We start from the raw sequence: 144,179 nt of genomic DNA, 5'->3' as shown, positions 1-144,179 counted from the left end.
AAAATTAGGAACGAAAACCTAGGCTTGGGGTGAGATGTCCACGTGGATGCCAGAAGACGACCCTTCCGCTGGCTGCGCCTTGGACTTTCTTAGGAGGCATCGCAATTGTAGTCTTTCCGTCGTGGAAGCAGCTTTACAACTCCTTTTTGAAATTCCACCGTGGCTTCCTTTTGCAATAACTTACACCGTCCGTCGAAAGAAGTTTTTAGAAAGCTTCCTCCTTGAAGTAGGGAATTCGGAAGGGGGTGATTCAAAATCATTCACGACTAAGACCCATTGAAGCCATGGGGAAGGCTTAATGGCCTTTGTAAAGACTCGTACGAACGGGGAATAGAAAGGTGTGGAATCCCTTACGAGGGCTTTTGAGTGGGAAAGGAAGGTGTCAAACGACCCTCAACATTCTCCTTTCTTTTATGTGTGGGGAAAGAAACACAAAGTATGGGAGAGCTAGATGGGTTATTTTTACATGGCCTAAGGGGGATTTTTAAAAAACACGCCGAGGGGGGGGGGTGGAAGAAAGGCCCTTTAGGGGTAACCTTTTATGGGGGTAAAAGGCCCTAAGGGAGCATTAGAGAGGAATTTTTAAGGGGGTAAACAAGAGGGTATAGGTAGAGCCTAAAAAAAACCCTAAGGGGGAAACTCCAAGGGGGAGAAAAAGTAGCCTTAAAGGCTATAAAAACAGGGCCTAAGGCCCTTAGGGAAGAAATTGGAGGGAAAAGTAATCCCAAGCCCACAGGAAGGGGGCTTAGGAGAGGTTTTTTTAAGACACAGGGGGAAGTAAGTAAGACCTTTAAGGTCAACTTTTATTGGGGGGGAAAGGGACTTATGAAGCCTAAGGGGGGAATTTTAGGGGGTACTTTCAAGGCCACGGGAAGGGGGCTTAAGAGCCACCCTTGGAATCTTCCAAGGCTTCAAAGGCCTCACGATGGCCACGTGGGGGGGGGAAAGGGATGACTTCCCCAGGCGTGAGACGGCCGCCAGGCAGCATATCCTGGGGCTTTAGCCGGCACACCGAGACGACTGGCAGCGAACCCTTACGATTCTCCCGAGGGCGACCAGCTTGACCTCTCTCCCTCTTTGTAGTGTGACGGCACACAGCCTCTCTACCCGACCTCTTGCCGTCCCTTTTAGCCTATGGCCCTTCAATTATATAGGGGAGGGGATAAGATTCTCCCTTCCCCACACATCGAGCTACATGTTGAGTGTGTGAGCAAGCTCCAGCAAGGAGCTTGCTCTACATTCTATTCCCCTCTTCCTCCAGCTCGACTGTCGGCTGGAGGAGAGGGGAATTTTTTTTTATCTTTATTTAATTAAAAAAAATATCCCAATTTCTTATTAAAAGTAGTTCACATTAGAACGTTACAGCTGAGAGTCATCAACAACTGGTGGTTCTCAAATCTAGGGTTTTTAGGGACCAAATAGTTGGTTTATGTCCTCTAGCAAGGAATGTCAAGTTGAAATACAAAAAGGAGAACGTGGTGAGAGGGCTAGATGGCGGTTGGAGATCGTAAGACGCTACTCTCCTCAAAAGAGCAGCCCGTTACCCATAATTGGCAGTGGTTCTAGTAACCTAGGTGTTACGAGTAGCTCTTCGAGTGCAAGTGGAAGTCTTGGTACTTCCCTATTTCCAGTTAATCGACCCACATAAAGTGGGGGTGTAGTGTTGCCTACACAAACACCTGGTCCTTCCATCGCATGTCGTTTCCTCCGCAAAAGATCCTGCATCTGATCTTGTATTTCTCTTCTAGCAATCCCAAGAGCCTCTCCAACAGTAAAAGTGACTTCACTATTCAAAATTCTTTCATGAAAAATCTTACTCATATCCGTTTGCATATCAAGGTCTGACAAGAGCTTGAATCCTGGCTCTTTTCTTGGTTGCCTCTTTTCTTTCTGCTTGTCTCCATTTGGTTGATCAGAACCTGTTTGAGCTGGAGAATTTGACATAGGTGGAGCTGTAACAGGTGGTGAAACAAAGTCACCCCCTCTTGTCTTTTTGGAGGAGTTAGGACCCTCCTCATCTCTTCTTCTCTTTTCCTCAACCATGACATCTAAACCCTGCGTTTTAGCCATATAAGAAAAAATAGAATACCTGTCAACAGGAGAATCCCATCCTGTTTCTCCTCGGATGTTGGAGCCCACACAAGTCATAGTAGATGCCTGAACTTTCCCTCTTCTCGCTATCTCCAAGGCAGAGGACCATAAAGCAGAGTCTCCATCAGATTTCTGCTCAAGCTGGACTCCAAAAGATGAAGCATCTCCTCTAACACTCACATAAGCTGATCGCACAGCCATATCATCAACAAGCTTCTTCATACCTCCCTTACCGAAGTTCATGTCAAGAGGAGCGCCAGTCTCTGTCAGCCATATCTTCCCATCTTGTCCCCAGAACACTACATTCTTCTTACGTGCTTCCTGAAAAGCATCACAATCTCTGCAGTGTTGGTGCTCTATACTATCACACCAAATACATCGTCGCCCTTTTCTTTGACCAGCTGGAAAAGCAGTCGTTGGTGCAGGTACTACAGCAGGTACTGACATAAGTTGCTCCTTTAACTTACCAACTTCAGCTTTGACTGCTTCAATCGTCAAATCCGCCAAGCCTTTAATAACATCATCTACAGATAAGGGCACTGGAGCAGCAGGAACTGGTGGATTCACAGCAGGAGGAGTAAGCTTAGGCAAAGAAGTTGCAGCAGGGGTAGAAGAAGAAGTCTCCAAGGATTTTTCAGGAACTGGTCCTGTATTACGATGCAATCTTACTCTCCTGCGCTGCTTCTTAACTAGAGCATTCACAGCATCAATGACATGTCTCCACTCAGTCTTTAAACCTGAATCAATAGCTTGATCTTCCAAAAGATCATCCAACTTTTCCTGTAAATCAGCATCTGCAGCTTGTAAAAATAACTCCACTTTCTGCATCTCCAAAGCTTGCTGTTCAGTCCCATCCAACTAATCATAACGGCTTTCAAACTCTCGCAGAAGAGCGGTAACAGAAAGTCCCTTATTAGGCATAGAAACCCATGCTAAAAAATTCCTGCAATTCATAAGACCTGTATCCTCCAGGAAATATTCATCTTTTAATGCCTTTTTAAATTCAGCCCAACCTGCATGTGCTTCTTGATTTTCTGCAATTCGACCTTCAAGGGCACGCACCACGATCCGCAAGAAGTAGCGGCTCCAAACATCTTGAGAAACCCCAAAAAACTTCATCTTTTCTTCATACAAATGCAGGTAAGTTGACACTTGCTGGCCATTAAACTGCTTCATCTCCTGTTGGACAGCTTTCAAGGCATCCATAGCATCACTGTCTCGTTTTGCATGAGCTTGCTGCTGCATGTACATGGTAAATGACTGAAACAGGTTCTTCATGACATTATCATCTGTCATCTCTTCTTGCGAGTCTCCCATCTTGCTGAAAAAAAATGACGCAGCACTTTCACGTCGGGTTCACCAGAAATGTCGTAGAGTTCATGCAAGAGCTACAGAACACGGAGTTCAAGGTACAGCAAGGAAAGAGGCTAACAAGATGATCTCAATAACTCAATATTTGATGCCAAAAATCACTATAATGTTTGTCAAGTAAAATACATAAGATCCATGTTCAGAAAAATCTGTAGTATCTCAGAACCAGCTTTGCATCAACAAGTTTCAGTTTAGAAACTTCACAACTGTATTCAGCAGCAATCCTCCAAAAGAGTACATGTCAGATTTTTCTGTGAGTTTTTCATTTGAGGCATTCTCAGGGGCCAGATACCCAAATGGTCCCATAACTCTAGTGGTCACATGTATATTTGCATCTCATGTTGGCTTTGCAAGGCCAAAATCTGAAACTTGTGCCTCAAAACATAGTAGAATATTAGAAGATTTGATGTCCTGGTGGATAACTCGAGGATGACAATCTTCATGCAGGTATGCCAAACCATGAGCAGCACCATGTGCAATTTTCATGCGTGTTTCCCTGCTCACAGTCAACTGATAATTCTGCAATTTGTTGCGGCATATGTGGGAAATTGTGGAGGTACATTCCAATGTCAGCTCTCCATCAACGGTAGAGTTGAGATAGTTAGCTAACTTTCCAAATTCTTTGGTAATGTGCTGAATTCTGTCTTTTCTTGTTATTCGACCATAATAAAAGACAACGCTACCTCTGTTGATGATAGACCACTGCCACAATCCAGACCAACAGATACCCTTCCTAATTAATTTCAGATGATGAGGTTCGTTCAATTAATCACCCTGATTGGCTTGCAAGAAAGCAATGGCTATGGCGGACGTATTGTGAAGGGATTTCGATGCCATCTCTCGATCCATTTCCCAAAAGGGTGAAGGGATAGAAGTGAAAGGTTTCCACGTCAAGAAGGAGCTGGCCAAACACATCTCGGATGATCGCCTTCACATTCAACTGATGCGACTGTTGCGTCTATGGAGTTGGAGCCGATCAGCAGATTCCCCAATTTGATGCACATCCAGCTGAAGGTTTAATACCTTTCCTTCATACGAAACGTGTTAAAATTCAAAGCTTGAATGAGACCTCCGTCAAAACGAAAAGTTGAGAACATGTTGTCATTTACTACTGCATCATACTGTGGATTCGATTGTCCCTCTCCACTCGACATTCGAATCATTTGACGCCTCCTCATCAGTTTCTACAACAGGACCCTGCATAGCTGAGGACCCATGGTCTTGAAGCTTTTTTCCCCAGAGTGAGCGCAGAAAGGGGCTCCGGGCGAGAGAAGACAAGCACCTTAGAAACTGTCTGCTGAATTTCGATAAACTTCAATAATGATGAAATGGAGCTGAGAAGGCCATCCAAATGAACGATGGAGCCAAGAAAGCTCGGAAGGGAGCAAGGCGGTGCGGCAAATCGGTAGTGATGGAAAGTCATGTGGAGCTAAAGGCCGCCTCTCCAGAAGTGGATCAATCTTCCAAAGCAACAGCAAAAATTCACGGAATTGTCATCATCGCTGGGAGCATCCATCTCCTTCACATAAGAATTTATCGCATCTACTCCCTGATGTCGAAGTCCTTCCCCCCACCATATGCTGAGTTTCCTCAACCTCTCTGATCCTCATACATCTTCAGACTCCTCCGCCTTCGGAGCAAAGCACCCCCTTTTGCATTGTCTTCTGATTCTTGCTTTTCTCCTGATTCGTGAATCTCCTTCGTCTCTTTGCCTTTCGATCTCTGTTCCTCTGTTTTTAGTGTTCCATGCCGTTAACTGCGTGCAAAAAATACGAGGAGAAAATAGGGCCTCTCAGCATCATTCTAGCCATCGAAATCAAAAACCATTCTTCCCCTCCAAAACAGCCTGCTTTTTTCCCTCCAAAAGCAGTTTAAAACCCAAATATAGGTTTTCCCTCTTCCTCCTTGAATAACCTTTTACACCTTTAGCTTTGACGCTAATCTCCAATTCTGCCAGTTTGCTCTTTGAAAAATCCAAATGGGGATTAGTGCTTAGTTTTAGCTAACCTTCAAGACCCCTTTTACTACTTTTTCTGCAACACCATCCACCTCTGAGCCTTTCTTTTAGGGTATTTTTGGAGTCATCAATTGCCCCATTAACAGACAGCTTTGTGATGGGTGATCTACGCACAACTGCAACTTCGGCCTTGAAGATTGGATGGCAAAGTATTCCATCGGTGCCTGCACTTTTCTTGGAGTTCATCATTAAAATTATCAGCTTGATAATGTCCTTTGGAATCATTATTCATATTTTTCTAACGCACACACATCATGCATCCAAACAAAATCATACATACGCACTAAGGGATTATATACATTGGATGCAGATTATCGAAATGCATCACACAAATAATGAATCACACGGAGAAAATAACACAAATGCACAACAAAAGAAATGGAGGTGTATACGACTCGGATGCGCAGCAACACGACACCGTAGAGATTGTGACTGATCCTAAAAATATCAAGGTCATAGTCGCCATGAGTCTGCCACGTATTCCAAAGGAAGTGCATAGCTTTCTGTCATCGGTAGGGTACTATCAGAGGTTTATCAATGCCTTGGCAGAAAGAACATTGCCGCTGACAAACCTATTGTCCTTTAGCTGTCAGTTTACATGGAGTGATGCTTGCAAAGTGTCTTTTGATGATGTGAAGTAGGAGCTTACCAAAGCACCTGTTTTAAAAGCACCGAAAAGGGGCAAAATGTTCTATATATTTTTAGCAGCAACCATGAATAGTATCAGCTCTGCTATTTAGCTCAAATCTGGGAGGAAAATTGGTATCATCCGATAGCTTTTGCTAGTCGGAAGTTGGGTATATCGGAAATTAACTACACCTATATGGAGAAGTTGTGCCTTGTGATGGCATTTGTGACCAAAAAGTTCAGGCAGTACATTCTTTATGAGAGGGTGGTTTTTTATACGAAGGCAGAAGGGCTTCGATTGTTGTTGAATAAGTTACATCCGCTTGACCGTTTAGCAAAGTGGTTAATCACTTTGCAGGAATTTGATTATGAGATTAAGAGCAAGCCACCGAAGCTTCAGGGCATTGTAGAGTGTCTTGTGGATTTCGAAGAGCCAAAAGAGGTCGTGGTTGAAGGAAGTGACATGGAAACTTTGTTCAAGATTGATACAGCTTCTATCCCATCCTGGTATGCTACTATAACACACTATCTTTCTATGGGAGATACTGGAGCTACTTTATCAAAATCGGAGAAGAGGAAAATTAAACAGCAGGGATTGAAATTTTCCTTGATCGTAGGCACATTATATCGGCAAGGTGTTGATGATATCTATCGCCGATGTGTGATGCCTATCGAGGTTCCCTTTATTTTGGAAGAGTTTCATGACTTCGCTTGTGGAGGGCACTTTGCTGGGCGGTTGATGGCATAGAAAGATTTAAGAGCTGGATATTGGTGGCCATCCATCTTCCAAGATTCCTTTGAGTACGTTAAGAGATGTGATACCTGTCAAAGGCATGACAGTAGAGAGAATAGGAAACGCCCACTTATGCCTATCATGACTACCCTTCCATTTGAGAAGTGGGCCATTGACTTTGTGGGTCCTATCAGCCCGTCATCTACTACTCAGAAAAGATACATTATAGTAGCAACTGATTATTTTACAAAATGGTCAGAAGCATGGGCAACGAGGCATGACAATGCAAAAGAGACTGCCAATTTCCTACTTGAGCAAATCATCTGCCGATTTGGTCCGCCAAAAGAAATAGTATTGGACCATGGAACTCACTTTTTAAATAAAGTAATTAAAAGTCTGACTGAAGCTTGGAAAATCAAGAATAACAAGACGACCCCCTATAATCCGCAAGCAAATGGACAAGTCCAAAGTACCAATAAGCAGCTTGTGGGTATCCTATCCAAGATAGTCTCCGAAAAGAAGCGGGACTACGACAGAAAATTATATGTGGCGGTTTGGGCGTATAATACGACATTTAAACGAGCCATTGGCCACATCTCATTCAAATTAGTTTATGGGGAGGAGTGTATTACCCTTAGAAATTGAGTTGCCGACCATTAGATTCAAAATCAATCATTCTCTAGGTGATGAAGATGCCCTATTTGAGCGGTTTACGACTATAGCCTACTTATACAAGCTCAAATTACAGAGTTTGTTGCACCAGTAGGTAGCTAAACGTACGATGAAATAGTTGCATGATCTGAAAGCGAAGAAATATACTTTTAAAAAGGGGCAGTTAGTTATATATTATGATTCCCATAGGGAGTTATTTCTAGGAAAGTTGGAACCTCGATGGGAGGGCCCTTACAAGATAGTTCGGATAGGTAAAAATAATTCCATAGTTCTATTAGCTGATCTACAAGGGGTGGAATTTAAGAATAAGGTTAATCTTAATAAGATTAAACCTTATTATTTCTAAGTATGCTAATGCGAAAAAATGCATTGCATGTCCATGCTGGGGCTGATTGGAGACCTGTAGGAGAGCTTAAATTGGTTGATGGGGCATATAATCCCTTATTTGGAGCACCCATATCGCGAGCAAAGATATCATCAGGGGAGGCTTATCTGGTGGAGCAAGGGATATAAAGTGATTGTGTGGAAAATTAAAGTTTTCTGCCATCACTGCTTACAAATCTTGACAAGCATCCCTGTTGAGTTTAATGAAGAAGGTGTGATGGATCCGTCAGTTCATCCTCTAAATATGTTGAACTTTGACTATCATAATTATGAATAGGGGAGTTCTTGATGGCTGGCTGTGTAAACCCATTATGGACGTATACATTATACTTTGATGGAGCATCCAGGGGCCCTAATAGAAAAGGAAGTGTTGGAGTAGTTATCTGAGATCCCCGACGTAGAGTTACAATGAAATTAGCTGCTTATCTCGAGGTAGGATTTAGTAACAACATGACCGAGTATAAAGATATGATTATGGGATTGAATATTGCTAAGAAAGGAGGTATTAGGCAGTTGTTAATAAAAGGGGATTCCCAAGCTGATCATAATCCACTCAATGGGACATATACAGTCCGGAATCCTCTCCTTCGTATGTATCATCGAACTGCTATAACCCTACTTGATGAATTTGAGAGCATATCTCTTCAACTGATTCCACATTATTGGAATTAGTTTGTGGACTCCTTAGCTAATTTTTCTTATGAAGAGGACCTCTTTTTCAACTGTGGTCCTAGTCTAGACGTCATTATTGATCATGAGACAGGACCAAGTCGCTTGTGGGGAATGTTATCAGACCACGCGTTATATGGCAGGCGATGGTTGATATGGATAATGCAAAGAGTAGCCGAGACCCATCTACCATTGTTATCCTGGACCCATAGGCTGATTAGACACCCTGTTATGCATACCCCTCTTGCTATATATGTAGAAGGGATGGGTCACAATCTTATGCATTTAGCTTAGGGCTGCGAGCCCTATTTTTCTCCTTGGAAGGGAGCATATTATTGTATATCTGTACTATTTTGGGGAGGGATGTGTAGGTGCTGTTTTGTTTGATTTCGTTAGGCCAAGAGGGCCAGTTTTGCAAGGTTTTAGTGTTTGATTTTGTTAGGCCAAGAGGGCCAGTTGTCTGTTTAGTATGTATATAGTTAATGGTTTCTTGTTTTAGTCCTGTGCTAGAAAGGTTCAAAGAAGAGCTTGGAAGGAGCCTTTGTCACGTGGAAGCTTCTCGTGGCCCTATACAGGTGATATCTCTCCTTTACGAGTGCCTGTTCTTTCATGTTATATGTATCTGTGTACTTGAAGGGGGTTTTCTTTCTTGTTGAGGACCGGCAATCAAGGCATGAAGTCCCAGGTTTAGGTTAGGCATGTTTGAGGGAGGTCTGAGTAGTTGTTGGCTCCTATAAAGACATTGCCAGGCATTGAATAACCTATTTTAGAAGGCAATTCTAGTGACCCTGTTCTGCCAGTCCGCTAGGTAGCCGTTCTAGGAGTTCTTGCTTAGTTGTGAGGCAGTTAGAGAAGCTTGTAAAAAAAAAAAGATGATGCTAAAAAGAAAAAAAACCTTGAATATCTCAAAGAAAGTATATATATACAAAGGTGTGTAAAAAGGGGTTCTAACTCCTATAAAAATAGGAAAAGAAAAGCACAATTTCTAGTGTAGTGTTTATCGCCTTGCGAAGGCTTGGTAGGTTCATGGGTACCGATAGAGGACCTGAGGTCGATGCCTTGCCCTTCCTTGGGGTGACATCTTGCCATTCAAAAAAAATAAATAAATAAAAGAAGGTTGGAGCGAAAATAAAAGTGAGCGTTAGAAAATGATCAAGTGTTGCCTCGCGAGGGCTTGGTAGGTTTTTGTGTACCGATACAGGACCTACGGCCGATGCCATGTTCTCCTTGGGTCACTACGCTCAGCTCCCTCCTTTTACACGCCCGAGTATGGAAAAATAAAAGCCTAAAAGAAGAAATGTGCTAAAATAAAATATTTCTTGATCAGGCTATAGGAGTCCTCGCCTAGTGGGAGCTCTTGGTTGAGTTGTCCTTAGTCAAGAAGGTAGTTCAAACCACCACTTAGGGTGACCTCTTTGATAGTTCTTTTTAGTTTGGTCATGTTAGAGCAGTCGGTTAGTGCCTAGCTTCGGGCCTTCTATCAGATTATGCTGGGCCTACTCCTCGTGGATTTCATGCCTTGGTTTTGTGAGGGGTAGGGTATGAGTTGTGATGTGTTGTGTTGTGTATTTTTTTGTATCATCTTGATGCTCCTTTTTGGTGTTTATGTGCAGATCTCTTCGTGGGATTCAACGGGCTGAGTCACCATATCCCATGGTCGCCAATGATAGATGACTTTTGATGCCAAGAAGTGCTTAAAAATAACCAAAAATTACAAATTTCAGGGGAAAAATAGACTTCGATGAAGGCGACGGTGGCAATCAGTACGATTTTAAGCGGCAGTGCCCGGAAAGTGCTTAAAAGAGCCACTCGACGACGGTCGGAGAATTTTCATAATTTTTTGGCATGACAGACGAGACCGTGGGAGATGCCCGGTAGTGGAAGACTTCAAGACGGATGCCCAAGTTTTCTTAGACCACGATTCGGGTACCAAAGTGGGAGAGGGAGTACCCAAAAGGCCAAAGGCCAAAATGCCAAGTGGGAAAGGACTTTAGGAGAGTCCAAAGGGTGTAACCCTTAGGAGCACCCTTTACAGGAGCCCAAAAATTTTTGCAATGAAGGGGGGGGCCGTTTTTTTCACGTGATGGAAAAATGAAGGAGATGGAGGCACAGGCGACGAAATGAAGGGGGGGGGGCTCCATAGCCATAGGAGAGCCTCCACATACCCATACCATCGGAAGATAGCAGCAAACTAAAGACTTTCCACGCTTACTATCGCCTGCCTTCACCTGTCAAATGGTTGCACGGTCAGGGAGATTAGAATCTAGTCTTTCTCTCTTCTCCATCTCTCTCCTCTAAGTGGTGGTTTGCATGTAAGAAATCAAGAAGAAGAGGGGCTGACCGATGCTTGTCCGACTGTGATCGAATTGTAGATGAAGAGGAGGCTGAGGAAAGAGGTTCAGCACTGAAGAATGGTTGCTGGTCAGTCCGCGGGCTGCCCGGAATAATTATTAAAAAACCCGCAACACGCAAGACACGCGATATGCTTCAATTTTACAAAGAAATTTGCTTGTTTTTGTTGTTTCATGGTCCAAATGTTGTTCATATGCGATGAATGTTTGTTTGAATCTTGTTTGCATCATGTTTGAGGGCTGCAACTACAAAAATGCAGAACCCGTAATGATTTAGAGCCATTATTAAATTTTTAAAACCCGCAAAATGTCATTTTTAAATGAAAATTAGTGGTTTTTTTTATTTTGAGTTGAAAAAAAGGAGTGAAAATGGGATAAAATCAGAGAAAATGTTAAGTTTCAGTAAAAATAATAAGCCAACACAAATAAATAAGAAAATATATATTTTTCATGAATAATAAATAGAAAAAATAGAGAAAAATAAAGAAAATTAGGATTTAGTCTTAGTTTGGCATGGTGCTTGGTATTATAGTATGTGTTTGTTATTTTTTTACATACAAAAATGACACAAAACAACCATTTACGCCTATGCAACGCAGCAACACCTAAACGGTGAGGGCGGGAGGAAGTTTGTGCGATAATCTAATTGCTGAAAATGTACAAATTCTAATTTTCCTCTTTGTGCATAGCATTTAGGGATTGTTCCATAATTAAATATAGGCGACTAGTAGCACAGAAGTTCCGGTGCTAGTCCCTAAAGCAGTGCAACATGTAACGCTTAATTAAAATACATGAAAGGGCTATTTTTCGCACCTCACATGGCTGTTTTTTTTAAATCATAAAATGGTTTTTCACAATCCTCATATAGCTTGCATCGAGCATGTCACGTTGTATCTCCTAGAATGCATTGCACTTGTTTGATAAACTTTGACCAACGCTAAGAGGATAGGAAACCTAAGTCGTCAGTTAGACAGGCGCTTCCGTTGGGAAAAGTTTTGTGAGGCAAATCAAAATCTCGTGGAACGCTGAATTATGAAAGAGTGGAGTTTGCACATTATGTTTTATATGTTGGAGTGAGGCAATGAGGGGCCAATCCTCCCCAAGGTGTAGGAGAGTCGTAGTGGCACCGTGGCAATTGGCCAAGAGGTGCTTCCCTATGTGTGTATTACGAAGCATTATGCCTATATGTTATGGGATCTCCCTTTGAGGCGAAGGGAAGGTGAACGTTGGACTACATATTGGATACAAACGCAAAATCGTCATAAGTATTTAGTGCAAAGTGAGTTTTAGATACTCCTCGCCCGCGAGGCCATGTGGTGGGGTTGTCTGTTGTATGCATAAGGTCCGACTAGTGCCATAGCCATAGATGGCCCATTTTAGGTCCCATCATTTATAAACTGGTCAGAAGCACAGGCAATGAGGCAGGACAATGCAAAAGAGACTACTAGTTTCATACTTGAGCAGATCATCTACCGTTTTGGTCTCCCAAAGGAAATAGTATCGGACCATGGAACTCACTTTTTGAATAAGGTAATTAGAAGCCTAATTGAAGCATGGAGCATTAAGCATAACAAGACGACCCCCTATAATTTGCAAGCCAATGGACAGGTTGAATGTACCAATAAGCAGCTTGTGGGTATCATATCTAAGATAGTCTCTGAAAAGAAATGGGACTAGGATATAAAAATATATGTGGCGGTTTGGCGTATAATACAACATTTAAACGAGCCACTGGTCACACCCCATTCAAATTAGTTTATGGGGAGGAGGGTGTCTTGCCCTTAGAAATTAAGCTGGCAACCACCATAAGATTCGCAATCAATCATTCTTTGGGTGATGAAGATGCCTTATTTGAGCGGTTTATGACTATAGCCCACTTGGACGAGCTCAAATTGCAGAGTTTGTTGCACCAGGAGGTAGCTAAATGTCGGATGAAGTGGTTGCATGATCTAAAGGCAAAGAAGTATACCTTTAAAAAAGAGCAATTAGTTCTGTATTACGATGCTCGTAGGGAGCTATTTCCAAGAAAGTTGGAACCTCACTAGGATGGCCCTTACAAGATAGTTCGGATAAGTAAGAATAAGTCCATAGTTTTATTAGCTGATCTACAAGGAGTGGAATGTAAGAATAAGGTTAATATTAATAAGATTAAACCTTATTGTTTCTAAATATGCTATCGCGCTAAATGCATTGTAGGTCCATGCTGGGGCTGATTTGAGACCTGCAGGAGAGCTTAAACTGTTCGATGGGGCGATTAATCCCTTATTTGGAGCACCCATATCTCAAGCAAAGATATCATCAGGGGAGGCTTATCTGGTGGAGCAAGGGATACAAAGTGGTTGAGCAAGAAGACGGTACTTTTGTATGGGAGATTAAAATTTTCTACCATCACTATTTACAAATCTTGACAAGCATCCCTGTTGAGTTTAATGAAGAAGATGGGATGGAGCCATCAGTTCATCCTCTAAATATGTTGAATTTTGATTATCATACTTATGAATAGAGGAGTTCATGATGGCAGGATGTGTAAACCCCTTGTGGATGTACACGTTATACTTTGATGGAGTATCCAAGGGGCCTAATAGAAAAGGGAGTGTTGGAGTAGTCATCCAAGATCCCCGATGTAGAGTTATAATGAAATAGGCTGCTTATCTCGGGGTGGGATTCACTAACAACATGGCAGAGTATAAAGCCCTGATTATGGGATTGAATATTACCAAGAAAGGTGGCATTCGGCGGTTGTTAGTAAAAGGGGATTCCCAGGTGATCTTAAATCAACTTAATGGGACATATACAGTCCGAAATTCTTTCCTTCGTATATATCATCGAGCTGTTATGACCCTACTTGATGAAGTTGAGAGCCTATCTCTTCAGCTCATTCCATGTTATTGAAATGAGTTTGTGGATTCATTAGCCAATTTCGCTTATGAGGAGGACCTCTTTTTCAACTATGGTCCTAGTTTGGATGTTGTTATTAATTATGAGACAGGACCTGGCCGCTTGTGGGGAATTTTATCAGACCACGCATTATATGGTAGGCGATGGTTAATATGGATAATGAGAAGAGTAGCCGAGACCCATCTACCGCTATTATCTTAGACCCATAGGTTGATTCGACGACATGTTATGCGTATGCCTCTTGTTGTATATGCAGGAGGAATGGATCATAACTTGATGCATTTAGTTTAGGGATGAGCACCCTGTCTTTCCCCTTGGAGTGGAGCGTGTGTTTGTATATATGCCTTCTTCCAAGGAGGGATCTATATGAGCTAATTTGCTTGATTTCTTTAGGCCAAGAGGGCTAGTTATTTTGTAGTGTAATGTGCTATTTCTTTAGGCCAAGAGGGCCATTCGTCTGTTTGGTGCAGGTACAGTTAATAATTTCTTGTTGTAGTGATTACATCATACAGGTTGACAAAATCGCTGGAGAGAGCCTTTGCTACGAAGGACCTTCTTGTGGCCATTCCAGGTGGTTTCGTTTCCTTTCTGAGTCTTTTCCCTTAAGAAATTAATGATATATGTGTGTGTAAGGGTTACTTTATTTTGTTTGTTGGGGACCGGAACTCGAGGCATGAAGTCCCAGGATTAGACTCTATATGTCTGGGGGAGGTCTAAGTAGTCATTTCCTCATGCAAGGCATTGTCAGGCATTGAAAGACCTATTTTAGATGGGAACTCTAGTGACCCTCTTCTACTGACCCACTAGGCGGCCGTTCTAGGAGTTCCTATTAGTTGTGAGGAAGTTTGAGAAGCCTACTAAAATAATGATGGACAGAGATAAAACCCTCAATATCTAAAAGACAATATCCGAATATACAGGGATATGTAAAAAGGGATTCTAAACCCTATAAAAATGGAAATGGAAAGAAAGAAAAATCTTTGAGCAGTTGTTCATTGCCTTGCCAAGGCGTGGTAAGTTCCTCGGGACGAGTCAGACCTCGGGCCGATGCCTTGTCTTATTAGGGGTGGCTTCTAGCTGGAAACATAAGAATAAAAGAAGGTTGGAGCAAAAATAAAAGTGAGCGTTTGAAAAGGATTAAGTGTTGCCTTGCGCGGGCTTGGTAGGTTCTTGGGTACCGAGACATGACCTAAGGCCGATGCCTTGTTCTCCTTGGGTCACTACGCTTAGCTCCCTCTTTTTTACACGCCTGAGTATGAAAAATAAGAAGCTAAAGACCCAATGTGCTAAAGGACAATATTTGTTGATCAGGCTATAGAAGTCCTCACCTAGTAGGAGCTCCTAGTTGCGTTGTCCTTTGTTAGGTAGGTAGTTCAGACCACCACTTAGGATGACCTCTTTGATGGTTCTGGTTAGCTTGGTTGTGTTGGAGCAGTGGGTTAGTGACTAGATTTTGACTTTTTGTCAGATTATCTTAGGCATACTCCTCGTGGATTTCATGCTTTGGTTTTGACAAGGGGGTAGGGTGAGAGCTGCGTTATGTTTGTTGCGTATCTATTTTGTATTAGCTTGATGCTCTTTGTGGTTGTGTTTATGTGCAGAGTTGTTTGTGGGATTCGACGAGCTAAGTCACCCTATCCCGTGGTCGCCAATGACAGATGATTTTTGATGCCAAGAAGTGCTTAAAAATAGCCAAAAATTACAAATTTTAGGGGAAAAATAGACTTCATCAAAGGCGGTGGTGTTAATCAGTATGATTTTAAGTGTCAATGCCCAAAAAAGGCTTAAAAGTCCCACTTGGCGATAGTTGGTAAGTTTTCATAAATTTTTGGCATGTCATACCAGACCCTGGGAGATGCCTGTAGTGGAGGACTTCAAGATGAATGCCCAAAATTTTTCGGATCGTAATTCGAACACCAGATGCAGAAGAGGGGGTGCCCGGGAGGTCAAGACTATGTCAAGTGGAAATGGACTTAGTAGATGCCAAAGGTTATGACCTTTGGGGGTCCCCCCCCAACATTTTTGTGAGAAGGGGGGGGGGCATTTTTTTCGATGCCTGTTGATGAAGAGGGCACCATATCCATGATTTGAGAGATGGGGGGTTCGAGAGCCTGAAAGTAACCCCCCCAACTGATCTTATGTATAATCCTCCTCTTAGCTTTGCTCTCCATCGCTCCAGTCCGCTCCTCAAATGGTTGCCTGGTTCAAGAGATCAGATTTGAGTCTTTCTCTCTCCTCCCTCTCTCTCCTGCAAGGGGCAGTTTCTGTGTGTGAAGAAGATGAAGCCCGGTTGATGAATGCTCCTCCGGCATGATACCGGATTGCTTCCCAATCGAAGATGGGCTGAAGATGGCAGTGTGGAGTCGGGCTGAGCATCAAACGGGCCTTGATTTGCAGACCCGCAACAAGTTTCAAAACCCGAAATAATGAAAAATACACGGTAATGACTTTTTACAAAGAAAATTATTTTTTTTCTGCTTTTGATGAGATTAGCAATGTTCATATGGGCTAAAAATTGATGGACATGTTGTTTGTTGTTGGTTTTATTATTTCATTATAAAAAACTCAAAAAATATACACTCAAAGTGTGGGAAATAAATGGGGAGAACTCGAAAAGCATGGTTTTTAGAGTAAAAATAGAGTTTTTGGGCTTAAAATCAGATAAGCATGAAATAAAACGCCAATAAAATCTACATGGTTGCTGTTTTAGGACTCAAGAGCCATAGATCTAAAAAAATGCTAATTTTCTTCCATTTTTATTGATAATAAATAGGAAAAAATGAGGGAAAATGCTCTTTAAAAGGGGAAAAAATAGGAAATGGACGAGAAAAATTATGGAAAATTATGGATGTGTTTGTGAGTGTATAATGAGGATAAAGAATGAGGGTTTACCTCAGGTTATCCCCATTTATATTTTTTTGTGAGTATTTATTGCTTATTTTGTGTGAAATACACATGAAATTACCCTTTTACCTATCACCGCAAGCAAAACTCTAAACGGTAGGGAGAGAGGGGAGTTTGAGCATTGAAATATGTTATAAAATCTAATGTATTTGCTGAATTATTCATATAGGATGACATTAAGTTAAATAAAGGGAAGTAAGCCTCGATGTCCTCTCTCATCACAACAATTATGCGTTAGTGTATGGAAATATGAAAAGAATGATTTGCATAATGCATGAGGCTGTTTTCTAATTGTTTGAGCACTTAATCATATACACATTTGTATTATGCATCGTTAAAAGGTATCAATTACAAGCTTGTGGATGCATAGCACTTGGTTTCTTTAGGACTTGACCCACATAGAAAGAGTGAGTTGTTAGCTATATATAGTCTGTCTATATATAGCGCCTAGTCTATTTATATATAGCGCCCATAGCAATAGGACTATATAGAGCTGTGGGTTTTTCCCTTGAGCCCCCAATGGTTTTTTCATCCATAGTAAGGGACCTTTATTTGAGCAAGGGATGTTAGCTATATATATTCTGCCTATATATAGCGCCTAGTTTGTCTATATATAGCGCCCCAGGTCCCCTCTATATATTCCTATCATGTGTGCTCAGTTGACACACTTCTGGGGTTCCACTTCCGGTGTCTCATATTTCTCTTCTCTCCTCTCTTCCTTTTGTCTCTTGTCTTGCTCGCAGTTTCCAACATGAGCAACCCGGCTGTAGGTCTAGACGGTGGGTCAAAAGGGGATGGACAAGTGAGGATAAGTGCATTCTTGGAACGTTAAATATATTGGCACTAAGAGGGGATTTTGTTTCAAATGTGTCTATGTGTGGAAACAACGCATCCAGGAGCCAATCCCTAAGATGTAGGAGAGTTGCAGTAGGGCCATGACAATCAGCTAGTGAGGTGCCCTTGTGTCTATAATATGTGGCATTTATTGCCGATATATGTATAATCTCCCCCGCTGAGGAGACAGAAAAGGGAACATTCATTGGACTATAGACTATAAACGTGCAATAATTAGTATTTAGGATAGTGTATCCCTCGACAGACGCTCCTAGTCCGCAAGGCCATGTGGTGGGGTTGTCTGTTGAGAGCATGAGGTCCAGCTAGTGCCTTAGCCAGTGCTGGCTCATTTTAGATCCCATTAGTGGTGCGTCTGTCGGGAACCATCAACAAGTGGTAGTTCTCGAATCTAGGGTTTCTAGGGACCAAATAGTTGGTTTATGTCCTTTGACAAGGACTGTCAAGCCGAAATTAAAAAAGCAAAACGTGCTGAGAGGGCTAGACGGCAGTTGGAGATCGTAAGTCATTATTTCCCTCAAAGGAGCAGCCTGTTGCACATAAGAGGTAGTGGTTCTAATAACCTAAGTGTTATGAATAGCTGTTGAGTGCAAGTGGAAGTACTAGCACTTTTCTACTTCCAGTTAATTAACTCACAACAAGTGGGGGTGTAGTTTTACCCACACAAACTCTTGTTGTCAATTCGGTTGTAGCCATGGCACAACCTATCGCAATTCCAGTACGGACACCGGATTTGCTGGCATTAGGAGCACCGTTGCCCATTTTCCATGAGTTAGTAGAAGAAGGTGGAGAACTCCACATTAAGGAGTTTCAAACATTCATATTCAATTATCGAATCCAAGATGAAGGACACCTAATGACGTTCTTTAACATGATGTTAAAAGGAAGAGCGGCAGTATGATGCCACAGTCTCGAAGCCGGAACCATAACTAGCAGTGTCCAATTCTTTACAACTTTCCATAGAGAGTTTGCTCCTACGAAGGGTGGACAATATTGGTTGCATGTTTAGAATGTAACACGCGAAGAACCAAATGAGAATGCCTAGGCCTATGCCAAGAAATTAAAGCAAGTTCTTTGTAAACTAAATACTTATATCCCCATTCCAGCGGCTGTCCACTTACAATATTTCCTACATGGATTGGATTTTAATATCTAGGTGCAGCTGAGTAGTGTTGCTTTGGCTGACATTGACACTACTATTACCCAAACAGAAGGAGTAGAGTCGTTCTTGCAAGCGGCTTATGCAGCAAGGATAAATTGGAATGGTAATAACTTGGCCTTGACTAATGGGAGTCAAGGGGATCCCATGTCAAACGCAAAAGGGATAGCAGGGATAATGCCAAATTTTCATATGTTACCAGTTGCTCCTAGCATGACTATGCCCATGGCTAGTTAGGTGGCCTCACTAAACAGTGGGGGCCAAACAATGAATCCTAATGTTTCGTAGTAGGTCAACGGCCAATCCCTAATCAAGTGGTTAGGCCCATGGGACGGCAAACTGACGATTGCGGCTACGAATAGAGTGCCTCCAATGTCCTTGGTGAAGTTAAGGACATGATGAAGCACTACGCTGATATTATCTCTGAATAGTATCCACAAATAGCTGTGGATGTCAATTTCCTTAGGAAGGAATAGAATTTGATAGGGATTCAATGCCTTGAAGAGGGTGGCCCCTCAAGATTTAGCTGTAAGTGGTGTGGTGGCAAACATTTCCCTATGAATTGCTCGAATGTGAAGTGTGATATTTAGGGAAAGTCTGGCCACTTAGTTGCTACTTGTTGGAGTAAGATTAGTTCTCTCCAACAAGGAAGTAAACAACCTGGTTCTGTTGGAGTAAGATCAGTTCTCTCCAACAAGGAAGTTAACAACCTAGTCCTGTTAACCATCATGTCCAAGGGAATAATCTCCCTCAAGATGAGCTACCAAGATAAATACTGCAACGAGGAAAGGCTGTTGTAGAGGATTTGCCTCATGGCAGTTGTCTCACTAAAGTCCACGTTACTGTTGCTGTAAGCCTGGAATGCTATCTAGACTTTAGGGTGATAAGGTTTGCTAGACGTCCTAGCTATCAAGTTTTGCTAAGAAGGCCCTGGATTTTATGAACACGTTGTTAAGTCAATATACCCGTTGCTCGAGTGATTCTAGGTTGAGGTGCCCATCATGTAATAGTAGATGCTTACCCTAAGTCTCCTCAGAGTGAGAGAGCTCCTTTATCCTCCACTGAACTAGAAACAGTAGATGATCCATCTAATAGTGAGACATCATCCCGAGAGCGATGGATGTAAGGAAGGGTCCACTACAAAGGATATTTATCAGATAACCTTGAATGAGCCGATAGAGCGTCATGATCGAAAAAGAGACGCAGATGTTATTGAGCTTGACCTTGGTATACCTAATGATTCACGGCCAATCAAATTGGATTCTATGCTTAGTTTGGGAGAGAGAGAAGACTATGTGTCCCTGATTTAGGAGTTCCGCGACATCTTTGCTCAGAGCTATGACGAACTTCAGGGTATTCTTCCCAATCTAGCTGTGCATACTATTCCTGTAAAGAAAGGTACCCACTTTGTACGTCAGAAAGTAAGGCGTATGCCTTTTGAATTAAGGGACGGGTTGTTTGAGGAACTAAGTAAGTTGCGGAAAGCGGGTTTGATATTCCCTGTTCAGCATACTGAATGGTGCTCACTAGTTGTGATCAGGAAGAAGAAGAATAATCCGATCCGGCTTTGCATAGATTTTAGAGAGTTAAATAAGCAAATTGTTAAAGATTACTACTCGTTGCAGTTTATTGACCGAATTTTGGATCAACTAGCAAGTAGGGAAACCTATTCGTTTATGGATTGCATTGCAAGGTATAACCAAAGGGCGATTGCTAAGCAAGACAAGCTAAAAATGATGTTTATTACTATCTTCGGTACCTTTGCGTACCATGTGATGGCATTTGGGTTATGTAATGCACCAGGTTCGTGGCAGAGAACAGCCGAAAAGACCTTTGGTGACATTTCCCCTGAGGAATTGAAAGTATTCATTGACAATCTTGGGGCATCCACCATAAGGGATAGACAGTTAATTATCTTACGGAAGTGTTTTAAGCATTGCAGACAATTCTGGATAGCTCTCAACCCATGGAAGTGCGTCTTTGGAGTTCCTTATGGGCTCTTGTTAGGCCATGTGGGTAGTTGCATAGGGATTGCGACTGATCCTGAAAAGATCAAGGTCATAGTTGCCATGAGTCCACCGCGTACTCCAAAGGAAGTGCATAGCTTTCTGTCATCGGTAGGGTATTATCGGAGGTTTATCAATGCCTTGGCAGAAAGAACGTTGTCAAATTGACGAACTTATTGTCCTTTAATTGTCAGCTTTCATGGAGTGATGCTTGCAAAGTATATTTTGATGATATAAAGTAGGAGCTTGCCAAAGCACCTGTTTTAAAAGCACCAAAACGGGGTGAAATGTTCTATGTATTTTCAATAGCAACTATGTATAGTATCAGCGCTGTTTGGCTCAAATTTGGGAGGAAAAGTGGTGCCATCCGATAGCTCTTGCTATTCGAAAGTTGGGCATATCAAAAAGTAACTACACCTATATGGAGAAGTTGTGTCTCGCGATGGTATTTGTGACCAAGAAGTTGAGGCACTACATTATTTACGAGAGAAGGGTTTTTTATAGGAAGGTGGAAGGGCTTTGATTGTTGTTGAATAAGTTACAGCCACCTGATCATTTAGCAAAGTGGTTAATCAATTTGCAGGAGTTTGATTACAAGAATTCAGAGTAAGCCGTTGAAGCTTCAGGGCATTGCCGAGTGTCTTGTGGATTTCGAAGAGCCAAAAGAGATCGTGGCTAAAAGAAGTAACATGGAAACATTGTTTAATATTGATACGGCGTCTATTCCCTCTTTGTATACTGCTATAACGCACTATCTTTCTACGGGAGAGACTAGAGCTACTCTATCAAAACCCGAGAAGAGGAAGATTAAACAACAGGCATTGAAATTTTCCTTAATTGCAAGGACATTATATCGGCAAGGTATTGATGATATCTATCGCCAATGTGTGATGCCTGATGAGATTCCCTTCATTTTGGAAGAGTGCTATGATTCCGCTTTTGTGGAGGGCACTTTGTTGGGCGGTTGGTGGCACAAAAGGATTTACGAGCTACTTATTGGTGGTTGTCCATCTTCTAGGATTCATTTGACTATGTTAAGAGATGTGATACATGTCAAAGACATGACAGTCGAGAGAATAGGAAGCGTGCACTTATGCCTATTATGGCTATCCTTCCATTTGAGAAGTGGGGCATCGATTTTGTTGGACCTATTACCCCGTCGTCTACTACTCAAAAAAGATACATTATAGTAGCAAGTGATTACTTTACAAAGTGGTTAGAAGCACGGGCAACGAGGCAGGACAATGCAAAAGAGACTGCTAGTTTCCTACTTGAGCAGATCATCTACCGTTTTGGTCCCCCAAAGGAAATAGTATCGGACCATGGAACTCACTTTTTGAATAAGGTAATTAGAAGCCTGACTAAAGCATGGAGCATTAAGCATAACAAGACGACCCCCTATAATTTGCAAACCAATGGACATGTTGAAAGTACCAATAAGCAGCTTGTGGGTATCCTATCCAAGATAGTCTTTGAAAAGAAATGGAACTCAGATACAAAATTATATGTGGCGGTTTGGGTGTATAATACGATGTTTAAGAGAGCCACTTGTTGAGAATCAGCAATCATACTCACTCAAACAGCCTCTTTGTATGGAGTTTCAGGGTCAAGGATATGCAGGCTAACCTATCCCATATGCACAATGGTGCCTACCGCAGTTTCCTACTTTCCTATAAAGCATTGTACTTGCTTCCTTTTCTTAATGCAATGATAGTACTCTTTTCTTTTCAGTGAAGTGTCAGTGTCATTGTCCACATACACAAGATTGTGTTTATGAGTCCAAGTCTCAATCTTGGAACCTAATTCACTTGTGTAACAAACAGTGTCTTTTCCATTATGAGTCCACACTTCTCCTTCCATCCTCCATAGCTTCCGTCTTTGCCATGCTCTAGATCCCGCATTTCTCACATGGTATCAGAGCCCAGTTGGGCATGGCATTGCTTCTCCAGCCTCTCTTGATTCCTCTCAACCTCAATCTAGCTCAATGTCAGCTCATGACTTCATGTCCCAACTCTACTCTCACTGAAGCTTCCATGGCAGCCATAGCCAGCAACACCCTGTCAGATTGAGCTACTTATATCTCACTCCACAGGTCAAATCTCTTGGAGCTTCCTTCTGGAAAAGTATTCTCCACCTCACAAAGCTTCCATATATCACATCAATCCAAGACATTTGACCATCTGAAGCTCAGCATTGTGAAACTCCTCAATCTCTGCTCTGTGTCTGCCATAGCCAGAGAGGACCTACCTTACTTGGAGCTTCAATAACTCCTCAACCAAGCCATTTCAGCTCTTGATTTCTTCTAGGGAGTTGTTCTTCTACTCAAGGCGCTTCATCCTGGCACGTGAATCGACGACGTTGCTGCGCCCTGACCCTAGCATTGCGAAAATCGCGGAAACCTGTCCTGAACTGCGCCAAATCTGTTCGACGTGCCTGTGTGCTTCATACAGTCTACGATCCTGACGATTATCATGGGGCTTTGATAGCCCATGAAATCAGCTTCCTAGGCATGTAAAAATTTTTGGAAATGATCAAGTATAGCTCCTGCAATGTTGAAAAAACCAGGCCCCTGTCTCAGAAACCCTAATTCCACCATAGCCAAAATTTCTCAAGTTTTTTTTCTCAGTTTTTATCTCTCCTGACAATCAACCCAAGCCTCAGTCACTCTAATCCATTGACCCAGCATCAAATCAAGGAGGGGAAGGACCTGAGAAGATTGAAGAATGACCGAACGATCCCGAACAAGAAGAATCAAGCTCAACATCAACACTGACATAGTGTGTTTTCACACTGTCACTAACTGTGTCTCTTGACACACTGCATTCTGCTCTTCTACTGATAAAATATCATAATTCTGGTGTTGATTTGCTGCTGATCTTGCAACCTCAACATGGGAAAAGACTCTCCAAATGCTCGATTCAAAGGAGTCGGGTTTCACACCTGGCAAACCTGCATCAAGCTCATCTTGATGAAAAAGGGTCTCTAGGCCATCACAAATGGCAAAGAGAAGAAACCTCGGGACGTGGAGCTTGCAACTACTTGGCAAAAGAATGATGACAGAGCCGAGGCCATTATCAAACTAGAGCTAGACGACAGTTATATCCACCATGTGGATAACTATGAGACCTCACAGGATACATGGAAAAGACTTGACACCCTGTTCGGTGCACAATATAAATCATCAAAGTATGGTCTCCTGATTGAGTTCTTCAGGCTTGAAATGAAGTCCAACACATCACTTGCCACACATCTCAATTACATGGAAGGACTCCTAACCCAACTTGCAGGAATCAACATTAAAATGGATGAATATGTTTGCATCAATGTTCTACTTAAGTGTTTGCCTCCTGAATATAATAATGTATCAACAACTTTAATCAACATGCCAAATCCTGAACTTGTTGATATCCAGGCATCTCTGTTAGAAGAAGAAAAGAAACTTAAAAGCAAAGAAGAGCCCAACACTTCAAAGGATGAACAAATGTTATATGTAAACAACAGATACAAAGGTAAAAAGGAACCGCTCTTCTGTGACTTCTGCAAAAGGACCGGACATACTGAAAAGTTCTGTCATGCTAGGAAGAGGTCCCAAAATGCCTATCTTGCAGCTGTAAAAGAAGAAGAAGATCATGGACCAAAAGATGAAGATGAAGATGAAGATGAAGTCCACCAGGATCGGAAGGACAAGACTCATCAGTCCTTCTACTCTCATAACTCTGATAGACTATTTTAAAAGCCTTGTACTTCCTTGCCCTAATGCTTCCTGTCATAAGCTTTGTAAACTCCTCATGTAACTTGACATTACAGTCCCTGTACACTTTATGAGGCCCCTGTTACAGCCTCTGGATGTCCATCATGTTTTGGTGCCCACACTTAGCCTTTTCTACGACAGCCTCTGGTGTCTACCATGTTGTGGTGTGCCCACACTTTGCAGGTGGTTCTCATTACAGCCTTTACACACTTTGTGCCTTTCTAGTTGTGATTGAGGAGGGGTGTTGAGAATCAGCAATCACATTCACTCAAATAGCCTCTTTGTATGGAGTTTCAGGGTCAAGGATATGCAGGCTAACCTATCCCATATGCACAATGGTGCCTACCGCAGTTTCCTACTTTCCTATAAAGCATTGTACTTGCTTCCTTTTCTTAATGCAATGATAGTACTCTTTTCTTTTCAGTGAAGTGTCAGTGTCATTGTCCACATACACAAGATTGTGTTTATGAGTCCAAGTCTCAATCTTGGAACCTAATTCACTTGTGTAACAAACAGTGTCTTTTCCATTATGAGTCCACACTTCTCCTTCCATCCTCCATAGCTTCCGTCTTTGCCATGCTCTAGATCCCGCATTTCTCACATGGTATCAGAGCCCAGTTGGGCATGGCATTGCTTCTCCAGCCTCTCTTGATTCCTCTCAACCTCAATCTAGCTCAATGTCAGCTCATGACTTCATGTCCCAACTCTACTCTCACTGAAGCTTCCATGGCAGCCATAGCCAGCAACACCCTGTCAGATTGAGCTACTTATATCTCACTCCACAGGTCAAATCTCTTGGAGCTTCCTTCTGGAAAAGTATTCCCCACCTCACAAAGCTTCCATATATCACATCAATCCAAGACATTTGACCATCTGAAGTTCAGCATTGTGAAACTCCTCAATCTCTGCTCTGTGTCTGCCATAGCCAGAGAGGACCTACCTTACTTGGAGCTTCAATAACTCCTCAACCAAGCCATTTCAGCTCTTGATTTCTTCTAGGGAGTTGTTCTTCTACTCAAGGCGCTTCATCCTGGCACGTGAATCGACGACGTTGCTGCGCCCTGACCCTAGCATTGCGAAAATCGCGGAAACCTGTCCTGAACTGCGCCAAATCTGTTCGACGTGCCTGTGTGCTTCATACAGTCTACGATCCTGACGATTATCATGGGGCTTTGATAGCCCATGAAATCAGCTTCCTAGGCATGTAAAATTTTTTGAAAATGATCAAGTATAGCTCCTGCAATGTTGAAAAAACCAGGCCCCTGTCTCAGAAACCCTAATTCCACCATAGCCAAAATTTCTCAAGTTTTTTTTCTCAGTTTTTATCTCTCCTGACAATCAACCCAAGCCTCAGTCACTCTAATCCATTGACCCAGCATCAAATCAAGGAGGGGAAGGACCTGAGAAGATTGAAGAACGACCGAACGATCCCGAACAAGAAGAATCAAGCTCAACATCAACACTGACATAGTGTGTTTTCACACTGTCACTAACTGTGTCTCTTGACACACTGCATTCTGCTCTTCTACTGATAAAATCTCATAATTCTGGTGTTGATTTGCTGCTGATCTTGCAACCTCAACATGGGAAAAGACTCTCCAAATGCTCGATTCAAAGGAGTCGGGTTTCACACCTGGCAAACCCGCATCAAGCTCATCTTGATGAAAAAGGGTCTCTAGGCCATCACAAATGGCAAAGAGAAGAAACCTCGGGACGTGGACCTTGCAACTACTTGGCAAAAGAATGATGACAGAGCCCAGGCCATTATCAAACTAGAGCTAGACGACAGTTATATCCACCATGTGGATAACTATGAGACCTCACAGGATACATGGAAAAGACTTGACACCCTGTTCGGTGCACAATATAAATCATCAAAGTATGGTCTCCTGATTGAGTTCTTTAGGCTTGAAATGAAGTCCAACACATCACTTGCCACACATCTCAATTACATGGAAGGACTCCTAACCCAACTTGCAGGAATCAACATTAAAATGGATGAATATGTTTGCATCAATGTTCTACTTAAGTGTTTGCCTCCTGAATATAATAATGTATCAACAACTTTAATCAACATGCCAAATCCTGAACTTGTTGATATCCAGGCATCTCTGTTAGAAGAAGAAAAGAAACTTAAAAGCAAAGAAGAGCCCAACACTTCAAAGGATGAACAAATGTTATATGTAAACAACAGATACAAAGGTAAAAAGGAACCGCTCTTCTGTGACTTCTGCAAAAGGACCGGACATACTGAAAAGTTCTATCATGCTAGGAAGAGGTCCCAAAAGGCCTATCTTGCAGCTGTAAAAGAAGAAGAAGATCATGGACCAAAAGATGAAGATGAAGATGAAGATGAAGTCCACCAGGATCGGAAGGACAAGACTCATCAGTCCTTCTACTCTCATAACTCTGATAGACTATTTTAAAAGCCTTGTACTTCCTTGCCCTAATGCTTCCTGTCATAAGCTTTGTAAACTCCTCATGTAACTTGACATTACAGTCCCTGTACACTTTATGAGGCCCCTGTTACAGCCTCTGGATGTCCATCATGTTTTGGTGCCCACACTTAGCCTTTTCTACGACAGCCTCTGGTGTCTACCATGTTGTGGTGTGCCCACACTTTGCAGGTGGTTCTCATTACAGCCTTTACACACTTTGTGCCTTTCTAGTTGTGATTGAGGAGGGGTGTTGAGAATCAGCAATCACACTCACTCAAACAGCCTCTTTGTATGGAGTTTCAGGGTCAAGGATATGTAGGCTAACCTATCCCATATGCACAATGGTGCCTACCGCAGTTTCCTACTTTCCTATAAAGCATTGTACTTGCTTCCTTTTCTTAATGCAATGATAGTACTCTTTTCTTTTCAGTGAAGTGTCAGTGTCATTGTCCACATACACAAGATTGTGTTTATGAGTCCAAGTCTCAATCTTGGAACCTAATTCACTTGTGTAACAAACATTGTCTTTTCCATTATGAGTCCACACTTCTCCTTCTATCCTCCATAGCTTCCGTCTTTGCCATGCTCTAGATCCCGCATTTCTCACACCACTGGCCACACCCCATTCAAATTAATTTACGTGTAGGAGTGTGTCTTGCCCTTAGAAACTGAGTTGCCGACGATAAGATTCGCAATCAATCATTCTTTGGGTGATGAAGATACCTTATTTGAGTGGCTTATGACTATAGCCCACTTGGCGAGCTCAAATTGCAGAGTTTGTTGTACCAGGAGGTAGCTAAACGTCGAATGAAGCGGTTGCATGATCTAAAGGAGAAGAAGTATACCTTAAAAAAATGGCAATTAGTTCTATATTACAATGCGCGTAGGGAGCTATTTCCAGGAAAGCTAGAACCTCGTTGGGATGGCCCTTACAAGATAGTTCGGATAGATAAGAATAAGTCCACGGTTTTATTAGCTGATCTACAAGGAGTGGAATTGAAGAATAAGGTTAATCTTAATAAGATTAAACCTTATTATTTCTAAAAATGCTAACGTGCTAAATGCATTGCAGGTCCATGCTGGGGCTGATTTGAGACTTGCAGCAGAGCTTAAACTCGTTGATGGGGCGGTTAATCCCTTATTTGGAGCACCCATATCTCGAGCAAAGATATCATCAGGGGAGGCTTATTTGGTGGAGCAAGGGATACAAAGTGGTTGAGCAAGAAGACGGTACCTTTGTATAAGAGATTAAAGTTTTCTGCCATCACTATTTACAAATCTTGACAGGCATCCTTGTTGAGTTTAATGAAGAAGGTGGGATGGAGCCGTCAGTTCATACTCTAAATATGTTGAATTTTGATTATCATACTTATGAATACAGGAGTTCATGATGGCTGGCTATGTAAACCCCTTGTGGACGTACATGTTATACTTTGATGGAGCATCCAAGGGAGCTAATAGAAAAGGGAGTGTTGGAGTAGTCATCTGAGATCCCCGACATAGAGTTACAATGAAATTAGCTGCTTATGTCGGGGTGGGATTCACTAACAACATGGTGGAGTATAAAGCCCTAATTATGGGATTGAATATTGCCAAGAAAGGTGGCATTCGGCGGTTGTTAGTAAAAGGGGATTCCCAGCTGATATTAAATCAACTTAATGGGACATATACAGCCTTAGCCAGTGCCGGCCCATTTTAGGTCCCATCAATAAGGATCCCTGGCCTTCCTTCTTGCAGTGTATGCCGGCACAGGGCGGGATGCACTATTGCACCATCAAATGCGCAAAAGGCATACAACCTGTGCACAAGTGAATGTGAGGATTACATCAATGGGTTTCAAGAATGCACTGCCCTCTCTATCTTTCAATAGAGTGTGAGATAGAGAGTAGGCTTAGTGTCACTAGTGTTTCTCCTCAATCAATTCTGAGAGGTGAGATTGAGGGATGTTACGACAATTGGAGTTAGGTACGTTTCCATTTCCCTATGTACACATAGGATGGGTCTCTGTCACCATCACAAGACACGCCACCCTATTCTGTACACTGCACTACACGGCTCCCTGGCCTTCTTGCTTGCACCTATGCTAGATAGGGTTGGACGCACTAATGCAACATCAACTTTGCACCTTGGCATACTCCCTCTACACCATTTCCCTTGTTGATTTCTAAACCGGGTGTGAGATATGGGTCACCATCAATACTATCTCAAGTGATATCAATAATGGGGCGAGTGACTGTTCGTTTATTCCCATATGAGTACTACGAGCTGAGAGACTATCCTTTGTCCATGGCACCTACCAGACAGGCTTTATCAATCAACTACCTCCCTGGGTGTTGTTGCGTGGTCCCTGCTGCATTGGATGTATGCTGTGAAGATACCTTGGTACCTCCTGCAGAGCCAACTGCGACACAGGACGTGACATCAACCATCAAAACTGCAATGCTCGGCGAAACGGGCCAAGTTTTTCTAACCCTATCTTTATGATTGCAAGTGTATGTAAGGTTTTAAGTGTGGGGACATTAGATTCTAGTCGGTTGACAAGTCTTAGATTGACGAGTCTTAGATTGTCTTGATGCATTTTACTCTATCCGTTAGGGTTTTAAGTGTGGGGACGCGTCCTTACACGTCTAATGTGCATACCCCTTGCATATGCCTCTAGTTGATCATGCATGTATACCATGACCTATTTTTACCCTCATGGGGTCTCTTTTCCACCCACTCGTCTAACTTTACCCCACCCTTGGGGCCGTTCCTTCCCTATTTCCCTTTCTTCCTTGTTTTGACGTTTTGCATATGAACGCATCCTCCGTTCACCAAACTCCCAATCCAATCTTACAGCCATGTTCGTCCCTTCCAATTGCCCATTTTGCCTTTTTACCAACCCCTATTTTTACCCATGGTTCTTGAGATATTACTTTTTGACACATTTTGCGTGAATGCGACGGTTTTTCATGTGAATGCGCCTTTATTTCTTTGCAACTGTGATTTAACATGACATCCCTGACAATGACCTTCCCCTTGATATTTTTTGTTTTTAATCCATGTCATTCCGATGCAGGGTTTGTTCGATATTAATTTTTGCGGGTTTTCGGGTCATTTTCGTGCATACTTTCCACATTTTTTCCATGTGCACATGCTCTATTTACCTCGGCCTTCTAGTTTAGTTTAAAAACAATATCCAATTAACCTTTCCCTCCCTTTTTCCCTTTTTCTCCCCCTATTCCGACTACTGTATTTTTAGTTATTAAATTTTCCATGTGTTTTCGAGTGTCTTTTTTGTGTTTTTTATATGTGAACCCCTTCTGATTCCCTCGGAATTGCACGTTGATGTGATAGCCCTGTGAATCCCCTTCATGCGGACATTTTTTATTTTATTGCCCTTCATTCTAGTGCCCCCATTTTTTATATATTAATTTTTGTATCTCGTTTCAATGTTGATTTTTGGGTTTTTTTTTCCATGTGAATGGGTCTTATCTCTATCGTAACTGTGTTTTGACATGATACGCATGTCCACTATAATTTTCTCACAATTTTCCTTTTTCTCGTGTTTCATTTCACTGAATCGATATTTTAATATTAATTATCGTATGGAATTTCGGGCCTATTTTTTGCCTTTTTCCATGGGAACACCCTAATTTTATCCCGGACACCCCATTGTACTTTTCGACAGTCTCCCGCTTGCTTTCTGGCCCATTTTTTATTTTTACCAAATTGCGTTCTGATGAACAGTTTGTGAGTTATTAATTTTTCTTTGTTTTATTGTGTTCCCGCATGCTTTGCCTCCTGCGTGAACGCGCGTGTTTTTGAATTTACGCATCTCGAGACGTCCCGTCGCCTTCGTGCCCTTTTGTACCACCGTCCCAGCCGTGTTCAATCCCGTCACTACAAATCCTCCCCCCTCCCCGTGCATATGCACGGGACGAGGACGCATTCCTTTTTTTTCAGGCCTTTCTTTTCTTTTATTTTCAAAGAAAAACAACAAATAATAATAATAATAATAAAACAAAATCACAAAGAAACAAACTTAACAAAAAAAAACACAAAAACCAAAAGAAAAACACATAAAAAACAAACCACAAATTTAAAAAACCACACATTAAAAAAAACCAACCCACACACACCCTTCACAACATTTCCCAAAAAACACAAACATTTAAAAAAAATAAAACGAAAAAAAACCAACAAAAAACAAAAACAAAAAAATATGCACACACACAACCAAACAAAAACACACACACACACACAAACAACCACCCAACCACCACATTCACACCAAACAATTAAATTTTTAACAAAAACAACAAAACAAAAAACAACAACAACAACAACAAAACCCAAATTAAAAAAAACCAAAACAAAACCCCCATTAAATTTAAAAAAATGAACAAAAAACAAAAAAAACAATTAATTCAAAAAAAACAAAACCTACATTCATTTTAAAAAAAACGAAAAAAAACAAATAAAAACACCCCAGAAAGAAAACACAAAACACAAACAAACCAAACCCATTTTCCCTTTTTAACCATTAAAAAAAACAACCACAAAAGACAAGGTAAAAAAAAAACGGTTGGCGCTCCCCCCCCCCTACTGCCAATTGCTTCTTGGTCCTTCTCTTCTTCTTCTTCTTCTTCTTTCTCCTCCACCTCCCCTCTCCTCCTTCTCCCCTTCCTCCATGCCTCCCTCTTCTCCCACCTGCTACGACCTTGTCTTCTTCCTCCGTTCGCCGTGCCTATGACCTCACCTCCCTCTGCGACCTTTGGAGGCTAAAGAGTCCTTTGGAGGCTGACATTGCCTACAGACCAATTGGTTGGAGCCAACCCCTTGATAAATGACGCAATAAAGAGGCAAGCATTAGAACGAGTCCACAGGTACGTGAGAAGAGAGAAGGCAAAAATCAAGGCTGAGAATGAGCTTGTAGCAGAAGCCTGCTTTGATGCCTTAAAAGCACTCTTTACAAAGAGACGAGAGAAGGCAAGAATCAAGGCTGAGAACGAGCTTGCACAGCAGAAGCCTCCTTTGATGCCTTAAAAGCACTCTTTACAGAAGTCCCCATGGTGACTCAAGGTCCCCTTCCTAGTTAGATTCGTCCTATAAATATTGATGATAGGCCAGCAAATGTAGTCCCATTGCCGATTTTTAAGGGAGAGTATAGTGAAGACCCTGATCTTCATGTAGCAGAATTTATGGTAGCATGTGTTGCTAACAATGCCACAACCCCCGAGCATTGGTTAGCGATATTCCCCACCACTTTCAATGGCCCAGCATTTCAATGGTATGAGAGACAAGCACCATGAACTTTTGGCACATGGGACCTGAAGTTGGCCTTCCTCACTAAATTCAAGCATGCAGGTTTTGAAGAACGGATGTGAGAGGACTTCATGAACCTAAGTCACTCCTCTGGAGAAAGAGTAGAAGTTTATGTCTCATGAATGGAATCTTGAAGAGATGGACTAACCTTCATTTGGATGAAGGTATCCAGAAAGGGGTGTTCCTTAGAGGCCTAGAACCAGAAGTTTGCTAGTTCATGGAATTAAGAAGACTAGTCAATCTACAAGCTATAGTGGAAGGTGCAAGATTGTATAACGAAGTTGAAGCAAGGTTGTCAATGACTCTAGGAAGAGGAGTCTTACCTCCTTCTATGCGAGGAACGGTATACCCACCAAATGCAGTCCCAGGAACGGTATACCCACCAAATGCAGTCCCAGCCACAGTACAATGCACCTAATCCACAGTGGCCACAAATGACAATGCCTCAAATGATGGTTCAACCACAACAATAGTGGTCTGAAACAATTCTTCCCATGGTGACTCAACAACATTGGAACCCTACCAACTGGAATCAACAATCCCAAGTCTCAACAAGAGCTCTGCATCAGAATCAGAATAGAGGACCTCTTGGATCAACCCAACCTATATATGCAGTAATTACAGAAGCTTCCCAAAACCCTACTACAAGTACATCAGGAGGTGAAAATCTGAGGGACTGCCTATCCAACTCAGTCTCACAAGTATCAAGAAAGAGCTTATGGATGTGATAACACAATATTAGTGAGTTTGGGAACCTCCCAATTCCCATTTTTTGAATACTAAAAAGGTGGCACCCAGATAACATGCCCATAAGTTTCTCAAAACCATATGATGTGGCATATCATTGGAAAGCACTTGAAATATGGAATCTATTGAGCTATAGAGCACTCCATTTGGAGTTATAATGTTCGAGTTATGACAAATCCAAAGATTTGACCACGTGTCCCAAACTTATGGGAAATTCCCATATTTCCCAATATGGTGTTTGATTGCAGAGCAAGTATAGACGCTGAAGGTGAATACAACCAATATATCCACTCCTGCAGGAGATGGAAGAGATGTGATGGGTTCAAATACATGGTGCAGAAAGTGCCATCAAGCGGCACATTTAGCCACTGAATGTACCCAAAAACCAACCATTCATGGAGCCTTATGTTCCTATTGTTTGAGGAAGAACCATACAGAGGATATCTGCTCTTTGAAAGAGATGCACAAACGAAGACAGAAAGATGAAAATGCAAGATTCAACTTACTAGAATCTAAAATGACATTGCAGGACATTGGACCAAATCCTAGGGAGTTTGGTCCTAATTTCGGTCCAAGGAGATTTCCCTCTCAAAGTTATAGAGGACGACAGTCTGGCAGTGGCCAGAGATCAAAAGTTGAGTGTTATAGATGTGGAGAAAAGGGTCATATCTCACCAAATTGTCCAAACCCTAGAAGATCTGTGGATTATAAGCCCTTACGCAATCGATGCAAAGAAGAAGGCCAGACTGGAAAAGATTGTCCAAGTCCATCCCCTATAAAATCTACTTCTGATACCCAATAGAAGATCCAAGAACCTGCTTCCAATTTGGTGGAATTAGAAGTGGCTGCAATAATGAGAGCAAAGAAAGAAAAACTCGTAGTTCCAAAAGAGAATATTCCTTCTGCAAAGACAGTGAAATTCAACCTCTCTCGGAAAAAACAGATCAATGCAATTCAAAATAAGGAAGTACAGAGCACTACAGAGCCACAGAGAGCTATAGAGAGAGTTGTAGAGATAGAAACAGAGGTCTAGGAAATAGAGGATGCAGAAGTACCTCCTCATGAAGAAGAAGTGTAGATGTTGCCACTCCTAGAAGAAAAAGGGAATATAAAAGTGGGTGTGGCCCCATTTCCTAGTCGATCGGAAAAGCTTGTGGATCCTATCAAAGAGTATAATTTGATCAAAGACCTAGAGACCTTTAAACCAAACCTAACCTTCTGACAGTTGCTAACGCTATCTCCCAGTTGTTGAAAAATATTCAAAAGCATCTTGACAAGAAGACGTGGACTAAGGATTGCTCCCCCAACAACAACAAAGTCCAACAGAGCCTTAGAACCTGTGAAGGAAGTAGTTGTGGCTAATTCCTTCCTAGATCCTGGAACTCCAAAGATTAGTGTATGGATAGAAGGATGCTTTATTTCAGATGCATTGATTGATGGAGGTTCATCAGTAAACATAATGATGGATGTGACAATGAAGGATCTAGGTTTGCAAGGAATTCAACCTACACACAGTGGCTTATCGGATTGGTAGACCAAAGTAGAATCAAACTCCCATACATAAAAGCAACCCCTGCAGGAAGAGATTATTGGCTAATATATTTGGTGGTCAAACCAATTTCTTATGGGATCTCGTACCCTCTGTTGTTTGGAAGACCTTGGCTTTTCAAAGTAAGAGCCAGGACGGACTGGTTCAAAGGAACCTTAACCCTAGGTAGAGGACCCAATAAAGTGGTGTTGAAATTGTATGGATCACAAAAAGGCAATGGATCCACATCCATCGAAGTCATATCAAACTCCTCCACTGAAGTAATAGATGGTACATCAAGAGATGAAGAGGCTATTAAACAGATCTTTTCTAAGAAAACAATGGCACAGTCCCTAACAGTGGGCACTAGAAGCCAACTACCAAAGGAAGCAAAGTCTTTGTCCATGGGAGAATACCTCATACCTCAACTCGAATTGACTTCTGAAATCACCTCTAACAACGAAATAGAAGCATGGATGTATTGTTCTCCTTGTTACATGGTAGTCGCAAAGTCAGAAGCAGAGACAAAGCTAGAGACAAAGGCAGAAGCAGAACTAGACACAGAGACGGAGGTCCTGTTTTTCTCCTACGGAGCCTCTATAGAAGTAGAGACAAAGCCTCCAGAGGAAGAGGATGAAAATGATGAGAAAGAAAACGAAGTAGGTTATGAAAGTGCAAATGAAGAAGTTCATCTCATAGCAGATGATCTTGTTGATGTCTCTACAAAAACCTTGGAGGCCGAAGATCTCGAGGTATTGGATGGAATGACCATGGTTCCATTTGGGTTGACCAATGGACCATAAGGTATGTAGAATTTGCATAAGAAATGGATCAAAGGTATAAAAATTAAGTTCACCACTAGCTCCTGTCGCCCTGACCATTCATTTTGGAGAAAATATGATGATGATGCCCCTTGTCAACAGAAGCCAGATCCATCAGAGCCACGGCTTATAGAAGGTCCGTGCTATGTGACATTCTTGGATGCATCCTCTGAAGATGAATCCCTAAGTCGAGAAGAAATCACCACTCACATAGAAGCAAACAAAGCTCTGATACCCTTTCAGCTCAACAGACAAATGAGTCATCTATTCAAAAGGAGGACACTGGTTCTAGTGGAATATCAGACGATGATACTACTCCCTTGAAGGAGTCAGACCTCTATCCTGAAGCAATGCATGGGACATTTATCTACGAAGTGGAAGGTGAAAGTGGGTCTCAATCTTCGAGAAGAAGAACTAGTGGTCTTGCAAGACCTACTAAAGGAGAACTTAGACATGTTTGCTTGGTCGTACAAAGACCTAAAGGGGATTGACCCTATAGTTTGTCAACATCACATTGATTTAGAGCTTAATGACAACCTGTGAGGCAGAGACAAAGGTGTATGAATCCTAATTATTACTGAATTATTGAAGCTTCTTGAAGTCGAGTTCATTTATCTCATGGCTAACAGTGAATGGGTGTCGCCCATTATGGTTGTACCCAAGAAGAACGAGAAATTTTGAATATGTGTGGACTTTCAAAATCTCAACTCGAAGACGAACAAGGATCATTTTCCCATCCCTTTCACAGACCAACTGTTGGACACAGTGGCCAGCCATGAGCTTATTCCCTCTTGGATGGATTCAACGGATATAACCAAGTCCAAATCATAGAGGAGGACCAATCCAAAACAATCTCACAACAGAATGGGAAACCTAAGCTTCCAGAGTGATGCGATTTGGGCTCTATAATGCTCCTACTACCTTCCAACAAGTAATGATGACTACCTTCCAAAACCATCTGCATGATTTCATTGAGGTGTATCTCGATGAATTCTATGCCTAGAGCCTAATCATGAGCACTGGGGAAACCTAGAGCAATGTTTTGACCGATGCCGAGAGTATGGAATCTCTCTCAACCCCAAAAAATGTGTCTTTGGCATCTCATTAGGAGTTCTTCTGGGCCATATTGTCTCTGCACAAGGGATTGCAATAGACCTAGTGAAGATTGAGAAGATTGCCGCCTTGACAGCACTAACAAACCTCAAGCAGGTGAGAGGATTTCTTGGCCATGTGGGCTACTACAGAAGATTTATTGCACATTTTGCAACCAAGGCAGTCCCTGTACACAAGCTCCTAACCAAAGATATGGATTTCCTTTGGATTGATGATTGCAAAGAAGCCTTTAATACCCTAAAACAGTGCCTCATCAGAGCACCTATCATGTAGTCTCCTCATTGGACAAATGAGTTCCATGTGCATACAGATGCATCAATTGAAGGGCGTGTTGTCTTATGTCAAAAGGGCCCCTCTAAATTAGATCAACCAATCTATTATGCAAGTCGAAAAGTAACTGACCGAGAGAAAAACTACACAATGACAGAGGTTGAGTGCTTAGAAATGGTGTTTGCACTGGAGAAGTTTCGACACTATCTATTGTCAACGCATTTCAAGTTCTACGTGGATCATGAAGCCTGGTCCTTCTTGATGAACAAAGTAGACGTTAAAGGACGAATGATAAGATGATTGCCCTTATTCTAAGAGTTTGATTTTGAAGTATTCACTAAACCCGCTGTTCTCATGTCCTAGCCGATCATCTGTAACGGATCCCTCAAACTACATAAGAGAAACAGGATGATCCAGACCTTCCTGGTGCTTCCTTGTTTCTAGTTGACACAGTTACTCCATGGTACGTAGCCAACCTCTTGGAAACTCAATAGTATCCCCTTGGCATTTTGAGCCGTGAGAAGAAGAAACTTCTATTGGAATCAGCCCCCTACACCTTGCTGGGCGGTGCACTGTACAAGAAAGGCAAAGATGAAGTGTTGTGAAGATGTGTTGTAGGAGACGAGATCAGCGATTATTATTAAGGCTTGTCATGACAAACCATGTGGTGGACACTTTGCAGAAGAAGCGATAGCCAAAAAGGCTCTATTAGCGGGATACTGGTGGCGGACCCTCCATAAGGATGCATATGACTATTGCAACAGATGTGATGCTTGTTAACGAATGGGAAAACCCACCAAGACTAGTGCCATGCCATTGCAACCTATTCTTTCCCTAAAGCCATTTGAGAAGTGGGGGATTGATTTTGTGGGTCCCATTGATTTGCCTACCAGATGGAAGAAAAACAGATACATCTTGGTATGTACGGATTATGTCACAAAGTGGTGTGAAGCTAAAGCTCTAAAGTGGGATGATGGTAACAACGTAGCCTTGTTCATGTACAAGAATATTATCACTCATTTTGGCAATTCTCTCGAGTTGGTGAATGACAAAGGTACTCATTTCCTTAACAAGATCATGGGACAGTTGACGAAACTGTATAAGATCTGCCATCGTAAGTCCACCACCTATTACCCTAGAGCCAACGGCCAAGTTGAAGTCACCAATCACATCCACTACTTAATCTTGACAAGGACGATTGCCACATATCGTCGCGATTGGGATGATCAACTTACAGAGGCTCTCTAGGCATACAGAACCTCTTATAAGGTAGCTACATGACAAACTCCTTTTCAATTGGTGTATAGCACAGAAGTTGTTTTCCCTGTTAAGCTAGAGTTGCCCTCTTTGTGCGTGTCAGTTAAAGAACGCCTCAGAGATGATGAGTCTCTCCAGCACTACCTGCTGTATTTGGAATGTTTGGATGAGATTTGGTGGATGGCCCTACAATGCATGGAAACCACTCAAGTGCGATGCAAGGCCTATCACGACAGCTTCACCAAGCACAAGGAGTTAAAAGAAGGTGATTTTGTCTCGGTCTATGATTTGCGATTTGGGAAGTTTCCTGGCAAGCTTCAATAACATTGGATGGATCCCTCTAAGGTACTTGCTATCAATCCTAATGGCTCTGTCCAAGTGCAGGCCGTTGATGCCTTTGATGATGCCTTTCTAAACAATGGCTATTGCCTGAAGAAGTACTTTTCTCCCTAGGGATTCTAACAATCACAGTCGACGCACCCTTTCCCTTATGGATGTCGCACTGTCCTTGTCCTTCTGCTTCTGAAAGCCCTTATGATCTTCCTCATGAGGCGATCTCATTTTTCTAGCCCCTCCTAGACACCTCCCATTCTTACTATATTCTCCTCTTATCTGATCCAACAATTGTAATGTGGATGGTCCTACCACATGGCATTTCTACCATACTCTTTATTTTTCTTTTTAAAACGAAGAAAAAGATAAGGAAAAAAAAACTATTATGGGAGAAAAGGAAGCGAGTCCCTGTCATAGCAGGCCTTGTTCCAAGAAAAGGTGGCAAACACCCTTGGGTGGAAAGTTGGCTATGGAAAAGCTGGTAACACCCTACAGCCCAGAAAGTTGATCCATCAGTTGACATCTTCAGAACACAATTCCAAAGCCGCCTCCCTTGGTGCGTTGTGTCTTGTCTCTTTGCCTGATGGTCTTCTAGCAGACGACATGTTCTATATCCGATACACAATTCTAATCTGTTGGCTACCTCTCTAGATATGCCTCTTCATCAACAGACGAAGCGATCTTCATCGACAACCCCCTGAATGATGTGAGTTTTCCTCCTAATTGGATGGGGATGTGAGTATGGTATGCCCTCTGTATCTATCAGTGAGTGTGAGACAAAGGATGGGGTGAGTGACCAGTCCTTTCCCTTCAATTCAAATGAGAGGTGCGATGTGTGAATGGAGTGTTGCATACACGAGATGGGCTTCTCAATGCACAAAGCACGATCTGTTCTTGTGCATAGCATTATAAGGCTCCCTGGCCTTCCTTCTTGCACCATATGCCAACAAAGGGTGGGATGCACAGTTGCACCATCAAATGCGCACAAAGGATACAACAATTCTGCACAAGTGAATGTAAGGATTACATCAATGGGTTTCGAGAATGGGATGTCCTCTGTATCTTTCAACAGAGTATGAGATAGAGGGTGGGCTGAGTGTGACTGGTGTTTCTCCTCAATCAATTCTGAGATGTGAGATTGAGGGATGTTACGAAAATTGGAATTAGGTACATTTCCGTTTCCCTTTGCCCACATGGGATGGGTTTCTACCACCATCACAAGCCATGCTACCCTATTCTATACACTGCATGATAAGGCTCCTTGGTCTTCCTGCTTGCACCTATGCTCGGGGGGTTCACTATATATATATCCTCTATATAATGTGCGTTCATGGCCTATTTATAAATATCCTAATCTGTGAAATTTTCTTGAATAAAACAAAACCCTTTCTATTCAATCTATAAGTAACCCCTTTATATGACACCCTTTTGTATGTAAAAAAATGTATAAAAATTGTGTTTTAAAAACCCCTTATTTTGAACTCGCGTTATATATACATATATTCAGGAGTGACCTCCCCAAGCACCTATGCCAGATGGGTGGAACACACGAATGCACCATCAATTGTGCACAGTGGCATACTCCATCCCAATCACTTTTTCCTTATTCAGTTCTATACCAGCCGTGAGTTATGGGATTTCATGCTTATTCATTGAGCGATGTGCATCATGGGATGAGCGACTATTCCATTATCCTCTTGAGTGTCCGTGAGCTGAGAGTTCTATTCTTTGTTATCGACACTTGACTTAACGGAATTTATTGACAAAACTACCTCCCTAGGTGCTATTGCATGGTCCTTTCCATGCTAGACGTGTTCTGGTCCCTCTTGCCATCCAACGTCGGCTCTGATCTTTTTGCATCAACAACGGCGGTTCCCTTCAATCATCTACAAAATGGGCCAAGTGTTCCTAACCCTACCTTTTTGTTTGCAAGTGCATGTTATGTCTTAAGTGTGGGGATGCCAGTGTCTAGTCGGTTGACAAGTCCGTAGCCATGTCGATCAATCTACCCTAACTATGTCAGGTCTTAAGTGTGGGGACGTGTCTTGCACGTCTGCTGAGCATACCCCCTGCATATGTCATTACGCAATCATGTGTGTGTACCACATACTAGCTCTGCCCTGATGGGGTCCCTTCCTCACCCACCCACCCTCGTACCCCCTGTCGTCGAGGCCGTTTCCCTTGTGGTTGCTTTTATTTGCGCACTTTTTTCCTTTTCTATGTGAACATATCCTATGTTTGCCAAAATCCCAATCCAACCTTATAGCCATGTTCGTCCCTTCGAATGCCACACTTTTTCTTTTTAATCTCCTTGTTTCGGCTTACCATTTTTTCTTATTATTTTTTGAAGCTTTTCTAGCACAAATGGATGTATTTCCATGTAAACTTGCCCTTCTCGCTTCAGAACAATGATCTAATAAACCAAGCGTATCCTATGCTTTTCCTTGGATAATTTTTCTTTTCATCACCTGTCATTCTGATGTACAGTTTGTCCGTAATCAACTTTTGTGTGGTTTCGTGCTTTATTCGCGTACATTTTTTACCTTTTTTCATGTGCACTTGCCCTATTTTCCTCAGAATTTAATTTTGACTGAATAGTCTTATCCGACCACCATTCTTACACAATTCTCCTTTTTCCTCCACCCTATTTTGCCCTCTGGATTTTTTTGCTATTAATTTTATTGGTATTTTCGAGCTCAATATTTTGGTTTTTTCATGTGAACGCCTCCTAACCCCATTCGAACTGCAATTTGATGTCACAGCCTTGAAGATTCTAAATGTCCTCAGATTTTTTCTTTTTTCCGCCCTCCATTCCAGAGCACGGATCATTGGCTATTAATTTCCAAATCACGTTTTAGATATGATTTTTGGGTTTTTTCCATACAAACGGGGTTTCTCTTACTCGACACTATGTTCTGATGTGATAGCATTATCAGGCACATTTTTTTGCACACTTTTCCTTCTTTTCTCACTTCTTCTCGACTAATGGATTTTTTTATATTAAATCCCGTCTGTGTTTTCAGGTTTGATTTTCACCTTTTTTATATGCAAACCCCTCCTCATTTCCTTGGATATGCATTTTATTGTGCTTGCCCTGTGAATCCCCTTCTTAGGGACTTTTTTCCTTTTTACTACCCTTCATTCTAGTGCCCAGATATTTTTATATTAATTTCTTCGTCCTGTTTTGGGGGTCTTTTTTTTATTTTTCCCAGGTGACCGGGTCTTATCTCCTTCAAAACATTACTCTAACATGATAGGCCTATTCGGCGTGCCTTTTCTCACAACTTTTTTTTTCCGCGTTTCAACTCAGCAAACGGATTTTTCGATATTAATAGTTGTATGCGTTTTCAAACTTGATTTTTGCATTTTTCCCATGCGAACACCCTAATTTGATCCCGAACACCCCATTGTACTTTTCTGTAGTCTCCCCCTCTGCCCGGCTTGCTTTCCACCACTGCAAATTTTTTTACCTTGCCCCGCACATAAGCGCGGAACGAGGCAGGGTTTTGTTTCCATTTTTATCTTTTATTTTTAAGTTATTATTTATTTATTTTATTAAAAAAAACCATTTTCAAACTACCCCCCGACAGTTCCCCCTTCCCTTCTCCTCTCTCTCCTTTTCTTTTTCTCTCTCTTCTTCTTCTCTCTCCCCGACCCCTCTCTCTCTCCCCTCTCTCACTGCTTCTCCTTTTCTTCTCTTTCCTCCTCCTACTCCTCCTCCTCCTCCTCCTCCTCCTCCTTCTGTCTCTATTTCTTCTTCTTCCTCCCCTCCTTCTCTTCCTCCCCCCTCCCCTCCTTCTCCTTTGCCACTCTCCCACCCTCCCTTCCTTGCTGCCACCATCCCCCCCTTTCTCTCCTTCGCCACCTCCCGCCCTTCACCACCCTCCCCTCCTTCTCTTTCGCCACCTTCCCCTCCTTCCTCTCCTTTGCCAATCTCCCACCCTCCCTCCCTCACGGCCACCATCCCCTCCTTTGTCTCCTTCACCACCTCCCACCCTTCACCACCCTCCCCTCCTTCTTCTCTTTCATCACCTCCCCCTCCTTCTTCTCCTTTGCCACCTTTCCCCGCCCCGTCATACTTCTCCCCCTCCCCTCGTGTTGTCGTTCTGAAACCCCCCCTGACTGCTTCTTGTCAGTGCCCCCAAATTACCCGCCCGCCTACCATTTTGGCCCCCCCACATTTCCCTCCCCGCCTGCCCACCTCTTTGGCCCCCCCACATTTACCTACCCGCCCGTTTACCCCCCTACCCTGCCCATTACCCACCCCCCTCCTAAGCCCTATTCCCAACCCCCCCAGCCCCCATTCCCCCCCACCCCTTCCCCTTTTCTCCCTTACCTATGCCCCCCTTCCCACTCACTCCCCCACTCTGGAGCAACCCCGTCAGTGGCGGTTCCCCTTTGCCCCCTCCTCTTTTGCTTCCTCCTCATGTGTTCATGGGCGTTTACGGGTCTTCGTGTCGCGTTTGCGGATGTTCCTACATGCCGGGGCATTGCTGTACCGTGTTGTCAGTGAGCTACATGCGGGACCTCACGCGCGAGGATGCACATCTTGACTTTTTCGTGTGGTGGTGCGTGCCGTCCGAGCACACATTGTTCACACGTAGCCCGGGTAGCTTTTTTATTTTTCAAAAACCCATTAACACCCGAAAAAAACACCTAAAATCTTAAAAAATCATTAAAAATTTAATTTAAAAATAGAAAAATAGTTGCAAATTTTCTCACTAAATTGGGGAATTTTTTGTTTATTTTGCTAGTTATAATATCAAAAATTAATTGTAGGATTTTTGAATCCTTTAAAACTCATTGTAAATTGAAAAAAAACAAAAAAAAAACATAAAAATTAAATTTAAATTTTAAAAAAATCCATAAATGCATTTGACTACTTTTGGAATATTTTTATAAGCTGAAAAAGTCTTGACACATGATCACCCTATTATTTTCGGGTCAAAATGTTAAATTTTTACCTAAATTCATAGAAATTTCATTTTAATTTTAAAAAATAGGCTAAAAATTTACTGAAAAATACAAATCTGTTATTGAAGCATGATGGTTCAATTATCACTTAGGGTTGATTGCCGAAAGCTACTTACTAAGTTTGTTTAAAAAACCATAATAAATCAAACATTTAAAAAAAACACAAACCACGAAAAAACACATAAATAACAATAAAAATGATAATAACACCCAAATACTAATCTAAATTAACTAGACTAAATATGACCCAACTAACCTCGCCTTCATATTTCTTTTTTTAAAGAATAAGGCATTTCATTTTTTTTCAGTAGTGGCTTTTGCTTTTTTGTTGGACTCATTGCATCTTGGGATCCATCCATGCACTCTCCATCTCTTGCATACACACCTCTGTCAAGTATTTATATTTCTTGCCTTATTTATTTATTTTTATCACCCTTTAACCACGGTTAATGGTTAAAATAAACTTAAATCGCCCACTTTTTCACATGCACTCATGCCAAACACACATTTTTCTAAACAATTAAAATGAACCAACCATTCACTTAGCACACACTTTGTGCGCTACATACATATCTAAGATTATTAAAAATGAACCTACTATCATGAATGCACGCACTGCACAAAAAGTGCTAAACACACACTTAAGTTTTAATTAATGAATATGCATTTTGAGACTTGAGTCTGGGCATCGAAGTTCGGGATTCATTAAAATCACCATTTTATCTTAATAATTTTTAATTAATATTTTAAGAAGTAACCACCATTTCCTTATTAAGGTTTACAACCTAATAAAATTTCATCAATTTTTTAATAATTTATTAAAACTAACCCCTCACTAAAATCATTTTCCTCATTGCATGTTTTCCCTTTTCAATAAATGCATTTCGTAGGATGGGCATGCGCAGTCTTTTGAGCTGTCATTGACTGAAGTTCTGGTTAGTCTTGAGTGGATTATTGAGGTATTATGGTTTGATTGTATGATACGATTACAAGTGCAGTCTGTAGTTTTCTTTTCTACCTGATACGAGGTCTCGGGTGCATGTTTATTGCATAGCATGAAGCTTTTGGTCGGATATGTGTAGAGGTCATGCTGAAATTTTTCTAGGATGTGGGTTGTTTGGGGTGCTCAGTCAATTAGTCACGTTTGTGTGTGCTTATTCTGGTCGATTTTTTTTAAATGGATATTCTGTTGTTTTGCAGGCATTCCTTGTAATTGTCTGTGTGTGGGGTGTGTGTGTAATCTATCTGAATGGCACCTCAAGATCCTCCTCCAGTCCAATACATTCCATTGGTCTCTCACAATTATTCTTTATTGCTAGAGTTTGAACTTATTGGCAAAGCAGGCTTAACAAAGTTCATCGCACTCTCATTACCACTCATCCCAGAGGATACTGATACTTGTGATCAGTTTCTAGCCTCTTATAGTGAGAGGTTTGGTCCTGAGGAGCCGTTGTCCAATTGATGCCTAAAAGTTTGAGCAAGGCTCTGTCGTTGCTCTATCGGGGAGACTATTTCCCCACTGCTAGACAACTGTTCTCGAATGAGGATATCCTTAAATTGTTGCAAAAGCAGACACAAAATGTATTAGATCCCAAGAAAGTACTTACCACTTCTAGCATTAGTGTCTCCATTATCTCCAATCATGTGTGAAAGTAGCTACGTCAGTTCCTTTAGGATAGGTTTATGCCTGCCAAGACACCCTCTAATTACCTTTCAAAGGAGTTTTTTACAACTTCTAGAATCGTGTTAAAAGGCATAACGATTGATTGGAGTTCCTACCTTCTGTCCAAAATGGATCAACAATTTGTTAACTACCAGGGGTAATGTAACCAATGTTACATTTGGATCCTATATTTCTGTCTTTTTGGCATATGCCACCCCTTCGAAGGAAGTTCCTACCTTGATAGTTGATGCATCAGATGCTCCTCCCCTTGTTGAACACTTTGATGTCATCATTGAGGATCTTGATCTTATCCCTCCTCCTGTGGTAGTTCAGAGGAAACACTTAAAATGAGTGGCTGAATCAGCTCAAGCTCCTCCTCTAGTCTCCGTTCCTGATCAATCTAGCAGTCACCTACCAGTTTTCCTCACAACGTTGAATCTTTTCAGAGCACATTGTGAGGGTAATCAGGAGATTTCCATCCCTTCAATGCAATGCTTGGTATCTGGATATGCAATTCCCTTCTTATGTCACGATATTCAATGTTCTATTGAGCTCTCAATGACTGCATGTATCTACAAAACTCTATTCCTCTTGTTATAATGAAGTACAACAGACCAAAGAAGATCTGACAAAGGCAAATGCTGAGCTAGCTTCTACACATGACCAATTTTTTGATCTTTGTACCCAAATGGAGCAACAGACTAAGATCATTGATGCTCAGAAAATGAAAATTTCTAGTTTGCACACTCAATTGTCTGACACTAACACTCAAATGGTTAATGTAACTAAGAAATGAGATAGACTGTTGAAAGAATCTCATGAGCTTCAGGCTTTACTAGCTGCCCAGATAGAGGAGCTTAAAATAGAAAATACCAACTTAGACCAGAGCCGAAACCAAATTCAGCACCTTAACGAGCAACTGGTCCAGTCACGTTCTTCTTCATAGAGCCTTATTGTACATCCAGTTCATTCTTTGACCCCTACGGACTTGGCATTTCTCTAGAGACATGCCACATTATATCCATTGTTTCAGGCTAAAGTGGAAAGATTACAGTCCAAGATGGATTTATTATGGTCTACATTTGAGCAATTTTAGGAGTATGTTCCCGACCATTCCTTTTTTGTCCACTATCAGTTGTAGAAGTTGGCCTTCTATATTAAGCTCTCAATGATGAATCTACCTCTTCCAGAGAATGGTTGGAGTGGAGCCTGGTTGATTTGCTGTGACAGAAGTTCAATACAAGGATATGGAGCCATAGTGACGGCGCTTTTTGATGCAAAATAGCGGCGTCACTATTTGCGTCACAAATGCGACGCAAATAGCGATGGTGCTTAGATGAAAAAATGTGGGCTGAAACCCGAGCACATTATTTTGCGTGAAAAAATGAAAGAGAGAGCGAAAGGGAGAGTGGAATCCATCTTGCATTTGAGAAGGAGAGGGAGAGGGAGAGAAAGAGAGAAAGAGGACTCCATCTTGCATTTGAGAGGGAGAGGGAGAAAAAGAGAGAAAGAGGGAGAAGGAAAGCTTCTCACCGCCACCGCCGCCATTCGCAAAGAAGAGGAGAAAGTGTATGGAGGGTGAAGAGGAGCTGGCGTCGCGAAGAGGAGCCACTGAATCCATCCTTAGGCCTTTACGGCGAGTGCATTGTTCCTTCTTGCTTTTTTTTCTCTCTCTTTTTCTTTTACTTCTTTTTGTTAAAAATCATGTGTATTGAGAGAGGGAGAGGAAATGAGAGAGGGAGAGGAAGCGGAAGAGAGAAAAGGAAAGAAGAAATGAGAGAGAGAGAGAGGGAAAAAACATTAAACATAATAGGGAAAGAGAAAGAAAGGGAGAGGGAGAGGAAGAGAGAGGGAGGAAGGGAGGAAGAGAGAGAGGGAGGGAGAGGCTGTTGTTATTGTTGTTGTTGTTTTATTTCTTCTTTTCTTTTTTTCTTGTTTGTTGTTGTTGTGGTAGTTGTAGTAGTAGTAGTGGTACTGGTACTGGTAGCGGTAGCGGTAGTGGTAGTTATTATTTAATTTCTTATTTTCTTGTTTGTTGTTGTTGTGGTAGTAGTGGTAGTGGTAGTGCTAGTGGTAGTGCTAGTGGTAGTGGTAGTGGTAGTGGCAGTGGTAGTGGCAGTGGCAGTGGTAGTGGTAGTGGTAGCAGTAGCTGTAGTGGTAGTTATTGTTTAATTTCTTATTTTCTTGTTTGTTTTTATTGTGGTAGTAGTAGTAGTAGTAGTGGTAGTGGTTGTGATAGTAGTAGTTGTTGTTTAATTTCTTCTCTTCTTCTTTGTTGTCATTGTGGTAGTCCTAGTCGTGGTCATAGTCATCATAGTCATGATTGTAGTAGTAGTACTAGTAGTAGTAATAGTAGTTTTCTTGTTTTTTATTGTTGTAGTAGTAGTAGATTTTTTTCTTTTCTTATTTATTGTTGTTTAGTTTTCTTGTTTGTTGTAGTAGTAGTTTTTTCTTCTTTTATTATTTGTTATTATTGTAGTAGTAGTAGTAGTTGTTGTTGTTGTTATTGTTTTTTCTTCTTTTCTTGTTTATTGTAGTGGTAGTGGTAGTGGTAGTGGTAGTGGTAGTGGTAGTGGTAGTGGTAATGGTAGTGGTAGTGGTAGTGGTAGTAGTAGTAGTTTTCTTGTTTGTTGTTGTTGTAGTATCTTCTTTTCTTGTTTGTAGTAGTAGTAGTAGTTGTTGTTGTTTTTTTTTTTTCTTCTTTTCTTGTTTATTATAGTGGTAGTGGTAGAGAAAGAGAGATGTTTTGTTAAAGGAAATTGGTAGTAGAGAGAGAGATATGTTTTGTTAAAGGAAATGGGAGAGGGAGAGGAAGAGAAAAAGGAAGAAGAATTGAGAGAGAGGGAATAAACATACAACATAATAAAGAAAGAGAAAAAGAGAGAGAGATGGAAGGAGAGGAGAGAATGAATGGAAAAAAAACAAAGAGAGAGTGGTGGCGAGGTTCGATGAGGTCCGGTGCAATACCACAAGACGTGAAACACTCCAACATACATTAATTTGTGGATGGGTGGAGACTTTACATGCGTTAATTTTGCTGACTTACAAAAGAAGAAATCCCTTCTCAAACAATTTAAGAAAGAAAAAAAGAATGATAACAAAAACAAATTGTTTTTCATAACATAGACAAAATGGAAAATGATGAAGGTTGTGATGTTCAAGATTACGAGACGTATCTTAATCAGCGTGTCTCATGTCCTTGCCCTCAGTGTAGCCTAGCAATTAGACAAAAATGTCGATTGTCTATAGAACACATACAACACTTCAGCGAGTTTCAATCTGAGTTCATTGATCAGGCAATCTCAGATTTTGAGAAAATGGTAAGAAAAGTATATATCAATCATGCATTGTATTTGCAAGCTAATTGAATACCATATACAAAAACATTGGGTGTGGCTGGTAAATTTTCTATCTAGGGAGGTGACGTCTCATCCCAAGGAGGAGTGCACCCTTTGCAGCTAGTTAGAAGAGTTTGTGGGCGTGTGATGGATGGAGTGCCTGAGCCAATCCACCACTTGGAAGGTACTACCCAATCTATACCGTCAATACTAGAGAAGACAGACAGCCTTCTAGACTTACCTACAATCTTGGAGCCTGAGATGGAGGCAATGATCAATGTATTGATGCCCATGGATGTGAAGACTTCTGATCCGCTTAGAGAGAAATCATCTATACCATTATATGATGGGTGTTGAGTATTTCCCCTGAAGACACTGCTTGCACTTCTAAGTGTGCAAGCAAATTACCAATGGAGCGATGCGAGTGTGATCGAGTTGTTCAGGTACCTTGTACGTATGCTTTGTTGATTTCTTTTTGGCACTATCATTAAAAACATTTGTACTTTTTCAAGGTGTTTTATGACTTTTTTCAGGTTACTGAAGTATCATATATTACCACTTGCAAATACCATGCCTAAGTCTTGTGATGATGCACGATATGTTTTATGAAAGCTTGGCATAGACTACAACAGCATCCATGCATGTATCAATGATTGCATACTGTTTCGAGGAGAATACAAGAATATGGAGACATGTCCAAAGTGTGGTGCTCACAAGTATCGACAGGGCTTGCAAGGTCAAACCGTCCCTCAAAAAGTTCTTAAACACTTTCTGCTTTCCTACATAAACCACATGTTTCGAACGTCCAACATGGTGAGCTTGACAATGTGGCATGCGCAAAATAGGTCCACAGATGAAGTTCAATGAATATCAACAGATTTACGTGCATGGAGCCACATTGACTCTACCTTCCCAGCCTTTGCTCGAGAGCCAAGGAATCTTCGGCTCGGTCTTGCTATGGATGACGTGAACCCATTCGATCTGCGTTCAACTTCTTACAATGTGTGGCCTATAGTCCTTGTCAAGTACAATATCTCTCCATGGCTTTCTATGAAGAAATGACATCTCATCCTTAGCTTACTTTGTTCCCGGTCGTTACAAAGTCAAAAATATGGACATTTATCTTCGTCCATTAGTCGAGGAGCTTAAGATTTTGTGGGAGGAGGGGGTTACGTGCAAGATATGAGCAGGCACAATGGTCGACGGTCTGCCAATATTCAAGCCATTCTCATGTGGACGATGCATGACTTTTCGAGATTTGGAGAGTGCTCAGGCAAGTAGGATTCCGTTCTCATTAAAAATATCTATCATAGCTCATTCAAGTTTGTATTCACTGGATAGAGGTGTTGGGACTGTTTTGGTTACCTCAGGTTATCATGCATATCCATTGTGCGGGCCACAGTTATACTCCTGAAGGTCATGAACCATGAAGAAGATGGTATATCAAGGACACACCAGTTTTTTGTGAGAGGGTCATGAACTCAGGGAAGGTTTTCTTGGATGACGTCCAACATGTATGAATGCCCAAAGCTGATACGAGCTAAAAATGGTCCACAAGAGTCACATCCAAATGGAATACAACGGTTCCATCCAAACGGAATGCGACAGTTCTTAGTTTTCTACGAGTTGCCATATTGGACCCACTTACAGATCAACCACTTGTTGAATCCCATGCATATTTTCAAGAACGTGGATAGCTTGCTATGAGACCACATCACAGGAAAGAGAGACACTGTAGGGGCATGAATGGATTTGAAGGAGATAGGAAAGATGGAGGCGATTTGGCCATAGTCGAGTGCTGATGGGGTCGCTTCCAGCTACCTCGCACTCCTTGGGTTTTGTCCACTAAAGAAGAGCGCATTGTAAAGCAAATATTCAAGTCTATTTGCACTCCAACAGGTATGATGCGTTCTCTCAGGTCTGCGTTTTCTAAAGACGGCTAATTATCATGGCTAAAATCTTATGATTGGCATAAGATATGTCAGGTTTATGCTATGAATGGATTATAAGTGGCCTGCATATTTTTCTATTTGGAGTGTAGTCGTTGTTCATAATGCTTTCTTATTTGTGGCAGTTTGTACTACCGATCGTGATCATAGGATGCCTTACTCCAGAAATACATGAGGCAATTTACAGGTTATTGAGTTTAGTGCAATGGATCTCATAGAAGGAGATTAAGATGTCCTCTATTGAATCCGTGAGGTAGGGAGCAGTGGAGACGGTCTATCTCTTTGAGAAATACCTGCCTACCAGCATGCTCACGATGCACATCCACCTTCTTGTGCATCTTGTAGATGAAGTGGAGATCGCTAGACCTGTCCATACGTGATGGATGTTCTTCTTGGAACGCTTCATGAAAACCCTGAAATACTTTGTGTGACAACAAGCTCGGCCAGAGGATAGCATGGCTGAAGGTTGGTTGGTGTCTGAGGTACTAGTGCATATTTCGCAATGGCTACTAATAGTGGATTCAGACAACAGTATGCTATGGTCGCTAAAGGCCGATGATAGACTAACCGGAGATGTGGTGGTTGAAAATGGGGTAGAAAAAAGAACGGATGCTGCAATGGAGGAGAAAGTGAATCGCTTTTGTATGTTGCACCATGACGTGGCTCGCTAGGTACCAACAAGCTAGGAAAGATCGAGAGGAAGCATGATCTGAATTATGACATAGTATGCGCCATTGACCGATTTGATATCCCGAGAGCATGGAGGAGATGCCACAGTTTATGTCAACGCAATGATTGCATGGAGCTTTGACCACAGCGTCTCGCGAAGGGACAAAGGTCTCAATCGAGGAGTGGGAATTCTCGAGGAGATATAGTCTAAAGGTGATGACGTATTTAGGGTTTATCATATCTATATTTTATATGCGACAAATAGTTGAGTGTTTCAATGTACAACACAAAATATATAGTGCAGTGTGGTCATGCGGATGGCATTTTCGTGTGCTGCGTATTGATAAAATGCGCTCTAGAATAGATTGTGGTATGATGGCAAGGTTTAAGCAAGAGAGCTAACGAGGAGCAATAGATCCAAATACGGTTATAGATGAGATGGAGTATTTTGGAAACTTGCAAAGTATTTTCATGGTGGACTCCATAGCTTTTCCATGATCCTATTCGATGTGCAGTCGTACTTGAAGGAGTTAGAGTAACAGTTCGACGAGGTCCATCTGTATTTCTAGAAATAGATTTCGAAAAAAAATGGATGGATTTACAAGACACATTTGTGTTGTCGGCCCATTGTTAATAGGTGCATAAACTCATGCATTTTTTAATTGTATTACAACATGGTACATGTCACAATAGTTAAATCTCCCTTATACGTGATTGTGAACACGTAATTTTCTATCCAAACCCTTGACAACCTCAATGGTGGTATGTTATACCTTCAGCTCCCCGAAGTGCAAGACTATATGATCAAAGTGATATTCCGAGTATAGATGAGGACAATATGCAAATAAAGGGGTCGATGTTGCAAGGGGTGGAGGCCAGCGAAAGCTTAGAGCATGTAGAGGAGCCAGCATTGGGTAACAATGATGGAAATACATGAGTCCAAGATTGAGAATGAGGTGGACTCATCCTTTTGTGGTGACATGTCTATCGACCTTCCAGTTATGCAGAGTTGTGTTAGGAGATTGAAATGGGACCATAGGGTACTTCATACTTGGAGCATCCACCTACTCAATTCGTTGATGAATCGCTTATAAGGGTACATAAGATATGCATTTTAAGTAAGCTCATTTTTTAAAGATTTATATTACCGTGCTTTATATGATTTATATTGATTATGTTAACATCATTTTTTGTTTATGCAGGTGACCTTTGTGGATATTTAGATCATCAGGATGAGTCGAGGGATGAGCGACGAGGAGCTACAAAAGATCTTCACGCGTATATCTCTAGATCAAATGGCGAGATTCAGAGATATGGCAGACCAGGAGTTGTCTCAGACACCGTCAAGTTGCTCTATTAGATCTACTTCGACGCGCTCTAATGCTTCAATTTCTAGGAGACGAGGTTGATGCTCTAGACTTGGGCCAGATGGAGAGAGTGGTTCAAGGGGATGCTACAGAGATCTAGATGCAATGAGCCTCTGGTTGGCTCAGGATATAGGTGCTACTCCTCACTCTCGTGGCTGTTTGAGAGAGCATTGCTCAGGTGGTTGCTGTGGAGGTATGGACGCAGTGTCTCCTTCTCGTCGTTCTGCTAGAGTTGTGTCACCTCTGGGATTTGTTACACCTGTGGGGACGTCTGCTCCACTCACTTTGGCTTTTACTCAGTCATCCGCAGGTGGCACCTCTATGGGTCAGGAGCCATCATCATGAATGATGAGGGGAGGAGGGTGATGGCTCCCATAAGAGAGTTGTGCCAACAAGTTTTTCGGCACAACGTCTCGGATCATTGGAAGAACATACCAGAGGGGAGCAAGGAATACATAGTAGCATCCTTGCATGAGGAGTTTCCGGTACTAGTCGCAGCAGATAGGTTTTCTACGGACTAGATGATGGAGTGCATGCATACATATATGTCACACAGACGATCGGATGCATGCAAGGCACTCAAGAGTGGGGCTTCAAAGCCCGAGTGGCTAGACGTGGACGATTGGCGCTGACTCAGGGAGGAGGCTACAGATTCTGCACGATGTTGGAGACAATAGCGCGAGGCACCGAGGGCACAACTAGAGGCCGGAGTGGTCCATAATCTTGGGAGTGGCGGCCACAGAACATATCAACTAGAGGACTTTGTAAGTTTTTCTTTTGTTTTGCTTACTTATTTTTTTGCAATATTCTTTTACTGATAATTGTGTTTCTAACAGTTGTATTTTGTTTTCTTTGCAGCAATCCATTACAAATCGCGATCCCACTGGCCTTGAGACTCGATATGCAGAGAGGCACAGTTTCACTGCATCGATCGATTGATTGTATGGACGTGGCGGCCTTGTAAGTTACTCATCTTTCTTGTCCATGGTAACCATGTTTAATTAGAATGCATTATTGTATGGTGGACTGATGTGTAGTTTTTTCTTTTTTTGCAGAGTTCGTTTGATGCTCCTTTGCGGCAGGATGAGGTTTCGGATGACGATGATCTATAGCTCACCCTTGGATCCCTGGAGCTCACATACCCTTCTTTTTTGGTCACGTGATTTGTGTAGACATTTTCTATGACTTTTTATGTAGTAGTAGTATCTTGCCATGATTATACCGGTCACTTTTATTATGCGATCATGTATTTATTTCATGTATCAGTGTTATGATTTAAGTACCCTTTTGCTTTATTTACACGAGCATTGTACACATTACTGAAACTATTTTGTATGGCCCAAATAAAGCACATAGTGCAAGCTACCCTACCACAATTTTTTTTCTCTGTTATCGTCGCTATTATCATCACAAATTTACTATATGTGTTCCTATTAGCATCATAAAATGCATAGCAAAGCGTTGTTATCAACATTGCTATTTGCGTCGGTATGAGCTGATACTGATGCAAATAGCGACGCTGATACCGACTATTCTCTGGCATGACGACGCTTTTTGTGACGACGGGGGAAAATTTCTTTATGAACATTTTCGTCGCTTTTAATGTTGGTATAAAGCCTATATCTTGTAGTGGTTGTCCGTATGGTCTTTTAAAATTCTATGACATTGGATACAATGCTGATGTCTTATATGTATCTATGAGGTAATCTATTAATTCCAGACGATGTAGATCTGGCTTGGTATGTAGGGGATGTGGTCTTACAAGCTGCCTTATATGTTAACCATTTAGAGTTGAGGATAGATGAAATATTCCAGTGCTATTGTTCTAAAGTGGCTGCTTACCCTGACACTTTATGGCATTTAATGATTGATTCTATAGTCTTGAACAAACGACAGAATACAGCCTCTACTCATGTGTCAAACACTAACCAACTGAGGGTGGATCTTTTAGCTTATCGTTCCAAAAACCATCCATTTGATTCATCCTTCTTTGATGCCTACCATCGATGATATGTTTTTGGTCCCTCTGTTCCTAGCTTATTTTATTATCAACAAATGGCCCATTGCTATGATGCTTATTTTTTCCTTTATCAATCCAACTCAGTAGCCATCTTACCTCTCCTTGTTCAACCTCAGGTATCCCTCAAATTCTAATCTTTGCATATTGTTCTTTCATTGAAGATCGAGTCTTTTCCCCTTCTTCGCCTTGTCCTTCCCCATCTATCCAAATACCTTCTACTTTTCCTGCTTATAAATTAACACATTTCTTGATTGATTCACCTAAATTTTCAACTAATCCTTCTTTAGATTATTTCTCATTTTATGATTTAGTCTACCCATCTCGTCATCCTTTTTTACTCATTCCTCTTCCATCTCCTATCACTTCAATTTCTCAATCCCCTCATTTGGTTAGTGGGTATGAAGGATTTGATTAGCATATTACAAGAAGAGTAGGATAAAGCTCAATTGATTCTCTTACGGAACCACAAATTAATTGGCCATTAATTCCAGGGGACTGGACAACTACTAGTCAAGCGTACCAAAATTATGTCCATTTTGCCCAACAATATTCACAATCTCTAGATCCTTCGGTGAGATTGATAGCCAATTTTGCTTGGTACCTAGCATATATGCATAGGCATTCCCATAACGATCAAAAGGCCATTCCTAAGCTTTGTATGATTGTCAATGTGAACATTGATTCCCAACAACTGGATGTCCTATATTTTCATGCCCTTTGTTTACCTAGCAGATACCTTGTTTTGCTAGAACGGATGTGTTGCATTCAATTCTTTCAGAATCCTCCAAAAACTTTTGTAGATGAATCCTTATCCATGGATCGTTTTCATAATCATCAAGCTTTCAAGAGGGATCATCTTCACTGATACCCCTCGATGTATCTTTTATGCTTTTTAATTCTATATCTCTCTTTTGGAGGTGCCATTCAGATGGTTGTTTTATTTTTTAGATGTATTAATTTTTTTATGATGAGTTTGTGCTAGTTGAATAATCGATTTGTTTGAGAGCTCTCTCTTTGACTATTGAGGGTGATGGTGGATGGAAAGCCTATGATGCAAAGCTGAAGAACCTCGTAAATCCTTTACAAATTTTTTATGACTTTCTATTATTTATAAGATGTGTTAATGCATAACGGTGTTTTTCTTTAGTTGTATTCTTTCTTAGATACAAGTGACAAAGTTGGGGTCGTGGTTGGGGTGATTATTAAAGATGCTAAAAACAATCGAATTGAGCTCTTTATTGACCTTATTCTTGTAGTTCGTGCCCTCCTCAATCAAAAACTATTGTCTAACTTGTTGGTGGTCGTCCTTGGACAGCATGACAATTCTTAGCTCCATCGGTTGACACAAAAACGGAGACAAATTCTTCAAGCTTGCTACAGTCCATCATTGTGCATATCTTCTAACTCTGCTCTTTACAAAGTCCCACAATTGTTGACTTATTTGTGATCTACTGCTTCGTTGTTACTTCCTTCCCTTGATCGGCTAATTTTACGTCACCTTCGTCTTCAGCTCATTGTAGCAACGTCTTCTACCGCATCTTTGTCACCTTTGACTTCAGGTTCTTCCACTTGTTGCAGCCTTGTGGTCTCCCTCCATTGTTGATGCTTCATTCCCTTGTCACCTTCTCTTGGCTTCTCCTTCATCACATGTTCACTCCTGTCTTCAAAGTTGTGTCCTCAACTTCATCATGGTTCATCCTCGTCTTCTGCTGCATCACCTTCATTCCTTCCTCCTACCGTCTTCTTGTCCTTCGTCTTCTATTGTGTCACTTTCTATCCCTTCTCGTATTGTAACAGCTTCGTCGCTCCTCAGTCTGCCATCTTCGACTACAGTGTCACCTTCTGTCCCTTCCGTATCATAGCAGCTTTGTCGCTCCTCAGTCTTCCACTGCATCACCTTTTGTCCCTTCTCTCCCATCAAGCATTGACCCCCCTTCTTATAAATTTTTGCCACCTCTAAATAGCTCATAGCTTTCTTAGTTTTTTCTTTATTACATGCTTTTCTATCATCATAGATTAGATTAGACTAGACAGCAACACTTTTTCAGCCATTACCATGTCATCATCTTGATATTATTGTATTTCCTTCAATTAGGTCACATGCTTCGTCAAGTGTCGTCGATTGAACTGCCTTCAGCACCTTTCCGCTCACATGCTTGTGTACCGCTAGGTCATCCTTAGTGCCATAATTTCACATGAAATGGGTCTATCAAAAGAGAGAGAGATGGAAGAGTACACAAGTGCAGTGGATTTCGGCTTAAATACAACCTTCTTCTTAGCTCCCTTCGCATTATTGGCTTATTTAAGTGTGCTATGTCTTTCCACCTTTCATCCATATTGGATGTATATCCCATATCTTGCAATAGCATTTTATCTTAATCCCACTTAGCAAAGTCTCTCTTTACCTTCAAGAAATTTTCAATATTGCGCTCTAGCTTCAAATTGGGATACCCTTGAGTTTTTTGAAGACCACAGGGTAGCATTTGCACTTGTCATGCTAAATCTCCTTCTTTTTTCCATGACGGCCATTAGGGATAAGCATAGACTATGCCTGATGAGGAACATGAAGCTTGGATCAAGCCGCTCAACAGGCACCACCACTACTAAAATTAACCTCCAAGTCAAACTGAAGTGGTCGACATAATCTATTAATTGGATCCACGTAATGCAAGCAATCAAACAATGTTACACAAAAATTATGTATGCACTGAGTAGAATGTGCCTAGCTTATCACTACAACAAAAAGGCCTCTTAGACGCACTTATAGATGCAATTTTTGAATATAGAGAAAATCTTACGGGCACCTCTACCCGCCCGTCTATTTGCGCGTCTACAAACTCGTGTCTATAATAGCATGTATGAAGAAATTTACATGCAGAAATAGACGCATAATAGATGCGCATATACACACGTGAATACAAGCGCATAAAGAAACCAAAATTGTTATTTATTTAATTTATTTTGTGTGTCTACTAGCGTGCCTACATGGCAATTTAGATGGGCATATAGACACGTCCATAGACGCGCTTTTACAAGCACCCATAGACGTGAACACAAAACAAAAAATCTCATTTAAAAAAATGATATTTAATTTCTTTTTTAAAATTGAAATTATGTAGCACGTGTATGAGCGCGTGTACTCTGCATTTTAGATGCGCTTATAAACACGTGTTTTCTGCAATTTAGATGCGCAGATAGACGCACAAAAATAGGATTGAAAAAAAAAACCCATACATCAAATTGTGCATTTGGGAAAAAGACAATGGATCTGAAAGCATGAGAATTGAAAAAAAAAGTTTGCGTCTATTCATTATAGATAAAAAGCATTTACATGGGAAGTTTAAGTGCTTGCGACCTAAAACGTGGCCGCAAGCAGTACGCTCAAAGATGGATAATAGATATACAAGAAAACAAGGCCATAGAGGAGGTATGGTGCTCCTCGACGAATCTGAAGAAGAAACATCTTTGCTAGCATCACCATGGCTACTAGCGTCGCTATCCCCCTCCTCGCTATGCTCCACATTGGGGTTCGCCTACACACACAAAAGATCAAGGTTGCTTTATACGTACATATGGTGGAGAAAAAGTTATAATTAGCTATACTTTTAATAGGAAAGTAAGAAAAACATACCTCCTCTGGCTGTCGAATCCTCATAGCCCAGTTGTATTGGTTCTCAGTGATGAGACCCTCCTCATAGAAGTGAAGCCATGTGGCTGTGCGGTTATGGCCTCGATGGTAACCTACATCTCTAGGAGTAGGTATCCTACCAACGATAGTAGTCTACAAAACAATTATGATATATACAAACAATTATAAGACACAATGTATTAGAATAAATTATATAAAGAATTGAAAGAAATATAAATTTTAAAAAACTAGAAATCAAAATACACTTATAAACTCTGCCCCCCGATCCCGTGGTTTCCATTTGGATGCATCGCGCCTCTGCGTGCTGGCGACTCTTTACTTTCTCTGCTGCTTTCTTCTTGGCTTTCTTTCACTCTATGCGGTGGCACATAAGTGGTTGGCTATAGGCTCCACGCCCTCCTCCTGTCTCCACAGTGAGTCCCTGGCGCATGTCATGAGGTGGAATCTTTTATTGTGAAGCAAATCCCTCACTTTTGTGCGTCCCCAATCATCCAAGAATCGCTGACCCTCAGGATCTGGGTATCTCCTATGGACTGCCCTCAACACCTCCTGCCACAATCCGCTTTTCTGATTTTTGAAGTAAACGAAACAATCTTTATACGTCGCATGCACAATGCTCCTCATCTACGCCATTACATCCCTTCCTTCATCATCATGGAAGATGCCACCAATATTTGTAACTCTATAGTACTGGCATACAGACTCCTCTACGTGATCTTCTGGTGAGGGTGATCGCTTGCCACCTCCTAGGCAACCCCTACACAAGCCTCGTCCTCCCCCTCGACTCTCCCTCCTTCCTCTCTGTCGACTACCCTCCGCCTCGCTGGATGCACGTGCTTCTGCAGATGCACGTGCGTCGGCTGACGCTTGTGCTTCAGCCGATGCATGTACAGGTGCTGCACGTGGAGTACCTGTAATTGGAGTTTGGAAAATAGTGCCAGGTAAAGATGTCATAGGCATTCCAAACATGACGCTGAACACCTCGTCTACTGTAGGAGAGCGGCCAAGGTGTCTAGTCATCTCTCCCATGAAGTCTTCCCTACTAGGAAAACCTCCAAAAAATACATTGACCTCTCTGCCGAACAAGCCCAATGTATCATTCATGCGATCCAAATCCGGGTCATTGCTAGATGAACCAGGATGCGACATCTACAAAAAAAACACAGGAAAAAGACAAATTCGTACAATTCTAGAAATAAAAAATTCCAATATGGCTCATTTTCTATTGTGTTTTGTAGTCTAATAATTCCTTGACTTCTCATTTTCCATTATATCACATTTGTTTGCATACAAAAAATCATATATTACCTTCATCCACACATAAATATTTTGAAAGAGCCATAACCCTTGATCCAATCCAACATTAATTATGGAAAATCATTCAGTGAGCCTAGAATCATTATGTAAGAGAAGGCTTTTGATGCTCACACATTTTCATTTTCTTCAAGTATATTTTGCAAGCACTTACTAAGGTCCATTTAAGTGAAACAAAGGTGTGGAAATCCCATAGAAAAAATACATGTATTCTCATGGTACTTGAAAGTGCTAATAATCTAGCTTTCTTTAGATATTGAGTGCTAATAATCTAGCTTTCTTTAGACATTGAGCATAAAACTTAAGTGCTAATGCTTCTCATTCATTGGCCTTTGAACATTAAACATGGAAATTAATAACAATACTAACTTATTGTTCATTCCCTAAATTAAGCCATGTAGCTTGACATATTTGAACCATACTATCAAGTCACTTTTACCTAACAAAGTGGTCCCAAAGTATGTAAGCATGAATATTTTTGAGTAGGTTACAAATGAACTAATGCAAATACCTTGGTGGATATTTAAGTGAAAGACTTATGGGAGTAAACATGGGGTAGAAGCAATGATATGTGAAAAATCACATATTCAAGAATTTGAAAATTTTCATAAAGTCTGGGAATTCACTACGTTGGAAGGCTAAAGCTTCATAAATGAACCTAATTCACTTCTAAAAATTTTCATAAATGAACTTAATTCACTACGTTGGAAGGCTAAAGCTTTTAAAAATTTGATCATGAATCAAGAAAATTTATAATTTTGAGACTTTTACTATACACAAACATGGGATTGGTCACATTAATTCATCATTGCAAAAATATATTGTTGATTAAAAAACTAGATCTACACCCCATGCCCATTGTGTTTTTGTTCTTAGTTTGCTTTAGTTATCAATATAAAGAAACATAATAAGCACAATAACGTTTAGGCAATGAAAATTGTTTTTTATCAGAGCTAGCTGGCGTGTGTATAACCGCATCTAAAATGCAGGATAGACGCGTTCTCAGACGCATCCCTAAAGTCAACCCTCTCGTTAGAGTGCGTGTATATCCGCATCTGAGATGCAGTATAGACGCGCTATCAGATGTGATTTCTGAGTCAATGCTTCTGGCACGCGTGTATCCTTGCGTGTGGATTGTAGAATACACGTGCTTGGAGATGCGACTCTGAAGTCAAAGCTTCTGGGCAGGGCACGTGTATTCCCGCGTCTCACATGCAAGATACACGCACCTAGAGATGCGACTCTGAAGTCAAAGCTTCTTCTGTGCAGAGCACGTGTATTCTCGCGTCTCAGACACAGAATACACGTGCTCTGCGACGCAGCCTCAGATACAATGACATTAAACATAGCTTCACGTCTATCCCTGCGTCTGTACTGAAATGTAGACGAGCTGGCAAATGCGCTCAGTCGGCTGATTTCAGTTCGATGACCGCTATTCATGATTTATTTGTGCTATACAAAATGCAATCATAGATCCTAATACAGAGAGAGAGAGAGAGAGAGAGAGAGAGAGAGAGGACTCACCTTGGGTGTTTGGTGTGGCAGGTGGTGGCGCTTCTTCCTTCTCTTTCTTCCTCTCCTTGGTGAGTTAGTCTCCCTTGATGCTTGCTTGTTGCTTGTTGTCTCCTCCCTTTGCTTCTTCTTCCTCTTGTTCTCCTCTCTCTTGTTCTCTCTTTCTTCCTCTCCTTGGCTTTCCTTTTTCCCCTCTTGTCTCTTTGAAGTGAAAGAAGAGGTGAGTCATGAGGAGGTGAGGCATGCAGAGATTGCATGTCGGCTAAACTTGAGCTTCAGAACGTGCAAAAAATGTAGGAAAGGAAAGGCACAGTTTGAAAAGAAATGATTTAAGTATCTTTTGAATTTTGACGTTTGCATCTATTTTCGCGTGTATATACGCGTCTAAGTTTACGTAAATGCGCGCGTATAGACGTAAAGTTAGACGCGTAAATAGATGCAAATTTAGACACGTAGGTAAATGTAGATATAGACACGCATTTAGCTTTTATCATGAATTTTTGTTTTTAAGATAAGTTTTGATAGTAAGTTCTTATCATAAGTTTTTATGTATTTATGATAAGTTTTGTGTATTTAAAATTGAGATCTTAGAATAATTAATACGCCAGCTTGAAGTTTTTATGTAAACATATGAATGACAAATATTTTGATGTTGTCATGAATTAGGTTTAATCATGTCATCGTCATCACCTAGTGCGGTGCATACTGATGAGTCAACGAGCACATCCTCAAGTGAGAATGAAACATTACGTCTTCATAATCGAGATGCATGGCTACGATGAAAAATTAAATGCATATGTGATCATTATCGAGGGTGTATTTTTCGAGCACATTGAGTTGCAATGTCACACCTCAACATCTATGGAGAATGGGACCGAGAAAAATCACCGGTATTCATTGTTTTTTTTAAACACTAAGAATATTGCTAGTCTATGTTACTCAATATATATCAACGTACATGAAACTCCCTTTTGTGGTTGAGCAGGATGCGGTGCCACATCCTCAGATGCTCCCTTCCAGGCGTCGAGAGATTGCAAAACGTTGACGCGAGAAGGCAGAGTTTTCAAGAAGAGTGGAGACTGACGACCATGATAGTAGCCCTCATGAAATGCCCCATCAAGTTGTAGAGGATGAGATTTTGGACAACATGGTACACCATTTATTTTTGCAATCGGTTCAGGGAGAAGGTCACTCTATGAAGCCAGATGATCCACTATACGTAGCATCATCTACTCCATTGTATGAAGGTTGTACGTACTCCATTCTTCGTGCATCCCTCGAGATACTTAACTTGCAAAAAATTTATGGATGGAGTAATGTCAGTTTGAATGCGTTATTGAAGTAGGTATCAATTCAGTTTGGCTTATGAATCATAATATTAATTGCTCTATTTTGAAATCAGAAACAAATATATATTGGTGGTTTTTTAACTCACTTTTAAAAATATATGTAGGTTATTATCACAAATGCTTCCAAAAGGAAACAAATTGCCAACTAAGAGAGAGCAAGCAAGACATTACTTGACATCTCTGGGAGGCCTTGATTATGTCAAGATCCATGCATGTGTCAATGATTGTGTCTTATTTCGTGGGATTCATGAGTTCGCACGAGAGTGTCCTATTTGTGGCGAATCAAGATACGAAGTGGAGATGAAGTCAATGGATGTGCCTCGTAGGGTTTTGTAACATTTTTCGATTGTTTCATGTATTCAACTTATGTTCAAGTGTAAGTCTATTGGAAAGCTCATGTCATGGCATGCTAATCATCATTCAAGTGATGGAAAATGGAGGATCCCTGCAGACACATTGGCATGGCAACATATAGATAATTTGCGGCCCCTTTTCAAAGAAGAGCCAAGAAATTTGAGATTTGGTTTAGGTATGGATGGAATCAATCCATTTGGCATCAAAAGCACATCATACAATGTATGGCCAGTGGTATTGGTGAACTATAATATTCCTCCATTGATGGCAATTAAAAAGGGACATGTGATGTCGTCCCTTCTAATTCCTGGAAAACACAATATAAAAAACATGGACATTGACTTAGAGCCTTTGATTTAAGAGTTTAGAAATGTTATGGGAAGGTATTGAGGTGCAAGATACAAGCGCATCTGCATCCTCTAGAGATTTCATGTTGAAGACCATGTTGTTGTGGACCATGCATGACTTTCCAGGATACAGAGAGTATTCAGGTATATGTATATAACTCTATATTTAAAATTTAAGACTTGAATCAATTTCATTTTATTAATTCACTTGTCTATTCAGGTTTAACCACATCAGGATATCATGCATGTCCTATTTGCGGTCCCTCTCTAGTTTCCTCTAGGCCGGCACGTTTAAAGAAGGTTATCTACGATAATCATCATCGATTTCTTCCTATTGAGCCATCCCAAATATGTTCTCCCTACTAATGGAATGACTCCACAATCTCTAACCATTCGAGATTGGAAGGAGAGATGGATTAATGCTGACAGCCACCCTCCACTCGGCATGAGTCGGTAAGAAGTGTATTTCTCTCGATTGACTTTAAAGTATTTAGCATGATGAATTGTTTACATAATATACTGTTTGTTTGTTAGGTTCTCTATATTTTTTTGTCTTTCGTATTGGATTGAACTCAAGATCAATCACCTATTAGACCCCATGCACATATTAAAAAATGTTGTATCTACATTATGGGATCACTTGATAGGGGCTTGTGATTCAGTCAATGTAAGGGAGGATTTATGTAACATTGGTCGCATGAGACGAGCCTGGCCACACATTGGACCCAGAGGAAAGATTGAGCTACCCCGTGCACCTTGGATGTTGTCAAAGAACGAGGAAAAAATAGTGAATGAACAAATATGTAGCTTTCGAACACCCACAGGATGTATGAGATGTCTCAAGGGAGCCTTCATAAAGAAAAAGAAAAGAGGTGTGGAGCAACTATCTGGTTTGAAGTCCCACGATTGGCACAAAATGATTCAAGTAAGGGTATCTCTAACCATGAATATAGTAATTAGTGGAGTAATTATGTGTAAACTTTGGGGTATGATGACTTTTTTCTCAACTAATCATGTGATCTATAAATATCGTTTACATTCAGTTCGTACTTCCTATTAGCATATCCCATTGTGTATCCAAAGATGTACGTGATATCATTTACAAGATGGGAGAGCTTGTAAGGTGTGTATACATTGTATTTTTTCATTATATATCTTTGAATTTCTACACAAAAATAAACAATTGTCAAATACATCCTGACAGATACGTGAGCTCGAAGGAAATTGATCCAAACACATTGCAAGATGCTCGAGTATTATCTATTGAGGTGGTTTGTTTGGTGGAGGAAATTTTTCCTCGATCCATTTTGACTACTCAATTACATTTACCCGTACATTTGATTGATGAGATTGCACTTTGTGGGGCATTTCATGCAAGGTGGATGTTTTTTCTTGAGCGCTTCATGAAAACCTTGAAAGATTTTGTGAGGCAAAAAGCACCTCTTGAGAGAAGCATGGCTTAGGGTTGGTTAGTGCAATCATCCCTTGTTTATATCTTTGAATATCTTGTTAAAGTGGACCCCTCTCAACCACGACTATGGAAAGACGATAAAGACTTGAGGATGACCTCTATAATACCTCAAGGAAAATGAATGAGTAAAGTGCTAACAAAAGAAGAACTTCGTAAGTTAAATAGTTTTTGTGTGCTCAATAGTGATGTAATGAGCAAATGGGTGACACTATATAATGAAGCAAGGGCAAGAAGAAAAAGTGAAAGACAAGCATTTCGCACCAGATATGGATGTAATGTCTCATTTCTAGATCATCTAAATGCGCTCCCACGTCATATTGATATAGATTGGTTACATGAGGAAATGGAGAGAATGGAAAAAGAGGAGAAAATTAATATATCTCAAGAAGAGTGGGAATATGCACGAGGTTTCTTATCAAAGGTGAGACATACTATCAATTAATTTGTTTCTATAAGTTATACTTTATATAAAAAATTGACATGTTTGATCTTAATATTTTACTACTAGTGCACATTGTTCAACGCTATTCGGTGTGAGGGTAAACATCTTCGAACTCAACGTATAGATGAAAAGAGAAATACCCAAGATTGTGGTGTCCTTGCTCACTTGGAGGATGCCAATGGTACCATGGAAGGTTATTGTCGCTTGACTTCAGACAATTCTTTATATATGTATTGGATGTGAAGTGGTTTAAAGAAGTAGTAACAAATGGTGAGCATTGCACAATCAGACGTCATCCAAGTGGTTTTGTAATCATTGACTCTACAAAATTTCACCAAAACAAGAATGACACATTAGTACTACCTCAACAATGAGAGCAGGTATATATGCAAAAGATAATTTTTTTATATGTATACATGTGATACATATACATAATATAATAAGCATTTAAGTTTCTTGCTTTTGTTTTTCAAATACAAGTTGTGTATCATCCAATGGTAAACAATAACCGATGGTGGTATGTCATCCCTATATCTAATCGTTCAAAATCAATATATGGTAATATTACCGACATAGAGATAGCAGATGACAATCCAACAATTAATGATGATGTACATGATGACACCATAATGGATGATATATGTGATATAGTACAAGATGAACCTCGTGAGGATGTTCAAGGAAACGCAGAAGAGGACAATAATGTGATTGATGATATTGATGAAGTTATTGAGCAATATAGCAACACATTTGATAGTGGGATAGACTTATTTGTTTCGTTACCTCTTGGTAACATAGACCTAAAAGTAGATAGTTTAGCAAGGGCTGATCTCATTGAAGATGAGATGGATTATTCATTGTAACATACTTAATTTGCTTAATGATTCAATGTGTATTCTTAATTCTATGGTTTTTATCATGCGCACATGTGCATACTCAAGAATCAATAGTCAAGTTTAAAGCTAAATTGAATTTTCCATAATAAAAAGGAAGTATTTTTTATTATCTTCAAGTAGAGAAATTATGAGATACATGCAATGCTTGCTACTAATTGTATAATAAGGTTTCTGTCGCTTGCCGCTAATTACTTATATAAGGTTTGTTAACTAGAGGAACTGCCATTCATTAGAGAGTAATGAAAAAATAATTATTAACTCTGGTTTATTTATTATATTAAGTTCAGTTTTAGGTGGTTAAATAATTACGCATATGGAGACGCGTCTATATTTGCATCTATTTGCGCGGATATATAGACGCAAAATTCGCATCTATTTACATGCTCTTTTACACGCGCATATAGACGCAATGATAGACGCACCCGACTTTGCATGTCTAACATGCGCGTCTATGCCTCGTTTCTGTTGTAGTGTATCTACATGTGTTCGTGCATCATGCGAACAAAAAAACACACAAAAGATACACAAAATGGAAATAAACCCCTAATGACACTGACTAATGTGATCAATGTCTAGGGAAAAAACTTTGACCTCAGATTTGCAGTGGTGGACACGCAGCATCACGATAACATTAGCTGGATGACATGTATGCTCAATAAATGAGTGAGGAACTAAATATGGTTAGGAGTATGATTAGGTTATTAGTGTGGTTTTGATCTCTATTGTAGTGTGAGTAGTAAGTGAGTTACCGAATGAATAATGAAGAAAACTATGGAGAGCACTCTACTATTTGAGCTTGCCTCACTCCATGTGTCTCTCTCTCCCTCTACATCTTAAACATTGTATCAGAGCAATAGAGGTCAATCTCACAACAAGTAGGATCTAGAGATTGAATCTCTATAGATAGAGATTAGCAGCCACCATAATCTACACCTGAATCGTATGTATCAATGCTCCTAAATTCTACACTTGTTGGAGCCTAATGAGGCTTGGAAGGAATGATCAGTGACTTGTATTGGAGTCTTGGAACTAATCTTTGAGGCTAACATAATGAGTAGGAATTTAGTGTGACCCGGCTTAGACTATCTGTATTTTTTTTGGGTTTAATGGGTGGCATTAACAAGTGGTTTCCATGATCAATGGGCTAACAATACTTGGCATTTGTAATAAAGACTACATGATGCTCATCAATAGTAGGGCATTCACCACTTGTGAGTTCTGAGTTTCCATGTCATAAGCATCACTCAGAAATTAGCATGAAACAAGGAATTTGTGCTTGCTAACTTGAATAGACAATTTCAACTAATCACTGCTTGCCTTTGGCATGTCCACAACATTAGGTGGATACTTGAAAATTAGTGTGGCATAATTTATGTATGCTTTGGGCATTGTTATGAAGATCTCAAGATCAGTTCAGAGATGTATTTGCATGCTAAAAATTGTCCTAAAATTCTTAACAGGTGCAGTTGAGTCTGTTGAGATGGCAAGCTCAATACGTGTGGACATTGATGATGGACAACCTGGCTAGATGAATCCGCATGTCTATACTGAGCATGTTGGTTGTCATTATGATACTCACATGGCCACTGACTTATCACTTATTACATTTAGTTTGTTACACCTACCTACCAACTAGTAAAGATATAGCGCCAATCAATTAGTATAGTCTATAATGCATTGTTTGACATAGTATGCCACTTTCCTTTATGTTGTATCTTATCTATACTTTTTATGCATTGTATAGTGTGTGCAAGAAGAAGAAATTAGCAAGAATATCTTTTGACCTCCATCTCTCTTCTTGTGTTCTTGAGTGCACTTCGTCTTTTGTATACAATATGTGTTTGGCACACCAACTCAAGTAAGTCTCCCCACCACACAATTCTTGCCATGGTATCAGAGCGGCGCCATTGAGAGAGACTAATTTTGAAGGCTGAAGTAAAGGAAAAGAAGCAAGGTTCTAGCAAGCAAGTAACATGTAAGAAGCTCTCCCATTTTTCTACTCTTTCTCTTGGATAGTGCCTATGGAGGCATCCAAAGCAAGGTAGAGTAAAAATCTTAGATTGTAGTGAGATTTGGTGTGCAAGCAGAGCACTGTATATTCCACAAATAACCCCTCTAAGGCTTACCACAGTTTTTTTGGGCACCTAAGACCGTTTCAACCTCACTTTAGAGCTGCAAGGTTGCGATAACAGTTTCATGGTATACTGTAATTTCGATTGTATCGACCGAAAGTGGATGCACAGGTTGTAGATTTTGAATGTGTAAATTTTGATATGTTTGCTAGGAAGCAAACATAAGGTTTATCTGCAAACAGCAGGCTGCAGATTACATGTACTATTGAGAAAATATTGAAAAAGGTTGCTTGGTGTATTGTTGTGCACTTGTTGTGAAAGGTTGTAGAAGACTAGCTTGATGTGTTGTATCCTTTTTTGTAATAATGGAAGAGAATAGTGGAAATCCCATTATTGAGAAGCCTGGTAGGAACAACTACCCTTCATGGAAGTTCGGTGTGATGGAGTTCCTCATTGGAAAGGGCCTTTATGGGTCTGTTTTAGTTGAAGAAAAGGAGCCTGAGGAGTGGAATATCCCTTCGACTAAAGATGAATTAAAGGCATGGAAAGAATGGAATGCAAAAGACAAAAAGGTGATCTACTAGCTATCTATAGTCATCGATAATACTATGCTAGGACATATCAGGAATGTAGAAACTTTACATGTAGCATGGACAATTTTTGAGAACACATTTTCTGTAAATACAAAGGCACAAAAGATTCAACTCAAGCAAGATCTGAATACCTTGACAAAAGGAAAAATGTCTATCAATGAGTATGTTTTGAAGGTGAGGAGCATTACAAATGCTTTAGCAGTGATTGATACAATGCCTAATGATGATGATTTGGTTTCATCCACATTAAGTGGCCTTAATAATGAGAATGCATGGAAATCATTTGTTACTTCAGTATATGTACAGAAGCCATTTCTAGATTTTGATGACCTGGTCTCTCTCATGATTACTGAAGATATCAATATGTAGGGTGACTCGTTTGAAAGAAATGGTGAACATGTCCAAGCATTTTACTCAAGTTCAGAAAGGGGACGTGGTAGATTCTCTTTAAGAGGCCGTGGTATGGGACGTGTTGATGGCGATAACCAACAAAATAGGTTCAATCAGCAATTTGGTGAAAAAGAGGCTTCAAGAGGATAAGAAAACTTTAGAGACAAGGGGAGCTGTAGAGGAAGCAACTGATCAAAGAATAGAGGTTTTGGAAATTCTGCTATTGTTTGCCATTATTGTGGCAAAATAGGTCATATTGCAGCCCACTGTTATGCTAGGAAGGATGATATTCACAGTGGTAAGTTGCAACAAGAAAATTATGCATCTTATTCATGATAGAATGAAGAAAAAAATGAGCGTCTGTTTGTTATGCAACATATGACGAGTGCAGTTATAGGAATGGGGACACATGATGATGTATAGTATGTTGATTCAGGTGCATCTAATCATATGATTGGTCATGTTGAATGGTTTGGAGAGATGCAGGACTTAAAAAATCTAGGTTATGTGCAGTCAGGTGATGATTCATGCCACCCAATTTCAACACTGGAAAGGTTCCCTTGTCCTTGCATGATGGCTAGACAAAGAGTTTGATAAATGTATCACATGTGCCATCAATAAAAAAAAATCTAGTGTTTATTGGCCAAATGGTAGAGCAAAGGTTGCATGTTTGATTCAATGCAAAAGGTTGTTTTGTAGAAGACTTTAATGATAAGTGTAGGTTGGCCACAAAAGGAAGTAGAGTTGGCCACTTTCAATACTAGAATTCTTGCAATGGATGTTGCTATGTATGCTAAAATAATAGGAGTAGTTGTAGACATTGAAATATGACACAAATGTATTGGATATGCAAATATGCAAAGACTCAAACTAATGCAGTCCAAAGGATTGGTTACAGGGTTGCCTTCTTTTAGGGTTGCAAAATTTTATAAAGTCTGTGAAGCATACCATCTTGGTAAGTAGGAGAGAAAACTCTTCTTGCATGACAGAGAAGTGAGCAGAAATGTACTTAATGTAGTGAATACAAATGTTTGAGGGCCTACACAAAATGTATCTCTTGGTAGCAGCAAATACTTTGTCACATTTATTGATGAGTATTCAAGGAAGCTATGGATATATTCCATGAAGGAATGTATTTGAGCACTTCAAATCTTTCAAGGCAGTTGTTGAAATAGAAACATGCTTCAAATTAGATGGAGGGGGAGAGTACCTCTCTAATGAGTTTAGTGTCTTCTTGAGGACTCATGGGATAAAGAGGCAATTTACTTGCAGGTATATGTTAACTCCAGATCGAGATGGGCCCAGGTCAAGATGGTGGAAAAAGGAATAAAAAAAGCAGATAAACATCGAAAAAGAGCAAAAACATACAGACGACCTCCAAAACCAAGCCAGGGCAAAAAAACACAATTTTAAATGAAGGGCGCCTCAAAAAACTCAGAAAACTCTTGTAAAAGAGCGCCAGGCTCCCTCCTATGCCGATTGTAAAATACTAGACGGGTGTAGGCTAGAGGCATAAGGCTAGAAGAGGGACATGAAAAAAAAGACCTTGCCACAAGGGCCGGTCATGTAAAAAAGGGATGGGTGCCCATGGGATTTTAGGGTTTGTATACATAAAGTTTAAAAAGTGAATGAGAGCTCATTCTTTTGGTATGTGCAACAAGAGTCTTCTTCTTCTTCTCTCCTTCTCATCTTCTTTCTTGTGTGTGCTCTTGAGAGAGGGAGTGTGAGAGTGTGAGGGAGTGAGTGTGCGAGAGTGAGGGATCAAGAGGGCGAAGCTCTTCACCATCTCCTCTTCTCTTCTTCTCTTCTCTCTCTCTTCTTGCGCGCGCGGCTATGGAGGTGGAGGAGGCTTGAGGATGCTTGAGCTTGCATCTAGGATCGTGGAGCTACTGGTGTGTGTAAGAGAGGAGGCAACTCGTATCGGCATCAAGGTAAGCTCAATACACTCATAGGATCGACGACGCGTCGGCTAGGTGAGAGATAGCCATTAGAGCTCGCTTGGAACGCTTGAAGCAATAAGCGGTTTGTGGGTCTTGGCGGTTGACCAAAAGCTCCCACATTTTGGTTCCATTGTCGAGACCAACGGATTCAAGCTTGAGCACTTGCACGCCTCATATCGAGCATCGAAGTAAGGGATTCATTCCCGAAACGAAGCTTGAGATAGGTAGGAAGTTTGAGTGTTTTTTATCTTCAAAACAAGTAAGTATTTTGGTATATTTTGTTTGCTTGATGATTTCGAAAACATGGAGAAATTAGTTCAGTTCTTTGCTTTCGATTCTTGTTGCATTTAGAGTAGGTTAGGATTAGGAAATCGCACCAGAGAAGGGTAGGTTTTACTGTTGCAAAGCAAGGCAAAACAGGAAAAAATCGTGCAAAACTTGTTAAAAAGCTCGCTTGTGATGCCTAAGATCGGCAAGTGAGTGATTGGGGGCATCAACACCATACCCGGGAAGGGGCATAAGAGCCAAGAGGCCAAGGTAGAGCTCATTTGTAACCATTTCAGTGAGAGAGAGAGAGAGAGAGAGAGAGAGCTATCACCCGATTCGATCCGATCGCACCATCGACGAGCCCACCACTCTATCCACGTATATGAATCCCTTCCCCTATCCCCTAGTTAGGATTTGGAGGTTTGTGCTTGATACGATTGAGTAAATCGCAAGATATGATCAAAATCAAACTCTCACTGTCGACGTGCGCCGCGCTCGGCCCATTCGAATGGTCACTTCTAGGCCGAGTCCCAGAATCGGCCCTCGACCCTATTTCGCTCGGCCCACTCGGCCCACCCTAATCGGCCCTCAGCCATACCTACTCGGCCCGTCCGAGTCGACCATTCGGACCATCGACCAATTCGGCCCTCTGCCACGTGTCAAACTTGACCCTCGGCCCAATTGCCTCGGCCGTCCGAGTGACCTCGTCCGAATTGACCGCTCGGGCTGTCCGAGAAAATCTGTCCGAGCGCCTTCATTCGAGTCTGCGCCTCGTCTTGTCAGAGCCCACCCTGTCGAAGTCCCAAATTTGGCCCTCAGCCCATGTGCTTTGGCATGCTCGAGCGACCCATTCGGACCCTGCAATTTGGACCAGCTGGGCCGAGTGAAAATTTCTATCAAATTCTATGAAATTTGACCAGACCTGGCTGAAGCAGTGCAAACTGTCTAAAGTCCTTCGGACGCTCAGAAGTCAATTTTGGCACTTGGAATAGACGGAATCGTAGGGAGCAGCCGCTTGGCAGCTTGAACTAGGCAGCAGCGAGACCCAAAGACCTAGACGCAAAGCGCTGAGCAGTTAAAACCTGATTGACCAAGAACAAACAAGGCAACATACTAGAAAGACCCTGAACCCTGTCAAGGTGGCCAGAAGATTGACCAACAAGCCTATCAAGCCCAGAACAAGCGAGAGTGCATAAGACGCTTCGAGGTTGCTTGCTACACTCATCTTGAATTTCTGCACTTGAATGCACTAAAAGAAATTGAAATCCTGGTTGAGCATAAGTGCACTAAGGGTGACACGCATCCTAAGTGACCATAAATTGAGGATTGTATTCAATAACTGGAAGAACTCACTCAGATAAACCACTCAAGGAACCCACCAGTAGGAGAGGACCCAAGACGTAGACAAACCATCAACGCGCGAGGTAGGACCAAGTAGGTGGCATCAACGACGTGGATTTGACAAATCCACTCACCCTGATCAACAACTTGGCGGAACACGACAACGCGACTATGGCAGAAGAAGGCTCAGACCATAGGTCTAATGAGGAACTCGACTTGAACGTCTTCTCGGAGGCTATTCAACAGTTAGTCAGCGGCTATGATGCACTCGCCCGGTACGAGTACCACAGCAGGACGATAGACACTATCATTGCAGACCTAGAAGAAGAGAGGAAACTAGCCCGCAAGGCTTTGCAAAGCATAGTCGAATACAATAGGGACAGCAAGCTAGGAGCCAAAGGCAAAGAACGGAGTTGTGTGAGGTGCAGTGAGTATTGAACCTAGTAGGAAGAAACAGAACACATCACGAGAGATCCCTAGAAGGAGACTTGACGTTGAGCGAGCTTCTCATGAAGCGGCTGTTAGTTAACATGGAAGCAGAGCAAAGTGCCACAGCACTAGCGACATCTCTGCTCAGAGGGTTAGGAGAAAACTAAGGCTCAAAGAGCCAGTCTAAAATCCCCATCGTTGCCAATCAACTCGACAAATACCAAACCCACGACGATCCATACAGCTCTGTAGAGCAGTTTGAACAAGTCTGCGAAGCCAACGGCCTCAACGACCTGACCCAATTCTCTCAAGCGTTCGGGCTCTACTTAGGTGACAAGGGGAGGACTTGGTATAGAAGCCTAGATGCTGCAGAATGAGCCAACTTCAGTGGCCTCAAGGATCTCTTCATCAAGAGATTTTCCAAGCCTGGATACTCCAACAATTTGCTAGTGTGCTTGATGAACGTCAAGCAGAAAGAGAAGGAGGATATTCGCGACTACATAATCCATGTGAGGAGTCTCTTTAAGAGAATCCCTATGGATGAGCAACCGACTGAAAGAGTAGTTTCAACTGTATTCGTCAGTGGAATCCGAGATGAGGAGTTGTACAAGGCTTTGGCAAGCAATTCGAGCTTGCAACAAGACACGCTAGCTAGAGTATTTGAGGAAGCCATTAGAGTCGATGATCAGCTGAAGGAGCGGACCTCCAGGAGTGCGAACCTAGAAGAGACCAACTCGCGATCAGAGAGAGCGTGAGCCTCTAGTGAGCGATCAGTCCCATCATCCCAAGATAAGGGGAAGGCCACCGAGAGGAACCAAGACTTGACTGATGTAAAGATGAAGTTGGCCAGGTTACAAGACACATTGTTACAACACATGTTGAGACGACCAACACACCCACATGTCCAATGCGTGTATTGTGGCAGAAACCACTTGCCAGTCGAGTGTCAAGACCCTAGGTGAAGACCTTGTGCTAACTGCGGTAGGTTCGGTCATGACATTGCGCATTGTAGATTACCACGAAGACTTCCGTATTTGCAACCCTATGGCCAGGCTTACCTAGCAACCAGGCCGCAGCCATTCTTCGAAAGGGGAGTCCCGTTAGCCCTTCTTGCGCCTAACGACGTTAAGCCAGCTGTTCCTAGGATGGACATAAACCCTACTGGCATACCCAGACCACCTGGTCCTTACGTGACCCACCCACCAAGCGATGCTCCAGTCCACTATGTAAAGAAACCAAATGAGGAAGAAGCTTACATATGCCCTTACATCTCGCATGACGATGAGGGAAACGTTGTCCTCATGGATTATCACCCTGTACGAGTGATGGCGTTAGGAAGAGGACAAGGCATAGGCCTAGGAGGGCAGACGTAGGATCCAATCACCTGTTGGACTTGTGGTCACCCTGATCATGTCTCATCACGCTGCCTCGAAAGGGAGCAGCAAAACAAAGACAAGGTTCACCAAAGATGTGTTGAGTGCAAAATCACCCATCTCTTCATCGATTGCTCAAAGTGAAAGCCATCTTCTAGCTTAGCCAACACACCATCTGTCCCGTTGGGGCTGTTTGGAGTCGAGAACCCTGATGGGGAGGCAATACCTATTCCGTTATGGATCATGACACATGCCAGACAAGGCACGCCGGCATGTCACTGCCAGGACCTAGCAACCTCGACGCAGCTTCAATAGGGAAGAAAAGTCACAGGAGGAAGAAGAAGAGGTTGAAAGCTAAAATCCCACTAAAAATGGAGAGTGCTACAACTCTGCCGGCTGGAAAGAAGGTCTTAGACACAGAGGCAGAGACTAAGCCCCTAAGACGGCCGAAAAGCGAAGCGCTAAGATAGGGGAATACCCACATGGAAGGCGATAGTTAGAGGCCATAGAAAAAGTGAAGGAATGGGTGAAGGAGGCTCAAGAGCATCTAAAAGACGCTGAGTCCATCCTAGAGGACAAAATCGATGACCTCTCCAGCATAAGCACGCCAACCTCACCTCCTCAACCAAAGTTAGGAGAAGCAACTACACCACAAGCAGTACCGCTAAGGCCAAGCCTTGGTGTTACGAGGCCGCGGTTCAGTCACGGCCACTAGTCAGGACAATCCAGGTTAGGAGAGAGACGAGCACCCAATGATCTCCTAACCACGTTGGTAACTACCCCTGTAACACTTAGCCTGGGAGATCTGCTTAGGCAGCACCCCACCCTATGGCAAGATTTTAAGCAGTGGGTTGAAGGGTCATAAGAGCAGGTCACGGCAGACCTTCATGATCATGATGTAGAGATGCAAATACCGAGTTTGACGCTACACTCTATGCCTAAATCCTTACACGTCAATGCCTTTTGGGAGGGTTCCAAGATGCATGTGGTCTTACCGGTTTTAGCCCTAGGCGATACAACGAGAAAGGGAATCGTGGACACGGGAGCTGGGGTTAGTGTGCTTAGCCACGTGGTGCTTCAGACTTGGGGAAACCCGCCTGTCAAAACTGCTAGGTTTAATGTCACATTAGCAAACGGTATGAGGGTCAAGCCATTCGGGGTGCTTAAGAATTGGCCAGTGAAGATTGCAGGTGTCGAATTCTCTGTGGACTTTATAGTCATGAAAGGAGTGGACTACGATATCCTATTAGGCCGACCTTCGATGCGCAATGCTAGATTCATTGAAGATTGGGGTAACGACTTGATCTTCCTTGGCAATAGAACGGATGCCGTGAGAATAGAGATGGACACTTGGAAGCCCTCACTAGTCGACCTAGATGCCATCTCTTCTATGCTCAAGGGTAATGCCCAGGTCAAGAAGTCCTATGGGCCCTTGACCAAGTATATCCTAGGCCCAAAGGATGAGAGGGATTGGATGCACGTTCTCGCTACAATCGACCTGCCGTTCTCCGATCACGAGGAATATGAGCAAGCCATCAAAACGATTGGCAAGTCTAACGACACACCCTCCGCACGAGTCTGCATGATGGTAGGAACCCTTTGAGGGAAATCTAAACCTGTCAACTTCCAAGCCCCAACCAACAAAAGGGAACTCCAGGAGATACAAGAATACTTAATGGACAAATTAGCCGGAAATCTAGCTGCCACCTTCAAACCACTCCAAGATCTCCTGGATGAACCAAAGTGGCAATGGACTAGAGTGCATGATTCAAACCTCATGTATAACTGGGCCCTACTTCTTGACCAATGACAAGAGATATACCAAGCCCTAGGAGACGTTGAGCAGTCTGATAGAGAGGACTCTCACGACAAATATGAAGCTTTTCAATCCTTCAGTGACAAAAGCGAGGGCAAGGTAGACACCGTGGAGTACGACACTGAGGGGCAAGAAATAGAGTAAATACGAGCAGACTCCAAGCCGTAGAAAAAGGGTATCTTCAGGATAGGGCAAGGAGCCTTGCGCATGGAATGCGATCGTGCCTGGTTGGAACACGTAGGAGCCATAGATCTTGAGCAAGCAGACCTAGCCCAGCCAGGAACGACATCAGTGCTTAGGACAAAGTCGCTGTCCGAACTGCGCCCACCAGGGGAGACCACCTCTTCTAATGACGGCGGGGAGTTCAACTTTGAGTCGAAGATTAGTTCAGATAGTGACCCAGAAATCCCTAGGCCAAGTACGGCTAGACGCATGAAGGGGGATCTACCTGTCCACCTAAGGTGTAGACAATTGAGGCAGAGAAAGGCAAACCAACCGAGGGATACGCAAACGGAAGAACAACGAAAATCGGAGGACCTCCCTAAATGATTTACAAAAGTCACAAAAGGGGATAGGGTAGTAGTTTTGTTAGGTGCCAAGCATCAAGGGCAAATGAGAGAACCAATTGAGGGACCAGCCAAGATCAAGGAGATGAACCTAGCCCAGGAAGGGGAAACACCACGATCAGTACTCATTGCCGATGACTTGACTGGGGAAGAAGAAGCAAGTCTCATCGCTCTCTTGCGAGAGTACATAGACGTGCTCGCCTCGTCCTTAGATGAGCTTAAGGGGGTAGATCTGAGTGTCATGACTCAGAACATACCTATGATGCTAGACGCAATGCCGGTCAAGCAGTGATCGTACCCTATGAATCCAAAACACACTCATGCTGTCAAAGAGGAGATTGATAAGCTGATGAAAGCAGGAGTCATTTACGAAATTGAACACACAGACTGGGTGTCACCCATAGTCATTGTGATGAAGAAGAATGGAAAGATCTGAGTGTGCTTCAATTACAAGAAGGTGAATGCTGCTACTAAGAGAGACAACTATCCATTATAGTACACCGAGCACATGCTTGAGAGAGTGGCAGGCAAGGAAGCCTACAGTTTTCTGGACAGCTTCTCAGGGTACAACTAGGTGCAAGTGCATCCTGTGGACACAAGGCTACCTTCGCCAATGAGGGGGGCATCTTTGCTTACAAAGTCATGCCCTTCGGGTTGACGAACGCCCCTGCCACCTTCTAATGCCTCATGTGCGCCATCTTCAAAGACATTCCTCGCAAGGAGTTGGAAGTCTTTGTTGACGACCTCTGTGTTCACTCAACCTAGATTGAACACTTAGACAAACTCCGCGCAGTCTTTGAGCGGTGTCGCTTATATCGTCTCTCCTTGAACCCCTTAAAGTTCCAATTTTGGGTAAAGCATGGATGCATCTTAGGGCACGTGGTGTCGAAGAATGGCATTGCCACTGACTTTTCGAAAGCCAGGGTTATTGTCAACCTTCCACCCCCAATCAACTACAAGGGAGTTCAATGCTTCCTAGGCCATACAGGGTATTATCGGCGGTTTATACTGAACTATGCATTGATCGCGAGATCCTTGTACAAGTTGTTGATCGTCTTCGAATGGACCGAGGCTTGCCAATGAGCATATGAAGAGTTGGAAAAGTCTCTAACAACTACACCAATTCTACGAGCCCCAGATTGGACCATTACTTTCCACGTGCATATCGATGCTTTTAAATTTGCTGTGGGGGCAGTGTTGTGTCAACCTGGTGAACACAACCTAGACTATCCAGTGAGCTTTGCTAGCAGACAACTCACTAAGATGGAGATGAACTAATCGATGACAAAAAGAGAAGGGTTAGCCATGGTGTTTGCTGTGAAGAAATTTCGGCACTATCTATTGGCCACACCTTTTACCTTTTTTGTGGACCATCAAGCCCTACTTTATCTAGTAAACAAACCTTGTCTATAGGATGCATAGCTTGGTGCTCCTTCTACTCTTGGAATTCGACTTCTCCATGGTTGTACGAAAAGGAAAACAGCACTACGTGGTTGACCATATGTCGCGCATTCCCACGGGAGAGGCCGCTGGGCAACGCATTGTTGACGAATTGCCCGACGCCCATCTCTTTACCCTGTCCAGCGGTGGGAGAGAGTTATTCAAGGCTGATCTAATGCCATATTGGGCGGATGATATAGTCCGAATGCTTGAACACGGATTACCTGATCGACCAATAAAAAAAGCCCGAGTTAGGCGATTGATCCTTAAGATCCAACCCTATCAGCAGCAGCTGATTGTCGTAGGCCAACTCTACAGGCTGGGGCAAGACTGATTGTTGTGCAAATACGTATGCGAATATGAGATGCACGATGTGCTCTCAGAAGCACACGGCGGCATTGCTAGAGGGCACTTTAGTGGAGACACGACAGCACGAAAAGTGTTGCAATCTCAACTATGGTGGCCCACGCTTTTTCGCGATGCAGCCCGATTCGTCAAACATTGTGACGAGTGCCAACGGACAAAATTCTCGATTCACAAGGACTAGATGGAGTTGACCCTTGTTATCACACGACAACCCTTCAAAAAATGGGGAATTGACTTCATGGGACCCATCAGTCCTACTGCCTAGTATTCACAGGCCAAGTACATCATTGTGGCCACAGACTACCTCACGAAATGGGCAGAGGCAAGAGCGACATGGAAAAATGACACTAGGATGACTGCCAAGTTCTTATGGGAGCATGTGATCTCACGATTCGGCTGCCCCACCGAACTGGTCAGTGTGATCAAGGCACGCACTTCATCAACAAAGTGATAGCACATCTCCTGTCCACCTTTCTCATCATCCATCGCAAATCCTTGCCATACTACCCCCAAGCAAACGGCTAGGCAGGATCCACAAATAAGCTTCTTATCAATGTCATGACCAAGGTGGTCTCAGCCTCACGCAGCGACTGGGACAACAAGCTGATGGCGGCCCTGCGGGCTTACCACCGCACAGCTTATAAAACGGCCGTCGCTCAAACCCCCTTCAGGCTGACCTATGGAACTGAAGCGATTCTATCACTAGAATTCTTCATTCCTAGCTTGAGAATAATACTTCAAGAATGATGGGAAGGGAAGGAGGCATGGACGCAACGCCTGGTCGAACTCGAGCGCCTCTTAGAGACTCGCCTTCTAGCCACCCATGCGCTTAAATGTGAGAAGGCCCAACGCAAAATTTGGTTTGACAAGCATATCAAGCAGCCCGCCGACTTCTAACGGGGCGACTTAGTGCTCCTCTACTCAGTTAACGGACACAAGCAGAAAATGAAATTTAGAGGTCTTTAACATTTCAAGGTTCGTGCGATCAGTCGCACAGGCAACGTCGAGCTCGAGACCTTACATGGTGAGGGCATAGGCTTCTTCAACGGCAGTTGTATCAAGAGGTACCACCCCCCACCCATCCTTTGCACGAGCCCCAGATGCTAGAACTTCTTATCATGATATGAGTGGCCACAATCACGGAGGTTGATGATGAGGATGAGGAAGTCGTAGAACCCGCATACCTCCATATTACGGTCACAGCAAAACAAACATGCGCTTTCAACGCCTTGATCGATGAGGGAGCAGACTTCAATATCTTAACTCATGATCATTGGACTCAACTTGGGAGACCACAACTTCAACCCACTAATGCAAAATTAAGCCCATATGGGGCCCATTCCTACGCACTTCTCGTCAAGTGCAGAGCTGCCATTTCTATCGAGTTTGAGACTATTCCAATGATTTTTTACGTGTTGCCAAATGCTAAAAATGCAGGCACGGAGTCGTTGCTGGGGCAAACTTTCAAAAAGCACGCTCACTGCAATGTTGATTATGAGTCGCAGTGCAACCACCTCGCAATAGGCAACGTTCGCATTGTCACAGCTTTCAGCAAGGGCTGTGCGACCTCATCATTGTCCGCAACACCACCGGTAGAAATATCCGTAACTAAGTCCAAGGAGGGGGGTAGTGCGCGGTCGCCACCTCCTAGATTTTAGGAATCACAAGCCTGCAATAGCAAGACCTAAAGCCCAACAACCTAGATCTCAATGGCAGCCTAAACAGCTGCAATCGCCGCCTAAGAATCGTCGTTCCTATCCTCATAAAACCAAAAATGCCAAATGTAAGAGATTAGGACAAAGTCACAATAAGCGCCGCATGATCAAGCAAAGATGGATTCCTAAAACCCTCTTGCACGCGCAAGGCTACTACATGGGCAACACCAGGCTGTGGATCCCTAAGGTGGCCTACACGGCCAAAGGTGCTACTCGTACGCTACTCTCAAGTTTAATCAACCCAAGTCCCATAAGACCTCCAAACCATTTGCTGGAGCACCCTCCAAAACCACAGCCATCCGACCCATCCATGCCTAAATCCAAGGAAGTCACACAAGCCTATCGGCCCAAACAATTGACTCCGTCACATGAGTCATCACGTGACCAAGTCAACCTGACTCCTCAAATCCACCCTGAATGCAGGATCCCGTCCGTCGTGGCTGCCCCTAATCTACCCATAATCCAAGCAGCTCAACCCAAGACTCAAACACACACCCAACCGCAACTCATTGTTGCCACCAGTGCTAGTTCTAGCAAACTGCGACCGCCCGTCGGCCTTACGTCCTCCTATAAATGCAAATCCTTTTTAGCACTGGCCGTCGACCTTGCGGAGGACACCGGTGATGACGTGATGAAATGCATTAAACGACTACACACCACCTTCATGTCGTTAGCACTAAGCTACGACCGCTTGGACTTAGGATTATTGGAGGAGCCCTTTGCGACGATGAAGTTCAAACCATGCCCTGCTCCTAGGAAACCTTTGAATTAGCATTCACAAACGCTTCCCGCTCCGTTGTTGATTTGCTCAACAGTGAGATATCTAAGGAGCAAGCCATCAAGTAGTGCCTCATTACATCATACGATCAATGAACCACTTCGGCGATCACTGAGTAAGAAATCATAGTGTTATCAAAGCTCGCTGATACCGACTCCCCATTCTTGAAGCATTGGTACACTCTTAGGGTGCAATGGGAAGTCGAAGGGTGCCGCATAATGACCAACACTGAGCAGCGCCGCGCTATCAAAACGGTGGAATATGATGCCACATATGTCGCACCAACCTCATATTGAGTGTTAACCACTCTTCGGGGCCATCCCATAGAAGAACACATCAAAGGACACCCCTACCTCGACCGCTTGTTGACCGAGGAAGAGTTACACATTGCTAGCCGAGTAAACTCTAGTGACTTCTTAACGGATGTTCTCACATACATCACACAAGTGGGGATTAAACCCTCTAATCTGGACCGCGATGCTCACTTAGAGTACAACCCCCAATTCTATGATTGACTCCTTCACAAGTAAACCCTATGCCGCCATGCCAAACGCCCTCACCTTTCTGACTCTAAATCGTAGGAAGGATTCTTCTCAAGCTGGAAGGGGAGGGGGAATTAGTGAAACACATAAACATATATTATGAAAAACAGGCAAAAAGTTAAAGGCTGAAAAGGAAAATCTACAATGGTTCTTAATGAATTCATTCAAAAAGCATAGAGTTTCTCTTTTTCAGCAATCAACTAATTACTATGTGGAAAGCACTAATGAAAATTTTGGTTTATGATAGGAATGAAAAATGTCGCAGCAAGATGGAGCCCACCGGCTCCCATTCACGGAAGAGGAGAGAACGCAGTACAGCATCACCTTGGAGAGCCGCGCCTACAACCAATTGAAATTTTGAACTATTCATAATGTAGAATGATTAGTGGCCAAGGAAGAGGCGGCTAGGAGAGTTGTGGAAAGCTACAACTTGAAGAAGTACGTGGAAAGATTTGCACAAGAACCTGACCACACGAGCTGTGTGGAATTTTTCAGGTTCTACAACCCCGACAACGAATGCGGCACCGTTACAGTGGGAAGAGGACAGAATGCCAAGCAAGTATTGGTTTGCCTAACCCCGGCCTTGGTGGAGAAGGCACTGGGATTGGAACCAAAGGTGGAAAAGAAGCAGAAGAGGGATGTATACGCCATGCTGGGGATGAGAAAGGAGGACGTGCTAACAAACGACAGCATCAGCATCCAAGACATCCCCAACGCAGAGACCAAGTTGTAGGCAAAACTCATACATGCACTCTTTTCCAGCCAGCACTACAACGTGTTGATGCACCAAATCAGTGTGCCGATACTGGAGAATGTGATGGCCCATACCCTACATGAAGTCGACTGAAACGGCTACTTGCGCAAAACCATCGACTAGGCAGCTAGAGCGCTAGCCTTAGGAAGCATGCCCACAGGAGGAGAATCCCCAGCGTCTAAGGCCGCAGAAATAAAGAAGGTCTCCTCCAAAGCCTCGTTCATTGCCTATGGGAGCATCTTAACATCGTTCATCGAGGAGGCCATGAAAGAGACACAGGAAGCATAAGAGGGGGAGGGGGAAACACCTGACAGGTCACCCCCTCACCAACACCAGGAGAGGTCCAGTGATAGGACTGAGACTGAGGAAGCTGGAGGACGAGAATCAAGAACTTGTGCAAATGCAATGGAAATACAAGCTCCTCTTGATGAAATATAAGGAACTGGAGGAAACAACCGCTACCATTGAGCAAATGATGGAGGAATTGAACGCCAAAGAAGAGGAGAGAAGACAAGAGAGGGAGCAACAACGAAAAGAGATCGAGTCCATGAGCGATCAACTACACCTCGGGAGGAAAGAGCAAGACAACATGAGCAAAGAACTTAGAGCCCAAGAGCAGAAACTCATAACCCTAATGCAAAAGTAGGGGGAGAGCATGGAAGAAATGAGAAAAAGGGCTGAGGAATGGGCCACGCAGAACAAGAAACGGGTGAAGGCACTGGCGCAACGCCTTGCCTTGGTGGAGAAATAAAAAATCTTGGCAGAAAGCAAAGCAAACGCCGCCCAGATAGACTTCAGTGCCCAGCAACAGGCCTTCCTCAACACACTACTGGACACAACCCAACTGGAGGGAAAGGAACCATTGGAGGTGGTGTAGAAGAAACTGAGCATCGCATGCAAAGCCCTGCATGCGGGGCTATAGATGCCACCCCAACCTGCGAAGGTTAGGCTGGGCTTAGAAGAACAGCAAAAGTACCTGCTATTGGCCGGCCTAACCCCCCAAGAGGCAGATGCACACGGCTTTGAGGAAGGGGCGTAGCTAGACGACCGGTAGGGGGAGGACACTGACATTGAATTCGTCATAAGAAGAACCAACGAAGAAATAATCCCACAACCCCCCTCGCCGCATGATCAGAAATAGCAACAACTCGGCCCGCGCATGGAAAGACAAGCCACGCTCAAGGAGTGATGGAAAAAATTGGTGGAAGAAGCCAGAAGGTAGTTGCAAGCCAAGCCAGCGTGCGGCCATCCGCATCCCTCCCACCATGCCCCGATGACCTCCCAACGAAATTCCACGCAGAGCTGGTGATCTAGGAATGGCAGGAAATCAAAAAGGACCCTTTTTCTTTTAGTTTCTTTATGCCTAACAGCCTAAGAAGGGTCTTGCCGATCAAAGTAATGGAGGAGGTGATTGCGGCTTGGCAACGGACTGGGCCAAAAATGGTTGGACAACAGGGCAAAGACCCCCACTCAGTGGGGCACCGAGAAAGCACAGTTTTGGCAAGACAAAGTGTTCGAGGTGCCACACACTGTAAGGGGCTACAACTGCCAACCCCTCTGGAGAAGGCGAATATGTGATATTAACATGCTCGCCTGGATGGCATTTTGCAACACCCTACCCTATGAGAGGAACGACCCCACATTCATGGCGAATCCTCGTAGGGTAGGCGTGGATTTTGTCGCCACCCTCCATGGGCGGCATGATTTCCCCATCATCTACAATTCCAATGCCACCTCCTTCGAGAATGCCCTCCTTTTTTATTTAGGAAGCCTAACCAACTCCATGATGCGCTTTCTCGTAGAATTCTCCTCTTGTCCCGATCCCGCTTTTATAACTACATGTAATTACCTTAGGCTTCTTAAGCTATTACTCAAGCAAGATCTAGCACTGCAGGAGAATGGCTTGCCCCCCCTCTTTTTTGATCCCAATGCTATTGATAGCTGCGCTATGGTATGCTTGATGATGAGAGCTAGCCTACTCCCCTCCTTTTGCCTAGCTCTCCTGAGGACATGAGTGACAGCCAATTTACTAGGTGTAATCACCACTTTCTTTCCACCACCTCTCTCCACGTCTGCATAAACCTGAAAAGGTACATGCAAAGCCACCAATTTTTGCGCAAATCCATCCGCCCTTCTTCCCTCCCTCATTCAGACGAAGAGGATTAGGCCTAGCTGTCATTCATTCCACTACCAAAAAAAAAAAGAAGCACTTACCATCACATACAGCATGATCACTGCACCTAGGGTTTAGGCGTGTCCGGTGGCTTCGGTCGGCCGGCTCCACTCCCAATCCCCTAGCCCTTTTGGCTCCCCCACTTCACCACATCAAGGGCAGGACACACCTAGGGAGGTAACACTCACCTATGGTTAGACTTGTCACCCTAAGCCACTGGCACCGCACCCCCTTGGCACAAATGGGGTCCTCAAGTGTGGGACATCACCGAGGCTTGCCTGTGGTTAGACCCATCTCCCCATTCCACTAGCTTGAGCACAATGCACTAACATGCTGAGATAAATACTCCCCTTAGGAACAACACCGCACCTTCTGCTTCCAAACATCAGAGAGTAACAAACCACCGACTTTGGAGGCCTTGTCAACCACGCGATGCTCGTTTGAATCCTCCGACAAATAATGTCACAGCTCCTACAAGCACCTAAGTCTCCAAGTGACCCTCACCATTGCACCACTTGGCCAATTGCCTGCCAACCTACAGCAACACACAAGTGCCATGGGACTAGCACCCACCGTCTAGGAAGGGGGTAATGTTAACCCCAGATCGAGATGGCCCCACGTCGAGATGGCAGAAAAAGGAAGAAAAAAAGTAGATAAACATGGAAAAAGAGCAAAAACACGCAGGCAAATTCCAAAACCAAGCCAGGGAAAAAAAACGCAATTTTAAATGAAGGGTGCCTCAAAAAACTCGGAAAACTCTTGTAAAAGAGCGCCAGGCTCCCTCCTATGCCAATTGTAAAATACTAGACGGGTGTAGGCTAGAGGCATAAGGCTAGAAGAGGGACATGGAAAATAAGACCTTGCCACAAGGGCCGGTCATGTAAATAAGGGATGGGTGCCCATGGGATTTTAGGGTTTGTATACATAAAGTTCAAAAAGTGAATGAGAGCTCATTCTTTTGGTGTGTGGCAACAAGAGTCTTCTTCTTCTTTTCTCCTTCTCATCTTCTTGCTTGTGTGTGCTCTTGAGAGAGGGAGTGTGAGAGTGTGAGAGAGTGAGTGTGCGAGAGTGAGGGATCAAGAGGGTGAAGGTCTTCACCATCTCCTCTTGTCTTCTTCTCTTCTCTTCTCTCTTCTTGCGCGCGTGGCTATGGAGGATGGAGCTTGGAGGTGGAGGAGGCTTGAGGATACTTGAGCTTGCATCTAGGATTGTGAAACTACCAGTGTGTGTGAGAGAGGAGGCAACTCGTATCGGCATCAAGGTAAGCTCATTACACTCATAAGATCGACGGCGTGTCAGCTAGGTGAGAGATAGCCATTAGAGCTCGCTTGGAATGCTTGAAGCAATAAGCGGTCCGTGGGTCTTGGCGGTTGAGCGAAAGCTCCCACTAGGGGATATACTTGGTTAGCGGCCCATACGATGTGGTTGGTTGCGTGTCACCCCTCAATGTGGCTAAGATGGTGTCTAGATCAACAGGTGTTGTCTTCCAGGTATCCATGTCCACCCTTACTGCTTCCTTTAGATTCCCTAAGAAGATGAGACTGTTGCCCCAATCCTCAATGACTCATGCATTCCTCATCCAGGGTTGGCCTAGCAGGATATCATAGTCCACTCCCTTCATAACAATGAAGTGTACAAAGAACTGAACACCTGCAATCTTCATCAGTCAATTCTTTAAAACTCCGAATGGCCTCACCTTCATTCCATTTGCTAGTGTGACATTGAATCTAGCAGTCTCAATGGGAGGGTTTCCCCAAGCCTACAAGACTCTGTGGCTCAAGACACTAACCCCTGTGCATGTGTCTACGATTCCTTTCCACGTTATGTCTCCTTGGACTAGGATAGGTAGCCCAATGTACATCTCGATGCCCTCCCAAAAAGCATTTATATGCAGATATTTAGGCACTGAGTGCAGCGTCAAGCTCGGTATTTGTGTGACTACATCATGCTCATGTAGATCAGCAACAATCTGCTCAATTGGTTCCTCCACCCAGTGCTTTAGTTCCAGCCAAAGTGTCAGATGCTGCCTAAGCAGGTCTCCTAGGCTCAAGGTTACCAGTGTGGTTACTAATGTCATGAGGAGGTTACTTGTCATTTGTCTCTCCTCCATTCCCACACCTTTAGGCCTTTGGCCTTGGGTGTTTTGCTGGCCCGTGGCTCCTAAGCTTCTCTTGGGTGGTGCTACCCGTGGCATAGGCGCATCTCTTGACCTTGGTCAAGAGGGTGAGATTGGGGTGCTCATAGTAGACAAGTCCTCAGTTCCATCTTCTATGATGGCCTCAGCATCCTTCAAGTTATCTTGGGCTTCCTTTACCCACTCCTTGACCTTTTCAATTGCTTCTAATTGGCGCTTCGGTCAAGGGTACTCCCCTACCTTAGCACTCCCCTTCTTTGCTGTTTTTGGAGCAGTGGTTTTAGCCTCAACATCAGTTACCTTTTTGCCACTCACTAGCATCCTCTCTCCGTCATTTTTGAGAGTGATCTTGGCATCGATTTTCTTCTTTCTCCACCTACAACTCTTCTTCCCTATTGAGGTAGTGTCTAGGTTGCTAGGCCCAGGCAATGATATGATGGTGTGTCACGTCTGTGCATGTGTCATGACATGCAGTGGGATGGGTATATCCTCACTGTCAAATGTCTCAACGCCAAACAATCCCAAAGGTACTGATACTACATTGCCTGAGCTTGAGGATGGATTTTGTCTAGGGCATTCCTTGAAGAGATGGGTGATGCCACACTCGGCACAGATGAGATGAGCTCTCTCCCTATTAGCCTGCTCTTTCTCTTGGCATTGTGTCGATATGTGACCAAGGTGACCACAAATCCAACACATGACTAGGTCTTGGGTTGGCCCTAAAAAACCTCTGCCTCTTCAACTTCCTAATGCCATCACTGGTGTCGAAGGGTTTTGAAAGCAAATTCGCAACCACAGAGGACCTTGATTAATTTCAGGATAGAAGATCAATCAAGCAAGATCACGATTCAACTTGAAAGAAGGTCACCTCAATTTTGGATAATGGCCCTATAATCAACTTGTTCAACATCAACAGCTTCAGATTCATAAAGGAAACAAATCTAATTTATAAACTGGCTGCTCAAAAACTAAAGTCCTTCACTCCAGTTGTTGCAGGCCTCAATTGGCTCCCCTCAACTCTGCACCCCTTAGCATCAGCTTCATACTCATTGACAACTTCCATTGAAGGTAGATAATTCTTTAATCTCTTGCTCATTTTCTTCCCATCTTCACCAAGAACTAGACCATTGCATACAAGGTTTCTGAAGCCTAGCTTATTGAAAAGTGCAGTTGACAATACCATAAGTGTATAGAACCAGTCACGGGTCTGGTCTAAACCCTCTGCCACAAAATGACATGGTAAGTTATGATCGAACAGAGATGTGTTTTCAAAGGGATAATGAATATAAGGATAAGGCATGGAACCACTTTCAAACTAGCAATCAAAGATATCATGGAATCTGTGTAAAGCTCCATATTCAGGGCCCCTCCTCAAGGAAATGGTGATGTGGTCGATCTTATGTCGGTGCAAATCAGTAACCTTACACCCAGACAGTTCCTCCAACTGCTTCACGGATCCAACCACAATAATTTCTTTACCATTAGAACTTTGCCAGATTGATAATGGTGTGCCCCAAAATTGAGTTCGATTAATAGCCCAATCCCTCACATTCTCCAACCAGTTGTGAAATCGTTTTTTCTTCACAAAGTCAGGGACTCAATATGTCTGCTTGCTGCCCTTCAAAGCCAACACAATCACTCGGGAGTTTTTTCCTCTTTTCCTATTGTTTTTGGTTGCCATGCATAAGAAAGAGCATGAAAGATGTTAACATATAGACTCTCTTGCAAGTGCGCCATCCATTTTTGCTATACACCACCGCTTATGCAATCAATCCAGGATGAATCCTCAAAAGCTTGCAATAATCCAGCTTTCATTTCTGGTCGATGGTTTATAACCTGCCTTCAAAGTTAAGCACACCCCACCAATGCCTTCTTCTCTGCCATCTAGGAATTCTGGATTGGGAGATGCGCCAACAGGTGCTATCCACCAACCGTCTTACCAGCAAGCCAATTCACCACCAATAATCTGCCAGTTGCACTTAACACAAATATCCCATGGACTTCATAGACCGAGTGGTGGGATTACCAATTGAGCTGGTATAAGCATGGGGGGAGACCATTCATATGGTAGCAGTCGCATGAATAGATCTGTTACCTCTGTTTTTGGACCATCTCCAGTCTCTGGATCTGTAAATAACTGGGGTGTTCCTGGAATGGGGGTTCTCCATCTATAATTGGAGGTGCAGGTCCTCGGATTACAAGCTCAGTTGGCAGTATGATTAGTGGAGCTATCAGTGGAAATCTTGGTCGAGCTATTAATTCAGGGTCTGCCCTGAATGTTCCAAATTTGACTGGTTCACGAGTCAATTTGGGACCAAACAGTGCCTCTGGAGATCTTGGTATCCAAAGTCCTGGAAGACCATTGAGTGCTGTTCTTCAACAAGCATATCCTCAGATGGTGTCCTTGCTGGGGAATAATTTTTCCAATTCTTTGGGCAGTCTTGGACATGGACAAGTTGTCACAGGAAATGAGCAATTGGCCTTTTTAGGATTGGTGAGTGATGGGGCTTCAAATGACTGGGCAGCTTTTGATATAAATGATTTTCCTCAAATATCGATTCGCCCAAGTTCTGGAGGTTCTCAAGGGGGCCTAAATTCTTTGAGAAAACAAGTTGGTCTCCACCCTATTGTCCAGTAGAGTCAAGAATTTAGCATTCAAAAATGAAGACTTTCCTGCTTTGCCTGGATTTAAAGGTGGTAACAACGAATTTCCAAGAGATTTTCTTCAAAAAGGATGTTGCATGCCTGAAAGCTAATGACAAATGTTTCCTTGCAAGGAATACAACCTTCTGCTTGCATTTATTTGTAGCACCATAAACTGCTTTCCACTTGACCCTGCTCAATATAAGCTGAAAGCATCCCATCATGCCCACCATTGTTGAAGGAGGATTTATCAGGTGCAACCCCAGCTAAAAGGAAAGGCAGCAAAAGACCCCTCTCTCTACTATACTGCCCATGCAAAACAAAAATGCAAACACAACGACTAAGTATGTACAAAGTAACAAATGTCACACACACAAGTTTTTGGTGGATTCCACACCTTGGATGTGCAGCAGTACGACACCGGCACTGGTCGATAGTCCATGAGGACTAGATTACCCTCTTCATCATGCGAGATGTAAGGGTTCACATATGACTCCTCGTCATTGGGCTCTTTCACGTAGTGGATGGGAACCTCACTCGGTGGATGTGTCACAAAAGGTCCATACGGTCTGGGAATGTTGTGGGATTGAACTCTTATTTAGGAACGGTCGGTTTTGCATCATTAGGTGCTGGAAGGGCCAATGGGGCTCCTGTTTTGAAGAAGTTAGGCGGCCTATTCCCACAGTATTGTGAGTTGTACTAGTGTGCATAGGGAAACCTTCTTGGCAATCGACAATGCATTACGTCGTGGCCAAACCTTCAGCAATTTGCACAAGGCTTGGATCTTGGATCCTGGCACTTGGCAGGGATGTGGTTACCTTCATAGTGCACACACTGGACATGCGGTCTAGTGGGTCTCTTTACCAACTCCTGCAACCGTACTAGCTCCATCCTGACTTTGGCTAGCTCTTGGTCTTCTGCCGTGCTCTTGCCCTTATCCTGCATGTCAAGGGCTAATCTCTCACAATAGGTTGTAGCTTTCTCTATGGTTCTTTAGCTAGAGCCATCTCCATTCGATCTTCTAGCGCTTCTCTCCCTTAGCTGGTCATCTACCCTTATTGCCTCATCGAAAAACCTAGCAATCACATCTCTCTGCAAGCTCGAGTTGCATGCCACTACCTTGTAAAGTTCCTCCTGTGGATTCTGTTTATAAAAATGGTAGAGACCGCTCTCTCATTTGGTCGTTCATTGGTAGGGAATCTTAAACAGGCTACGTACATGAGTGATGTAGTCTCTAATATCCTCTTTGTCCTTCTGACTGACACTCATTAGTTGGACTATGAGGTTGTTCGAATACCCTGTCTCTGAAAATCTCTTGATGAAGAGATCCTTTGGAAAATTGAAGTATGTTCACTCTATTGCGTCTAGGTTGGTATACCATGTCCTTCCCTTATCACCCAAGCAAAGCCCGAAAGCCTGTGAGCGTTGGGCGAGGTCTATGAGACCGTTGGCTTCGCAAACCTGCTTGAATTTCTCCATGAAGCTATAGGGGTCATTGCTCGGCTGGTACTTGTCTAGCTGCTTGGCCCACTGAAGGGATCTTATTGTGGCTCCTCGCCCCCTGCGTGACTCCTAAGCCTATGAGCAAAGAGGTGGCTAGTACAGTTGCACTCTGTTCTGCAGTTGTGTTGTCTATGAGCCACTTGGTGACAAGCTCGCTCAGCCTCAGGTCTACCTCTAGCTTCCTCTCCCTCTCTGCATTCAGCCCTGTCATGGCCTTACTAGCTAAGGCTAGAAATGTGTCATGTTTTGTGTACCTCTAAGTCTTTCTGCAATTTTCTCATCCTTTCCTCGTGGTTATATGCTGTGATGCTCTGCAGTGCTTTTGTAGTTGCTTCCTCTCTTCCTCAAGGCTCATAACTACTTCCTCGATTGGTCTGCCCTGCATCGTGGTCCTTGTTAGCTAGTCATATTGGTCGACCATACATTGCAATTTGATTGGGAACTCACCCAAGTCTAGCTAGTCATCCTCTCAATCCGCATCTGCTCTTGACATTTCTGCAGCCTCTTGCTCCACCAGGTTGTCGATCAGTCCAATCAGCTTGGGTAGTGACTTGCCCTCAATCCTTTCATCTTCGAACTCTTTGGGGTCTTTAGGGTCTTATTATCGGGGCTCTATGGCACCTAGCTTTGTCTTAGGGTCTGCTCTTATTGGTGGGTTATTTGAATTATTATGATTCTATGTGAGTTCCTTGTTATTAAAAGCAGATGTCAATTCTATTTACACTTGTGCTTAGTGCTTTCCAATGCACAGTGTCAAATCAGGATTTCTCCCTTTCAATGCACTTTAAATGATGAAATCAGTGTGGGGTGGGAATGCAAAATGAACAATGCAGTTCCCACTTTTTCCCCTTTTGTTCGTAGTGTAATATGGCTCTAAGCGCATTTCCTGATTGTCCTCTTGTATTTTCTAGGGTCTATGCTGCACACTCTACACTCCGTCAAGGCTAGATTGGAATATGAGGGTCAATTTCGCTCTAAGTCTTGTCTGTTTTTTAGTGGCCTACTACTAGAGGTTGACTCTAGGTTGCCCAGGTGTGGTTTCTCCAATTTTTGGCTTCTGAGAGACGAGTCACGTACTCAGGGATGTTTGGGGATGTATTCAGAGTGGCCTTGGCCCGAGGAGGTGGCTCACTTACTAGTTTAAAATGTCCTGCCCTAGTGGTCCGATTCCCAATCGGACCATCCGATTCTAGATGGTTTGACTATCCAAGTCGGATTGTCCAATCAGACCAGGTGGAGACTAATAGAGTTGGTCTGGTCCGACTGGTTGGTCTGAGTCTAAGGTTATGCGTCCGAATGGTCCAACTAGTAGAGTTGGACGATCCGACTCCAAGATTTGGACAGTCCGAGTGTCCAATTTTGGGACTCGGACACCTACAGCCTGTTTCAACTGCGTTTGCCATGGCACAATTGCAAGGGTGCGAGTGATGAATGCCACGCATGGGGGTCTTGGTACAATCTCCAACTTTCTAGATCAAACAAGCACAACTTAGAGAAGGTCAAGGAATATCTAGAATGGTCGGGCGACATCAAAAATATCGGATCGAATCCCTTTTGTACCTGCACTCATAGTCTCCCTCTCAAGCTCTCTCTCTCTCGATGTCTGATTGCAAAATGAGGATTCCCCTGACCTTCTGAGCCTCTTATTGCCCTGCTCAAGTCTCCTTCAACCTTATGGTTGCCCCTCTTGCACCCATCTACTCAATATTTAGATTTTATGCCCCTTTCTCCCAGTTTTCAGTCTATTTTCAACAGTAGAAAACCCTTCTTTTTTCCCTATTTCCTTGGTCCTAATCCTATCCTAGCGCAACAAAAATAAAAAAAAGTAGTTGAGGATGATCTATCTGCTTGCCTACTCAACAACAAACCAAAATACTTACTTGTTTTTCGAAGATCAAACCACCTAAATCTCTTATCTATCTCAAGCATTGGTTCGGGCTAAAAACCCTAGCTCTATGCTCGATTTGAAGTGCACGGTGCTCAAGGCTCGATTTTGTCAGTCCTGGCAACGAAACCAAAATGAAGGGAGCTACAAGCTCAACCCCCGAGACCTATGAACCGCTTATTGATCAAGTGTTTCAAGCCGAGCGGCCATGGCTACCTTCACATAGCCGACACACCCTCCCTACCTATGGGGTGTAGTGAGCTTATCTTGATGCTCGATTGAGTACCCTCCTCTCTTGTGCATGTTGGTAGCTCCACAATCCTTAAGGCAAGCTCAAGCAACCTCAATCCCTCTCCAACAAGCTCCATCCTCCATAGCCGCGTGAGACAAGAGAAGAGTAGACAAGAGAAGAACTCGAAGAGAGGAGATGGGGAGCTTCTTCTCCTCAATCCCTCACTCTCACAAACTCACTTCCTCACACTCACTCACTCCCTCTCTCAAGCACAAGCAAGAAGGCAAGAAGAAGAGAATAAGAAGAAGCTTTTTGCCACACACAAGAATGAGCTTCTCATTCACTTTTCAACTTTATATACCAAACCCTAAATCCCTTTTGGGTGATCATCCCCTTATCCCCTTTTTACATGGCCAGTCGTTGCCTAGGCTCTTTGTCCCATTGTTTTTCTATCTTCCTAGCTTCCTTCCTACCGCCCAACCACCTTTACAAATTGCATGGGTGAGAGCCCGGCACTCTTAAAATAAATCATGGTGCACCTTGCACTTTTTTACAAAAGTATAGATTCACGATTTTTCTCATGCGCCTCTTTCCTTGATTTAGGACTTTTCCACACTTCTTGTGTTTCCAGATTCTTCTTGGCGCATCTTTATCTTCTGTTTCACTTTTTCCTTGGCCTTGTCTTTTGCTTTAGATTTTTTTGGCTTTTCCACCTTGTTGTTTGAGGGTTAACATTATTCGTGAGACAGATGGTACTTGCAAGAGAGATTAACTTGGTATATGTTAGCACACATGATCAGATAGTTGACATTTTCACAAAGGCATTAGGTGCAAAGAAGATTCGGAAGTTCCAAAGCTTACTTGAAGTTGCAGAGATAGAGTTGAGCTTGAGGGGGAGTGTTGAGATGGCAAGCTCAACACGTGCGAACATTGATGATGGACCACCCCTAGCTAGATGGGTCTGCATGTCTACACTTAGCATGTTTGCAGTCATTATGATACTCACATGGCCATTGACTTATCCCTTATTATATTTTGTTTGTTATACCTACGTATAGTTGGAAAAGATACAAGGGCAGTCGATTAATGTAGTTTTTTATGCACTGTTTTACTTAGTAGGCCACTTTCCTTTATGTTGTATCTTATGTATACTTTGTGTATATTGTATAGTGTGTGCAAGAAGAAGAAGAAAATAGCAAGAAAACATTTCGGCCTCCATCTCTCTTCTTGTGTTCTTGAGTGAGCTTCCTCTTGTGTATATAGTTTGTGTTTGGTGTAGCAACTCAAGTAAGTCTCCCCACCACACAACTCTTTAGAGACTACTTGAAGCATATTCGAGCTTGGTTGTTGCCTACTACTGATAGTTGTATCCCTCTACATGAATGCAAGAGGTTTTTTGGATGCAATGAGCATTGAATGCTCAGTCTTGAATTGTTTTTCAGCAATTATATCAAGAATTGGTTGTTGATAGCATGTGAGAAGCTTATTCAACATTGCCACTTGAAGACGATACAAGCATTGATGCTTCTTTAGTTATGTATTGACTCCCAAATGCATTGGCACATGTCTATTATGGTTTGAAGTGGTTTGTGAGCTGACAATGACTTGAGTAGTGCAGATTTGATGCTATTGTTCACTTTAGATTGTTGTTTGTCATTGAAGTTTAGGCACATCTACATGCCTACTAGACAGTTAATGAGATCTACATGCAATGTTATTACCTCCAAATTGTTATGACATATGTTTGGAGATGATTGACATGTTTGTAAGCTAAAATACCCTGGTTAATGCATAGATTATACTATTATAGTCTGTTGATTTGAAACTGTTATGTTGAGCAGTGGCAAACTTATACTACTTGATTGGAAGATTTTTGGATTCTCATTAGTGAATTGACATTTGCAACATGTCTAGATGAGCTTGATTGAACTGGTTATAGGGTAGTATTAGATGTACATGTGGTACGTCGGGGGGTTTACTATATATATATTCTCTATATAATGTGCGTTCATGGCCTATTTATAAATATCCTAATCTGTGAATTTTTCTTGAATTAGAAAAACCCTTTTCTATTCAATCTGTAAGTAACCCCTTTATATGACACCCTTTTGTGTGTAGAAAATGTATAAAAATTGTGTTTTAAAAAACCCTTATTTTGAATTCACGTTATATACACATATATTCATGAGTGACCCCCCTGAGTGTGGTACTTGGATGTTATAAAATGATATTTTCATCACTGAGAGATCAACTTAGTTTACAGGGAGATAGGTGCTGATTGTTTAAATACTACAACAAACACATAGATTTTTAACCATGGAAAATGTAGATAGATCTAACAATATTACATAGATGGTGGGTGAGAAGCTGGACAATAATAACTACGCAATATAGAGATTCCATATGAAAATTTCCCTAATTGGAAAAGGGTATTGGGACCTTGTTAACTGGTGTTGAAGTAGAAAACAAGCTTTCAAAAAAGAGTTCAACTACTCAATAGCTAAGAGCACATTCTGCTTGGCTAAAAAGATCGTAGAGCTTGGCATTGGCTCTTATTGTGTATCTAAGATGCCATGGTAATGCAAATTATGAATTACAAGACATCAAAAGATACATGGACTATCTTGATGAGATATTATGGTAGTACTACTAGCATAAGGAAGATATCGCTAAAATAGAAGTTCAATACTATGGAAATGAATGGATCCTCCATTTAAGAGTACTTAATAGAGATAAAAACCATTGCTGATTAGTTGGAAAGTATCAAAACTAAAGCAGAGGATGAGGATTTGATTGTGGTGACCCTGAATGGTTTTGGATCACCTAGATACAAGTTTCTTGAGATGCCTATATCAATGATATCTAAGATGCTTAACTTTAATGATCTATTCTCATTGCTTATACATGAAGAGGTTAAGCTAGGTTTAGCTACTTCCTCAAGTAGCTCGAAAGAAAAAGATGCACCATTTTACTCAAATCGGAGAGGTCATTGCAAGAGGTCCTTTCTTGGTCAAGGGGCTCAACAAAATGCATATCAGAATATGAAAAATTAGTAAGGACCTAATGCTAGAGACAGTGGATACTCCCAACGAGTGAGGGGGAGATCCAATTCTAGAGGCAGAGAATCCTAGTAGTTGCACATTATGCATAACAATGCAAAAAAGGATAAGGATTGTCACTACTATGGAAAGTATAGACATTTGCTAAATAATGTTGAAAGAAGCAAGAAAATCAAAGACATAGGCAGCTGAGTCACTATGTCTTGTCTACTCATGTAGAGCATGAGTGGTGATAGGTTATTTGCTATGACTTATGTACAGAACAAGGCTACTCAACAAGAAATGTTAGATGACATATGGTATATTGATTCAAGAGTATGAAACCATATGACACCACATGGGGAGTGGTTTAATGAAATGGAAGCAAGAACAAATGGCTATGTATGCATAGGAGATGACACTGAGCATGATATAGCTCATACAAGAGTTGTTTCATTGGTTATGCCTAATGGTAAGAAGAATTTTCATATTCTTTTAATCACAAAACATTTATTATCTGTTGGATAGATGGCTCAACAAAACCTATAGATATGGTTAAACAAAGATGAATGTTTTATAGAGGAATATGACAGAGGTTACGAGCTACTTGCAAAGGGAAAAAGACATAGAAGAATGTTTACTTTGGATACAAATATTATTGGGCTAAAAGCTACAATGATCATGCTAATGCAAGTGTCAAAGACCTAGATATCTAGCATAAATGCATTGGACACATAAATGTACAAAGGATGAAAAATGTGTAGCAAAAAAATAGTGTTTTGAGATTGCCAAAATTCAAATTTTCTAATTTTTCCATTTGCTCAGCATACATGGAACAATAGTAGACGTTTATAGATTCTTCACTTAGATGTATGTGGACTTTCTCATAATGTATCTCTTGGAGGGTCTAGGTATTATGTGACCTTTGTGGATGATTTCCATAGGTATGTTTGGATTTGCTCAACATACATGGAACAATAGTAGACGTTTACAGATTCTTCACTTAGATGTATGTGGACTTGCTCATAATGTATCTCTTGGAGGGTCTAGGTATTATGTGACCTTTGTGGATGATTTCCATAGGTATGTTTGGGTATACATTTGAAAACACAAAGATGAAGTTCTTAACAGCTTTATGGATTTTAAATGTCATGCAGAGAAATAGTTCAACTATTATGTCTCATGTCTACATTTTGATGGTGGTAGTGAATATGTGTCAAAGGAGTTTGATAAGTACTAACTAAGCATGGGATCAGAAGATAGTTGATATGCACCTATACTCCTCAGAAAAATAGTGTGGCTAAAAGGAAAAAAAGGATCATTATGGAATGAGCCAGGGCAATGCTAAATGAGAAATATGTGCTACTTTCTTATTAGGCTGAAGTAGTTCTTACTATTTATGTCATGAATTGGACACCCACAACTTACATACATGAGAAGACACCATATGAGAAACTTTATGGCTATAAGCTGACATTAGACACTTGAAAGTGTTTGCATCATTGCATATGTACATGTACCTGATAAGAAATAGAAAAGGCTTGATCCAAAATCAATAAAGTCTGTTCATCTACTCATGAGACTTTGATCAACCATTATGTGGTTTTTGATGAGCTAGCATTGGGGTATGGTTCTAAGTAGGTAGTAGTTCATGATGGTACTTCAAAATGTACATATGTTGAAAATGGGATGTAAGATAGTGCTACTGCTAGTGGATCTACACATGATGTATTTGCTAGTGTGAGTCCTTGGATAGGATGATTATGTAGTCATGGTTCCTATTCCACTAACATAGATATGTGAGTGAAGGGGAGATTGGACATCGATAAAGGGAAAGATCATGCATTTGATGATGTAATAGGTTTGTTGACATCAAGATATGATTTCACCAATAGCTTGGACAGTCAATTTGGAATACCTACAGTTGTCACACCTAGTGTTAAGCAAAGGTATACACCACCTCATTAGAGAGAGGAATCTCATAATGCACCATAGCTATAGAGATCACAAAGAGATTTTTAAAAAAATTTGACAGAGTTACTTACAGTGGATACTTAGCTAAACAATATGCATACATACAAAGAACCCACGTCATTTGCAATACTCAAAGATGAGAACTAGTGTATAGTAATGCATGAAAAGTGATGCTTTGCTAAACAATGGAACTTGAGTGTTAGTTAAGCTATCTGAAGGCAAGATGTCCATTCGATGCAAGTGGGTCTATAAATTCAAATGCAAATCAGATGGCTCACTTGAAAGATACAAGGCCAAGCTAGTTGTGAAGGGTTATGCCTAGCAATATGGGTTGGATTGTAAAGAGGCATGTAGTCATGTGGCAAATATGGAAAATCATTACATTGGATACATCCAAAGGTTAAATTTGATATTAGATGGAGAATGCATTTTTGAATGGTGATTTGATGGAAGAAGTCTACATGGATCAACTAGAAGGATGTGTACATCCTAAATATCCATCTTATGTTTGTAGATTAAAGAAAGCATTGTATGGATTGAAACATGCACCATGGGCATGGAATACATAAATCAACTTGTACTTATAGAGACTTGGTTTTCAAATGAGTAAATCTGATCACAACTTATTGACTAGCAAGATAGAGAAAGGATATGTGTCCTTAGTGGTTTATACAGATGACTTGGTAATTACAATTGATAATACATATGAGATTGATGAGATCAAATCCATATTGTAGAAAGAGTTTAAAATAAAAGATCTGGAAGAGCTAAAATGTTTCCTTGGTATTGAAGTTATACAAACACATTAAGGACTCTGGATGTTTCAAAAGTAGTATGCGCATAACATGCTAGAAAGTATGGTATAGTGGACTACAAGCGTCTGGATACTCCATTAGAACATAATGTCAAGTTGACAAGTGATATAAGAAATGAGATTGAAAATGTAACCATGTACAAGCAGATGGTTGGAATCTTGATCTATCTTACTATCACTAGACCTAATCTCAATTATTCAAGTGAGTTGATTAGTCAGTTTCTACAAAGGTAAAGGAAACCTCATTTAGATATAGTCAGAATGATTATGAGGTATGTGAATGCTATGCTATACATGGACTATTTTGTGAGTGTGATAAACCTCTTGAGGTTAGAAGTTACAGCGATGCAGATTGAATTGGATGTGCATATGATAGAAGACTGACAAGTGGGTATGCATTTGGTCTGGGTAATAGCATGACTAGTTGGAATAGTAAAAAACAACCCACCGTGGCTCTCTCTAGTATTGAAGTAGAATACAAAGGTGTAGCCCTAGCTACATGTGAAGTTGCATGGTTGGTTAAGATGTTAAATGAATTGGGAGTATATGTGGATAAACTAGTCAAGTTGTACTGTGACAACATGAGTAGTGTACTTCTAGTAGGTAATTTTGTATACCATACTAGATCAAAGCACATAGAAGTATATTATCATTTCATTAGGGAAATGGTACTTGGAGGCAAGATAGACCTTATACATGTGAATGCAAAAGACCAAGTAGTAGACATCTTTACCAAATCACTTGGTAAAGAAAAGTTTACTCATTTAAGATTTCTGTTTGGGATACAACATATCACTTAATCTTGAGGGAAAGTGTGAAGAATCAAGGTCATCCTATCTATCTATCGAGTTATAGGTTAGTGTCTAGACTAAAAATGGGCCCGATGCTAGCTCTAAGGCTCTAGTCGGGCTCCTACACCTTCAAACAACCCCATGGCCTCACGAACAAGAGCGTTTGGATTCTAAAAAATGACTTATCTAACAAATGCATGCCTTTTCTACCTTTGGATCAAGCTTCTTCCTCTTCTCATCTTGAACATGTTTTAGGTAGCTTCTTGGATAGGGTATTCAAAGACTACCTCCTTTAGGCATCTTCTTGCTATTGTTGGACATTCTAAATATCCTTTCTGACATAGTGTTAGTGTAAGAATTTGACAGTGAAACAGCCTTATGTATATTCCTGAGGTAGTAATCTTTTTCTTGCAGGGTCATATTGTTAGGAATCTTTTTCTTGTAGGGTCATATTGTCCAACAAACCTGTTCCTTTTTAGCATAGTAATATGCTTGCAATTGAAGCCTATTTGTTCCAATGAGACATCAGTCACGTTCTAACATTCACTCACATCAAACTCCTTAAACTAAGGGCATGCTTTAGAAATCTAAGAGATGCAATGGTCTGTGATTCCACTTGATGATGCAACTAATATGCTTCAAATGGTAGGGACACCGAATACTTTGAGTTGCGCAAAGTGTTAATCAAGGCAGAATGCAATCGAATCTCTTTCTAAAATACAATGTTCTCCACTCATCCAATTGTATTTGAGTAGGAAGGGGTTTCACTATTTTGGGGACTTGTTATGCAACCTTGTTGTCAGTTTGAGGGATTGATTTGCAACAATATTAGGAGTGGTTGCTATTTTTGTTGTGCTGCTACTATGGACAATTTGGCATTGCTTGTTCAAAAACTAGGTCCTGCCATGCCAAGCAATTGCATGCCTTCATCCAGCATCAACATTTGGAAACCCACAAGCTCTTCGCCAACTATCTCCTCTCCCTTCTTGTCAATTGCATTATTCTATTCGATGCCCAGAACATCAAGCCCTACGGCTCCACCATTTCATTCAGAATGACCTTGTGCTACCCAACAAGTACACCTTCGTTGCTCTTCTTAAAGCATGCGCATGAGTGATAATTGGCTAGCTTCTAGTTTATCATGGAAGTCCAAGCTTGGTATCGTTTTCCTTCACCTTTTCTTTCTTGCTACTTTGTTTGGTCTAAACTCAGAGTTGCAGTAGACAACCTTACAACATCCATGGTTTACAGCCTTGTACCTCTGCTGATGCTTGTAGCCACACTACTACAATATTGGTTCATTACTTGCTCTAATACCATGAAAGAAACGAGAGAGAGAGAGAGGGACAAAGGCTAGGCAAGAAGGACAGCAACCATGCTCTCTATTCATCTTCCATTATCTTCCACACACTTATAGTGTTCACACAACCAAGTAGAGTAACCTAGATGTAACCATGGTTGAGTCAATGTGACCTAAACCTCATTCCACTAAGGTAAAAAAACCACACCAAAGGTACATGAGCTTGACTCTCAACAATCTTACCACATCACGAGGGAATGTAGTGGATGCCACCTCATGTAGAGATTGACATCTCAACATGATCTTACAGGAGCCTCACAACTAGTGTTGGCAAGATTGAAGGGCTTATAGCCCATGACTTCTATCTATAAGATATCCCAAGGAGTTCAATGGGAACATATATTGTTACAAGAGGATGCCAATAGGCATCATATGCATTGTGATGAATTACATTACCGCTACTTCTAGCATTGAGTTCCATGAGGGGCGGTGGTGTTGATGCCAGGAGGCATATTTCACGGTGGATTCCATGCCACAGTGGATTCCGTGAGGTTTTACAGTGGATTCCGTAGACTTTGTTGACCGGGGCTCATATACAAAGTGGATTCTTTGTGCAAGAAGTTGATGGGGATGCCTATCCTTTTCGGGCGTTTTATTAATTTAGTGTATACATGGGTGATTCCATAGCGGCTGATTCCGTAAAATACATATTAAATTAATAAACATTTATGAGTTTAGAGTGCGCACTCGTAATAAATTAAGGTTAGGATTGATTTCTAACCAGCTGATTTATTTATGTAGCTGAAGACTGCTAGGTATTCACTTTTGTCGGTTTAATTGTATTATTTTACTAATGATTGTGAATGCTTCAGTTGATGTGTAGAGATAGTAGCAGTGGCGGAGGAAAGCATTGGAGGATAGCGTGTATTCGAGTTATCACTTATATTTTGATGGGCGCATACCTTAGGCATGGTGCCTATATTTTGTCGCGCCTATTTATTGAGGCGTTGGATATTTTTTTATTATTTTGTATGCGCATGGGCGCACGATTATGATATTTGTATTTGGACATTGTATTGGGTACGCCTGACTCTTTGGGTGCCTACCCACTAGCTTTATTTTTATTTTGTGCTAAAGCAAACTCAAAAGCCAAAAGCGTGCTATTTTGTAATTTGGGCTATTATTTGAGCTTGAAGATGATTAATACATAAAATACATGCTTTGTGGAGCGCTCACACAAGGCATGGGGGGAGATTGCACCCAATTGGTCTCTTTTTCATGTCGTGCATGCTTTTTACCTTGAGTTTTGTGCAAAAAGTAGAGTTCTTTTGTTCTTGGGGACCTTCCGGCATTCACTATGCAAGCATACAGCATCCGATCTGCGCACCAATGGTATCAGAGCAAAGCTGAGATCAAGAGCTTCCAATCGCTACCCATCTTGTACGAAGGCGGAGCTCTTGGAACGATCGAGCTACGATCAATCTCATCATGAATGGTCAATACGGGGATTCCTAGCGATCAAGAACCTCTATTTCCAGCCTCTAATCGCGAAGGACCGGCCTGCAACGGCAGAGGACCACTTCTACATCCTCTTCTCCAAGTCCTGGATATATATAGATAAGTCTCCAAATTCTATAAGCTTAATAATCTTAACTAAAAGCTTTAAGCTTAATAAGCTTAATAATCTTAACTAAAAGCTTAAGAGGCCTCAAATATTCCCTCTGGTATTGCGGCATGTACTGGGCGGAATTGGCGTCAGAAAAAACGGCTCCCCCCTACAATTCGACGTTTTGCTGATCACTAAGTTTAAAGCTTAGTTACTTAAGTTCTAAATCATATAAAGCTTCACAAACTGTGCAAGTTTCAAAAGTTCTGCAACTTCCGAAGTCAGTTAAGTAACTTGAAGTCAAAACTGACTTGTGCTCAAAACTCCTATAAGGACTGTTCCTGTGCAGAAGTACCGAACTGTAAAATTGTTCCTTGGAAGGTACTGTTCTCATATGTAGACTTGATGAACCAGTTTCAGCACACACAGAAGGTCTAAACACAGATTTTTCAAAGATTTCAAATTTCGTAATTGCCAAAGACGAAGACTGTGAAAGCCACACACCAATATATAAGCCTTGTATACCCGATCTTGAGCTACGCTCATCGCGCTAATTGGATTTTGAGAGTGTAAGGTCTTTTGAAGTTTTGCAGGATGACGGAACAAAATATGGATGATTTGATGGCTGAAGGCAATCTTCCTGAACCTACGATGGAGCAAAAGTTGGATTTAATTATGATGCAGTTGGACGAAGAACGAAGAGCCCGGCAAGCATTACAAGTTCAATTGGCCAATTTACAAAGATCGAATACCGACAAAGAGGAACCACAATCTGAAGAACTTATCCGACGTACCATCGATGCGACTCTCGAAGCTCAATCGATCCGCAAAGAAACAAAGATAAGTAAAAAAAAATTCAAATTCTGTACTTTCAATGGCACTCGAGATGGAAAAACTGTTCTTGCATTCATTAGTCAGTTTGATGATTACTTTCATGAGGAAACATACGCTCAAAAAGATAAATCAAGTGTGTCACTAATCATTTAGTGGATAGAGTATCTCTTTGGTGGACCGTGGTTCGTAAGAGAATAGATTGTCCCACTACCTGGGAGAGTTTCAAGAAGAAGTTTATGCAGAATTTCCTTCCTCCACAATTCCATGAAAAATCCATAAAGAAATGGGACCTTCTTCAGCAAAGAGATTCTGAGTCTATTCCTCAGTACACCGAATGCTTTTGGAATGCATTACTCTAGTTACGCATGCTTGAAGACGTACCTGAACCGACTCACAAGCGCAAGTATATGTTTGGATTACTTGGGCATTACTACGCTGAAGTCAATATGTTCAAGCCTGCAACTCTTGAAGATGCAATTTCTTTAGCTCATGACACTGAAGACAAGCTTCGAGGAAGAGACAAGTGTCCACAACAATTTCAAGTAAATGGTAATTATGTAACTAAGCAATTCAATTCAAATTTTAGAAGATTCAATCAAGGTCGATTTTCTTCATCATCTTTTCGTAAGTCTTGGACAAAACCACCTGCTTTGCCATCGAATACCAATCAAAACCCTAATCCAACTTCACAGCCAAATCCTAATATTCCTAGACTTCCTGCCATTGCAAACAATGTATCTAAAGCCAAACCTATAGTGTGTTACAAATGCCATCAACCTGGACATCTAGCAGCCAATTACCAATCGAAGAAGCCACCTGTCCATATCAACTATCTTGGAGCAATGGAAGATGAAGAACATGAAGAAATGCCTGACTTCACAAAAGATGAAGACGACATTACTACTCCTTCGGATACTTTACCAGGTATGCCAACTCCACATTCTTTGTTGACAATGAAATGTTTAGTGCATGGAAAAGAAAAGAAAATTTTGCATGATGATGGTAGTACACATGATTTTATTTTTGCAAAGTTAGTGAAAGAATTGAAATTACAAACTGTTCCTACGCATTATCGCATTAAGGCAGCATTCTTAGGCACAAGGTATAATGGAATACAAGATGTGCATGATTTAGAAATTCAAATTGGTGAATACACTGAAAGAAGGAATTTTCTAGTTGTACCATTACAGTCCAGTGATATTATTTTAGGTATGCCTTGGCGTCATCAGCATAATCCTGATATAGATTATTCCACGCATTCAATTAATATTCAATTTCAAGGAAAACATATTACATTGTATGGTATGCATGCATCTAATGCTTTTCCACTGCTTTCTCATACTCAAGCTAAACGTGCATTACGCAAAAGTAGTAAATCTTATCTAATTTGGGTGAATGAACTGTAAGCTAAAGAAAAATATATGCACCCTAGGCATAAAGAATTCCTTGCACAATTTAAAGATTGTTTTGCAGAAGATCTACCACCTGGTTTACCTCCTTCATGTCCTGAAGACCACAAAATAGATTTAATTCCTGGTACACAACCACCTTGTAAAGCACCATATAGGCATAACCAAATAGAGCAAAAAGAATTTCAAAATCAAGTTGAGAAATTACTAAATAGAGGATTGATTAGACCTAGTAGTTTTCCATTTGGTGCACCTGTTTTGTTGGTAAAGAAAAAGAATAATACTTATCGTATGTGCATTGACTATCATGCTCTAAATAAAATTACTGTAAAGAATAGATATCCAATTCCTAGAGTCGATGATCTTATGGATAAACTGCAAGGTTCTACCATATTTAGTAAAATAGATCTTAAATCTGGTTATCATCAGGTGAGATTAGATAAGTGTGACATATTCAAGACTGTATTTAGAATACAATTTGGTCATTATGAATTTTTAGTGATGCCTTTTGGATTGACTAATGCACCTGCTACATTTAGTAGAATGATGAATCATATATTTTTGAAATATCAGCATTGTGTTATTGTATTCTTTGATGATATCTTGGTATTTAGTAAAAATGAGAAAGAACATTATGAACATCTGTCCTTGGTTTTCAAGTTGTTGAAAGATAATCAATTGTATGCTAATTCGGAAAAGATTGAGTTCTTTCAAACAGAAATTGAATATTTAGGTCATATTGTGTCATCAGATGGTATTAAGGTTGACCCTAAGAAGATAGAAGCAATATTGAACTGGCCTATACCTAAAAATGTGCATGAGTTACGTTCTTTTCTAGGTCTTGCTAGTTTTTACAGGAAATTCGTGCGAAATTTTTCATTACTTGCTTTGCCTTTCACTAAACTTTTAAAGAAAGGTATTATTTATCATTGGTCTGATAATCAACAGAAATCTTTTGATTTATTGAAACATGCATTAACCCATGCTCCTGTATTACAACTACCTGATTTTAATAGACCATTCTTTTTAGTAGTTACTGATGCTAGCGGATCTAGAATAGGAGCCGTACTTATGCAAGATAATCATCCTATAGCCTATTCTAGTTGTAAACTGAAACCCTTCGAACTTAAATATTCCACATATGATAAAGAATTATTAGCTATGGTACAAGCTTTAAGACAATAAAAACATTACTTAATGGGTTTTGAGTTTATGATTAAGACTGATCAACAAAGTATTAACATTTACTTAGTCAACCTCAAATATCTGACCGACATATCAAATGAGCAGCTTTTATTCAGAGTTTTCAACCAATTATTCACTATCAACCAGGTAAAGAAAATGTAGTGGGGCCGATGCATTAAGTAGAAGACCCACCATTCATAATATCTATGTTATATCATTTGATTCTCTAACTCCTATGAAAGATACTTATCATCAGGACATTACTTTTCATGCTGATTGGAATAAATTAGTTGAAAATAACTGGATTTCTATTGATTCATTGTCTTATAATGATGGATTCATGTTTTATGAAAAGAGATTATGTGTTACAGTTCCATTCAGATCTTTTGTTTTGAATGAGATTCATTGTCCTCCATATCAAGGTCATAGAGGTATCATATCTACTTTACGTACATTGACTGAAGATTTTTATTGGCCACATATGGACACTGATGTATCTAACTTTGTTTCTGAATGTTTGATTTGTCAAAGAGTTAAGAGACATCATGGTAAACAATATGGATTACTTATGCCTTTATCTATTCCATCAAGACCATGGGAACAGATTTTTGTGGATTTTATTACTGGTTTACTTAATACTAAAGCTAACCAGGACATGATTTGGACTGTAGTAGACAGGTTTAGTAAACAAGCATATTTCATTCCATGTAAGAAAACTTTAACAGCATCTCAGGTAGCACAATTGTTCTTGAAAACTGTTTTCACTAATTATGGATTACCAAAAGTTATTATTTCTGATCGTGATTCTAGATTTTGTAACAACTTTTGGATTACTTTGTTTGCTAACCTAGGAACAAAGATTGATTTCTCATCTGCATTTCATCCTGAAACTAATGGACAAACAGAAGCCACTAACAGTACAATTTTAGATCTTTTACGTGCTTACACTATTTCTAAACCACAGACATGGGACATACATTTGCATTTACTATAGTTTGCATATAACAATACACCATAGACATCTACAAAGAAAGCACCGTTTGAAGTGATTTATGGTTATAGATTGTCTACACCTGTTGCATCTTTATCAAATAGAATTCAGAGTGCTGATGATATTGCTACTATGCACGCTACTATTTTTGATGAGGTTAAAGACATGATTGCCAAATCCCAGCAATCATATACCAAACAAGCCAATAAGAAAAGACAAGTAATGAATTTCAAAATTGATGACTATGTTTGGTTGAGAATAGAAAAACGTAGATTACAAAGTGTAGATAAACACCCAGTTGTAAAATTAGTACCTAGATTCTATGGACCATTTAAGATTATTCACAAAATCAATGACAATACATTCAAGTTAGAATTACCACCTCATTGGAAAATTCACAACACATTTCACATTAGTTTATTACGACCCTTTAGAGGCCAATTACCTGTACACCCTGTTTATGAAAACCCACCTTTGTTAGATGAAGAGACTGAAATACTTGAACCTGAAGCTATTCTAGATACAGACTTTATGACCACTAGAACTGGCCGAAGATATTCTAGATATTTAGTCAAGTTTAAAAACCATCCTGTAGAGGAAGCTCAATGGATGCATGCTAGAGACTTAAATGCTTTCCCCACTCTGTTAGCTCCACATTGAGCTAATAGCAATTGAGGTCAATTGCTATCCCACCTCGGGGGTATGATGCCAGGAGGCATATTTCACAGTGGATTCCGTGCCACAGTGGATTCCGTGCCACAGTGGATTCCGTGAGGTTTCACTGTGGATTCCGTAAACTTTGTTGACCGGGGCTCATACACAAAGTGGATTCTTTGTGCGAGAAGTTGATGGGGGCGCCTATCCTTTTCGAGTGTTTCATTAATTTAGTGTGTACATGGGTGATTCCATAGCGGGTGATTCTGTAAAATACATATTAAATTAATAAATGTTTATGAGTTTAGAGTGCACACTCGTAATAAATTAAGGTTAGGATTGATTTCTAACCACTTGATTTATTTATGTAGCTGAAGACTGCTAGGTATTCACTTTTGTCGGTTTAATTGTATTAATTTACTAACGATTGTGGATGCTTCAGTTGATGTGTAGAGATAGCAGCAATGGCGGAGGAAAGCATTGGAGGATAGTGTGTATCCGAGTTATCACTTATATTTTGATGGGCGCATACCTTAGGCATGGCGCCTATATTTTGTCGCGCCTATTTATTGAGGCGTTGGATATTTTTTTATTATTTTGTATGCGCATGGGCGCACGATTATGATATTTGTATTTGGACATTGTATTGGGTACGCCTGACTCTTTGGGCGCCTGTCCACTAGCTTTATTTCTATTTTGTGCTAAAGCAAACTCAAAAGCCAAAAGCATGCTATTTTGTAATTTGGGCTATTATTTGAGCTTGAAGATGATTAATACATAAAATACATGCTTTGTGGAGTGCTCACACAAGGCATGGGGGGAGATTACACCCAATTGGTCTCTTGTTCATGTCGTGCATGCTTTTTACCTTGAGTTTTGTGCAAAAAGTAGAGTTCTTTTGTTCTTGGGGAACCTTCCGGCATTCACTACGCAAGCATACAGCATTCGATCTGCGCACCAGGTGTGCTTTTGAATAGGCCTTGTCTTCGTTGGGTGTTGAAGATGAAATTTGCAAACCTTAACAAGAGCTCTTTGAAGAGTTCCTATGTTCATTCACTTGTATGATAGCCCTTTTAATATACAAATTACTATAATCTTCCTTTTGAAATTCTTGAATCTAGGATTTTGTCTACTTCATTTCCTTGGTGATCTTGAACTATGATTGGAGAGGATGGCTTTGGTATTATTCCAAGGATATTGTATGTATGACACAGCTCCAAGAATAGAACATGGAATACATGATGAATTTTCATGGACAAGGGAAGCATGAGACAATAGGTGGCTAGATTTACTTAGCCAAGAGTCTTGAAGGACCCAAGTCCTTGATAATCTAGTTTCTGGGAGGGGTGAGAAGAATGTAGATCATGTGTATTAAAGAAGAAAAACTTGATCTCCAATTTTATATGATGGGTATTGCATTTGAAGCTTATTTGCATTGTCCTTACATTTCTCTTGAGCTTGTTTGATGTGCACTTGCAACTCTTTCTAAATATCAAAGAGATGTTGAGCTGATTCTAGAGTAGTTTGATTCTTCTCTTGTGATCTTACATGATTGTCTATACTTAGGTGTTTTCCATAATAAACAAAGAACACTATGAATTGAGTGGAGGCATGGGTGGAATTATTGTAAGAAAACTTATCATGGGATAATAGATCCATCTAATTGTCTTGATAATAGTTTATTGTGCATCTAAGGTATTGCTCCAAGACTTGATTCACTTGACGAATATACATTAGTCCTTTATAAAGGAGCAACTTATCAATGTCCTTAAAATCCCTCTAAGTTTTTTCTTGACCTTGATGTAATTTCCTTTGTATGTCCTTATTAAATTAGGTTTTTGTGAATTTTATTGGTCATGGGATTCATCACCTTATTTTGGCTCTAGGTAGGATCTTCGAGATAAAGCATTCAACTTCCCTTATTTGGTGGCCTATACTACAAGTAATGATAAAGTTAAATCTAGATAAGAAACCACTCTACCTTGCATGGAAATGATTCAAGATATGAGAAGTCATAAAATATTCTATAATCTTGTGATCTGTACAAATAGTGATCTAATGATGCAAGCCTTCAAGTAGGTTTGCCCAATCTTGAAGGAGTGCATGATAGCCAAAATTTATTTACCACAAATTTCATAGTTGATGTTTATAAGAAAGAATTTTTTTTGGATGGAAAGCTATTGGATGAGCTCAATTTTATCACCAATATGGGATAGAATATCTTTCACTATGATTCCTTACATAAAGGGTCTCATTGTCATCACCAATCTAGGATAGAACCTGTCATACCAATTGGTGATGACAAGCTTGATGAAAATTTGAGGAATTCATCTCCATGATAAAGGGATTTAATGGATCTACATGGATGAGAATGGGTATTGACATGAAGGCTAGCTCTAATCTTTAAAAAGCTTGTTCAATCTTTTGATCCCATCCAAACTTCTCATTTCTAGTTTGATTGAATAGAGGGGTAGCAATATCATAGTAATCCTCAACAAAGTTTCGATAAAAAATTGCAAATCCTTAAAATCATTGAACATCTCACATAAATGAAGGAGGCTCCCATTCTAGAGTAGTTTGTACATTCTTAGGGTGCATAAAAATTTCCTTCTTGAAATGATGTACCCCAAAAACTCAACTTCAATTTGATGGAAAGAGCTCTTTTCCAGCTTTGCATACAAGTCCACTTCCAATAATTTATTTAAGATTATTTTAACTTGATACTCATGCTGCTCTTGGTTCTTGGAAAAGATCAATATCCCATCCAAATAGATCCTCAATATATCACAGTAAAGTCATTCAAGTATTCTTCAAAGATATCCTTCATCATACATTGAAAAACTCTTGGAGCATTCATGAGGCCAAATGGCATGACAAGATATTCAAAATGTCCATATCTTGTGAAAAACTTGTCTTACATTCATCACCTTCCCTAGATCCCAAATCTTATTGGCTTCTAATGTATCCATCTCCTCATCTATTGTTGCATCCAAATGAGAATGACTAACAACATCCTCAAAACAAGTGGGCTCAACATCCTCAACCACCTTTACCATATAAGCATAATGGTGAGTTTTATAACCTTCAAAACCAAATCTTTTAATAAGATATTTGACCTTGCTAGACATGTGTACCACTAGATCACTTAGTGGAGCCTTTACATTACCATGTGCTCTTTGTATACATGGTATCTTGATGGTAGGGATACCAATCTCATCATATGAACTCTTAGAACTGCTTGAATCTCCATCAAATCCCAAATGACTTTCTTCTTCTTGTTTGTCTTTACCTACAACACTTGTAGATGCACCTAAAGATGTGGGGCTACTCCTTAGTCTCACAAACTAAGGGCTAATTATATATATAGTACCAAATAGTGTTTTTGGTCTATTCAGACTCCATGATTCTTGCTTTTCTTTCTACACATAGATAACTATCATTATCATCATCATCATCATCATCATCCACTACATCACCACTTGATGCATACCAATTGATCATCTCATAAAAAATAACATCCTTGCTCACTCTAAACTCACTTGTGATGACTGGGTTATAACAATGATACCCTTTTTGCTCTAAAGAGTATCCAATAAAAATATATATTTTAACCTTTGGATCAAGCTTCTTTCGCAGATCATCTAGCACATGAACATATGCAATATAATCAAACATTTTCAAGTGTGACATTCTTGGGGTTCATTCCATGAATTGCATTTGTGGAAGTTCTATTCATAATATAGACATGAGTATGAATAACTTCAAACCAAAAATATTTTGGTATATTCTTTTCAGCGATCAATGCACGTGTAACTTCTACAATATGTCTATTTTTCCTTTTGCAACCCTGTTTTTCTATAGGATATACCTATAAGTAAATTGTATTTGTATCCCAAGAGACCTCAACAAGTCACTAAACTCATTAGAGAGATACTCTACCCCTCCATCTAATCTCAAGCACTTAAATTTCAACCCCACTTTTGTTTCAACAACAATCATGAAAATTTTGAAGTGCTCGCTCTTTTTCTTCATAGAATATACATATAGCTTTCTTGAAAAATCATCAATAAATGTGACAAAGTATTTGTAGCTACTAAGAGATATGTTCTATGTAGGCCCCCAAATATCTGTATGCACAACATTAAGTATATTTCTTCTCACATGTCTATCACGTACAAAAGGTTGTCTTGTGTGCTTACCAAAAGTATAGAGGAATATAAATATTTAGAAATTTATTTTTTTAAATGTAATTTTCTTCAACATCTTGTAAAAGTGAAAATGAGCATGAGGAGCAAGGAGAACAGAGAAAAAATTATGGGCATTCACCATGTGACTCCTCCTAGTCTAAGCTCCAACTCTACCATAGTTCTTGGAAAGAGAGACAATGGCTTGAATGGTGATTTGCACAAAGGAGGTTGTTGGCTTGTACCATGCATACGTCAATCAAGATGATTGGTAGCTAGCTCCCCTTCACAAAATCAAGCCTCTCTTGCAAGTGTGTGAGTGTGACCATACTTCCTTGGAAGTGATCTACCAAATCATCTCCATTAGCAACAATGATGCTAGCCCGTTGTCTTTTGAGTTCAACTCTTCCTTCTTTTAGGAAAATAATTATTTAAGCCAAGCAAAGGATACATGGTCTGAGACCACCAAACCTTCTCCTTACAAGAAAATAATTATTTAAGCCAAGTAAAGGATGCATTGTGTCCGAGACGACTAAACCTCCTCCCTACAAATATCTACATAACAAGACTATAAGAACATTTCTTTCTTTTTTGCCTAGCTCTCTAATGTCAAACGTCTATATATTGATATTATTATGAGACAATATAGTATGATCATGAATTTTCTGTAGAGCAAAGTGGACTTTTATTATTTTTGATTTTGCAATAAGAAGAAATTATTTAAGATTTTGTGCTTTTGAATGGATCTTTCATGCAATGGAGGAGCAATTACATGCATTTGATCCCTTAAAACTTACAAAAATGGCATGCAATACTAAGTGGAAAGTAATAGAGCAATTAGTTAAGTCTAGGCTCAAATACAAATGATCACACCCATTACCCACTCATTCAATAGCTTCTTGGATCTAGGTTGTAGTACATAAATGCCAACTTTGGTACATCATATCACACAATGTAATAATAGTGATATATATACCAAAACTACTTTGGTAGAACTAGGACTTTCAGTGCATATTATAATGAAATATAAAGGCATTATGCTTCAAATTTTTAACAAAGTGCAAGTATTTTTATGCTAATAAATCTATTTGTGGTGTGGGTGGAAGATCTACTAGTTGATTTTGTTGGTATATATGTTGTATAAAGTAGCATGTGCCCCAAACAAAGGCTCTACACCTATCTTGCTATATTCAACCACAAATATTAAGGCTCATTAGCTCATTCCAAGGAATATATGACACTTCATGTAAGTTTCTCATTTATAGGTCTATATTGGGAATCAGGCCTAGCAGGTTTGACACTCCTAAAGGTGGACGTATAAAGCCATCAAAAGATACATCACAACGACCTTTACATACAAGTGAATTAATGCATAAGAAAATATTGTCATTTACCCAAACATTTTGCAATAAAATCTTGTCAAATAAATATTATTTAGGTATGGTTCATGGTCATTTGAATGTACTTTTACGTCATCCGCATTTGAATCATCTCTTTCTTTTATGTCATGTCGTTGTGGCGAGACTTGTCCCATTTACTTGTTAACATGCTGGATTACTTACATTTGGATATATATTCTAAAATCTCTAGTCTATGACACTTAAGAAGTCATCATATTTAGTTTGGTTATAGCGTCATTTCTGTAGTTGTGGCATACTCTAAAAAGTCTCTAGCATAACTTACATGAGGGATAGACCCAATTCCCTAACTAGTTGCAAGACATTAAAGACAATGCATAAGATCTTTCAAATAATTTAGCTACATCGACTAGAAAATGCAACTCTTCTATAATAACATGCTTCATTATATATGGATTCTCAAACGCATGTAGAACTAATGAGAACCATTAAGAACAATGTTGAACTTAGAACACAAGTTGAGCATATATATTCTACTTTCTCTACATGTGCTTCTTCTTTACTCCATTGCACCATATCATTGCTTTATATTTTGAAACTCCAAAGGAACATGTACTTCCTATATTATAAAGGAGTAGAGAAAAGCTTACTAGTACTTTGGAGTTAGGCAAATATAATCTCAAAAGCATGTGGAGATAACTATATTGAACTAGATTAATGTAAATTTATACAACATTGCGTTACACTTTGTTCGTAAAGAAAACCACAAACAATAGAGTATCTTGACTTTGAAATCCTAGTGATGCCACTCTAATATACAAGAATTTTAAAAGGTGTTGAAATGATTGGTCTTTATCTATATTGCACAATAATATTAAAAACTATTGAAATGATTAGTCTCTACTACATTGTCTCCATGTTGGCTTAGTAAATCCAATCATGTATTGTTTTAATGCACACTATATTAATTTTTCATCTATGCCATTTCAATAGCTACATTAACTCTTTTTGCCTTTTACTATAGATTAAAAAATCAAATATTGACATTCAAAACAATTAAAATGAGGGGTTACCATATACTACTAGTGAAAGTGAGTTTAGAGACCACATTACTTAAAATTAGTGCAATATCATTTTCATAAAATTTATTTTTAGAATGTTGCATGACTATCTAGAGATCAATGTTGTGTGATCGCAAATAGTCAATGTAGTGACTTAAAGATCAAGTAGTTGGTTCTTTCAAAGATATTGTAATGATAACATAATATCTATGATAATGATGAGATCTAGTCTTTGGGTCACAACTATGGAGGCCACTAGTAGGCGAGACCTTGTAGGATGATTTATGGACATGGTGCTCTCCAATGAGGGCATCACCCAAAGGAATAAGAGAAAATTTGTCAACAAAAAGTCAAAACACCATTAAAATTTAAGACACCTTGCAAGCAATTGATATGTGCAACAAGATAAGGTAGGACATTCTAGTTTGTGCTAAATTTGTTAAACAGGAAGTCCCTTAAATGTCCTGCTCACTTTTCACTTAATGAACTTCAAGCGATCTGTGTGTGTGTGTGTGTATGTACATGGGTGTGTGAATTCAAACCTTACTTAGAACCTTGAGTGTGTGGGTGTGTACATGGGTGTGTGAATTCAAACCTTACTTACAACCTTGAGGCAACTTACATCTTTCAAATTTCAAGCCATCTCCATCTAAAAGAAAAACTTATATGATTAAAAGATAGAGTATAGCGCTCTCTCTCTCTCTCTCTCTCTCTCTCTCTGTGTCTGTCTGTCTGTCTGTCTCTCTCTCTCTCGCCCCTTTGAAGGAACAACTATTTAAATGAAAGGAGGCACTCATTCGCGGTGGGGACCGGTGAAAAAGGAAAGGTGAAGCTTTGGAGTGGCAAGGTATCTTTCGACGACAAAGTATCACAAGAAGGTGATGAAACTTGGAAGTGTATGAGTTTGATGATTACAACATAGTGGCATGAGAAAGTCGACAAGGATCTCTCACCATGGCGCTTTATGTGTGTGTGTGTGTCTCTCTCTCTCTCTCTCTCTCTCTCTCTTTCTCTCTCTCTCTCTCTCAAAAGCTAAAGTTTAAGGGAAGCTAGCACTATCAGACCTTGACCACACGAATTAAGCAGGCAATCCGGCAAGCACTATCAGACCTTAACCACGCGCCGTGGGTTCAACAACCAGCCAGCAGTCAGTCAGTCTCACACACACACACACTCTCTCTCTCTCTCTCTCTCTCTCTCTCTCTCTCTCTCTCGATTCTCATGCTAGATGGCCATCTCTGCATGTCTAAGCTTGCATGATATCTCCTAGTCAGATCAGTAGAATGGCTCCATCCGCCTTACTCATCAATTTCATGATCACCGAAGTCATTTGCTTCATGCAGCTACTGCCCCTGCCACTCTCAGGTGATACATCACAGTAGTGATAATTCAGTAGCATTCATACACCGCGCAATTGGTGTCAATTAAATAGGGAATCACCTTGGTGGCTTCGACTCACTACATTTCTAGCCAGTAATCGCCTCCAGCTGCACGTTGACTGAGATCGTGCGGCGGAAGCAGTGCTGTAATGGTGCAGTACCGCGATCTGCAGTTCAATCACCCGGCTACGAGTGTGCCAACTTTTAGTTTGGTAGTAGTCAGGTCATGATCAATGGTAATTTTTTATACTACGATTTTAGTATCTTTTCAAGTAGTGATACACAAGGAACTTTAAACACTTTTCCATAGAATAAAAAAAGAGAGATTTCTAGATACTTTATCTAGAAAAAATCTCAACTAGTAAAAGTGGAACACTTTACAAGTTAGTGATGTAGTAAAATATTCCCAGATAAGAAAACTAGTTGAAATCATAGATATAATAAAATTTTCCTATACAAGAAAACTAGTCGGAACCATTAATACAAGCTATTATTACACTAATATATCATGCTAAGAAAACTAATCACGATTTGTTCACAATGTTGTATTGTTAGCAATAGAATTGTGATTGAATCCACTAAATTTTTTTTGTCTTGAACACTACATTCTCTCTGCTTCACCATGTTCTACAGCACCTATGGTAGGTCTAGAGGTGTCATCCTCTTCGGATCTGCTCCACCATTGTTTAGATAGGTGGATGAAACATACAGATCCATCAAGCTCAAACTTCAACCAATCTAACCTTTTATTGGGCTTGCTACAACCAAAGTAGCAATAGGTGCATCTAATGTAAGAACACCAAAGTAGCAATAGTTGTACCTTCTATGGATTTCCTTCATGAGGATACATACCACCAAAGTAGCAAGAGGTGCATCTAATGTAAGAGCACCAAAGTAGCAATAGTTGTACCTTCTATGGATTTCCTTCATGAGGGTTTGATATGCTTCCCCTCCTCCAAGCAGCTTGTTGGCATTGCCCGTGTCTAGAAGAGCTGCAACCATGACCAATCTAACTCCATAGGCAAAGGCTGCGAGATAGAACAAGCCTCTCAGTAGTGAGGTTTCAAGTGCACATAAGCTTCATCCAAAAGATTAGACAAAGATTCACAAGAAATAAGCCTTGATTTGCTCAAATGCTAGCTAAACATTGATACTCTTATTAGAAATGATGATGTCCATGAAAAATGTCCTACAATCCTTTGGCATTTCATATTTGATCATCTTAAGGTAGCATCCCACAGACATCTTGCAAGCTAGAAACCAAAATTGACCGGTAATTAGTACATGTGCTTAAACATTACTAATGGCACCTCTGATGAAAGCCATGCCATGGTGCTTGATGTTGCTTGATGTTGTTGGATGTAGCCCTTAGTGTTACCAACCAGTTTCCAACTGTCCTAACTCCTCAGAATTAGCTTCTTCCCGTGCCCTATGTCCTCAGTTTTCTACTCAATGTGAGTGCTGGGCACCGCATGTTTGGGCTCCTCCTTGATATACAGGTTTGTTCAGACCTGTATTTTCTATGCTACTCCTCGCGGCTTTCCTTCATAGCTCACGCAAGGAAAGTCTTGTAGTCTTCTTCCTCATCTAAAAGATCGCCGCAAAAGCTGGCCCAACAATAACTGATTGATATTACAAGATATTAGGCCATATCTGGTTGCATAGTGGAGGACACTCTTCTTGTACTTGTCAATGACTGAAATATGTGCATCCTTCTAACTCTCATGCTTGTGTGTGCTTGCACACATGCATGTGTACTAATATCCCTAAGGAACTATAGGTTCTAACATTATAACTACAAATAGAGCTATAATTCTACATCCAACATCTCTCTAGGTCATTTTCTTTAAGTATAGTTATCAACCATATCGAAATAAATGCAAAGATAAAGACAAATAAAATCAAATGATATTTTTAAAAATACTAAATTATGTATTCATAGAATTACAAGGTGTGCAACTAGATGGTCTAATTGTCATTTGTTCTAACATGAGTAGCAGATAATTGGCTAGCAACCCCTTGTTCCATGCCAAGACAAAGGGTAATGAGGTATATTACCATTTTTTGAGCGAGGAGATACTTGTAGTTAATATTTTTTTGGTGTATATCAATACACACAAGATTAGGTAGCTAATAGTCTCATGAAGCCATTGGAAGTAGGGAACCATTCTGTTGAGCTTAGCGGGAGTGTTGAGATGGGAAGCTTACGATGGAGGACATAAATGATGGGTCTCTTTGTTTGGTAGATCCACATGTATAGAGTTATCATGTTAGTAGACATTATGATCCTCACATGACTATTGACTCATCCTTATTATAGTTGCTTAGTTTCATTTATCTGTAACATGCATAGTTGTAGATTCAATTGATTAGTATAGTCAATGAATGATGCATTACTTAACTTAATGGGCCACTTTTCTTTATGTTGTAAATTATCTACATTGTGTTGTAGATTTTAGAGAGTGATAAAGAATAATGAAAAATCAGTCAAAAAACATTTTGGGCTCCATCTCTCTTCTTATATTATTGAATGAACTTCCCTCATGTATTGTGTGTGTTCAACATAGCAATTCAAGCAAGTGCCCCCACCATGTGATTTGTGACATTAACTATAATGACATAAAAGTAAGTAGTAACTCATCAACCATTTAACATAAATCTTTATCTCTAGAATCATTAAGAACAATTATAAGCTCCAAATCTTATTATATCAATGCATAACAAACATCACCATCTTGCTTCACCCCACTATGAGTAGCAAGGATGTAAAGGGGTACCTTATACAACATCATATCAATCTAAATATGTGTATAATAATAGTGAGTACAAAACTACAAAAAATCAAAGTACAGATGTGATTGTCAAATATGCAATTATAGAAACTCCTATAGTTGCATTAAAATAAATGTGTATAAGCATGGGCACAAATTCTTTTAATGAAATTTTAGAAGCATCCTTTGATGGCTTTTGAGATGAAATCGGTGGGTTGTAAGTGCTACTCCTTTGTTAGTAGAATTGGCTGCAAATTTCATGGTATATTCAGAATAATGAAGATAGCCATAGGTAGAACTATACTAGGATGCACATAGCTAATCTCATATGGCTAAAATGTAAAAGATCTTCCATGTCTAGATAATATATCCACAAAAAATTTCTTCTCTATAGGCAAAGTAAAGTTATCATATCTAATTTTATGTCTTTTAGAGACTCTACAAAAAATCGATGTCCAACCCTTTTTGGATATCTCAAGTTTGGTTGACATGAAGCCAACTCAATTATCTCCTCACTATTTGTAGGCAAGGGTAATGCAAGTGGTTTCATCTTTTTATTAATAACTCTTACACTTTTTCTCAACCTTAACTTTAGCCGTATCATTTGAGCACATAGATTCTTGCGTCACAAACTCCGCCATCACCTAGTACATATCAAAAGAACATACTTTATAATGTTACTTTCTTATTTTTAGCTCAAATTCTAGCATAGCTAAAAGTTCAACCATTGTATTTGTATAGGACACCCATCATACATCCTAGTTATGTGTTCCTCTTTTTCTAATAACATTTTTCTTTCATGTCTTTCTATGCTTTCAAAACATACTATTTTGTAACCCTTTTGATAGTTTCAACCCTTTGAAAAATATAGAACCTCTAGCTAAAAATCCATTAAACCTTGAAAAGTACATGTATCTTCTATACTAGGCAAGATCTTTGTCCATCTCACACCATCAGAATCTCCCTTTACAATGGTGCAGGTGCTAGAACCTTGATTCTTGAGAACCTCTAAACTCATTTACATTCAGTGGCACAAGATAACCCCTCAATGTATTGGGGTTCCTTTCTTAATTCACGTAAACAATCAAAAACCATAGAGTCCTTTTGCCATCAGGGATTTCCTTATAGAGATTGATCCATTTAATACACTCTCTCCATACATCCATATGTGGTATATGGTTGTCCAAGGATAATTGAATAGGAAGAGGAATTCTACACAAAGAATTATTTGTCATCCTAGACATCTCCAACAGTCACCTTAACATTGGGACAAGCTGTATACAAATCTCCAGGGGCATTATTAGCATCCTACATTCTCCATTCATGCTCTACATCCATCAACCATGTGTCCTTCTCATACAAGCTTCTTACCAAATGGTTACACAAGACCAATGATTTTATGCATAATGTCTTCTAAGTATCACACCTAAAGCCTCTTCATCATTGTAATGAATTTGATTTACTCCCTCTAGGTATCACACCTAAATCCTCTTCATTATTGTAATGCATCTAAATTTCTCCCTTTTGAGTATGGCTAAAAACCACAACATTCACAATTAGATTTATCACATCAACAAATACAATTTGAGTACCTTTATTGACATCAAATACTACATAAATTCCATGCAATCTAGGCTCTTCTTCTCCTTGCATCATAGCCTGTGTTAGATCTTCATGTTTTTATTTCTTTCTCTTAATATATCAATTATCTCTAAATGTGACTCTCTCTTGACAATACCAAAAATCTCTTTGAATCTAAATTCCACTTTTCTATTCAATATGTGTGTTTTTCCAAGACCTCTTTCAACTCTAGTAATTTCAAGGTTTGACTACACTTTATATCCTAGTTATTTTTCCTTTATTTCTGCATGTTGATGCTTCTTCTCTTTTGAAACACCCTCCATTGTATTCTCATGAAAGGCCTAACTGGAGGCAAAAGTGGATTTGAATCAAATCTACCATTCTGTTTAACTACTCTTTTAAAAGTACCTCGATTTTCATAAATTATTTTTCTCTTTTGTTTCATAATAACTTTTATGTTTTAAGACTTGGCAACATAAACAAGAAAATAATCTACCAAAGCATCCCAACTTGTCTATTTTTGAATACTCTTTCTTGCCTCATTCTTGTTTACTTTAGAAATGTTTTCGTCTTCTACAACATGCATATTGTGTGTGAATTTTTGTCCTTTTTCCAAGCATAGATACACAACCAAAATATTTCTCAATTTGTAAATCACATGTAGGTACTTTAGCTACAACATATGTATTCTTTACAACCATGCTATCAACCATTTTTTGTATTTGACCCTTTTCAAAATTTGGATTAAGTGGCTGTCCTTTCTCACACAAATAGATCTTCCCATCCTTAACAAATCATATTCAATGCATCTTTATATATCTCACAATCCATGCAGTCTTGCTTTGTGGTATCATACCAAATACAAAGCCGCACAAAGCCTTTTCATATGAAAGCTCTTGCTGCTACAAATTATCCCTTTTCATCAAGCTTTGCATGATTCCGTTGCAAGTGACACCACATACTCTTAATCAATTCATCCATTACATAATCTTTTTATAGGAGTAGTTGTAGAGACCAATTGCTTACGTGCATGCTTAGTAGACTTGCTTATAGCTAAAGGCATTGCCCCAACATGCATCATAGCTCTTCTTCTTTGTTTGTTGATAAGAAAAGAGATAGCATCTTTAACATCCTACCATTTAAATTTTAATCCTTGTTTAGAGCTATCATATTGTAAGGAAATTTCTCAGATCAATTGCAAAGTAGGATCATCTAACTCCAAAAACAATTCTATATTTTCAAGCCTTTTCATATCAAAGATTTTGCTACTACAAATTATCCCTTTTCATCAAGCTTTGCATGATTTAGTTGCAAGTGACACATACTCTTAATCAATTCATCCATTACATAATATTTTTATAGGAGTAGTTGTAGAGACCAATTGCTTACATGCATGCTTAATAGACTTGCTTATAGCTAAAGGCATAGCCCCAACATGCATCATAGCTCTTCTTCTTTGTTTGTTGATAAGCAAAGAGATAGCATCTTTAACATCCTGCCATTCAAATTTTAATCCTTGTTTAGAGCTATCATATTGTAAGGAAATTTTTCATATCAATTGCAAAGAAGGATCAGCTTATTCCAAAAAAAATTCTATCTTTTCATATTCTGGCGCATATTCCTTTCAATTATCCTACTCCTCATGCATATGCTCAAACTCATATAAAAGGTTTATTGTAGTCAGCCCTTTATTGGGTTTTGCAATCCACTCTATGAAAGTTTTTAAAATGGAAGTCCATCAATTCTATTGGCAATCTTCATCAACATAGAAAAGAACCAAAGGTCAGTATTCCAAAGAAATTTAATGTCATCAAGTTAAATTTCAAGGGTTTCCTCAAGCAACTACGATTGTTTATATGTATGCAACCAAATCATTACCCAAATGATGCTTCTTGAGTCAGTCACATAAGGACTCTCCTCTCAGGTACAACTCTCTTTTGGTTTGCCCCCTTTCTTGAGAAGGATTCCCCATTGCTATGTAACTTTGAGGCCTTTGTATAAGAGTTCTCTGTCACCTTTGGAGAAGTAGTCAAAGCATAGATAGAGCAAGAGTAGCTAAAACAAAAATTAGAAATCTACACCAAGGGTTAAGACCCACCTTGGTCTATGCATTAAAATTTTGGCAACTCAGATGCGATTTAACATGTCATGAGCATTATTTTATTAGTCAATTTCATTGGGGATCAAAAGATGATATTAAATATATTTTTCTTACCATGCTAAAGGTGCATACACTTAGTGAATTTATCTCTCAAGCAAGGGAATGTGACATTGCCTATTTGAGAGAAGAAAAGAAATACATCAAGGAGCCACTTTCAATTCAAGCATGATGAAGAATTTCTGGACTTCCCAAGAAGTCCAAGTATATAGCATAATGCAAAGGGTTCTATTAGCAAGTGTAAGGCTAGGCTAGTTACAAAAGGCTATTCTCAAATATATGGCATAGATTATGAAGACTCATTCAGTCTAGTGACACCAGGTTCTCATATGGTTCTTGATTTACACTTGCTAGTAGTCTCGCTATGGCTTCATCCTCATCCATTTTCTTATTTAAAGTTGTAAGTTGAGTTTTTAGGATCTTAAACTTGTTCATGTGTATGGTCATAGAAGAGCTATCCTTTACATCTAGCTTATAGAATTGCATGAGTATTTTTACCTTTGTGGTTTTCGCTTGAGTTTCAAAGATCCTCTCAAACTCATCCCATGCCTTTTTCATTAGGAAAAGAATGAACTCACAAATGGGCCCTTAAAAATAATATAGTTTAAGATGTGCACCTTCTTTTGGATTGTCCAATAGGAAGGCTAGAGGTTGATATCGATGGAGGGTGAATCTTCTCTCTCCAAATCTTGGATTTTTTAATTAAAAAAGGGGTAGTGGGAAATTTTAAAAAATGAAAAATGAATAGTACATAAAATTTGAGTTTCTTTCACCTCATATTTCCCACCTTTTTTTGGAGAATTTTCAATTTTGATATTTTTCCCTCTCACGAAATCAATTTGACCCAAAATTTGAGCAACAAACCACCTTCCCTCTCTTCTCTATACTCGTGAATTTTCATCTCCATTGAAGCTCCGTGTTGAGAGTAATTAGGGTTTTGAGCATTTTGCTTACCTCTGTACTTTCTTCTCCATGCAACTCCAAAATTTGGGCAAAACATAGGTGCCCATCTCTCTTTGCACTTTTTTTTTTGCTATTTTTCAAGGGGATTTGATATCGTTTCTTACTGTTATCGTTGTTTTATTGAATAGGTTGTTTTGGGTAGGAAGTAGAGGTGCTCATCTCTCTCTCTCTCTCTCTCTCTCTCTCTCTCTCTCTCTCTCTCTCTTTTCTTTCCCTCCCTCTCTCTATGTGTTGTTTCTCTTTTATGTTGTGTTTTCAATAGAAATTGATGTTAGAGTCTCGCTATGGCTTCATCCTCATCCATGTTCTTATTTAAAGTTGTAAGTTGAGTTTTTAGGATCTTAAACTTGTTCATGTGTATGGTCATAGAAGAGCTATCCTTTACATCTAGCTTATAGAATTGCATTAGTATTTTTACCTTTGTGTTTTTAGCTTGAGTTCCAAAGATCCTGTCAAACTCATTCCATGCCGTTTTCATTAGGAAAAAAATGAACTCACAAATGGGCCCTTAAAAATAATATAGTTTAAGATGTGCGCCTTCTTTTGGATTGTCCAATAGGAAGGCTAGATGCTGACATCCATGGAGGGTGAATCTTCTCTCTCCAAATCTTGGGTTTTTTAATTAAAAAATGGATAGTGGGGAATTTAAAAAAATCAAAAAATGAATAGTACATAAAATTTGAGTTTCTCTCACCTCATATTTTCCACCTCTTTTTTGAGAATTTTCAATTTCGATATTTTTCCCTCTCACGAAATCAATTTGACCCAAAAGTTGTGCAACAAACCACTTTCCCTCTCTTCTCTATACTCGTGAATTTTCGTCTCCATTGAAGCTCCCTGTTGAGAGTAATTAGGGTTTTGAGCATTCTGCTTACCTCTGTACTTTCTTCTCCATGCAACTCCAAATTTTGGGCAAAAAATAGGTGCCCATCTCTCTTTGCACTTTCTTTTGTTTGCTATTTTTTCAAGGGGATTTGATATCGTTTCTTACTATTATCGTTGTTTTATTGCATAGGTTGTTTTGGGTAGGAGGTAGAGGTGCTCATCTCTCTCTCTCTTTCTCTCTCTCCCCTTTCTTTCCCTCCCTCTCTCTATGTGTTGTTTCTCTTTTATGTTGTGTTTTCAATAGAAATTGATGTTAGTTTTAATTATTTTTTTCTTACAGAGTTTATTTGGAGTAAGAGACAAAGGTATTAATCTCTCTCTCTCTCTCTCTCTCTCTCTTTCTCTCTCTCTCTTTGCTACTATCTTTTCAATACAATATGATGTTAGTTCTAACCCTTGTTGTTTTATTATAGAGATTATTTTGGGTGACATTGTATAATTGCTTATCTCTCTCTTCCTCTCTCTTTCTCTCTCTATATTTCCTCTTTTTTACTGTTTTTCAACATACATTCATATAAATACTAACTCTTGTTATTGTCTTTTGTAGAGATCAATTTGGGAAAAAGATTAGATAGGTGGTCATTTCTTTCCCTCTCTTGCGTACTCACAGACTCTCTCTTTCTTCCTCTTTGCAGTATCCCTTTTCTATTATCTTTACAATAGGGTTTGATGCCAGTTCTAACTTAAGGATCAATTGTTGTTGCAGCACTTAACACAAAGTAGAGCAATGATTCTGTGGCTCAATTTACGGGTAAATCTGCCATATTTTGTGGTGCCAAAATTTATTCATTTAATTAGTGACATTTATGTTTTATGGGATTGATGTTTTCTTTTGTCTATCATTTGCAATGGGTTTTGATCAACAACGATTCAATCTTATCTTCTGCAGATAAGCTTATAGGTAAATTGGCCCTATTTTTTGTTACTTCTATTCATGTAGTTATCTAGATATTTTTTGTTAAAAGGAATTCATGCAAGTATTTTTATTAAAAGGCATTCATGCAGGTTTTTTTTTGAACATGCAAGTATTGTACAAGGTTTAGGTGAAGCACATAATTCTCAATCGACTATTTTGATGTGGTGAGTGATTTCTTTGTGTTGGATGATATGGATCTGTTGGAAGTCCATGGTTCAAAAATCCTCTACTTTATTGGACTTGTGTGTCCATTTGGATCTCCATGCCAATTGACAATGATCCATAAAACTCTTCTATCGCATCATCCATATAGCGCACAATGTGTTGAGTCATAGAATATCTCAAGTGTCAATCAATTGTGCTTATTAAGATTTCATGCCATGTGGCTGCTATCCTTGTAAAAACTACTCTATAATACCAACATTTCATACAATATATTGAGTCAAATCAGACTCTTATTCATTATAATAAAATTTATTTTGATAAAATTCTTTGAGTATCTTGTGCTATTCTTTTCATTATATTTCATGTAAATGCTATGATTGAAGTGATACCTTGAAATTGAATCTATGCTTTGTGTCGATGTACATATCCACATGCATTTTGATATGGATATTTATATCTGTTTAAAAAAGTATAAATATCTCTTAATGCCATGTTGATTTGTATAGCATATTGGTGATTACCAAATAGACTTAAAATGCTTATTATTTAGGGGTTATTATATACATCTTTACATCTAATGCATAGGTTATAATGCCTGAGAGAAAAACAAGCATTCTCTCCATAAAAGTACGTAATAGAAAAGATGAAGAAAGGAATCTGATATGTATCATTGCTCGTCTTGGGCACATATGTGTCGACGTATGAAGGGAGCTTTCACAGTGAAAGCATTTGCAATTGTAGATGTATCAAAGCACTGGAAGGGTAAAATTTTAGCTCTCAGACAAAGGAACATTGATTCTCACCTTATAACAAAGATGTTTGTACAACATGTATTCATGCAAAAACAAATACATATTGCGCCCACTGTGCCCTTTCAATGAAACATCGCAAATAGTAAGTATTTGAAACTCAATATTGAGAATGAGAAATGTCATGATATCTATGTAACTACTTGTCTTGTATTCATAAAAGTATACCCTTCGCATTGCTGTGAGTGGTAAAATGTTGAGAGTTTCACAGGCTATTTTAAGTGTTACTACCTCAAAATTGGTACATTGCTCTTTGAGGGGCGTACAACTAAGAAGCTCGCAAAGGATTTTATTTTTTTCTATGACTCCAAGTAGATATTGCCCAGAAGGGGTCGAGAATATGGGACCCTTGAGTCTATGCATATATCGAATCTCAATAGCATAGAATGGCGATTATGTAGTAGCGACATTTTGCACATGTGTAGCACAAAAATTTCAGTAGACATATTGAACTCTATGAAGCTAAGCATCATCTCAAAGAATGTACATCTAAGTTGGTTCATACAAATTGCAATATTTGCACATATGTTCAAGGAATATAAGGGTTTGAGATGTACCAGAAGCACATACATCATAAAAAGTGCATTGGAGGATTATGTAACAAGGATTCTAAGCAAAACTTGGACATAAAAAATGACTTACACTCCTAATACAGTGGAGCATCGAGCCATATGGGACATGGCTTTCATGTAAAAATTTTCTCTCTTAGTTGACTATTATCTTACTTTGGGGATGGATTGGCTGGCTTTTCTTTCCACTCACGGATACTTTGTCACACAATAGACTTTATGCCTAGTGTTAAAGTATCATAGATAGAGGATACTCAAGGGTAAATGGTTCTGCCTTGATCAAGACATGCGTGAAAGTGCAGCTGTGAATGTTACTGTCATTTGTGAGGGGGCCGCGAGCCCCAAGTGTTGCAAATGGAGGATGATTAGCCCTTGAGTATAATGCAACAAGAAATTACAATGTTAATGCAAAATCCACCTATTAGCTTCTATTTTAAACTACATGGAAAATTCAAAGCTGAGCTGAGAATACTATTATCAGTGGAAAGTGTTTAGCTCCATATATTTTAGAAATTGTAGAGTCTTCCTAGAAATCCCAACACCAAAAGTTGTAATATCCAACACTTGTAGATTTTTGGATTTTTTTGGTCAATAGAATATTGTCACTTGCAAACTTTCAATATTTAAAAATTATGATATTTATGAAAAATCATACACTTGCTATACACTTTCCACATCAACACATTTACATATGCATGTAAACTTTACAAAGACGTAAGTAAATCCATAACTAAATATCGTATGCGAACAACCCTTAATGGTTTAAAACTTAAGGTTTTTAAGGTAGAACTAGTTTAGTTCTTGTTTCACTGTTTCATTTCACACTTTCTCTCTTCATCTTTTTATATCCACCATATCCCTCCTACCTGCTATGATGGATACTTGCGCACACTTTGACGAGTGGATCCACAAGACTATCTTTGCTAGCCAAGGTAATAAGATATTTCAGGTTTTCTCTAAGAACTTCAACCTTAAAAGCATGCTCTCATCGCTGGATCCCCCCCTTCAGCACCATTGCTACTTGCACATACTCCATCGAGGAATCTAACATGACATGGGTGCCTCTGGAACAGATCATGGTATTTCAAGCAGAGAAAAATCACCAAAAAGTGGTGAATAGGTGGCTCCCCCACATGGATCCTTCGCACAGAGTATGCACTATTCACATGGCCGGTGCACCTGGTACAACACCTTTGGATCTCGTGGAGTGTGATTGCGCATTGACAATTTAGCTCGTTGCATTAGATACATCCCTAGAGAAGGAGATTCAACTCCACATATTGTTGCTATCACATACATGCGACAAGAACCAATTGAATATCTCATAAATGTTGAAGAGGAACATCGGGTGGTGGCAGAGAAAGGGTTGGGTCTCATGGTGCCATCTTCTTCAAAAGAGCCAAAAGTCAACAAACCCAACCTTTCCTCCTTACTCCCATTGAAGTAGATGGTGTATAATAGTTGCTTCTATCAGATGTACTGCAATACTTAGAAATGAAGGAATAATAGTTGTTTTCCATCCTAGTTAGGGACTCGATGGAAGACCTAATCAATTATGATTACATGGATGTGCATCCCACGATGGTAGAGGTTGGAAGATATGATAGCATAAGGTTAGATACAGTGAGTGCCATCATAGCAACAACACAGGAGCACATTACCTTAGTTGAAGAAGATTACCTTATGCAAGATGCTGAATTTGAACCAAGGCCCTAGTAGTTTCGTACCAAGGAGTTTGTAGATCCCTCTGCCCAAAGAGGTGCCTCGCTGATACACGAGGAAATGAAGATACAAGATGATCTGGAGAAGATGAGATTTCTAATTACCATATATTTTTATGCAACAAAACTTGATGATAGGGTGCATTGGGTCCGAAGGAGTCCACCGGTGAAATGTTGGTAAAAAATGATGCATGTAGTTGCCCTGTTCGAAGTCTGGCATCCAGGGGACCCAATATACCCTACTGTCAAGTTTCATCCCTTTCTAATAACTGTAGGTTAGTTGCTGAATATATTTTTTGATTTGACTTTTTCATTGAGGACATACTATATATAGAGGATTTTTCATCAAGGTAAAGAGGATCTCGGCATGTGAATCGATAGAAGGATTCAGCTCTGAAGGAGTACATTAGCAACCTTGTTGCAGACTTGGTAGTCTTCCATAAGAAGTGCTCACCACGAGGGCAAGAAACAATCATGAAATTTGAGCTTTGCCCAAGTTTGGACCTTTTTGAGCGATACCTGTGACATCTAGCTTGAAGAAGGTGGTGCTAATCAAGTGGTCAAAGCTTCTTTAATTGTTTGACCAAATGCATGGTGGAGCAATATGTGTGCTTGCTACATTAGGTGACCTTGCTAAAGTGTCCGATCCGCTTCTCCTAGAGAAAGAGCTGAAGGGGAAGCCTGTCATCTTTGAAGCAAATAGCCAAGGAATGAATGAGAGTTCTTGTTGGCTCTCAACTTTTTGTATCTACCATCACTATCATCCATCGCATGTATTTCTCTTGATGAATATAAGTTATTCTACTTTGTTCCTATAAATAAATATTTATTGAATAAATGTGTAGTTCGTGTAAGTGTGATGATAATGAGTGATACATGAATGATGCATTTGCCTACGTTTACATAATCCAATTTAATTATGTCAATACATAGTACTACACTTGCGATTATGCATAAGCAATAATGTAACTCGTATCTGTATGTATGACTACTTTCAATGCGTGCATACGTTAAACAAAAATTAAGAGTCATGTGTTTCAAGAAACAAAACAAAACAACTTTACTCAATTATTTGAATTCAGTACACATCGCATGAGATATTATGTATGTATGTATATATATATATATATATATTCATTCCAATGTAGCAGAGTATACAAATTTTTTTGGCCTTCTACGATGCTATGGTGCTATAACAATCATTACAAAACCTTGCATCATTAATCTATGGAGGAGTCAAATTGCCATGTTGAAGCCAAATGATAAAGTTCATGTCTTTATCTATGATTGTGGTGTGCTTTGCTTGGATGGCCGCTAGCTATGTATCATCAAACAAGTTGATGAGAAACCCCTTAGTAGTTAATTCTAGGGCCTCCATAGTTGTAGGAGTCCACCTTCCTACTAGTGGCCCATCTCGCACTCACACCCAAAATCTTCCAATCCCTTTCACTTCCAAGTCTTGCATGACTTCCTACACAACCTTATGAAAAGATCTTTTCGGGATGAGAAGCTCATATCCGCATTGGATTCTCCTTATCTCCCAAAGGGCAACACTGCTCGGTTTCCATCTCCTCTTCTTTTTTGGTGGTCGTTGTGCTCTATGGGGAGCACTTGCTGTTGCACTAAAGGAGGGTGCACCTTGTGCTCTAGGTGGTGGGCCTTGGTGTGAGGTCTTCACGTGGCCAAAATGACAACATGTTTGCTTGGTGTGTGCCATACAAGCTCGAGGAGAGCAAGATGGAGAAGAGACAGAGGTTGGGGGTGTGAGAATGGAGGAAGAAAAGAAATCAAGATGCAAAAATAAGAAGAATGAACTTTTTAACCCATTTAAACCCCAAAATCGAGTTAATGCAGCTTCATATGAACTGTCCATCATGTGATCATAAATCCATAACCTTTTATTGGAATGTGATGAAACTTCACACCGGCACTCATTAGGTGGCCCAGAGCCCAAAAAAAAAAGGAAAAAAATGGCAGAAAAGTGGCTCCAGACTCCAAACTTCGGACCAAGGGTCTAAGGCTTTTGTTTTCCAAAAAAAAGGGCTCTTGGCCACCTAACGAGTGCGCATGTGAAGTTTCGTCACATTTCGATACAGCTTAGTATTTTAAAAATTATCCCACACCAAAATTATGGGTGGATTGATAATTGAGAAATCAATATTGTGACTACTAGCCCTTAGAAACTTTACACCACATAGACTATACAGAGGCATTAGGAGTAAAGTCTGTAAAAAGAAATGGCAAATTTTTGTATGTTTTCCTATTGAAATTGATAGTGCTAGCAAAAATTGTAAGTAAGAGTTGAAAATAGAGCGAAGATGCACAATCAAAGTTGAGAGCGAAGGACAATAGTAAAAATTTAATTCATATTTTAAGGGTGCACTCACCGGTTTTGCACTACGACATAGTCATATGTCCAATGCACAAGGAGAACACTATGCCAAAAAAGATAACATTACAAACTATGTTCATTCCATTGGAACAAATGCATCCTTCACTGCTTGAAGATTTCTTAGAAGTTGGAAGTCCTTGGGAGTTACAGTGATGCACTTCGCATGTATTACACAACGTTAAGCATTAGTTATCAAGTCAACTAAAAACACCTCTACAGCACACTGTAGAGCATGAAGGTATTCTTTTGTGAAGTGATGAGGTCTATCCTTACCTTGTGCCAAAAACCACCTCCTACTTTTTGTGCAGTAGAGGTCTTGCATAATCTCGCAAACAAGTCTCGAGAAGCTCGCCTTTAAAATGATGAGATTAAAAGACTCCCGATTTCTCTAAGGCCACTGTACCCAGCTTCCACTCTTGCGTTTCTTGTGGAGATACTAAAGAAGAGTACCCTTGTGAGGGGGGCTTGAGGAAGCTAGGTGAGGTTGAGAAGGGGGTGCATCTGAGCTAGTAGATGCTCCAAAGGCTGAACACGATATGGGGCTCTGAGCTGAAGCTTATTTGTAACTACCTTAGACCTAGCCATATTTCCTATATAAGAGATGTGAGAACTCAATGAATAAGATAGAAAGTGACACCCTCTTTTATATAACCCTAAATTGTAAGAATCATTCACATAGATGCACACTCTCTCTATCTCTCTTAAACTATTAATTGCATTCATATTGAACACATTGTTCATCTTACTATCTTAGCTCTCTTCGAACCCATTTTTTGCCTTCTCAAAGCCTTGTTTCTAGCCACTTGACATGGTTTTCTTTGGCACTTAAGGCTTCGTAACACACTCTTTTAGTAACATGATATGATTCAATCATGTCTGCAATTGATTCATTAGCACTTTCATTTGCTCTCTTTTCTGAGAGTTTAGCCTCATCTGGTACTTTAATCCTATACTGCCAAGAGAGCAATTGGATCATTGAATTGCTACCATTCACCCCTCTACCATGATCGGTTTTTCTTTGGTATGCACCACATGCTATCCAATGTGAATTTTCCATCCCTTGTGTGGACCAAACTTTGATGCTTCTCTTTTCTACAAAGTATGGCCCATGTGTCTCAAGGATATGCTATAAAGATACATATCACACATGAGTAAAACTATGCTCAATAGTTTATACAATTCATAAAAATTTAAAATATTAACTTAGTACGCACCATGTAATGTGTGATAGAGCTTTTGCTCCATGTTTCCACCATGTTTTCTTAGAAGCTATGCAGAGCATCGATAAATTCTTGCTTATCTTCATTGTTAAATACCATCTTGCGAAGTAAGGGAGTCAATTTGTTAAGACTTATCCAAACCTTAGCTTTGGCCAACCTTGTTTTTCCTCCATTACTTCAATCAGAAATTGCAAAATGTAACTTTTTCCACCCATCGTAGTCCTGCAGCCTATGAACCATGACATTCCCTTCCTCATTCATGGATGTTGAGAGAAACTTCCTAGCCTTTGCTCCTCCAAAGTATAGATTTTTTGGCAAGCTACCAAATTCTCCTAATCTCTTCTCATCTTTTTCAATCGTCACTTGATGCTTGTGTAGCCCGATTTCTGATAGCACTTGCTCCAGATTCTTACACGTTGCAATGGCTTCTCTTTTTGGTTGCATCCTATAGACAATGAAAATATATTCATATACAAGTATCTCCATGATTTTGACAAAAGCATGCCATGAACAATTGTGAATACGATCCAATGGAATGCTAAAGATGGGCTTCCAAGTGAGATCTTCTCTATTGTGCGTTGATGTAACATTTGTCACCCTTTTCCAGTTCTTCTTTTTGCCCTTTCCTTCCACCCTCTTTGTCAAGCAATATAGGCATGGATTGTTTGTATTTGCACCATTGGAGATTCCACACATACATTTTAAAGTTTTCAAGTCTCCTACAAGATGCCATTCAACCAAGTATTGACCATACCCTTCAACAAAGAGCATCTCACCATGTTCCTAATGATCGATGATGTTTGGAATGCTAGTTTGCATAAAGAACAGCTACAACTCCTCAAACGTTTCCTTAGGAACTTCAAATGTAGCAAGCCACCACACATGGCACTTGGATTGAAGATGAAAGTTCCATGGGTTGTTCTTGTCCAATTGTAAAGCTCTACTTATTAGAGTTACACTAAGTCTTTCAATCTTTACTCCTTTGACGACCTCACTTTCATCTAATTTTTTAACAAACCACAATTTACCATTACATTCCTCGAAAAAAATGTTAGTACATTACCATTTCCGACTGCACCTTGTACAAATCTAAATAGTAATTTTTGAGTTCAGTGAACTTCACCATATACATTTTTGGTCCCAACCTTTAGTATTTCCACGCATTATTGAAGATGCATGGGATCTCCTATCAGCTCCAAAACCTTTGTATTAAGTTGCTATTGGGCCTCTATTAACTTTGAAGGTTGACGAAGAGGCATGATTCTATTTCTCTTCAACACATGACCAAACCTAGCCTTCACACCTTTGAATATCTTTGAGTAAGTCGGTGTTCTAATACCAACCCTGTCACAAATGGATTGTGCATCCAAAGCTGAGAACTCGTTTGAAAAATCTTTTAATGTGCACTCAATCACCTTTTCCTTTACAGCCTTGAACTTAGGATTGCTCAAAGCATTTTCCAATGTACTTTCCTTCAACAATCTACTAATACATTATCCAACCTCACCCTCACCTAGGTTCTCATTTTGATTACCTTACATGCTTTCATACGTTGTTTTCACTAGCCGCTATTCACAATTAACTCATTGATTGGCTTCTTCTTTTGTTTGCACTCCTGTATTAGCTTGTTGTTGATCTTTCTTAGGTCATTCGATTGTGCCTTGGCCTCCTCATATGAGATACCAATGTCATGGATAGTGTCCTCCATTGAAATAATTTGATTGTTTTGTTGAATTATAGTGTTATTTAGCTATATCACTTGTCCTATGAGCTATTGTATATGAAGTTGATGTGCAACGATCACATCATGGAAATTTTAAATGGTTGCTTCGCAAGTTGTAAAGACTTTGAATGCCTGATTATTGAGTCGTCTAGTGTAACCAAGCAACCCATTTTCACCCTCGCACACATACTTTAGCAAATTCGTGATTCCTGAGAAAGTTGGAGGTCTATTGTTTAAGGGGTCAATTGGGTAGATTCCCCCATCAACCCACAAATCCAATGTTTCAATCCCATTTGCCTATAACTCTGCAAAACCTGAGGATTGACACTGATACGCTAGGTTCTTTTGAATAATGGGGCATATTCAATCTCTACCTCACTATGTAGCTCCTTCTTTCATGTATTCATTTTTACTATTAATAGAAATGGTAAGCCTGATTGGTTGTCACAGGAGGTAGAGTGGAGATGCATAGAGAGGCACACAAAGGTGCCAAGGGAAAGGAGGGTGTAAGTAATTAACTCTATTAATGAAGGTTGCATAAACATAGAGAAGAAGTCACAATAGAGCCATGAGAGAGTATAGATATGGGGGGAATTAGCACAAAGGGTATGTTCAAGACTTTTCATATTTTAGACATTTCTATTTTACCTCCAAAAATATTTCCAAAAAACATGAAATTTGACCAGTTGGTTTGTTTTTTGACGAAAGGCTAGAATATAAAAAATCCCCAAAATATCTTAAAAGAAACTTTTGAAATTTCATTTTTCTTGTTCTCGATTAAAAAATCAATTACCTCGTATCATAATCATTTTGCATTGAAAACAAAGCACCACACTCCCGTAACTAACTCCTTTTTTAATATAAAATTTGGTTGAAAAAGACTTCTTGAATGAGGAGAGAGAAGGAATTTGAGTATATCTTTGTAGAAAATATAAAAAAAGTAAAATGAGATTGTAAAAGTGGAGAGAGAAGAGGATTACTTTACTATTCTTCTCTCCTATTTTCCTTGTTTTAAGGAGGAGAGAGGGGGGCCAAAAGGCCCATTTGTGAGTTCATTTTTTTCCTAATATTTCATCTTTGATTTACCGGAGATATGGTGCAATACATGATCAGATAGTCCTCAAGCAATGATGCCTAGAGCCTTGTTATTTATCTTTTTTCACTCTTTTGTCTTGAGGTGGACTTCTTCAACAAACCCATCTTCATCATCTTCCTTCTTGTCATCTGCATCTCTTGTATCATCCTCGAATAGATCTAAGAGGTCTTGCCTCATGATATGGTACATTGTCTTTTCTTTCCAAGGGTGAAATCCTTCACCATTATATTTGGCTATTTGCTCAAGTTTAAACATTTTGAAGGAGGTCTTATCACGAGTATACTGGAGCAATAACTATCCTTTTACAATGAGATTAAGGCTTGCAAGGGATTTAATCAATTGGACATTCCATATTGAAAATCTTCATGTTTGCCATTGCAAGAATTAATGTAAAACTAATAAACTAGATAATCTTGAATGTGCCAAAAAAACACAAGTTCCAAGAAGCACTAGATTAGTATCAAAAGATACTCGATGTGAAAAACTTGATGCCAAGCTCGATGATGCTTGATCTTTAGGTGGTTTTCTTGATCTTAAGGTGGACTACTCCAAAACTTCTTCTTGAGGGTTAACTTGCTGGGAATTGATCATATCTAAGTAAGAAAGGGTTACTTGAGCTGAGAACATTGAGAAAATGAAGTGGAAAAAAGTTTGAAGCAAAATGGCTATGGAGTCTCTATTTAGGGTTTCAGGACACGATTGGTTTTTCTGTTGTAGCAGCTCCCATAGTGGACTATTTGGGCTCAAAATTCATCATGAGAAAGCTTATGTGATGGGCTTCAAATTCCCTATAGCTAAAAAATTAACTGCAACATGGAGGAGGAGAATTGAAGGTACAAACAATGATAGGTGCAGATAGGACAGTGACAATGAATCTCAACAATACCAAAGTTATAAATCACTAATCTAAGACTACGATGTGACACAAAGGAGAGCGCTGAGGTGAGAAACAAATCTCCAGAAGGAAGATTGAATATATTTGGCTTACATGAAGAGATATGAGAGCTCCAAGTAGGGTAGGTGCAGGTTGGTTATGGCTACCATGAAGGAAAGAGTGGATTTGGAGTGAGAAAAGAGCTCATGAGTTGACAATGAGCTAACTGGAATGGAAGAGGAGTGGAAGGAAGAGTTTGATAAGATTGACCATGCTCACTGTGGCTTTGATACCATGTTGAGAAACACAGATCTTGAGTATGGTTTAGCTATGGAGGATAGAATACATAGACATGAACCATGATGACATAGACAAGAGACAATGACTGTTACTCAAGTGAATTAGGTTCCAAGATTAAGTGATTACACTCATAAACACAATCTTGAGTAGGACATGATAAGGACATAGATTGGAAGTACAAAGTACAGTAGCATTGCATTGAAATAAGAACTAAGTACATGCTTATATAGTATTTCGGTTGTTCCACTCTCCTCGCTGTGCTTATGGGATACAGAGCATCTATTCCTAGAGCATACATCATTTTTCATATCTTTCAACAATAAAGAACCATATTGTCCCTATTATAGAAAAAAACTTGTGCTCTGAGTTTTGCCCAAACATTCTCACCATAAAGTATAGTCAAGTTTGAGAGTGGAGAGAGAGATAATAGAGGTATAGTGTTGAAATTAATTTTGAAAAAAGTTTCAAAGGTGAAAGCCTCTATTCATATACCAATACTAATTGAGGAGTGTCTTTTCATGTTAGAAAGAACCATAGTATTTTGTGCTTCAATTTTTTTGCAACAATTAGTTGAAAGATTATGCAATAAGGCAAAGAATCAATGGATCTAAGTTGGTTTGAAACACTTGTAGTAAGAATTAAAGAGCTTATGGAAAATATAAGACTCTTTGTGTTGGTTCTTTTATTGAGTTGGGATTGTATACCTCAAGGGTCTCTCTAAAGGAGTCCATCTTTAGTGGCATAGTCATTGTTGAGCACCAAGATCCTTAGCTAATATTTCCCTTTTGGTGGTTTATTGGGTGTTAGTGACCTTTTAGAAAAGTCCACCTTGGTTTCTGTTGTCCCTTTTGGTGGTTTGTTTGGTGTTAATGACCTTTCAAGAAAGTCCACCTTAGTTTTTGTTCTCCCCGTTGAGGATCCTTTTGGATTTTTGGATTGAGTCAACATTGAAAACCAATCTCAATATGGCTCTATCTATTGCTGTGATTGATTCATTTATGGGATACTTGTTGAGAATACTAGTGAGTCAATTTTAGTGGTTGAAAGAGAGATGAAGCAACTAGAGATGGATGATCATGAGTGGCTATTGGCTATAGATGAAGAGATTGTTCACATATTTTCTTTCATAGTTTGGTTCTTCAAAGTAGAAGATTTCCTTGATTTTCAAGATTAGCATGCTTGATCCATAAATCCCACATATTTTTTAAAAGTTCATCCATGTCACTATCTTTTTAAGAATCTACAAAAAGCATATGAGGCAGCTACCTAATCATAGGCTCTAGCACTTGTATTGATTGATTGGGCTAGGCATGGCTAAGAGCTCTATTCTTCTATGTCTCTTCACTAGTTTTGATGTAGTACAGTGCATGTCTTTCCACTTAGTTGTTATGCCTTGCTTGGTCATATCATCCTATAATAGGTTCCCTAGCTCTAGCTATAGTGGAGGGTTCCCATAATGTAAAAACAAAAAAACTTAATCTACAAGAAAAAATATTGCTCTACACTATCCAATTGATCAAAATTCATCTCAAAATCTCTTTTTAGTGCTAGAGTGAAGAGTCCCCTTTTAGGTTTATGAACACACTCTACAAATGTATACTTCATTACTCTATCTACATCCTTCTTGAAATACTTCTCTTTTAGGGATCTTTTGAAACTAGCCCACATATTTTCATAATCTATATAGATGGACTCATTTTGGCTTCAAATTTGATAAGAAAACCCTAACAAAATATCTTGCCATATCATCTAGTGATATGATTTCCAACTCTAGCTTCTCTACAACATAGAAGCATGAAATCCTGAAATATTTTTTATGTCAAACTTCCTAATCTCTATAATCACTTTTTGCAGAGCCCTAATAACAACCCCTTCATATTTAATCAATTCATAAATCATGAAATCCTTGATATCTATTGTTTTGACAACAACTTTATTTTCAAGAAAATTTGTATAATTGTAATAAATACATCAAAGATGATAGCTTAGGAAAACTCCACCTCGGATGATAGCTCGCCACAACTCTTTTAACTTGTAAGAAATTTTAAAAAAAAATACAAAGAGAGGACTTGGAAAATACTAAAACCTTGGCCAAATAGCTTGGATATGCATAAAACAATCTGGAACTACTTTAGCCCATTTTTTTTTTTTGTGGTAAAATCCTATTAGATCTCTTCAATTAGAGCAACACAAACACTTTCAATTCTCACCTACAATAGTAGGTCAATGTATCTTCAGTTTTGTCCAAAAAAATAACCTCTTATATGCATGCCTTTAATCTAGGTTGAAAGCACGTATAAAGAGGTAGAATCACTTGTCTTTTTACTTCGCCCTTGTTAATCACAATAGTAGATCACTTGTTTATTTTCTTAGGCTTGTAAGACTAGCTCAAATATCCATTTATAACCATTTATAGTAGATCATGTGTGCTTTTCATTCTTTTTGCCTTCCATACTCTTGTAGTTGCTTTTCTTATATTCATGTTTGCCTCAACTGTTTTTAACCATAACTTTCACATATGGACTCTAAACAATATCATTTGGGTACTCGAATCAAAGAAAACAAACATGATAAATAAGCTTGCATGGTAGAATGGTGAAAATCCCTTGAGAATAGCCAAAGATACTATTTTTTTGCAAACATGACACTTTTTGATATTTTTTTAGCTTGGAAGACTTGTAGCACTTAAAATAAGTCCTAAAGAAGTTTTGGTTGATTAATAATTATCTTTGATAATTTAAATTTTCTCACATACATATTGTGCATATAAGCTCACACTTTACACTATGTCATTCCTTGACCTACTCTTGACAGATCACATGAATCACTGAATAACTCATCCTATAGACACACATCAAAATCTTGTAAACACTAAAGAACATGTTTATTCTCACACTTTAGACATGCAATGACTTAATAACAAGAACATCATCACCCACTTTGGCAACTTCTTGGAGCTTGTTAGTGATTGAAGTAGCCATTTTCTCAAGAAGAGCATGGAATAGTTAGTAGAAGTCTATAGGATCAAGCATCATAAATATACACCCTAGTATCCTAGAGCCAATGGAAAAGGTGAAGTTGTTAATCTAATCCTCTATTGTATCCTAGCCATGAAGATTGTAGCATATCATCATGATTGGATGATTGACTTATAGAGGCCTTTTGGGTAGACAAGACCTCCCATAAAGCCTCAACAAGTCAGATACCATTCCACCAACTAGTGTATGCAAAGAAGCTATTTTTCCTATAAAAGTAGAGCTATCCTCTCTGCAAGTGGTCATAAAGAAATGCCTAGGAGATAATGATTTCCTTCAACACCTTCTAGCGCACTTGAAATTCTTAGAGACCCATATCATATGCCATTGTAGTACATGAATGCCATGTAGGTCTAATGCAAAGTCTATCATAATAGCTCTATCAAGCATGAATAACTCAAGGAATTTGATCTAGTTGTACCATATGATTCATGGTTTTGCAAGTTTCCTTGTAAGATCCAATACTCTTAGATCAACCCCTATAAGATACTTGTGGTGAATCCTAATGGCTTTGTCCAAGTCCAAGTCGTAGATGCCTATGATGATTCTTTCCTAAGTAATGATCAGTGATTGGAGAATAATTTCCCTCCATGGCCATCTTGACAATGAAAGCTACCTTTTCCTCTCCTTGTTTGGGACCAACGAATCATTCTATAACATTATTGTTACTGGTCATCCTACTCATTCTAATAACGTGGTACGATTCTCCTATCCCCTTGTCTCCACCACTATTGTCTTTGTATCCTCTCCTTTAGTTTGACAAATGTAGCATGGTTGGCTCTCATAACTAGTACTTTTACCTCCGTTTAAATGTTTAGAAAAGGGTTGCGGGAGAAAATGACTTTAGTCCATGCCATATTGACTTGTTCGTTGCGAAATGGTGAGAGCACCCTCGAAAATATAGATGAAAATTTTGAAGATAAAAAAGGAGAAAAATAGAAAGAACTCAAATTATTATAGGAGAAAAGAAAAGCATTCCTTGTCATAACACATCTCATTCCAAGAGAATGTATTTAGGATGGGAAGCTAACTAAGGAAAAGGTGGCAACACCATTAAGTCCAAACCCTCTAATACCTCAAGTAATATTTCCTATATACTATCCACCTCCACCTTCGTTGGAGGATTGAATGTGTACTAAAACTGAGAGGTTGAACATCGACATGATGATAACTTGGCTCTCTTTGGTAGGAAGTATTTCCTCCTTTATACCTTGGTAGCTTAATTATCAAGCCAAGTGTTTCTAACCATACTAAGAGAAAGATGCTACAATAGGCTAGGCTTCCTAAACAATTATCAAGCCAAGTGTTTCTAACCATATCTCTTTTATTGATGCATAAATGTGCTGTGTTAGTCTTAATTGTGGGGATGGTAGGGTAGAATGATTTTGCATATGTAATTGCACAATGTGTTAGTCCATCCTATATGATCTCCAATTTTAACTGTTGCGATGTGTCCCTTTATAAGATTCAATGTATGAAATATCCCATATAAATACTAATTTTCTATCACAATACGTTTCACAATTTTAACACCTTTCCCAAGGTGTCTTTCCAAATGATGTTGTATTTTCTTGTAATCCCAATTTTTTTTTCGAATACCTTTAGTTTACTTTATGTTCTATGCGAATAGCGACTTGTCCCCATACACCGGTCTCTTTAGGTTTGACCATTTTCTTGCAAACTCCAAACAAGGGGAAAAGCACTTGCAGAGTCTAGAAGAGATCATGTTAAAGCTTTTGTGAAGAATTAGAGGATTGATCTATGATCATTTAGACTCTAGTGGACTAAGTTGAACAAGGTAAATACATTGTCTACTACTATTCATGCATGGATAGTTCGATCTAACTTAAATATGCATAAGATTGTGGATTATTTTGGGGTATTCCTCTTCTACTACTATAGTAGACTAAAATAGAGATTTTTGCTTTTATAGAAGGGTCTTTCGAAGCCCCAAACAATAATACTCTATTTGGGCTACTTTGGTACTAGACTCTTCCAATCCAAGTTCAAGCCTTTTTTAAAGCATTATACTTATTGTTTGATGCTTATCTCATTTATGGTAGACGCTCAATCATAGGGGCTAAATTAAATTGGAATTTCACAGAGCCATAACCTTGGATTTAAAGCCTTTATGTGGATGCATATGTTGTATAGGGATTGAGGTCATGCTCTTATGCGAGAAACATAATCTACAATTGGGTTTTCTCTATCTCTTAGATTTCATCTATTTCTTATCTAGCTCTGATACACATTTTCTTTTCTCTATATTGTGAATGCTTCTTACTTGAGTCACAATGGTTTTCAACCATACATAATGTTGAGTGTTGAAATGACTTGTTTTTTGGCTGATTTTTGTTGTTTTTGAGAGCTGAATGGTTGATTTTATGGGATGATTGGTTGATTTGGAAGTGGATTGAGAGTGTTTTGGATGATATTGATTGTGTTTTGGAAGTTCATGATGATTGTTGATGGTTCTGTGATGTTCTGATAGGTTCTGATTGGTTCTGACCTTCTGTTTTGTTATGTTTTGGTCTGTTTTGTTCTGATTGTCTTCTGTAAGGAGGGATGAAGTATTCATTGATGAAGAATGAGATATTGTGAAAGTTTATTGAATGGTTTGTGAGAGTTTGGAATGATTTGAGAGTGAGCTATGTGGTTTTGATAACCTTCTGTAACCTTCTGTAGGTCTTCTGTAGAGCTTCTGCTTCTGTTCTGTCTCTGTTCTGTTCTGTACTGTAGCTGTTCTGTAGACTGTTCTGTATGCTTCTGTAAGTGTTCTGTGGAATGTATGTGTGACTTTGGGAAAGTTTTCTAGCCTTGGAAAGAGGTGAATACAAGTGTAAAAGAGCTGAAGGAAGTGGAAGAAGTAGCTATTAAAGACTCAAGAGAAGACTAGAGTGAAGTGACAGTAGTGAGCTATGAAAGGACACTGTAGTGGCTCTGGTGACTCTTCATATCAGACATACCTCTTGGGAGGGGTATCCACGACCTAAGAGTGATTATTGAGAGTGATTTTAGAGAGATTGTAGTGAGGACATGATGTATTATTGATAGAGAGAGAGAGAGAGAGTCAGAGATAGCCAATTCTACTCAACCAAAGTGATTGTATATGAGAGATTGAGAGAGAAGACTATGAAGATATTGAAGATGAATACTATGTGATGTATTTGTATTCAAAGATGGTGTATTCCTTTGCTTTCTTTGTTCTATTGATGGATTTTGTGAAGATATTGAAGAATATGGTTGATTCTATTAAAACCGTGGGAGATCTACATGATGCTGCATGAAGATTTGTTGTGCCTGGTGTTCTTTTCTTCATTGTGATCATATGAAACATGATAAACAAGCTTGTTGATGTTACAAGATAGATTTTCTTGCAAGAGAATTCCCTTTTCCTTGGTGTTCCTCTCAGGGCTCCACATAATAAACACTTCAAGGCTACAAAAGCAAATTGAAGGAATTTAAATATACTATGTCTATTCTTTCCAAGAGGCAAAGAAGAAGAGCTAGGATGCATGTTGGGCCTATGCTTTCAACTACAACCAAGTCTACTAAATATGCAAGTAGGCAACTAGTCTCTATTGCTTCTCCTATAAAAGGTGATATAATGGATGGATAAGTTAAGGTTATGTTTGACTTGCAATTAAAGCTTAGAAAAGGGGATGAATTGCAAGACCAAAGGCTATGATATGAAAAGTCTTTGTACGACAATGTATCTCGTGACATAGCACAAAGCAAGAGTGCATGTATTGTGAGATATATAAAGATGCATTGAATAAGAATTTGTTTTTCTTTAATGATGGGAAGATCCATCTAAGCAAGATAGGACTACTACTTAATCTAGAATTTGAAAGGGTGGAATACAAAGAATGGTTAACATGGCTCTAAAGAATGCAAATACTATAGCTAGAGCATCTACCTTTTGTTTATAGATTTAGAAATATACTAGTTGTGTATCTATTCTTGGAAAGAAGAAAAAAATTTGACATACTATACACAACATAGAAAAGGAAAAACTTTCTAAAGAAGAGTTGAATCATGCAAGAAAGAGTGTTTAGAAAAAGTAAGTTGGGATGCTTTGGTAGATTATTTTTTTGTTTATGCCTATCTTTCCAAGTTTTAGAACACAAAAGTTATTGTTTTCAAAGAAAAGTAAAATAAAGATGATGAAAGTCTAGGTATGACTAAGAGAGTAACTAAAGGGAGTGGTAGATTTGATTCAAATTCACCTCCGCCTCCTATTAGGACTTCACATGAACGTACTATGGATGATTTTTTAAAACACAAGAAAAAGGGGCATACAGTGGAGGATGATTCAAAAGAGAGGAAGCAATGACGTGTAAAAACAAAGGAAAAGCAACTAGGATATAAATGGTAGTCAAACATTGAAACTACTATAGACCTAAAAAAGGTCGTGGAAGGACATATCTTGAATAGTAAAGTGAAAGTTTTTTTGAGAGAGATTGTTGGAATTGCCAAAAGAGACATGCATGAAGAAGATCACTAATATTCTTAAGACATACGTCCATGAAGAGATCATTGATATTATTAAGAGAAATTTATAGAAACTTGGAGACTTGACACATGCTATGATGCAAGGAGAAGAAGAGCCTAGATTGCATGGTATTGGCAATTGTTGATGCTAAAAATGTAATTATTGATAGTAAAAAAAAACATGTGTTAAGGTTGAGAATGTAGTGGTTCGGAAATTTACACAAAAGTGAGTATGTCAAATGCATTACATTGATGAAGAGGCTTTAGATGTGATACCTAGAAGCCACTCTACATGAAATTATTGGGCTTGTGCAACCACTGAAACAATAGGGAAGGTTGCAAATCCAGAAGCATTTGCACTTTTCTTATTGATCATGGCTCTAAATAAATGTTATGGTTGGAATTTTGTATGAGAATGATAGATGAGCGATGGGTGGAGAATGCAAGCTACCAATAATGCCCCTCTAGATTTATATGCAACTTGTCCCAATGTTAAGGTGATTATTGGAGATGTCCAAGATCATGAGTACTTGTTTGTATAGGATTCCTTTTCCTATTTGAGTATGTTTGGGCACCCATAATTCATAGCTATAAATATGGAGACAAAGATGTTAGATGGGTCGACCTATGTAATGATTAGAAGTTGTGATGGAAAAATGGCTACATAGTTTTTCATTGCTTATGTGAATAATGTGAGGAACCTTGATACATTGAGAGATTATCCTTTGCTCCCCTAAATGTAAAAGAGTTTAGATATTCTCAAGAATCAAGTTTTCAACTAGAACCTTGTAAAGCCCAACTACAATGGTGTGCGATGGAGAAAGATATTGCATTGTGGAAAAGACATGTGCTTTTCTACAAGTTTGATTGGATTGTTAGAAGGATGTTCTATATGTTTTCAAAGGGTTGAGAATGCCAAAAGAGCTACAAAATAGAACGTATTCAAGGTAGAGAAAGACTTGAAAGAAAAGGGTTGTTAGAAGCCAAAGAACAAATAATAGGTATCATGTGTCAACTATGATAAAATCTTAGCTAACAATTTGAAGATAATAGAGTTTCTAAATCAAGAATATGGGATTGGATAATGGTTTACTAGAGAGTCTCTCAAAGAGCTAAAAATAAGATGTGATGACTTTCTTTTACTTGCAAAGAAGAAATATTTTGTGAATATGTTGTCTAGCCATGGAAGATCATTTGCATTTCAACCATTTGAGATTAGTTGCACAAATCTGAGTATAGTTGCACCTACAGTTATTTCCATTATCCTACATGTACCATGAAACTTACAGCCAATTCTAGTGCCAAAGGAGTAGCATTTAAAACCCACTAGTTGCATTCAAATAGTCATTAAAGGGTGAATGTAA

This window comes from Lygodium microphyllum, unplaced genomic scaffold (assembly GCF_053477565.2).
Source record: "Lygodium microphyllum isolate KBCC unplaced genomic scaffold, Lygodium_microphyllum_v1.1.10 scaffold_73, whole genome shotgun sequence".
Lineage (NCBI taxonomy): Eukaryota > Viridiplantae > Streptophyta > Polypodiopsida > Schizaeales > Lygodiaceae > Lygodium > Lygodium microphyllum.
The sequence above is the reverse complement of the archived record's forward strand: the minus strand, read 5'-3'. Positions refer to the sequence as shown.